At 41.2% G+C, this 142759-nt stretch overlaps 2 protein-coding genes across 4 annotated transcripts; both read left to right on the top strand.

Annotated features, from left to right (window-relative positions):
• Nucleotides 1-21073: 21073 nt before the first annotated feature.
• Nucleotides 21074-74449, top strand: col8a2 (collagen, type VIII, alpha 2). The gene is made up of 4 exons (XM_082522266.1): nt 21074-21465; nt 21667-21883; nt 63347-63538; nt 68892-74449. The coding sequence occupies exons 3-4, from the start codon at nt 63376-63378 to the stop codon at nt 70793-70795; spliced, it is 2067 nt and encodes a 688-aa protein (XP_082378392.1). The 5' UTR covers nt 21074-21465; nt 21667-21883; nt 63347-63375; the 3' UTR covers nt 70796-74449.
• A 634-nt stretch (nt 74450-75083) lies between these two features.
• Nucleotides 75084-97181, top strand: ptp4a2b (protein tyrosine phosphatase 4A2b). Of its 3 annotated transcripts, none has more exons than XM_082522285.1 (7): nt 75084-75231; nt 92132-92425; nt 92845-92953; nt 93035-93127; nt 93223-93353; nt 94819-94893; nt 95901-97181. In XM_082522285.1, exons 2-7 carry the CDS (start codon nt 92421-92423, stop codon nt 96001-96003), a joined length of 516 nt encoding a protein of 171 aa, XP_082378411.1. In that variant the 5' UTR covers nt 75084-75231; nt 92132-92420; the 3' UTR covers nt 96004-97181. The 3 variants fall into 3 exon arrangements, with proteins under 3 accessions (XP_082378411.1, XP_082378412.1, XP_082378413.1); XM_082522286.1 differs by lacking the exon at nt 75084-75231 and adding an exon at nt 75268-75509; XM_082522287.1 differs by lacking the exon at nt 75084-75231 and adding an exon at nt 76496-76594.
• Nucleotides 97182-142759: the final 45578 nt, after the last annotated feature.

The raw sequence follows: 142759 nt of genomic DNA, 5'->3' as shown, positions 1-142759 counted from the left end.
CTCCCCGAACCTGTGTGCCTTTCTGTGTTACCTCGGCCCTCTGTTAGCATTCCCAGTTTAGTTCTGTGTCTTTGTGAAGACTGCAATAAAGCAGTTTTGAGTTCAGTTCCTGTCTCCGTGAGTTTTGCGTTTGGGTCCTCATCTGCCTCCACACAGCCAGTTTATGACAAAGTGTGAGTGCATACACTCACAAAATGCTTAGTAACTTCAGATCCCTGCAGCAAGCCCAGGTCCAGTTTACTTCGGTGATTTGGACTATTCCATTTCACAGCTGTTGTTAATTTTTCCAGCATTTTGCAGGCTTGTTTTCCTACAAAACACAACAAATATTAGCCCACAAAGCCACAATAAACAAAGCAACATAGTGCAACAAATTCAATTCAAATCAATATAAGACTTATTTGTAACCTACATCAACAATTTTGTTATGATAAATTACGTAATAACTACTAGAAGATTTACCTTTGTGGAAATGCTTGGAGCACTAACATGCGAGCTGGATTGTTCTGAAACGTTATATTTGGTCTTCGAATGGCTGCAATCCAGGCCATCCGTCGGCTCTTTGTTACTTTGGAAACATGGCTTGAACAATTTCTCTTCCACGACGGAATCCGATAAAAAATAATTTCTTTACCAGTCGGCTTCCCGTGGCTGTCATGCGACCGGCTATTGCAGTTAATAATACAACAGCTTCTTGCCATTATTTGTGTTTCTTTTTATTGCTGTGTGACTGTTTTCATGTGAAAGCCTGCGTGCACTAGTACTGCTTGCCACTCGTACCTACAATCCTTTGCGGTTTTACCCCGGAAATGACGTCACATTTTCCTCCAGCATAGTGAGGATAGGCTTAAGTGCAACATACATGCTTAGGCCTACCGTTTCTTCTTTTGTCCAGTTTCCTGAATTTATTTAAGGATACATTCACACCATACCAAACTATGCCAAGTTTTACTGTAATAGCTCTTTGGGAATTACCTTGTTGGTGCAGAAACACTATTTTATGCCTGCCAAACCGTGTTATCCTTGGCATTTTTATTAGAATCAACTAAACAATGAAACTACTCATATTGCAGTGTTTTTATCTTACAAAATCAGGGAACCTTGAGGCAACTGTTGATCTGATTTAGTAGTATATAAATAAAATTTAATTGAACTGAATTGAATTAAAGAAATGGGAACAAATTGTATTTTTGTAACATGTTGCCAGTAACACAGTTTTTAAACATATAATTTAAAATAAAGGTTATTTCCTATTGTTACTGTTGTTACTGCTTTGGCAGCATCCTGAGCGTCACCAAGTTCAACTTGGTGAGATGAATTGTCCATCACAGATCTACATCAGATCATTTGGGTATTTCAGGTTTTTCGAAATGAAGAAAATGAAGAATGCATTTTTTGCAAACACTTTAGGGTGCAGTCTATCTCCATTTGAGAAACAAACATTTCCATCATTTAATATTTGCCATTCATTCAGGTTCTCTTCTTGTGCTGTTTCATACATAGTTCAGTTGTTCTCCAGCTGGGTTTTTCCAGCCCAGTTGATGTTCACTTGCTTCTCAGCACAGTGTGTTGGGGTCGCTCTCATTTTGGAAGTGCTTAGAGGTCGTATATAGCACAAAATATGCTGCCAGTCACATTTACAGATACATATGGAAAGCATGAGCCATTATTCAGCTGGATAGAATGCTGGACTGAAAACCTCAATGCACATGAATCGGATTACTGAAATGTTGGTAGGTGCATTTATAGGTGAGAGCACAGCTCTGTTGCTGTGTTTTCAGTCTTAGTCAAGATAATTATAGGGCAGACAGAGATCTCAGTCTTCATATCTCGCTCTTGGCAAGAAAGTAAATGAGTATTTTTCTTTCAACCACAAATTGTGCTACTAATAATCATGGATCATGATAAACCTTAAAAAAGTCCATTGATGTCTGAGTGAACATGCATAAATTCATTCTTTTTCCATCTTCAGTGAAACAGTTGATCTTGGAGATGCATTTTTGTTCCTTTGCTGCTTCAGTATTCTTTTCCTTTCTACACTGTAATTACCCTCTCTTTTTCCTGCCCCTCTCCCCAAAACTACCGTCAGGAAGCTGTAAGTAAAGCTGATGTTTTGAAATAAGGACTATTTCCACATTCGCCATGCACTGATACACGGGTGAGAGAAAATCGCGATTGGCTTGCATGGGCCAACAATAATATTGTGTTTAATCTAGATATCATTACATGCAAAATGAGCAGGAGAAATTCAAGGGCACCATTGTTTCCCTCGGTCAGTTTTTCAAGGGTTCAATGATGGGGTGTTTCCTTTAGAAACCCAAACCCAGAGAGAGATGTGGAGGTGCCACAGTATTTAGACAAAATGATGAGAAAGACCTAAAATCACTGAGACAGATGGTAACGGTTGAGACAGGAAAGAAATTAGGACAATCACTGGTTGCCTTCTACTTGTTTTCTTCATACATTTAGTAAATATACTATTTGTGTTCGATGACAGCATGAATTATCTGGCACCCAATCTTGTAACCTACTTGGAAATGCATCACAGTGATTTCAATCTTTGCTGTTTTTACCCCCCCCCCCTTCTCTGCAAAACAAATGTCAGAACCACTGCTGTTGAATCAACAGGTCAATTGGCTTCAGTGTCATTGGGTAATGATGATTTTTTTGCTTGCTGAAATTGTACAGAATTGTGTTTCTCAAAGAAAATGGACAGAATATTACAAACATTATGTTGAAAGTTTTTAAAAAATTTAATTTGACCTTTATTTAAACAGGTAAATCTCATTGGGACACAAAGTCTCATTTTCAAGAGGGACCTGTTTTAAATATCCATGCAAAATTACAACATGTTAAAACATACTATAGTCATTACTATAGTTTGACAAACTTGTGTAATTAATGCTAATTACCAAAAGTTAATAAAATCTGAAGATTAAATTTCAGCCAGCAAATTCTAAAGCTGTCAGCTAAAAAATTAGACTGAGCTTGATTTTTCTCTATTTTGGGATTTCAATTGCCAAAGTTCAGGAGTGGGAACATCAAGTGGAAACCCACTTCTACTTGGCGTTCGGATGAGGCACTGGGACAGAGGCAATCCTCTGCCGCCCCGTTTCTCATTGCCTCTCTCCAAGAGGAAGAACAAGGGCCAAGTGCAGCAGTGGAGAAACAGGAGGAGGAAACACAGGCAGAGACATCTGTAGGTTCCCCAAACTGAGCCAGAAAGACTGACGAAGACTTGTTGGAGCTTATTAGGGAGGGCACACAGTTCCAAGAAGACAGAGGAAGAGCGAGAAGAGCAGGGCAGAGATCAACTACTCATTTATTCTTTTTGGAAGAAATATAGATTTGTGCTTATTAGTTATACAAACTGGACTTGTGAGGAGAGAATTGATTTGTTACAATAAACAATAAAAAGCAGTATTTACAGCCACATCTTTATTTCATCATCAGTCATGCATTAGTGAATGTGGCTATTTTAAAAAGGCTTAACTGAGTTGGAACTCATCAAGAACATTTTCTTTCTAAAGTAGTTTTTTTCTTTACTGACTTTGTTTATATTTGGAAAATATCTGGCTTTGGAGACCCCCTGTGGTAATACCCAAAATGATACTGTAATGCCAATGCTAACAATACCCCATGTTAAAATGGCCTGTATTTGTATAGCACTTTACTTAGTCCCTATGGACCCCAAAGCACTTTACACTACATTCAGTCATCCACCCATTCACACACTGGTGATGGCAAGCAACATTGTAGCCACAGCTGCCCTGGGGAGCAGTGACAAAGGCGAGGCTGCCAGACACTGGCGCCACCGGGCCCTCTGACCACCAGTAGGCAACGGGTGAAGTGTCTTGCCCAAGGACACAACGACCGAGACTGTCGGAGCCTGGGCTCGAACCGGCAACCTTCCAATTACAAATCAAACTGCCAGCTCTTGAGCCACGATCGCCCCAATGCACATAGAGCACTGTGCAAAAGTCCCAAGCCATCATTTATTGTCTTATATTTTGCTAAAATGCGAAAGAGGTGCAGTAGTTTATTGAAAAAGGTGTAAACAGACACAGAATTACAGTACAGCAGGCGAAAAAAGAGTTCGTCAACATAGCCTGAAATGTTTGGTAAAATCTTCAAGTAGTCTTCGGGAATAGTTCTCCAAGCATCTTGAATGGCATTCAAAGCTTGTTTTTGGATTTTAACTGCCTTTTGTTCTTCTCTCTCCCAAGATGATCCTTCACTGCTTCAGTAATGTTTGAAGTCTGGGCAATGGGGAAGCGAATCCATGACTAATAAACTAATAATAATAATCCAGTATGTGTATTTCTATCAAGCTATGCTTTTACTCCAATGGAAGTGTGTGGAGATATTACCCATCAGTTTCTTTCTAGTTGGTATTACATGGGAGATCAACTCAAATCACTTTTATGTGTTCTTAATTCCACCAATTTTAACAAGATGCCCAGCACCACCAGCTGAAATGCAATCCTAAACTATGACAGGGGCCGCCACGGTGTTTTACAGACAGCTGTAGACGCTCTCTGTTGTATCTCTCTCCTAATCTCTTCCTCGCTAATGATTTCAAACAAAGATTTTACATTTGGATCCATCACTCTATGAGACCTTTTGGTACCAATTTTCAGTCCAGCCTTTCTCAGCCCTTTCTCCTCATATGTAAAGAATGACTTCTTAAACCATTGAGACCATTTGATGAGGCATCAGTAAATAGAGCCATGTACAGTGGGGCAAAAAAGTATTTAGTCAGCCACCGATTGTGCAAGTTCCCCCACCTAAAATGATGACAGAGGTCAGTAATTTGCACCAGAGGTACACTTCAACTGTGAGAGACAGAATGTGAAAAAAAAATTCCATGAATCCACATGGTAGGATTTGTAAAGAATTTATTCGTAAATCAGGGTGGAAAATAAGTATTTGGTCAATAACAAAAATACAACTCAATAGTTTGTAACATAACCTTTGTTGGCAATAACAGAGGTCAAACGTTTACTATAGGTCTTTACCAGGTTTGCACACACAGTAGCTGGTATTTTGGCCCATTCCTCCATGCAGATCTTCTCGAGAGCAGTGATGTTTTGGGGCTGTCGCCGAGCAACACGGACTTTCAACTCCCGCCACAGATTTTCTATGGGGTTGAGGTCTGGAGACTGGCTAGGCCACTCCAGGACTTTCAAATGCTTCTTACGGAGCCACTCCTTTGTTGCCCGGGCGGTGTGTTTTGGATCATTGTCATGTTGGAAGACCCAGCCTCGTTTCATCTTCAAAGTTCTCACTGATGGAAGGAGGTTTTGGCTCAAAATCTCACGATACATGGCCCCATTCATTCTGTCCTTAACACGGATCAGTCGTCCTGTCCCCTTGGCAGAAAAACAGCCCCATAGCATGATGTTTCCACCCCCATGCTTCACAGTAGGTATGGTGTTCTTGGGATGCAACTCAGTATTCTTCTTCCTCCAAACACGACGAGTTGAGTTTATACCAAAAAGTTCTACTTTGGTTTCATCTGACCACATGACATTCTCCCAATCCTCTGCTGTATCATCCATGTGCTCTCTGGCAAACTTCAGACGGGCCTGGACATGCACTGGCTTCAGCAGCGGACAGAGCGTTCTCACTCCCGAGGCGTAACATGTCGACGTTTTGTCACGTCCCGCGGCGTTCCTGAGGAACGCGAAAGGAGACCTTCGGCGTTCTTATGGTACGCGGCGGGTTATTGCTGGAATCCAGTGCAATGACGCTCCCGCGGTAGTAGACGTTCCAGCCCTGTATTTCAGCCCTAAACCTAACCTTATCCCTAGCCCTGACCATAACCTTATTCCTGACCTTAACCAGGACTTTAATGATGTTAAATAGCGTGTTTCTAAGCGATTTGAAGAAAAAGAGCGAACATGTGTAGGTTCAGTCCAGACGGTTCTCATATTTCCTCTTTTTCCGAGGTCGTCATTTAGGAACGTGGTGGGTAGCCGAAAACGTAATATGGTGACGATTTGTCACCTAGCGTAAAATGTTACGCTTTGGGAGTGAGAACGGGTTGCAGCGGAACACTTCTGGCACTGCGGGATTTGATTCCCTGCCGTTGTAGTGTGTTACTGATGGTGACCTTTGTTACTTTGGTCCCAGCTCTCTGCAGGTCATTCACCAGGTCCCCCCGTGTGGTTCTGGGATCTTTGCTCACCGTTCTCATGATCATTTTGACCCCACGGGATGAGATCTTGCGTGGAGCCCCAGATCGAGGGAGATTATCAGTGGTCTTGTATGTCTTCCATTTTCTGATGATTGCTCCCACAGTTGATTTTTTCACACCAAGCTGCTTGCCTATTGTAGATTCACTCTTCCCAGTCTGGTGCAGGTCTACAATACTTTTCCTGGTGTCCTTCGAAAGCTCTTTGGTCTTGGCCATGGCGGAGTTTGGAGTCTGACTGTTTGAGGCTGTGGACAGGTGTCTTTTATACAGATGATGAGTTCAAACAGGTGCCATTCATACAGGTAACGAGTGGGGGACAGAAAAGCTTCTTACAGAAGACGTTACAGGTCTGTGAGAGCCAGAGATTTTCCTTGTTTGAGGTGACCAAATACTTATTTTCCACCCTAATTTACGAATAAATTCTTTACAAATCCTACCATGTGAATTCATGGATTTTTTTTTCACATTCTGTCTCTCACAGTTGAAGTGTACCTCTGGTGCAAATTACTGACCTCTGTCATCATTTTAGGTGGGGGAACTTGCACAATCGGTGGCTGACTAAATACTTTTTTGCCCCACTGTACATCTCTCAGGTCCTGTCTTTCAGGTCTTTTAATTTTTCCCTATTTCTTTAGAACATGACTTTCAGATAATATCCATCTGCTGTATATAGTTTTTTTAGGCCATGTCTCTTTAATTTCTTCAGTTTTTGTCTAATAGCTCTTTGGGAATCACATTTTTCATGCCAAAACACTATGTTATACCTGCGAAACTGTGTTATTTTTGGTATATTTTTTAACTAATTTGAAGTAAAAAAAATGGGGAAAAATGTTTGCGTTACAGGCTACTGGTAACAAAGCTTACTCCTGGTATCTTTTTCATGATTGGACAGGACAAGAGGTGGACTTGAATTGTGTGAAAAAGCACCACATACACCACCACAAAGTAAAACATTGAAAGACCTTCAGAAAACACGGAGAACTATTTCTCAAGACCACTTTCACAATAACAGGAAAGTCTCACTCCTTGGAAGTGAAATACAAAGAAATGAGGGTTGGCTCAAGACTTCTGCACAACACTCTATTTTCACTGGGTTTGTACTTGTAAGATGCTTTATATTGAGTTTAACAATGTTTCACGAGCACTTACTTGGCGCACACCAAACCTGATCCCACTATCCACATTATCTTTATGAGCCATTTTTCTATAAATGGTGTAGATGAGACCAAAATTACAGACTCCCTATTTCATGTTCTGATACCTTTGCTCCCGGCTTGATCCTTGCATGCCACAGTGCAATTAGTCTCCAGTTTCGAATGAGGTTTCATTGCATTACACAAAAAGAAACCTCAGCAACAGGTTAAATATACCATGGAACGAAGAAACTTTAAAGGAAGAATTCATGATGATGGAGAGGATGAGTGGTACAGGTTCAGGGAATGAGCAACAAACAAAGTTGAATAATGTAGAAAATAAACAGGGAACAAGAAATTAGTAACCAGGAGATTAGTGATGGTGGTAAATTTGATCAGCTGGTGTGACACTCTGCTGTAAATGCTTGTTGTGGTGCTAGACATTGTTGGGAATGCGCCACTGCACTGGGTTATTATCCTGTCAGCTGCATCTGACAGATCAGTGCCAAAAACTAAGGCTCGTTGATCACTTGAGTCTGGCTTCCAAAGTGAGTCAGTCCCCACAGACCTTCGTGTTAAAATGCCGACTTTATAGTAGAAATAAACATGTTTACAGCCTGGTGCAAAAGCGGTTTTGGTTTGTATGGGAAATTTCTCTCTGCATGACAACTTTACCAGGTGATTTTTCTTTTTCTTTTTATGTTTTTGTAACTCATTACTCATTACGCTCTGAAGTTGGGTAAGGCCTAAAGTAAGACCTCCCAACTGTTTTGGAGCCGTTTTGACCATTTTATTCCAGATGATGAGAAACAGTAACTTGCATGACTAGCTAATTGTACCAACAGCCCATACAAGAGGTTTGTATTGTGTTTTTTTTCTTTGTCTGTGAAATTCTAGTATAGTTTTCTTTAATGTTAGCAGTAATTAGCAAATGTTTATATCTGTGCAGATCACCCACATGATCTTTGAATCCATCTTGCTAGCAAAGCTAGCTAGCATTGGACAATAACTAAACAATCCACCACAAATAGTTTTTTCCTTCTATCATGTTTTTCTTTGTATTGCTTTATTTACCCAAATACAAAATTCATCTTTCATGAATGGATACAGCACATCAGATAAGCAGGAACATTTGCCAACCACCGGATTCAGATCAGTATCCACAATTGATTTACACTCTTAGATTGCTAGGGAAAGGAAAAGATAGACTCAGCTAACGCTCCTGGTCTCCCAATCCCGTTCTTAATAACCCCTCAGAGACGACGAGAGGAAGATGAAGGAGGAAAAGGGAGCTCAGAGAGGGTGAGAGTGCCACGGGATGTGATTAGGCTGGACCTCCCGTTTATGATTTCTGTATTACAGGCGCTTGGTGCCAGACATTCTCTCCATGGAAGGAATGTCTTCTTAACCAGATCCATGTGAATGGTTTAGGAGGGAACCGCAACCCACTGGTTGGGTTGAAGGCTTTATAATACACACACACCAAAGGAAGAAATATGTAAAGGATGGAGGGCAAGAGGCTGCAGCAGAGAGAACAAAAGCATTAGAAGGAGAAAGACGATGAACAAAAGATCAGAAGTAAGCCAAAGACTTTTCAAGTACAGCTGTATGTATAGGGTTTAATCCACCTTGAACCTATCATTTGTTTTCCCTACTACAACCCATGCCAGCTCTTAGTGAAATGAATGTTGAATTGCAGAATATTATGTTGAAGTGGTTATTCAAATACAGTTAGTGGCTTTAGGTTTCATATAAAACAGAGACAAATATCTTTTCCAGGATAGCATGACTTAATCTCTATAAGGCAATAAGAGAGGAAGAAAGATCAACCTCATGCAAGAAAACAAATATTTATGTAAGACATAAGATGTAGCTTGGCTTTATGTGGATGAAATTATCTATATATATGTGTGTTAGCATAATATTGGTTGAGATGTATATAAATCAGATCCAGAGTTCATGAGGTACATGTGGAAATATCATTGCCATGTAGAGTAGATATATATATATATATATTATACAGCTTTCTATCATGCCCCCAAATCTAGTACAAACACTTAAAACATACTCAGACATTAAACAGCCTTGCATGCTGTGTTAAAATTTGAGACTTCATGAATTACACCAACTGTGTTAGCAGCAATTTCACACAATTTAACTGTAATTGCAACGCTAACAATCATTAATATGCTTTTGTTCAAAATGTTCTTATTCTATTCGGCTTCTCTTCCCACGAGAAATTGGCCGGGAGCGTGCGCAGGCTCAGCTCTGTCCTTCCGCAAGTTATTTGTATTTTACCATTCAAGAATAGCACAATATTGGATGCGGAGTGTAAACTTTTTTTTCCCCCCTGGAATTTCTTCTGGACTTGATTGTGCTGGATTTTAGCCACATTAACAACACGATAACTATGGTTTTGTTGAAAATGGCTGCAGTCTCTACTCATGCTGTGCATGAAAAGGTTGCAATTACAAGCCCATTCAAACTGTTGTCAAGATTATTGATTGAATAAAGAATTATCTACCGTTTGAATAACTCCTAATTCACAGCTTCACAGCCTCGCAGGTGCTTAAATGACTATATTTAATGCCTGCTTTTGGAATGTTTATCCCCTGTTGCTTATTTTCATTCTTCTATTTTCTGTTCTTTCCTGAGCACACACATGCACAGCTGACAAAAGTCACAACCTAGTTATTATACAAGCTGCTGGCCTTAGCTCCAACAATAATGTTTATTCATCTGTCTCAGGAAAGAAAAGACACGCCTGCCGGTAGCAGCTAGTCAAAGCAGGAAATCTATGAGAGAAAATGTAGATATCCTGCACATTTTCAAGCCAACAGCTGTCACCCATAAATACTTCTAGATGTGCAGACAGACAAGACACAAGCCTGAGGAGAGATAAGCTCTCCTCAGGCCTGAGTCTGCAATGAGCAGCGGTAACTAGAGAAGATTTTCTGTGACATTCTTGGACCTGAGAATATGAAAGCATGTTATTAGACAAACTACATTCTGCTACAATCTTAGCGTTTTGTTTTCAGCACTCGGTGCCATTGTTTTACAGATTCTTTCTTCCTCTGCAAGATCAGGATGTAGAAAACATGGAGAAATTTAGGACATGATTGTGTTCCTGGCAGGTAACCTCTGGTTCTTCTTAAGAGGTAAATAAAACTGACCTCTTTAGACTGTCATCTTTCCAGTGTGTAGACATTACAGGTGGTTGCTAGGTGGCTAGATTCAGACTGCCTTCACATGCATGAGGTATTTCTTATAAACATTATATGTATGTAATTGAGTGGTATTGTAATATTATAAGATAACCTTTATTAGTCCCACACGTGGGAAATTTGTTAAACTCTGTTATACTACCCAATGTCATCCTGTTATTGTTTAGTCCCATAACACCACATTACTGCTGAAATCCCAACATTTCCTAAGGCTACAGCATGTACCTAGTAACACATTGTCTACTTTTGTGGTAAAGCATACAAATCAAAAAGAATACACAGTACATGCAAAAGTCTTGAGCCACTCCTGATCTGCTTCAAAAGAGCCAGATTTGTATTGTATCATGTATGTTTTTTAAAGTGCTCTTGCGAAACAAACTTTCTGAAGACCTTTCAAGGTTTTCTTTGGACACTGGCTGCTTTTTCACTTAGTCCAGTCCTTGTACCGGACCGTTTTTAGAAATTTTGTTTGTCAAGCCACTTAACTGCGACGAAGCATGAAAAAGGAACCTAATTCAAGACATGGACACGACTTGAAGCTAGTGATTGAGCTCATAAACTCATGGCTCAAGAGAACCAGATGGTCCTTGCTTTGAAGCCGGAGGAGTTGTCCACTGCTGGCCGTTAGAGAAAATACAGGTATAAGCCATTTCCACATTGGCCTTACTTCAGATCTTTTATATCTAATCAATGACTTTGAACTCTTTTATCCATAATCTCCTGCTTATATTGAGATAACCAGGACATGTGGGGGTCTGTGTGGAGAAGTATCTCCTTCAATAAAGACTCTTCTCGATGAATTTTAAGAGTACACTGGACTAAACTAAACTTCTTCAGTGTCTCTGACAATATGCAGTTATACTGTTTGCAATTATACTGGATAGAGTATAATCACTGGACACCCTCACACCCTTATTTTATTCATCACTACATAGTGGCACACTACTTTCAGTAGTTGCACTGAACGTTGACTATAAATTGTGAGGTGGAGAATACCCAAGGTTAACATAATTCCTGGAGATGCTGAACTGCATTATGGCGAAGCCACATGTCCATTTACTCCCCTCTCTGTGTTCCTCTTTATTACTGCAACTGTTTTGTGGCACATCTGTGTCTGCCTCTTTACCCATCCATGCATGTCATACTCTTTATCTAGTAGCACCCACATCCAAGAAACTGATTTAGGTCTTAGTGGCTCACTTGCCACCTTCATGGGTGGTCCTTGCTGCAGTTTTTCTACTGTGGTGTTTGTGCATTTCACGGGTCTTTTGTTTTTCTGGCGTGTCTTACCATGTTAACCAAAGCCGGAGGCCCGCTGCCTGTTTTCTTTTGCGTATCTACACATCTGCAGGCTTTCAAGGAGAAAGTGGGCAAAAGAGTGGAGAACAAAAGTAGGGCGGAGGATCAGCAAGGCAGAATAACAGAAATGCTTTGCATTTAAACCTAACTTGCCACATTCTCCAGTAGGTGTGTATGTGAGAGTTAGTGTAAGCCCTGTTCTTCTGACATAAACTGTGGTTTGTAGGCAAAGGCCTGGCACTAATGTTGACAGCTTCATTATTTATCCTTCATTTTGACTGCTTGTTTTGTGTAATATACACACACATATTTCCATCCTTGCTCCGCCCTGTCTTCTCTGTTTCTCAGGAATAAGTCAACATTATGAATTTTGCGTGAAAAAAATGGTCTCCCCAAAGAGTGCATTACGCATGAAACAGTCACTCAGTCACCGGTGCTTTATAGCTAATTCACCCTGATCTGAACAAGGTCATATTGTTCGCTGTTTATTCTCCCACAATGATCAAAGTTGAAAAACAATCCCTTCCGACAGTTAATATTTCTTAATGTCCCACTGAGAACCAATTTTGTGTTATTCAAACTGCTTTCCCAGATGCATTTCTCAGGACATATCACCCACTCCGAATGCGAAATTCATGATGTGATACCCACAGACTGTGCGGGAATTGACCCGTGATCCTGTAGTGCAATTTCTCTGTTTCCTTGTGTATATACGACATTGGGTGTTGGGACAGCTGTTTAGGGAGGAGGTTCCTGTAAGCGCCAAGGTCAGGACGCACTCACAAAGCCAGACAGGACGCCAGGTGAGACGGGGCACCAGTATACAGCCCATGAGTGTGAGCAAGTGTGCATGTGCAGACAAAAGCTTATTTGGCTTCTCAGGCACTGAAACACAAAAGAAACAACACTAGAAGCTCATCCAGGGTCAGCAAGTGGTCAAGTGAATAAATTAGTTTGTTATAATAGGACTAAACTTACAACAGCTTGTTTGAGGGGGCTGAGGAGACCTAAGGCATTTGCAGCAGGAGCACAGAATCTGCTTAGTGGGAGTACAGAGGCCAAAGGTCAGGGAAAAGGATTGCTGCCACTCAAGAGGTCACAACCCAGGCTGTTGTAAGGCTTGGGAAAGCAATACTTGCAAACACAGTACTGGCTGTCAGCATTGTTGTCTTATCACTGTATAAAGTTAATGTTTCTAGGTTTCTATTAGCTTCTCTTTAAACAATTCTGCTAATCCAGTAGGGATGGGAATTGATAAGAAGCTAACAATTCTGAGTCTATTATCGACATCAATTATCGGTTTGATTCCTTATCGATTCTCTTATTGATTTTCATTGGGTTCTCACTGGCTCCACATGTTTGTGCTTGTTGGAGTCGTTACTCAAAAAAAGTAATGGGTTACACATATTACACAGAACACTTGTCCTAAAAGTAATGCAGTACATTACTTCACTACTGGGGCAATCGTGGCTCAAGAGTTGGGAGTTCGTCTTGTAATCGGAAGGTTGCCAGTTCGAGCCCCGGCTTGGACAGTCTCGGTCGTTGTGTCCTTGGGCAAGACACTTCACCCGTTGCCTACTGGTGGTGGTCAGAGGACCCGGTGGCGCCAGTGTTCGGCAGCCTCGCCTCTGTCAGTGCGCCCCAGGGTGGCTGTGGCTACAATGTAGCTTGCCATCACCAGTGTGTGAATGGGTAGATGACTGGATGTGTAAAGCCCTTTGGGGTCCTTAGGGACAAGTAAAGCGCTATACAAATACAGGCCATTTTACTCTCAGGAGAAAGTAATTCTTTATACTACTCCTTATATCGGTTTAGTGTTCTCTGTAAAATGAGCTCAAATGCATTTTCTCATAATTACCATTTAACAATATACACTGATAGTCCACAGTCACACACACCAAAACAAATCCTTATCCTAATAAGGCCACATGCATGATTTTTCTCAAAGTACTTGGGTACAAACACAAAGCCAGCAACGCAAAGCAAAGATGGAAACTAGCAAAAAGCGATCACCACAGTGATTCTACTTCAGATACATGAACGTGCACAGCATGACTGCTCCTCACTGCTTTTGTTACCTGTTAAGGTTCAGGCTGTGGGTAGATGATAAAACTCTGTTTTATCATCATTCTGGTTTCTTGGCTAGCTTAGCATTAGCATGTTGTCTATGCAGGTGCTTGTAAAGAGCTGAAGTTTAATTAGTTAGATAATGCAGATGTTTCTGTTCTGGATGAACTTTACCATTGCACTCTTGTCCCTTTGCTCAGTAAAAATAAAAGTAATGTCGATATCCACCCTGTAGGCTGCACCACCATTTTCCTCTTCCCGCACACAAACTGAAATCAGCTAATTGTTACGCAAGAGTAGGCAGAACCAATAAACACAATTGATAGGCAGGCAGATGATCAATTCAAAGGAATTGAACTACCAGGAACTGGTTCTCGATTCCCATCACTAATATCCAGTATGGCTAAGAAGGGAAAGATAAAGATTTCAGCTCAATTTTCACCCTACATGTACAGTGTACCAGTGAATCCTACTTTTTAATATACTGTTGTGTGAAAAAACAAGTACATCAAACACCTTATCAGACTTTCACATCACTGTGGATGACCTTTGACCCACGTGTCTTTACGACTTGGTCAAAAGGCTTTGCATCAGTCCCTTGAGATTTATTTTCATTCACTTATGCACAGTTCTCTTGAAGATCCACCAAAGGTTTGAGTTAGGCTGAGGTCTGAACTTTGATCAGGCCAATGCGACATTGTGATTGGTTTTTTTTTTAACGATTTTGTTGTAAATGTTCTTGCTGAACTTGCTGATCATTGTCTACTCATGTTTGACAGCAAAAATGCAAAAAAAGCAAAATCATTACCCCTCCACCACCGTGCATGACAGATGGTATCATGTGTTTGCGCTAAAATGCAATGTTTGGGTTTCACTAAACATGGTTCTGCACATTATGTTCAAACATCTTTCTTGTTCCAATCTTTGTTCAGTGGTTTGTTCAGAAGCAACTCTCTAAAGCTTCGTCGCGCTATCATGGTCATTTTATATAGAAGAGGCTTTCTACACTTTCAAACCAGCCATGCTTGTTCAGTCCTTTTCCAACTCCACTGTTATGAAGTTTAACATTTAACAAGCCAACTTAGCTACTACTTATCTTCTCAATTCCTATGGAAACGGTGAGGATAGGCTTAGTTCTTCATAGGACTGCATAGAGACATTTTCTTTTTCGCATGACTACACATTTAGGTGAGGTGAAATGAGTATCTGAATTGATGAGTAATTTTGATAACTGAATAAGTTAGTTCAATATCTTTGCATTGCTGCTCAGACAAGTAGGCTCATAGACCAAGAAGTGTTACATAGACCAGTATTACAGCAGTTTTCACTGAACTGTATATTGTGTGACAGACCAAGAACAACACTTCATCTGGGTTAAACTCTAACCCGTCTCACTAGGACAATCCTGTTTTAGTTTTCAAAGCAGGAATTCTGTAATGGTTACTTATCATATTTGTTTAGCCTGTTATCGCAAGATCACAGCTTAATTAGCTTTTTTTTCTTCCATATGAGCCTATTTTTCTGGCAAATTACTTATCTAATTATCTAGAGATAACAAATATGCATTGTGTCTTGCCAGTTATCCTGAGAAAACAGTTGAGGTTGCTATCTTGACATATCAAACACATTTTTTCTTGTAATTACAGTCTGAGTGTATCATTATGTCAAAGTAAACCGTTTATCGCACCAATAAATGTGCTCTGTGGACCTGACCCATTGGATATGGACAGTGGAAGAAGAGCAGCCGTGATTACTCAGTAACTACCAGGGCTGCCGAGCAGAAAATAACCAGATGGTACGTTCATTGTTTTGAAGTGTTTTCAATAAAGTCAAAACAAAAGCATACTCGAGTCAGATTGAATTATTTAAGTGATCACGAGAATACGTCTAGTCAGTGTGTTTGATACTGTGATTAAAATCATGTGTGCAAACGAATGCGATTAAGAGATGCAACAACTGGCGCCACACAAGTGAAATCTTATATAACTACATAATAAGATAATCAAGTCACAGCTGTGAAACAGGTTAATCAGAGACGATTCAGATAATTCTGTTATTCTAGGAGGAAGAAGGATAACACATTCAGATTCAGCTGTCGCTGTTTACACAGAAGACATTTGATGTTTTTTTCTTATACAAATCAATCATAGTTAGGATACCCTTCAGTGATGCTCATCCTTGACCCACAGCATTAGTGCCACATATCTAACTCGGGTGGAGTCTTTGGATGTTCTGCTGAAATCTCCAAACTCCGGCAGTCAAATTTATTTATTGTAACCTGATTGTTTGGGTTTCGTGATTCTGTTGCTCCCGCTGTAAAAAGGAAATAGCTGTCTTGCCCAATGGTTCGGAAACGGAACATGGGTTTAAAAAAATGTAATAAAACAAAAGCTAAACAGTTCTGTCTCTGTTTGATCTCAGTTCCCTCTGCCCTCTCAGGGCCGGCTGGCTGAGACGAGGGGCTGTCAACAAGCGGTAGAAAGAAAATGGCATTCTAACAGCCGACTAGCTGATAGAGTGATGAGCTTATCAGTCAAGCGCAGATCTCTGGGCGTCTTGTTTTTGCTGTTTGTGCGCAAGCATGTTGACAAAAAAGTTAGCGGGTAGGGAAATTGCCGTTTCAGAGTGTGTTTGTCTTTGGATGAACCTTTGAGATCAGTCAGTAAAAGACAAAGAATAATAATAAAGTTGGATTCTTGGACGTACAATAGCCCGATGATCTGGTGGGCTGGCTTTAACTCAAAGGGCTGCTCCTTTTGGGGCATGCACGTATCCCATGACCCTAATGTGTGGTGGATGGTGGATGTGTACAACAGCTCAGTGAGAGTTTTTTGAGATATAGCAGCACTGTTGCACTCTGGAAACAATTACCAGGCAATAATCTTCACATTCTTTCATCTCACCACCAGCTCAGCTGATTAGGATATCCACTGGTTTGCGAGGCAAACCTCAAACATGCACGTACACACTTGCTGTTTTTTTTTCCCTACCCTTCCTGCTCATACAGCACAATACAGTACAGTACAGTAAATGGGCTTGCTCTTCTTTGGTTACTGACCAACTCTCTTTCCTTTCTCCCGCACACACTCACACACCTGACATCTGATTCCTGACTGATGATTAATGACCCCAGAAGTCTTTCAGCGGGGACCACCCAGGGTCAAAATAACCTGCCATAAATACAGAAGCAGTAAAATACCATTCAGTCGCCACTCTCCTATTTGCACATGCTGCAGCATCGTGTGTGTGTGTTTGTGTGTGTATACGTGTGCATGTGCACATAGGTGTGCCAAAGCTAGAAATCTGGACTTGTGACTGTGGAAACACTTAAAAATGTGCGCACACCTCTCTACCTCCAAACACCCCCTGCCTCTCCTCTTTCTGTCTCCAGTCATTTTAGTGCATGTGTGGCGCGTGTGAAGAAAGGGAGGGGAATTACTCCAACAACACCTTCCAAAATGCAGAACAATTCCTGCTATTCTCTCCTGAAACTCTTCTTGAATTTTTTTGTTCACTCTCTTCTCTTCTTTTCCCCCGGTCTTCCCTTTCCCCAGTCCAACAGACGGAAGAATTACCCCAGCTGTCCTCTAATCTCCATAGAGAGCTTTTTCCCAGGGTGGAAACACTGTCATCCTTTTTCTCTCCACTCTCTCCCCTTCCCCCTTTTTATCAGTGTCAAATGATTACCCCAGGGGGAAACTGAGCTCGGCAACAATATGCGTCAGGTGAGCCAAGAGGAGTCTAGCCACAAAAAAAAAAAAAAAATTCTCCTCCTCTACCCGCTCTATCCATCCACCTATCCATTCTTCTCGCTTCTCTACTCTCTTGTGCCCTCCCATAACCCCACCCACACTCTCCACCCTCATGCCAACTAAGGGCAGAGCCCCAAGCCCTTCTCAGAGGAATTTCCTTGTTGAAATTCACATAAATTTCAGAGGCTTCAAGTTTTATCCACAGTGTGTGAAACTACTGAACCTCCAATAACTCTAGCACTCACTTTCCATTCCTCCCTTGCTTCTGTATGGCACCTTCTTTAAAAGTTTCTGTCTTTTCCTTTTTGGTTATCCTCTTCGCATTAGCTTTTTAATGTTTTTTGCATCTCTGTTGTGCTGCTTTATTATTCCCTTCTTGAAATTTCCTTTTCTTATGCCTTATCCCTTCCCTTCCTCCCTCACCAGCTTTTTTCACTCATCTTAAACTGCCTTGTGCAGGCACAGCCTGGTGAATGCCAGGCATTCCTTTGTAAGGTTAGAACAGACAAAGGTGGACCACATCACCTGAGAGAAAACAGCCCTTTTGAATTGTCGCACAAGGGAAAGAGAGGCTGATAGTGAATAAAAGAGGGACTATAGAAGCACAGGAGAAAAGAGCAGGATGGAAGAGAGGAACACCTGTCCTCTGTTGTCCTTGTGTGAACCTTCAACTCTGACCTTCGCTAATGGATATCAATGGCTTGTTTGAATAAAAGGGGCTTAGCTGAAGGAAAGTGCATTAGGTGTAGGTGCTCCTAATCCTGCTATGAAAAGTGAATGAACGCTGTGAATCAGAATAATGTCTCCAAACACTCTTAACCGTTACCCATGTTAGCTTATGCTATCAACGCAGTCACTGCCATACAATACTTCACTCAGAGAGTGACCACTGAATCGAATAAACAAGGTCATATTACAACCCCAAACTTAATTTCAATCAAGCTCAAAAGCAACTCCACCCTATAACACACTCCAGCCATTCACAGGACCCACACAAGGAACACACATGCTCAGTGCACCCCCAGACAAACTCCCTCCACCCTTAACACACCACCTTTGAGAACAGACCCCCATACGTTAGTACATAGGGAGTCTATGTTTGGGCACACTAGGCGTGGTGTAGGGTGTAGTTTATCTGTGACGCCAACCTGTCCCTGATGTCTTATTTTGGGGGTTTCTGACCAACATCAAGAGCAAAGCGGGTCCGTGTGATGCAATGCAACGATTTTCCAGCCACTGTTTGTTTTTGTTCTTACTAATGGAATGGAGCGGAGGGGAAAAAGTGGAGTGAAAAAAGGCAAACTTATGACGACCAGGTGTTTTTTCCCTCTCCTCGGGAATGTTTCACCTTGTAAAAGCAAAGCGAGTGGGAGGGGGCTTTCGTACCATGCTATAGTGGTGAGTGGTGTGGGGACTTTTCAGGGGGTGAGTGTAGGCTGACCAAATGAGTGAACATAAGCGTTTGTTTTGTGTCTGTGTGAGAGTATTAGAAGGTTAGCTGAGATTTGTTGATGAGCCCGAGGTGGAATTCTTCAGTGCAACTGTACCATAACTGGAAGAGGCGGAGGCTTTCTTGTGGTTGTATGCGAGCCTCCGCCGACTGATTTTTTTTGCCCCATTGAGGTACAAACAGCGATCACTTGTGCGGCGGGGTGTGATCAACAAGCGGCACGCATGCACGCAGAAACACATACACCTGGGGAGGGGAATGAATGACAGGCCTAACTACTACACAGGGTTCCTATTGATGACATCATTACTGGGCATATGGTTACTCCACCCTTTATATGTTCAGAGGACCATTCAACTTGCACCATGGCTCTTTCAAAGGAATGACGCCTGTTGCTTTTTTTTTTTAATTATTCAATTTGGTCGGCTCCAGTCGTGAACAGGATACTTATTTTAGCTGATCACGATGGCACTTATGGCAATTATCAGCAGTCACATTTATGACCATCCATCACTGCAGATGTCTCCTTTTTAGCCCTCTCATGCACGTCTAATCACTTTGCTATCTTGATATTTGCTCAAAAGAGTGCAAATAAAATGCTTAAAACCCCATTTGCACTATAAATTTTGCCATAATGGCACCCTTCAAAAAGCAGATCCCCATTAAATATTATAATAATGATCCAAATATGCCCTTTTGAGACGCTCTCATGCAAGGAAAAGCTGACTTCAGCCCGACTTTGCTTCTAAAAGTTGGTCGATTACACAGTCTGGGGACGTTTATTACTCCTCATGTGCAAAACATGAATGAGAGAAAGTGCCGTGGGGCTGCCAACTTTTGACAACTCTCTGTTACTTGCAGAGTGACTGAAGCAATGAATCAGTGGATGCTGCCGAAATGACAGAGCCTTAAATAAACCAATAACTGGCACAACGTCATAATGAGGGGAAGAACTCGGGCAACTCTAAAATCCTCTTTATTGTTTCTCCCTCTCTCTCTCTCTTTCCTCTTGGTGCGGATCTGTTTGGAATCCCAGTCTCTATCTGATCTTTAAATCAGCCAGTGGCTCTGTCCCAGTAGGTCTTTCAGGAAAAGGCTAGGCCAGCTTTCCTCCCAGTGTATCCAATCAGAAGCGTGGAACAGCATGCTCGTCAAGGTCCACTACCATAGCAAAGAGCCAGCTAGCACGCTGCCAGTTAAACACTGAATGCTAAGTCTGTTTTGATCCTACTAAGTTGCTGCTGTGTGGGAAGTAACCTATACTAAATGATAAGGGATGGCTGTGGCTCATCCAGGTTGTTAGCAAACATCCAAAACATTACCAGTTTTCATGAGAATTTGCTTATTTTCCCGGCAATCGCCTGGCACGCTTCAAAGATGAGGAATAGTTGATACTTGTAATACGTGCCACGAATAGATGAGGCGGACTAAAGAAATGTAAAAAGATGTGATTAACCGCACTATGGTGATCAAAATGAAGAAAGTGGCACCATGTGACAACTGCACACGACCTACAGCAGGTTTTAGGTGATGGTGCAATGCCGCTTTGAGCCTTACCGTTGTCCACTGTCATGTCATCCACAGACTTTATCAATAAAGCTGCAAAAGAAATAAAGCATAAGCTGGATCTCATTTGAAAGACTGATTTGTGATCATGTTTCAAAACAGTAAAGAGGCTAAAAAGGCAGCGTGATTTCCTGGAGGTGAGTTTGGGAAGGCGAGGAGAACAGTGAGAAACAGAACATGAGACGCCTTCGAATTCCCCTCTTCTCGTGTTTTTTTGTTCCCCTTCCCTCCTCTTCATCCTACCCCACCCCTCTCTGCGCGGCTGCTACCCCACCCCATCCTGCTCACTCCCCTCCTTCTTCACTGCAGCCAGCCACAGACACTTGCTTTTTGTATCAAGGGGGCTAACCCAATGAACAATCCTGTCCGTCTTTCCCAAAATAAGCTGGTGGGAGAGGGATCGTGTAGTAAGCCAGAGAGATTGGAGCAGCGAGGTGCACAGCCCCCCCCGCCCCACCTCGGGTTATAAGTCCTTGGAGTGGGAGCACAACCTGCTTGGACCCAGATACACTGCCTCGCTGCCTGCCTGCCTGCCTGACCTGAGTGACTAACTGACTGAGTTCCACTTCACTGCTACTCACTCTCTCTCCCTCTGTGTCCTGCTCCCTTGCTCCTTCCCTCCTACTTTCCACCCTGGAGAGCAAGAGCGCACAGATTGGGAAGGTGTTCCTCAGACCTGCGTCTGGACAGCTCGAAGACGACACAGAGAGGACGTTTCCCCATTCTCACCCTTTCATCACCTCTGTCACTTTTGCCACCTCTGCCCCCCCAAAAAGTACATGGATAGAACTTTTTTTCTTTCTCCCTTTCTCCCTTCCTTTTTGTTTGTTTTTGTTTTTGCTGGAAGCAGAAAATTAAAAGTTTTGCAGACAGTTATCTCAACCTGCAGTTGAAGATTTTCAGTTTTTAACTTTTGCATTTTTTTTTTTTCTTTTCCTTTTTATTGTTTGCTTGTTATTCTTGCACCTGCGAGCAGCGCTGGACCAATTCCGAGTGCCAGATCTTTGCCCAGGAGGACCCTACTTGTTCGCTGAAAACCTGATGCCATCACATCCCATGGGAGACACGAGTGGCTGAAGGAGGGAGGTAGAAGAGACCCTGAACCACCTGACGCAAACACCTAACGCTGCCCTTGCCCAGCGATCCTCCCCCCCACCCCTGCTCTCCTCCACCGAGTCTCTGAGGAAAGAAAGGTAAGCAGGTTTCCTCTGAATCCATTAGCATCCTCGTGGCCTGTCATCTCTTTTCTTTTTTGTGCCTGAGGTGGCTAAAAGCAATTAAGAGAGAGAGCGGGAAAGGAGGAAAAACAGATTCCATTTGTTAGTCATGGGACTTGCATAATTCTCCTCAGTCCTAAGCCAGCGCACAGCGTAACAACTTGCAGACTAAAAAGAACTGAGCACACCAAAAGCACACTCAAGTGTTCCACTCACACTGTGTGGACGCTGATTTTTATATAAAATTTGTAGCTGCGCACCGTCTGTTGATCTTTGAGTGTCCCGTGAGATCGATGATCTGGACTGTTGCTTTGTGTATGCGAGTTTGAGATCTGGGCTAAGACACTGTTGATGCATCCATGCCCATACATCTGGGACTTTAGTTGATGATGTTGAAGGGGGCGTGGTGTGCATTGCAAGTGTGTATCGGGGGCTCGGCTGTGCAGCAGGATATGTTCAAGGTTACAGATGTAACAAGGGTGTCCTCCATCTGGATGGATCTGTGTTTTCTGTGTAATGCAATAGCTGCTCTTAATCATATAATGATTGGTATGTGCAAGTGCAAAGGAAGATTGCAAACGCACACAAAACGCACACATGCTCTTCTCTTCTCTGCTCTGTCCATCCACTGTGATACCTCTGGCAGGCGACACTGCATTCCTTTGTAACGGCATCCTTCCATCGCAAACAGAGAGAGGACAGACAGTTGTGACTCCGAGCCCTTGGGTGTACTGCACGACAAACTAGCAGGGATAGATAGAGAAAAAATGCAAGCTCTGTTGAGGAGATACATTTTTGATCACATGTGTTTTAGTGCACCAGCAGCAGCAGCGGCGGCGGCAGTGGCTTGTGGTGGCAGCAGTAGAGTTTCTTTGCAAAGGAAGGAGGGGAGGTAGAAAAATATACAGAGTAAGAGAGGTGTAGAGAGAGAGTAAGAGACAAAAAAGTGGAGGGGGGGAGTCTGGAAAAGACAGCGGTCAGGAAATCTGAAATCCAAAAACATTTGGCAGCATCCCTCTACTTTGCTGGCCTACGGCAAGAAAAGTCTACTAAACGTGTACCTGTGTGTATGTGTGAGTGTGTGTGCTGGTATGTGTGCACACATGCTTGCCCTAATGTGACTGGATCTCCACTAGAGTGTGTAAACAGTCGTATGGGACACACACTGGAGTGTGAGCGCTCTTCTTTGTTGGTGAGCAACAACAGGAGTGTGCAGAGCTGCTGGTGTGCAGCAGTGAGCCAGCTTCCAGTCAGCTTTCCACACGTGCATGGCTTGGTTTCGATTAAAGAATTGATAGATTAAAAGATTTACATTCCTCTCAACTTCTTCAAGAATTAACGGTCTGTTTTGTGTTCAGCGCTTGACAAAACCTGGGCTAAATGGCTTTCACCGATTTGCACCCTCCAGTGGGCGGCGACTGGTCAGTTAGTGGCTGACTTGTGGTTACAAGCAGCTCAAGTGTGTGTTTTGTGTGTAGTGCATTATATAACCACAGTTACCAGACTCCAACCAGCTGCCCATGCAGGCCTTTGATACAGAGTGCCAAAAGTGTGACCAAGCATACACAAGCAACAGTCACGCTGGATACACAGCGGCACACTTTATGCCCCGTGTAAAGCAAACACCTCCATGTGGATTTACACCTCACACACACACACACACACGTTTCCAACAGATGAACATACTCGACTGTCAGCGCTGCTGCCAGACTGCCTGCTCATATACTGCTGAGCTTCTCATCCCCCACTGCATTCAGTTTATAGAGTGTGACGTTTTTACACTCCAAACTCAACACCAGCTCTTGAATTTTTTCCCCCTCAGTAGTTTAAAGGGAATTTATTTATTTTCTTCCTTAAATGTTGCAGTAAAAGGATAAAGGACATCTTTGTGGATCTGTAAACTCTTGGGCGAGCTTTCATAGCCATTACAGCGGCACAGACCAGAGACAGCCAGCAGAAAACCTGTACTCGGATGTCTCCCTCGTTACAAATACCCATCTGTTTTGCTAATGTCCTGTATTTGTGTGATCGAAGAGCAAAACAGAAGGATAATAAAAATAGAAATGTTGCTGTGCTGATGAACTGTGTCACCCTCTTGTAAAACAGTCCAAAGAGTGTGACCTCAAGGGGGCAGAATAGCAGGCAGTTTCAAAGACACCTGGCACTGTGTAGTTAAAAGCATACCTATTGTTCTCTCTGCTAATTTTCAAATGAATCTTTATTGAAACATGTTTAAGTAATCTTAAAAATATTATTCTTTTTATAAATTGCCTCACAACTCTGATAACATTCAAAGAGGTGTCCTAATTCACTGTTACAGTACAGCTGATCATGATTCATTTTCATTTTCGCTGACTTAGAGGAGGGGATATCCGCAGTCCATCACATCACTTACCAACTGTACTCAGTTTTCAGCCTCCCCTCTTGTGCTGTTAAATGATGCCAAACCACTTTTAGCAGACTGTATCAGTTTCATGTGCTAGATTGTGCTTCCTCGCAGTCCCTTTGTAGCCGTGGCTGTGTAAGCTTTTGCATGTGTGTTTGTGTTTGAGAGCGGGCAAGCACTTGTGGCTCTATTACTTTCAGTGCTAGCAGGAAATGAAGGAGAATGCCACTCATTTTCCAGCAAACGTAAACGCCCACCTTATTCCTACACACACACACATACACAAAATCACATGAATGGACACACATACAAGTTCTCCCTGAGCCTTTTGAGTCGTGGTCTTTTTGTTTGTCTGTGGTTTTATTATATAATCCTTATTTTTACTTTGTTCTTATGTTACTGGGGATTTTTCTTCTTTCATATCTGTTCCTTCTGTGTTCCTAGCTTTTTTGTTTGTTTGTTTGTTTTTTACAAGTACTTCCTATTTTATTTTGAAACTTCTTCTACGATTTTAGTTTGCTCTAGTGGTGTGGAATACTGCAAATTCTGGTACTGCAGATACCAATACCGATGCCGATACTTTTATCTTATATAGGCAGCTGATGCAGGGTAGAGCAATGTGTAATAACTTAAGAGATAATCATCAAGAGACCTGGAATGTAAGGTCTCTAAAGCACTTCGCGTCAGCTTCTGTTGTTTAAACGTGCTATAGGCTATAAATAAAACAGACGTGACAGTCAACACAAAAAGGTTCAGACATTTTTCATAGTTTGAGATATATTTTTTTCATTTCCAAAAGAAAAATAAATTATTTAACACAAATCAGCAGGCGGCATACTGATCTCAGAGGATATTAGGCTACTATCGACTCTGATATCAATACTTAGATATTTGGATCCATCTGCCCACCTCTACTCTCCTCCTATCTTCCTGTTTCTGCCCTTGTTACTGTGTTGTTTGGGTTCACCTACGCCATATTATGCTTTTCTACCAGATGTGTGTATTTGTTAGGTTTTCTGCTTCCTTGCTCCCCTTCTGTTATTTTGTCGTCTCGTAAAGGTTAAAGATTTCCCTGCCCCCTTGTGAGCCTGGTTTAAAGTTCTTTTGTTCAGTATGCCAGCTGTTAGGTCAGCCTTAAGAACTTTCCTCCATGATTTTCCTAACATGACTCTGTGGTACACAAACAGACACAAATACTGTGCAGCACCCATTATGTGGAATGCTAACTGGTGCTGCTGATATACTGAATGAAGAATTCCAGTGAAGGATGGGGGAAACACTATACAGGTCCTGTTCTTGATCAGAGCCTGGCCCATAACATTAAAGATTAATTGGCTGGATTTGTTTTTCAGCTAATAGGGGAATTAGAAAAAGACACAGTGAAAGGCATGAACTTGTTTCCCCGTGCCGACGCATGGAGATTTGCATCCTGCCTCCTTTTGCTTCCTTTGACCTCGTGTGTTTATACTGTCTAAGCTTATTTGAACATCAACAGTAGCCATCTTGGCCCGCACATGCGAGCTGATATATGTGGAAGTCAGTTAGCTGAATGGCAGATAGTGAATCTGCGCAAACATACGGCCCTCCAGAGTGGATGGAACAGCATGTTATTAATCAGGCCCTTGTTTTGAAGGACATTGTTTTGGCTCTCACCTCAGAGCTAGAGGACAGAAAGACGAGGAGAGGGGGAAAAAATGCCGTTTTCTCTCATTTGAGCTCTGTTTCATGTGGATTAGAATTTTGACAGCTTTGCTTATTTAGTTTTCTATTTGAATTATTCTCTGATTCATTTACCTGTTTCCCTTTATCTGTGTTTACCGATCTCCCACTCCTATTCCCTCATAACTGTGTCTGGACCAGAGGAAGTTTTTCCACTGTGCTGGCAGCAACAAGGGGATGGAGAAAGAGAGACGGGGGGAGAGCAAGCAGTGGGGAGGCTTGGCAAATGTGTTATTTTCCCTCCGCCTCCCATTGACTCTGTCAGCAGTGGTTCAATCTTTTAAAAAAAGAAAGCGTGCAAGCTCAAAGTAGCTTGACAACATACCCTTTTCGGCTATCAGAAGAAACTTATCAGTCATACAGCAGCAGGAGGAAACTGGCGGTGGCATTACTACCCCACCCCCCAACAGCCCCCTTTCTCCTTGACTTTTATCCAGTTGTTTTAGCATCTCTCCATTTTCCCCATTTCTTTCCATCTTATTTTACTGGTTTAGTCTACAAATCCTTTTGGACTGAACCCCAACTCTTTACTGGGCTCAAACTAAAACCCCTGTGGTAAAGCAGTGCTCTTCCCCAATGCCAAACATTGCTTTTAGTCAGTGAGGCCTGAACAAAGCGCAGTGAGGAAACAAGCCGCGGACGGAATACGTATTGAGCAACAGCTTCCCGGAGTCACATCTATGTTTTTCCCGCCTGCCTCTGAGTGTTGTGGGATGACAGCTTGTGTTTCCAAAGGGAACCCAACAGGAACAAACAGGAATGAGAGCGTTGGTGCTCATCCAGCAACAGAGATGTTTCTAGTTAATGAGATGTGACATCTGCTGTTCTGCTGATGAGGCTGAGTTTTCCTTGGTTTTAACTCTGGATGCAAGGATGTAAAAGATTCCCAGCATCTCCAGGGGAGGTGTGGAGCGATGTCACTGCTCAAAAGTCTCATAACACCGAGAGAAGCCAAAAGAAGACTGTTTGATGTGTGGGCGGCCGCGTAGCCCACGTGTTTGTACGTTCAGATAGTTAGTGCAAATGAACATGTGCGCGGAGTGCATGTGGGCAAGTCTATTTGTCTTACCTCTCATTCATTGCCCCCCTCTTGCCCCCACTTAACGTCTGGCGAGGGTTTTGTTTGGGGCTTCCAAAAGCAGGACTTTTGGCCAACTCTTAACAGGGGTCAGCTCCTCAGTATAAAACTTACATTATCCCTCTTTTCATCTTGTTGCAGACGTACTTCCCAGGCCAGCAGTTTATTTTTTATTATTTCACTTCAGATGCGGGATGGATATATCTCCATCCCGTTTGGAAACAGCTCTTCTGAGACTATTTGAAAAGCTCCAGACTTTGTTTTTGTTCAGTCTGTGCTTGATTTAGATTTGTGCGTAGGTGTTTGTAAAAAAAAAAAAGGAGAAAAGAGACTAGGGTTATTGTGGTGTTATGATCCCCTTGGAGCCGGATAATAAAAAGTATTTCAGAAAGCCAGATTCTCTGGTGTAGAAAGGGGGATGCTTACTAAGTGACACATGTATCACATGCTAACACAGAGTAGAGTTTTCCCAGTGACCACTTGTAGACAACAACAACGTCTGCTATCAACAAACAACCACACTGCTAAATTTGGAGCTTCTAATTTCTTTATACCACAGAAATGTGTATTAACCACACCCCTGGAGCAACAAAAGTGTCATCTATTTGACCTACGCCATCTAGTGGTCACAGGTATAGTGGCCTCAAACACACCGCAACTTAAGAAAAATGGTGCAACAACAGGAAAAAAAGCTCACCAAAACCCCTCACAAAACACAACAGAAGTATTTTTGGGAAGGCAATAACGTGACGGAACAGCAGCGGAAGTGACAAGCTAACAGTAAATGGCTAGCAGCAAACATGTATGTGCAGTATTATACGAGTCATGTGATTAAAACACACATTACCTGCATCTTTTCCTCCCTCACAACACGAAGAATCCTCCATGTCTTTTGTCTCAGAGCGACCCTTCACGTTTTGGTTTCTGTCACTTCCAGAACTGGTCGGTCACAGTAATGTCTCCGCATAAACACGTCCATTATGTTTTCTGAGATTTTGCTTTTCTGTACTTTCATTGTGTTCCATTCAAGTTCCAATATATTTCCATACTTGCACTTGCTAGTGTTTTCTTAAGTTGCAGTGCATTTAAACTATCAGGACCAACATACATAGAACTTACAGGTAATAAGGAAGAAAAGGAAGAACTCAAAATTATATGTTTGTCACTCTTCGTGTAGGTTTTTGTATATAAAGAGCCTACCTGTGCATGAACATGGAGTTCACTGGGAGAAGTGTGAAAAAATGTTTAAAAGAATAAAAAAAAAAAAATACACAAAAGCACAAGCTGTGGCTGCAAGAAACATGTTTCATTGTTCTTAACTCTCAGTTTATTTTAGCTCTTTGTATTGCTACATTAGCTTTGCTTACTTTTCTGCAGCACGCTAAGGACCAACAACAGCACAAGAAAGAGTACTTCACAGACTGGTTGTTTGTGACACTGCCCCCTGGTGCCATTAAACAGCTACAATATGTAGATGACAGTCTGCAAAGCTGTATGTGAGCAAATGCAGACAAGAATGCAATATCAAAAAAGTCACCTTTGTGCTACTGAGAGTCACTGCTGGCATGATTAAGCTGCAGTTGTCCACTATGAGGGAAGGGTTGCCGCAAGCCGGTATAAAGTTGTTATCAGATTTTTATCCTCATGTGAACGGGATCCTCCAGGATGACAATGCCCCAGTCCATATGGTTTGAGATGTCACTGAGTGGTGTGATGAGTATAAAAACCATGGACTTTCACATGGACCAGTTTTAAACTCAATTGAACTCGTGTTTGAAAGTGTTCTCAGTCTTCACAAAAACGTCAATACTTCTTAGAGGAATGGTGCTTTGTCTCTCCAGAAGATCTCAACAACCTTGGAAAATTAAAATCAGGGCATATTGGAAACATATTGGAGTCTCTGGTGACAAAACACCTCACTAAGACATTTATGTTGGTTTTTCATTTCATTTCTCACCTGTCTGTTAGGACTCAAGAGCTAAAGCTGAAATATTGCTGCTTTATTACTCTGTTCATACAAAGAAAGAAATCTGAAGAACTTTAAGTCAGTGTCTAGATGGCAGTGGTTGTGATACCTATATCACATGGGCCAATCGTACATTGGGTTCACAAGGGAAAACTTCTTTCCCTATTTCTAAATAACAATGGCTCCTTCTTGTATCCATACCAGATTTCTAATCTATATTATTACTACACTTTATAGTAATTTTATTCCAAACCACAATGTTTACCTAACCATAATGAGGTACTTGTTTTAAAATAAACCAAGATTTCTCTGGAACTTTTGTGTATCCAGATTTTAGCATTAAGTTCGTCAGTACCTCTAAAGCCAATCATTTCATCTGCAGCACTTGTTGGTCTTAAACGCTTTCAAAATATTATATGTTTTATGCTCATAAGATGGGGGAGATTTATTAACTTAAGTAACTATATTGCAATGATGATCTGCTGCTCAGCATGATATAAAATGAAAACACATTAGACTGTCAGTGTTCCTTATGTCCTTTCACTTGCAGGTGACCGCAGGTACTCACCACATGGCCACAAACATATGTAACCCATCTTTTATCCAACCTTAAAAAAACTAGCAGGGTTTGCCAGTTTCTGCCCAGATAAACACCTGAAATTTAACTTGGCTTGCAGTGTTTCTCGAGGAAGTGGGTTTAAAACAACTTATCCCTGCAGCGGACCACCCCCTCGCTTTTGAGCTGTGTCTTTTGAAAATGCTCTTATACCATACTATATTGGCATCTCAGTAGCACAAATTACACCTCTGATGGTTCATACTGTCTTTGTGTACACTTATTTATATTTACCATGGCTCCATTCCCATATGAAGCGAAAAAAATAGAAGAAAAGGAAGAAAAACTAAGCTCTTACATTATTCCCTGATTGTTCAGTGCAGGGTGCTTTTTCTCTCAGACTTTATGTTTAAATGGCTTTGGCTTAGAGACCTAATCCTTTCTGTAAAGACTTTGAGGCCATTGAGCAACATGTGTTTCATAATGCAAATGCTCAAAGGCTTTAGGCAGCATACAACACAACCAGTCCTTCAAGGCTTTTGTCTTGATCATTTCCTGTAATCAGCAGCAAAGTAGTGAAACGACAAAATGGAAAAAAAAAAGCTTTGTGCTCATTCCAGCTTGTCTGAGGTGCATGCAGTGCAAGCTTTGCTCTACTGTTCTTGTGTGTGTGTGTGTGTGTGTGTGTGTGTGTGTGTGTGTGTGTGCATGGTCCTAACTGCAGTTCTTTTGTGTTTATCCCAAAAATATATGTAATGCTTTCTGGAGTCAGACAGCAAAGGCGATGCTGTTTGGCAGTGCTTCTAAGTCCCTAAAGAAGCTGTTGTGGGAGAATTATTGTGTTTCATGCTCACAGGAAAGGTTCTGCCTATAGAAAACAATTTAGGACGGATACATGTGGAGTTGCATTTCATGGAAAACATTTGCGATGCTCCGCAGTGAAAACCAAGATAAACACCAGACTGACTGCACGACAGCCTTATCGCCTGCCTTTCCACTTTGCATACATTTACAATATGGAACTGCTGTTGGCTGTAAAGCAACGCAGACATGAAGTATTTTATTAAAAACTGAGGAAGGTCAAAGATTTACATGATCTGATTAAAATCTGGATATTTTGCATGTGATATATTACAGAATAAGCGAACGGAAATAAAACATGCCTAACCAGACATTAACCATGCAAGTCTGTGACTGTTTGGACAGTGAACGCTACAGAAGTACAACCACTTCTGGGAAGATGTTCTTTGGCCAACCAACATAATACTTAATTAGGGAGGGCATTGAATCAATTACCACTCACCTTCATGTGGTTTACAGATGGCTGTGCACTCTCTCTCTACACTTTTCCATCTATTTCATCTGCAGGCCCTTAGTTAAAAAAAAAAGCACCCAAAAAAAAGAAAGAAAAAGAAAAAAAAAGACGTTGCCTCATTGCTAATTTGAACCAGAGGAGTGGTCATTTCCTAACAGTGGGCCCCGGCCGAACCGACAACCAGCCCAATGAGCCTCAGCTGGATTGCTCCCAAAACTGGGCAGAAACCACACAAACCCTAGTCTTCCTGACATGTGGTGAAAGTGTGATAGGGATATGGGAAACATCAGCACGAGTTAGGAAAGAGAGATGGAAACACATCTATTTGGAAGACTGAAGTTGGACAGAGTAAAACTGGGGAAGGAGAAAAGTTGAAGGGCCTGCTTTTGGAAGGAGGAGGTAGGAAGAGATGAAAGCACATGGACAGATGAAGGTAAAGAACATAATACTGAGAAAATAAGCTCAGTACGAGGGCACGTCACTTTGTAGCAACCGTGTGCCGTCTTTGATCTGGTTGAGGTTTTGAATGAGGGTCAGCAGAAACATGCAGGGTCTCCTGTTTACTCCCAGATGTACATTATTTGCTTTGAATTACTAAATATGAAGTTACCTTTTTTCTATTCCAATATGTGTTCACCCACTATGCCCATTCTTCAAATTTACAATCAACATGTCATCAGTCTGAGTATTTCTTTTAAGATTTAAAAGCCACAATTGATGAATCACAGTGCTGCCTTTATATTGTATTAGTATTTAATTTAGCAACATGGTCTCATTGTGTCCTGTCATACAGGATTAATTTGTTCTACTCCAATCACTGTAACTGGATATTCTGTATCTGTCATTGTCTGGAAGGAAGAGGCAGGGATAACAAGGAGGCGGAGGAGGAAGACGAGAGGATGCAGACATGTCTGCCAGATCAATATAGTGAGACAACGTGTCCTGAATGCTGCGTCCCTGCCATATGACAGCCCGCTGATTCAAACCTTATGCTGGAAGAAGAGAGACAATGAGCAGACTCCAGTGTTAGGGGCTTGTTCACGGTTAAATTGCAAAGAAAAATTTGAGGAGGGCTTTCGCTTGTACTGAAGCCTTGTTTTTCTGAACTTTTCGATGTTACAGTCTGGAATTTGCAAAGGGCCACTTACATATAGGGACGGTGTTACAGTGAATTATTGCAGATACCCCTAGCATTGTGGACTTTTCTTTTAAGCATTGTTGGTTTTAATAATAATAGATTGGATTTATATAGCGCTTTTCAAGGCACCCAAAGCGCTTTACAATGCCACTATTCATTCACTCTCACATTCACACACTGGTGGAGGCAAGCTACGGTTGTAGCCACAGCGGCCCTGGGGCAGACTGACAGAAGCGAGGCTGCCATTTCGCGCCATCGGCCCCTCTGGCCAACACCAGTAGGCGGTAGGGTAAAGTGTCTTGCCCAAGGACACAACGACCAGGACAGAGAGCCCAGGGATCGAACCGGCGACCTTCCAGTTACAGATACGCTTCCCAACTCCCCGAGCCACGGTCGCCAACAATGCTAACACTCATCAGTGGTGTTATTAGGTGCTGCAGAAGATTCAAGCAAAAAATCAGCTAAACTAATCACGCATATTTAGTCCAGCACCTTACAGTTGGCTCATAGAGTCAGGAGAAGACAACTGGTTTGAAAGAGAAGTGAACGAGTGAAAGAGCCAGCTCTTATTCCTAATGCCATAACCCAGTGCGTCACGCAGTACTGCTAAAGAACACTTTGTGGGTAACTGACACACATTAGCAGTTTTGACAAGAACTGCATTATCTGACACACCAGAAATAGAAGTATAAAGTAGCATAGAAACCACACAAATCTAGAAGTGCATGGTTAATTTAACCTGGCAGAAAGCACCTTCCCCCCATTTCCTTTTATTAAAACCAGTTTCTAATTGGCGTTGCCTCTTGCTGGGGTTACCGAGCTGCCACAATGATGTAGGTTTGACGCAATATTTTTTGGTTTCTTTTGGTCTAGAGACTGAACAGCAATACCACCTGGCAACCTCTGGTTGTGAGGGAGAAATCTTTATTCCCAGACTGGTTGCAGACGGGTGAAACTGGTCACAAGGAGAAAGCAGATGCTGCACAAAAATTCTTCTTGTGATTGCTTTGTTCACTAGTTCACTAGCAGATTGCTGCAGTTGCTCATAGTTTGCATGGTGGACACAAACTACAGAAGACTTGTCTGTAGCCACTCATTATTTACTCTTTGAGATGTTGTGACACTTGAAAAATGTGACTCAAACAGGAAACAGAGGATGTTTGCTTTCAAAGTAAAAGTTTGACTTTTCATAAACCACAGCTTTTAATTTAAAATGAATTCAAATGAATGTTTCGTGTTTCCAGTTTGTGTTGCATTTTTCACAGTTTCACTACAGCTTGGTGAGTATTGTTCATGGATAAGTCGGTGCAAACCACTGGTGACTACATCAACAGGTGACCAAAGGTATCGCAAGGAGGTTCTTGGGGCAGCATCGTATACTTTTCTGCGACCAGTTACACGTAGCGACAACAGACGACTCGCAAACCAGTTAGGGAATGCACATTTTCCTTAGCAGTGACTGCTGACAACATCGAGCAACCACTTGCCAACCAATCCCTGAATACACAGTTTTCACTACTCACTGCTAGTGACCACTGACTGGTCTCTATTCCTGCATGAATGGATTTTTAGCAATGGAGTTCACACCAACTGCCAGCAATCTTCAGCAGCCACACGCAGCCTGCGTATTCTTTGCGTGGTAGGCAAGTAGTCACAGACAAGTCTCTAGGCTAGTGTGACCGAGGCCTTAATGGTATGTTACACATTTCCTTGCTCTGATTGCTAATTCATTCTTGATTTTCATACCTCTGCAGGTGCGTCTGAGACATTCTAGACTAATAGATTTGCTCTTACTCGTTTATCTTTCAATTCCAGGCTTCTACATGAGTGACAAAACTCAAGACCTTTTAAAAAAGTCTTTTAGACATTGCCACAGGATAACAATTTCGTTAATTTTGAATATAATATAAGAATATGAAATAATAGGGGAATGTACAGTCCACTATATTGGTTGGTTCCTTTATCATTAGTTCTTCATGCTGAAACCATACCCAGGCTGCAAACATTTTCACTAAATATACATATTTCTGCCAGAATCTGTGTTTTAGCTTTGTCTTTTTTGTTTGCAGTCTGATGTCTTGTCTTGAGGTATGCTTAGGAAGCTTAGCTATGCCAGACCAGGCCATTACCTCTCACGTGGAGACAATGATAAATCCAGACCATGTCAACACTTGTTGGAAATATGCAGATGCCCGGACAGTACACTCTTATAGTGCCCTAATGAATTGTAGGGGTTTCCTTGGGGGGTCTTTATATGGGTGCATGTGATCCAAAAAACAGCTTCTCTGACATTTCTCTCTGTCTTGTGTCTCGTTTCGTTTCTGTGTATAATTCTGTTGATTGCAAATGTCTTGCTGTTTTCCCCAGAGTTTTGGTTGTTGAAAGGCGATCTCCCAGTGTGCACAAAGTGATGATGAGATTCAAATTATTCCAGACTTCTTTCCTAAGGCAAATAATGCTTCTGTTGCAGAACACATTCTTGCTGCTATCCTCTTGCTGCTGTTAGTCACACTAATTTCACAGGTTTTTTCCACGATTCAGATGGGTTTTTTTGCTGGCATTTAAAGCTTTTGACTTGTGAAATTCAAAATGTATGAGTACATTGTGATAAGAACATGTAAAAAATGCATAAGCTATGATTTGCGCCAATACTAGGGTGTTACATCATGTTTTGTTATTGAGTCTATCACCTTGGAGCAGCACTCAAACCAAATACAAAGCAAAATTTCATCTCACATTACTTGTGTGAATGCAGTGGCATGAGTAAGGATGTTATCAGTGTCTTATCATCAGGAGCATCAGGTGAGAAGAGCTGATGTGTCTTTGCAATCCAGTGTAAAGCAACTTTCTGCATAAGTTTAAACATTTTTAGTTGTGCAAATGCAGATTCCCCTGTCTTCCCATCACTTGATGCATTGCATAGACTTTGTATGTAACTCCTAAGGAAGAGGTGTAGGTTCGATGTACTGAGGTGGAGGGTAACATCATGGAGGCTGAGGTGGAAGATGGGTGTGTAGCATTTAAATTTGAATTCAATTAAACTTATACTAATGAGTGCATTTGCAGGTTTCTATCTAACAATAACATTGTTACTGTACAGAATCTGACCTCTGTTAATATTCTTCTATTGTCAAAAAAATTCATTGGCTGTCGTCTGCCTGAAGGCCATCGCCAGATCCTCCTGTCTCAGGAAAACCCGTGCCATCACAGGTGTGCACCCCACCCACCACCAGTTTGAGCAGCTGCCCGACACCCCACCCCTGTCCACTCACCTCACCAATCTGAGCCATGGTCTGAGTAACCCTCATCACTCAGGCCACTCAAATACAGACTCTGTACTCATACTACATCTGTACTGTACTCAAACTCCTACACATACCACTACAGGCTAATTTTGCTTGTTTATTCACAAACTGGTGTGAAAGCTAAGGTAGTTAGAGCTCCACCAAGCAGAGGTTGGCATCAGTGGTTTTCTTACTGCTGCTTTACTTCTTGACCAGTGACAAATATCAAACAAATGGTAGAAGACTCCACTGAGTCTGCGTCTGTTAATCTGCTAATCTACTCCATGTGACAAAATTCTCCTGTCTTTATCCCTACACATTACACAGCTCGCAATACAGTTATTCAGAAGGGGGGGGCCCTGTAATGCTGCCAGTGTTCAAAATTGTCCAAATAGTTCTTAGGCCTGCCAGACACAACAGCATATTCACAGTGCTTGCCTGTATATTTTATTCAGTCTTGCACATTTTGATCCTGTATTTGTTGAGTCTTTTAGCAAAATTGGCATTTTGCTTTGCTTTGCATTTTTTGACACTTCCTACATATCTCGCTTGTCTATTGTCAAGAGACACCACGGTGGCACCGTTGTCCTTGTCCATTTTCTGCAAAGTGCATGTGAGCAAGTTTCGGGTGCTCCTCAACACGTTCAGGTAAAAGTCAGAGACGATATATGGCTGATCTGTAACCTCTGCTGCATCCTATGTACTCCCTGCAGCTTCTCTGTGTTTTCCCACTGGTGCATCACTCACTCCATAGAGGGCGTCTGGAATGCGTCTGCAACCACTTTCGTTGCATTTTTCAGATTCAAGACGAGAATTCAGACAGTAATACAAAGCATCTCTGGTGGGTGGGAGCATAGATACAGAGGATACAAAGTAATGGATCGTGTTGTTTGTTAGCTGAGAAAATGGTCTGATCCCCAGATATTGAAATTGAGACTGTCTAGAGCTTAACTGTTTGAAAAGTGTGTTAGAACAAAGAAACATCTTTGCTTTGCTTTCTTATTATTCTTTGGGAAACTCAGTTTTAAATGCACATGTTAAGGTTTTGTCTCCACTATCAGTCTAGACTCCATTTATTTACACATCTGTGCTTGTACGATAAGCAAATTGTAGCCATTACCGTATGAGTGTGAGAAGGCAATTGCGTTTCTTTTTTTTCGCCTCACAGTGGGGATAAATAAGCAGAGGCAGACAGGGTGTGGGGTGGGGGATGTGGGTCAGAAAAAAGTAAAAGTAAAAAACGTGCACAAACAAAAATGAGTGTGACCACTGTGGGAGATGTGGTGAACATCAAGATGGGGGGAGTGGGGTTGAGATGGGAGGGTGGGTGGTTGGGTGAAAGAAATTTGGCATCTTGGATGGAAACGAAGGCCTGGAGCCGGCACGTACTCGCACATAAACACGTGCGCATATACGCACACCAAGACTGTCCAGACACCGGCACTCATCATTCAAACGGCTTTTTAAGAGCCATTTAAGTAATTCCAATAAAAACCGCAGCCGTTATAATACCTTGTCCATGGGAGACAGAAAGAGACTAAGTTATGGCATGGGCAGGGGTAGGGGGTGAGAGGTGGTAGAAAGAAAATGCAGGAAAAGTAAGTCAGACAATGTTTGTTTTCAAGTCTGCACTTTGAATCCTTTTTTTTCACGACATTCTTACTCTCTGCTTTTCTCTGCAAGCACGAGGAAAGTTTGGCAGTCTGGAAAATAATTTGGAGATAGCAATAAGGTGCAAAGTTTTGATATAACTGCCACGCGTATCAGCAATCATTTTAATACCTCCCTTAGACAACAGTGTGATTTTTCCCACCTGGTTTTCTTTGTGTTCTTGTAGGCAATTTCAAGTACTGATCCCGTGTTGGCAACTTGGTTGCTGGGAAACATTTGACCCTGTTGCGTTTTGCTTCCGTTTGCTACCTTTCTTATATCCCCTAATGTGTGACCCATGTGTCACCCGTGTGCTACTGTTTTTTTTCATGACTGAGTCATCCCCATCTCTCTCACTGAGACCCAAGAGGACTCTCTGACAACAACCGCCTCAAATGTGAGACCAGATCAGCATGTAACAGGAAAGTAGGGGGAGTTTATCTGTCTGCTTCATGACCTTAAATCTCCATCCAAGGCCAACAACCACATATGCATCATTGCATTCCGACGACTGTTATTTTGGCACTACGTCTATTTGCACTGTTCTCAACTGAGGAGCTGTGAAAAGCCGTCTAAACACAGCTCCCTCATACCATACAAGTCTGGCCAGCGTTAGGAAAGCCGCGTGAGTGCAAATATGGTCCAGGGAAATGGAGATGTTGGATAAGCAATGCTCTGCAACTTCATGCCCTTAGCTCTTGGGTGTCTTGAGCTTTTCTTTTTTTTTGCTCTACTTTTTCACTCTACTCCAGTCACATTCTGAGGCATGTATATCTCTGTGAAATCTGTAAAAGCTCGTTTAACCCAAATTACGAAACATATTTTCTCAGTTACCCTTTGCGTTGGATAACTAGGCAGATTTTTTTTTACTTGTCCATAATGCTTGTCTGGGTTTTCTGAATCAAAGTAAATGAAATTTCATAAATAGTGTTTAAAAAAGCAGATAAACAACTTCATTACAAAGGATGTGCAATTTGGACTCTAACCCTACTAAACTACAGACAGTTTTTAGTGCTTTGAAGTAATCATTTTAACTTACACAGTTAATTATGTTACTTTTTATAATACCCCAATACTTAAGAAGATTACCGCCACACCTGGAAAGCATCCTTCATTTTCTTATGATTATCCAATTCAGGGCTTTTGGCAGGTGCTGGAGCCTATCCTAGCTGTAATGGGGCAAGAGGTACACTTTGTACAATCAATTGCATGGCTAACATAGAAGGACAGACAACTATTCATGCTCATATTCCACCAATCACTACTGAACCCAACAACATGTCTTTGGACTGGAAGAGGCCAGGGTACATAGGGAATGCCATGTATCCTGGCATTCCCCAGGGTACATAGCTTTCATTGCATGTATTCATTGGTTGAAGTTATTTCAACCAATGAATGCTCATTGTTTTAAGTAACTTTGAGTTACCATTGATACGTTGATTATATTGTACAGAATGTATGTTTCCTGTTGTGTAGTTACCTCTAAACATACTGACTCAGGCTCATTTTAATGGCAATATTGCTAGCATGTCCTCCAACAAACAACAAGGTCATTAATTTCCTTCAGAGTAACCGTTTTGTCAAAATTAATAGCTAGCTGATATTCTTATTGCACCTGTAGCTCCATTGTCACGCTCCTCTGTGGGCCACCAGGTGTTACGGTGCATGTTTAGTTAGCACGTGCTTCTTAAAATTAGCATTAGCATGTCACTTTGACTATGTTTTTGTACCTTTCTACCACAAATTAAAAATAACATAAAGGCTTTCCCTGCTGCCATTTTGGTAGCTGAGCAAGACATGTGCACAGACACTCCTCAACCTTCGACAGCGCCTTAGCTTCTTGACAGCAGAAGATAAAAATCAGAAACAAATCCACCTCAAATTTACAGGACATTACAAAAAGTACTGAGTATTCTGATGAGTGACTTTGTAATTGTAATGCAATCACTTCAACACTGTATAGTATACTATATAAAAAACCAATTATCAATGCAGGAAAACTCCTAGCATGCCTAGCCTTATGCTAACATGGTTGTGCTTTGCCTGCCCACTGCTACCAATTTGCTTAATTAATAACAGACACTTAAGCCACCTAATCAAACAGCTTTTCTGGATTGTCTGGATTATGACAACCACCTGACCCACAGTTGGTTGTCATGTTCAGAGTGCCCTCTGGTGGACAAACTATGCATTATCATGGTCATAACAAGGTTGAAGGGTACTTCTATCTCTCCTTTACACTCTTTACATTTTAATTTATCAACCATTATACCAATATATTGACAAATAGCTATAAATCTGCCCCTCGGATAGACTGATACATCATTCAGACTATCTGTATACTAAGTAAACACTGATTTTCAGCCAAGACTAGCCAACCAATATTAGGTAACACCTGTGATTGGCAGTTGGTTTGCACTAATAGAATCTGAGTGACACTGCTATCATAGAGTACAGGCATACATCATAGGAATCATCATGGTCCACTGTTTACCAAATTCTGGTTTCTATTGCTGAAAAATTCCAAGACAAAATAATTAAAATCTAATACACATAAAACCAAAGCCATCTAGCTATGTACAAACTAGTGATGGGTCGGTCGCGAACGAAATGGCTCTTAGAGCCGGTTCTTTGATGTGAACGACGCTAGCCGGCTCCTTATCGCGAGCCGTGGGTTGTTGTTTTTTTTCTTTCTCTCACCCTCTCTCTCGCACTTTTTTTCCGCGTCACACTGCACACGAGCCTTGTGCTTTACGCTGGGAAGAGGGGGGAGGGGCGGTAGTTACACTCAGTAGCACAGGAACAGAGCCAGAGGGAGAGAGAGAAAGAGAGCCAGGGACAACAACGTCATATTAGAAAGTTATAGTAATCTTCCACAACTATTTTCAGTAGTGGATGATAAAGGATTCAGAGAGTTTAATTAACCTAATTAACCTGCAGGTCCATATGACAGAGAATATGCATCTTCTTTTTGTTTTCATCAGTGTTGGGAAGGTTACTTTTAAAATGTATTCCATTACAGAATACAGAATACATGCCCCAAAATGTATTCTGTAACGTATTCCGTTACGTTACTCAATGACAGTAACGTATTCTGAATACTTTGGATTACTTAATATATTATCATGCTTTTTACAACAACATGAATGTACTATTGCTGTGTGATTTATTACTATTAATGAAAGGTCCGCGACTCTGAACTGTAGTAAAGGGACCTCTGACTAATACGGCGGGGTCCCTGTCGGCTCGTAGCCGAAAAATAGCTTTACTTTGTTGTGTGGGTCAACTTTTCTTGCGAGAGACAGAGAGAGGCGTTGAAAGACTGCTCCTTATTAAACTTATTGTTTTCGGAGGAAAACACGAACACGGTGTACAGTCAAGTCTTAATAGCTTACTTACAACTGGGCTCGTCAGGCTCTCTTCTTGGCTGCAGTGGTTATTATTATATTTACATGCTTCCAGCTCCCGTTTTTGCTCGATGACAACTCGTACCTTTCCACTCCCCTTTTTCTCCCTCCTCGCGCTCACAGACCCATAACGTGTATGGCAGTCCATTCTCCCTGCAGCACGGACTACACTGCCCATGATGCTACATTCTTTAGAGCTACGCTTGTAGCATTCTGCCTGTTAGCTTAGCACAACAACAACAACAACGAAAAGGTGCTCTCTCACCCAGGAAACACGCAGTCACAGAGAGAGCGTCGTCCTGTAACCATGGCAACCGTAACGCTGCCGCCTGGAACAACAGAACGTAGCTGTCAAACAAAACCCAAACAGTCCTGACCCGCGACAAAATGAAACAGTAAAGTACCGCAGTGTAATCCATTTATTTCAACAAAGTAACTGTATTCTGAATACCACCTTTTTAAACGGTAACTGTAACGGAATACAGTTACTCATATTTTGTATTTTAAATACGTAACGGCGGTACATGTATTCCGTTACTCCCCAACACTGGTTTTCATATTATAATTTATATCTAATTGTGTTGTGGTTTGCAGTGTTTTGTGTTGTTTCACTTTCAATTTGTAAAAGGAAAAAGCTGAAAATTTAAATAGTTAAAAGTTGAAATGTGAATAGTTGATTTTTGTATTATATAATTTATTTATTACATTTTATGTGGAGTGAATAAATAAAAGTATATTTACGGTGGCCCCTACAGACAAAGCACGTACAAACTTCAAATCACGTACGAACTCTGAAGCACGTACAAACTCGAAAACACGTAAAAACACGTACAAACTCAAAAACACGTAAAAACTCCAAAACACGTAAAAACTCAGAAGCACATAAAAACTTTTGTTACCTAGTGGCTACACAAGCCAGCAAGTACCAACAACCGGATTTGGTGTGTGGTAATAACAGGTAAATGAACTTTTTAAAAAATTTTTATTTGACTATATATGAATACGGTGGCATGGTGGTTAGCACTGTTGCCGCACAGCAAGAAGGTCCTGAGTTCAATTCCAACACCAGGTCGGGGTCTTTCTGTGTGGAGCTTGCATGTTCTCCCCGTGTTTGTGTGGGTTCCCTCCGGGTACTCCGGCTTCCTCCCACCGTCCAAAGACATGCAGCTTGTGGGGATAGGTTAATTGGATAATCCAAATTGCCACTAGGTGTGAATGTTCGAATGAATGTGAGCACGAATGGTTGTCTGTCCCTGTGTGTTGGCCCTGCCACAGACTGGCGACCTGTCCAGGGTGTACCCTGCCTCTCGCCCTATGACAGCTGGGATAGGCTCCAGCGCCCCCCGCGACCCTGAAAAGGATAAGCGGAAGCGAATGGATGGATGGATATATGAATGCTTGTGTATAAATACACAAACAATACACATATGCTTTCATGGTTTCAATTGTGTAATTTAAGTGATCTAGGTAGCTCTGTTTTGGAAGTTCAGAGCTACCTAGATCACTTATGCTAGAAATGTGTTTTGGAGTTTGTATGTGCTTTTTGGAGTTTGTACGTGTTTTGTCTCTAGGGTCCATCGCATATATTTATATATAAACATATATAAATAAAACCACTTTATTATTGTTAATAATAAATTAATTAAAGCAACAAAACAACCATGAAGAGCCGGTTCGTAGCCGAGAGAGCCGGCTCTTTTTAGTGAGCCGAACCGAAAGAGCTGGTTCTCTAAAAAGAGCCGGAAAACCCATCAGTAGTACAAACCACTATATGTAATTGAGGAAATATGTTTGTGTGTAATTTTGCTAAACTGACACATTCCAGCCTTGCCCACTTCCTAATTCTGGTCTTCTCTCCCATTACTTCCATTACAACGTCACATCGACGTTATAATGGAAATAATGGCGTGTGGCATGTGTATCGCTATACATATACACATACACATAAAACTGCATCCATGCACACCAACATAAAACATTTTCTAAAGCTCATTCCTCATAAGATTTTTACAGACTGTTCAAAAACAATTACCAAGATCTACTGTACAGAGCTTGTTCTATCGACCAGGACAAACCGCACCCTGGAGATACATCACCTGTCACCTTCAGCCCACCTGATGTTTTCATAAACTTGAACATAGTCAGTGTCTCTTGTCCCTATCTCATGTTGTTATTGATAGAAATAAAAACACACACATGCACACACACAAAGTGTTGGGGTTTTCACTCCTAACACTCCAAACCTAAGTAAACATGCTGTTTTCCAAACCACACACAGTTGCGCTAAAGAGACGCGTCAGATGGGGTCTGGGGTTATGCTTTCTCAGCAACAGATGAGTGATTGAAAGGAAGAAAGGGGATTTGTGGGCAATTTACATATACGAGACTTTGAGTCACTTTGGGGTCGATTGCGAGGCGCAAGCAGCCATTTCTCTACCTCTGGATCGGCTATCATATCTCTGTTTGATCTCTTTTTTTTTCACTACTTTGCTCCCAAAAAGCTCTCGTCATGATGGAGAGTGAGATGTGGGATGAAAGGGGGGTTACAGTAAATGGGCAGACAGGGGGAAGATTTTCAGATTTGGTTGATGATGCGCATATCCGCCTCCTTTTCCTCTTTGTTGCCTACTAGTACAATATTGCTTAACCGAAAAACAATAGCAGACGTTCTCCATCTGGTTGCAGTTTGGATCCTGTGCCAGTTTGAGTAGGAGTGATACAGAGACCTCCAAGAGGCTTAAAACAACAACAGCTCACAGTCAAGGGGACTGGTTGCATATTTCTAGCTACTGGAGTAATAAACATACTCTCTCTCAGATGCGCACAGACACATGTTCAAGCACAGAAATCCATGGATTCAACTCTTAAAATGATATTATGATAATTCGGAAGTCTGCTTAATTATCACATTCTGGAGAATCTCAAAATAAACAGCTATTCCGATGGCAATACAATTAAGAATTGTGTGATGTGACAGGATGAGTATGATTGATAGAAAGTATAATATGTACCAAGCCCATGGCAAGCTCAGTGGTAGAATGTCCCGAAGTGTTTAACGGAGTTTGCATCTCCACACCTGTGGAACCAATAGTGAGCTACTGAAGTCAGATGTCCTGTGAAAATATTTGGTGGAATAAGTGAGGGATGGGGGGTGGGGGATCTGTTTGGAGGTTCATACCTAAAGACAGGCGTGTACTTTGGCTAAGGCGTAGGATTTCCATTAAACGTCAGGTTTGAGGAACAAGATAATATCTTCTCCAGAGTCTCTAGAAGCCCATCTTCACTTCTGTCCCTGTTACTCATAGACACACTCTGAACCGTGTGCTGGCAAATCTATCAGAAGGAAAAAGAAAAAGCACACGGTCATTCTCACAGGATGTATATTTGTGGAAACTGCGTCACTTGCTATTGAGAGCCGTGGCCATCTGCATATTTTAAACTAAATGAAAAGTATAAATCTCTTTGTGGATTGAGAAACACATGTCTTCATTGCTTATGAAACCTGTTTTTTGTGGCAAATTGAATTGCTTAAAAAATGCTTGGCTTTCTCGCTAAAAGCAACTTTTTCTACTTTTTGCTTTTACCCAACAACTTGTGATATGCTTAAAGGTTTTATAAGGTCAGAGAGGATAAGCAGCCAGAATGTGGTATGGAAATGGGCCTGGTAGCATTAGGGGATTGGTTGAGGCTTTCCACTGATGAAAACACTCTCTCAGTTGCTCCCCACTTCTTTCTTTGAAGTCAGTGATGGTAACAGTTAACACAAATGATGATGTCCCCTTTGCCTTTGCAAGTATGGAGTGAATTGTAATGTTAAGGCTGTGAAGGTCTTTTGCAGTGCTAAGTTTGCACGTAAGCCATTAAAGTCAAATATTTCAGCAACAGTTGGATGGGTTGCACTGACATTTGGTCGAAGTTTTCATTTATGCTTGAAAGATGCCCTCATCTACAGTTGCACAATAAAAGAAATGGAGCCGTTGAGATTTTCCTGTATATTTTTGCATACATATAAACATCATCAGATTTTTACACTAGTCCTGAAACTAGATAAAGATAACCAAAACAAACAACCAAAACAAAGGTACTTTGTCATCTATTTAAAGTCAAATTTGAAGTCATTTTACTATGAGAAAGATGATTCACAAGTGGAAAACACTGAAAGACTGAAAAAGTGTGGTTTGTTTGGAAAGATTGCCAAGAGAAAATGCTTCTCTCTAAAAGAACATGGCAGCACAGCTTAGGTTTCCAAAGCTACTTCTGAACAAAAAACAAGAACAATGTTCTTTGTGGACATGTTTGGCCATAATGCATAATGCATGACTCACAGCACCACAAGACAGAATATCAGCACAAACACCTTATGCCAACTGTGAAGCACGGTGGTGGAGGTGTGATGATTTTGGCTTGTTTTGAAGCCAATGAGTCCATCATAACATCCTCTGTATACCAAAGTATTCTAGTCAAATGTGAGGGCGTTTGTCTGACAGCTAAAGCTTGGCTGAAAGTGGCTTGTGAAACAGGACAAAAATCCCAAGCACAGTAGGGTGGCAGAAAAATAAAAGAATCAAGGTGTTGCGATGGCCCAGTCAAAGTTCAGACTAGGGATGGGTATCGTTTAGGTTTTATCCGATACCGGTGCTAAACCGGTACTTTTGAAACGGTGCCGGTGCTTAAATGGTGCTCAAACCAGTGCTTAAAGAATGGAGAACAATAAATTGGTCCAAAAACCTCTCATGTTCAGCTGTTTTTTTTGTAAAAAAAAGATAGCAATGTTAGCCTTTTCTGTAGCTATAGGGGATTTATGGCATCACTCTTGGCTGGAAGCAGTGCTTAATCAATGGAAAAAAACACAAACTTTGTCCAAAAACCTCTCATGTTTAACTGTTTTCCACTTTTTCTTTGGTCATTTTACCCTTTTTGGCCAGGGTGAAGGGAGTATCTGCCATCAAACAAGAAGACAGCTGCATGTAACTACGATGGTGTTTGCTAGTTCACCTTACATGCATTAATGTAATAACGTGGTTAGCCTACTCAGCGTAAATTATACACGAACAACATTAGGCTACTCACGCAGAGAAGAACGGCTGCTGCTGCCATCATCATCCGTCATCATTTCTGCTACACTGGCAGGGCTAGGGGCCAGGACTCTCCTCTTCGGGTTTTTGGGGGATGTTGCTAACTCCGGGTCGATAACAGGCACCATACCCGCAGTAGATGTGCTCGGTGTGAGGTCTCGCAGCAAGCTATCAAAAACGGCTCATTTCTCGGCTTTTTAAAAAAAAGCTATGGCATGTTTTCTTGTTGTTCATCAAAGTTGCATTTACCTTAGTTTAAGACCTGTCAAGGAACAGATCATTTCTTGTTATACCTTGAAAGCCTCAGAGCCCAGTAGGGGTGAACTTTCTTTTTGCCAAGACTTTATTTCTGTCAGAGATAAAAGTATTTGAACCTTAAGTATTAACATGTAATTTAAAGGTAAAATTAGAATCCAGTGCTTTTCATCAATGAGATGACAGATGTGAGTGTGCAGCCTTTGTTATTTAAAGCACTTGCAGTTTATCAGTGTTTTGTTTGCAACACACTAAGGAATTTCATCATGCCATAAGAAAAATTCTGACTGACTTCAGGAAAAGGGTTGTTGACGCTCATCAGACTGGAAAAGGTTACAAAACAATCTCTAAAGTGTTTGTTCTGCACTAATCCACTGTGAGACTGTACTGTACATATAAAGAAGAAAATCCAAGACCAGTGTTACCCTCCCCAGGAGTGGTCAACCAACAAAGAGGCTAGCCTGGATTCCTGGTCACAAAGGAATCCAGGGTAACTTCTAAGCAGTGAAATTCCTCTCTCAAGTTGGCTAATTTTAAGGGTCATGAATCCGTCATCAGCAGTAAAACAAAAATGGGTGTGCATGGCAGGACAACAGCTACTGCTCTCCAGAATCAACACTGTTGACGGGCGTTTACAGTTTGCTCAAGGTCCTGTAAAGAAGCCTTTTTCTTGCAACTGTATGCAGACACTCATGTTTCCCAGACAGCGTGTCCTGAAATGTTTGATCCTCACACTTTCTGTTGATCATCCACCTGAGGTTGATGTTTTTGTTCGTGACAAATGGCTCACCTTTGGTGATATCATTTGTTTACTGTGCTTTTTTTTGTGATCAACATTTTATTGATTTAAAACAGGGTTGTGGGAAGGGGGTTGGTTCTGTGCTTTATGGCTAAATGCTACTAATAGATAATATTATTCACACAAAGCTAATTAGAGTAACACTGTGCCTAAGAAAGTGTAAAATGCCAGCCAGAGGTGTGAGGCATATCTATTTGTCTTGTGGCTTGCAACTCGTCATTTCACACTGCATTCATTCAGCCTACCTGGGGCTTTTATTTCTTCTGAAAACTTGTATGTGGATCCACAAAGACTGATTATTTTTTCTGTCTTAGCTGGAATGAGTCATACTTTTTGGACTGCTATAAAAACTGAAGATGTATTCAGTGTATCAGTAAATAAGACAGAAATATAACAGTCAAACACTAATGTTTAAGGCGATTTTAAGGAGTGATGTTATGCCTTCAAAAATACATTGAAAGCACAACATACATGAACATGGGAATTTTATCCACATTTACATTACATCAGTCACTTACATGTGTGTGCAAAGAGAAGTACCATTCTGCCTAAAGGGGGGTGTCTACAAAGTTTAGCTAAGTGACAAGGGTAACAAATGTGATCTGTAAAAGTTGCTGGCAGTGGGATGAGATTTGACCTTCTGAAGTGCTTCATAATTTCCCAGGTCATGGTGGGTCACAGGGTATGCACAGTTGGAAGTGAGGAGGCAGTGATGGTCTGGTGGCTTTTGACTGACAGGTGCTGGGCAGATGGCGGCTGATAAATGTCAAGATGGAGAATGGTCTGAAGGTTCAAAGAGAAGCTTCAACTTTGCCTCCTTTTAGAATGGTAAAGCATGACATACTCCTCCCTGACGTAGACTTTTAAAGTCTTCCAGAGAAGTTAGAGCAGAAGGTATGAACAGAAAACGGCTACATCTCGACTACAACGCTAATGCTGAGCTGTCAATTCATGTTTAACGTGTCAGGCTCGGATTAGAGGTAACAAAAGCCCCTCTTTATTTTCCTCCCGTCTTCAGTCACTAGCACGGAGCCACCAGTGGGCAGAAAGAGGGCGAATAACTCAGTGGATCAAACCCCCGTCTAAAATTGTGGCAAAGTGCCGGGCTGCCCCATACCACATAACTCTTCCCCTCACCCAGACTTTAATCTTTATTTCACTTTGATACCAAAGACAGAATCGCTAATGTGGGAGGAATGGAAGAGGAAAGGGAAGGAGGTGGAAAGAGAGGGGGAAGGGGCAGTAATGGGGGAATAATTGAGTAATATGGTTTCCAAAGCTGTATTATTTTTTCATGAAGCAGAGAAACGTATTCAAGTCTGCAGATCAAAGGAAGTGAAGCTTTTTATGTTCTCAGACCACAGTGAACGAAGGAGCTGAGGTTTCCCGCAGCGGCCTGCTCTCTGTCATCCAAAGAACTAGAGCAGCTTTCCCCCGTCTGCCTCTCTTCTTTCTCCACTGTCTGTTCAGTCCTCGCGTTTAAGCTGCTGTGTCAGTTGCTGGAAGTGGTTTCTTGGCGTGGCAGAAAGCAGTTAAAGTCCTCTAATCAGCATGTAGATGATATCTTGTGTTCTGACAGTTAAAAAGGCACACTGTTAAACCTGTCAGCCCTGCAGACCTGCACTACTATCTTTTATTTCCACATGAGAAAGAATAACAAGACCGTCTTGAGAAAAGCTCCAAATAAATCACGGAAGAACTGACTCGCTCTCTTTCTGTGGCTGTTTAAGTGTCAGGTGTTTAACAGAACATAACTTCTGCTGTGTGTAAAATTTGACAGATCATTAACACGGGTGTATCCCAGAGGAAATGACACATTTTCTCATCTATGATCTCACTCACACACTTGCGCACATGAGATTGGAGGCATCTGCCCAGGCAGGGCAGGTTCACCCTAATCTGACTCACAGGACAACGCTTGGCCACTTGGACCCTACTTCACTTTGAGTGTGTTTGCAAACCGACAACTTGTAAACAAACAGGGTTTAAGAGGGTTTTCAACATCCACTTCTTCCCTCAAATCCTCTTCTTGTCCTGCCGGTTCCTTATTTTGGCAGGTCGGTCATTTAGGTTTGTTTGGAGTAAAAACATTGCATCGAGAGGTTTGGTCCACTGGAAGCACTGAACATGACTTCATGAAGGTATACCTTTCACTCTCCTTGCTTTATTAATGTTCCACATTGCGTAGAATGTGTCATACTGAACAGAAGACTCTTTGTGTTGGAATGAATGTGTGGTAATGAACCTTTCTGGAACTTCTTTAACTATTTTCATCCACTTGAGGTCAGCAATCAAAGTTGTAAACACAATGCTGTCACACCATTGCCTCTTTTGTATGTCTTATAGTTTAGAAAATTCCTTTTTTTTTAGCCTTTATAGTAGCAAAATGATGAAGTCTGAACAGGAAGTCTAGGAAAAATTGTAGCGGAAGACATGCAGTACCAGAGTCAGATTTGAACATCAGCATCTGCTTAGCAAAATTCCTGCCTATTCATGCATTATTTGAACCTTTCTTCCCCAAAGGAAGTCTCTGATTTTTCAGTTTAGTCGATAACTTTATGTGACTGCTGTTCGGCGCTGGCATGACATTATGCAGGTAGCATTTTTAGAGCTATTTTCTGCAATGATCTGCTGACAGAACAACATGTTCATCATCCAAATACTTCAAAGGTATTTTCTCAAGACGTGCACCTTGCGCTGCCTGTAAAGCCCACAGCCCCAATCTCTGTCTGTTTTGATTTATTCGGTCTGGACAGGGTCTGTTTTAGGAGCCTGGCCTCCGCCGCCTCGCTGCATCGGGCTGTCCTCCCCCGCTGCTACTCTAGTATCCAAGGATGTGTCTCATTCTCATGTCTGTGGTGTAAGTTTTATTCCTCTCTAATTCTCATATTCCTCCCACCAATCCTCCCGTCCCCTCCAGCTGCCAAGTGCAGACAAAGAAGCTGCTTCAGCCCTCTTTTGGTCTGGTGATTATCTAACTGAGGGCCCATCAATCTAAACTAACTCCAGACTCGAAAGAATGTCCCCTTCTTCTTGCTGCCAGGTCTGAGATAAACACATATCTGATCTTTAGAATCAGCCCTTAATGAACCATTAATGCATGCGGACTGATGTAGCCTTCGCCTGCCTTATCATAACCTTCCAAAACGGAGCTCCATTATTGCTCGATGCACTGATACAATCTGATTAAAAGCAGCAAGCACAGATCCTACTATTCAAAACCAGAGAAAATGTGCCGAGTGTTGCTTTATTTCCTCCTAATTTCCAACCATTTGCTACACAATGCAAAACGAGACGGTTATTATTGCGTCTAGCCTCACGGTGGTTGAATGTGCTGTTTTATTGAGTCTTGGCAGCGCTGCAGGAATTCTATGAGGCAGGTGAACAAGGAAATGGAGCTCATTCAACACCACGCAATTATCTGAATGTTTGTTGTCAAATGCTTCCCCCCCTTTCTTCCTGATGGGCAGTGCTCGAGCTTGATTCTTGGGCTCAGACCAGGCACTTTATAGTCCATGTAACCATACATTTTTTGTGCTTGCAGCAGTAACAGATTCCTAAATTAAATCAAAGTTTGCACATACAGGCCTCACATAGCATGCAAACATGATAAAAATGCTTTAACAGAGATATATAAAAGTTTGCAGATTTTTTTATCCATTCCCCTGAACTGGCCCTGACTGACAACGCCGTCTTTGATCTGCTCATTATATCTTGTCTCATCTGGAACATTCCTCTCTCCATGTGTCTGATCACCTCCTGATGATTAAGACTATGAGATAAGAGAGAAAGAATGAGGAAGGCTTGGTTTTAATATAAAAAGAAGCCCCGATGTAATCAATTGCAGGAAAGAGAACTAAACAGGGAGTCACCCTCATTGAGTTATTTGCCAAGAGAGTGGAGGGTTGTTGACAGAGCAAGGAGAAGCAGAGTACCAGAGTGAGGCTGAGTGATAAAGAGAGAGCCCACCATCTTTTTCTCTTTTTAGGTAGGAAATATTGAGTTAACCCCTGTATACTTGAGACATGTTTTCCCCTGTCCTCCTTCAAGCTTGAGTTGATTTATTTCACCTCATCCCCTCGGTCTCACACTCCATCGTCCAGCATCTCCACGTTTTATTCTGTCCCTTGTTCACCTCAGTTCAGCTCAACAGACAGGAAAATGCACAAGACATGACAGATGTTAGAGAGCACGCCAGGAGAGTTTAACTGCAACTTTTGTTGAATGCAATCGGAGTAATCTGGTGCAGTAAAGGCAAGCGAGCAAGCTGCCATTTTCAGAGGAAGTTCATTTTCCCCCAAATGTTTGCCAGGGTGAGCTGAAATGCTGCCTTGTATCTTTTTTGTTTTTTGTCTTGGCCTTATTGAAGCAAGATGCGGTTCCGCTGCCAAACTGGCGTATCTCCGTCTGTTCTCAGGTCCTTGATATTTAACAAACGCATCTGCAGAGCTGCACTTGATCACGAGGAAATTAGCAAGCTGCTCGTCTGAGCTATCTTCAGTGTGAAATCTACTATATGTCAGCTATATATAATCCAAAATGATTTGAGGTAAATAAAGGCGTTGGCTTTTTCTTTTCTTTTGGAAGTTTGTTGCCACAACATTGCCAGGTTTACATGTCGGGATATTTTGGATTGACTGAACTGGAGAGCAGTGCACATGTTCTCAGGGAAACGTCTTTAGTGTTCAAGTATGATTGAATCCGAGCCACACATCTCAAAATGCTGTATTATTTCTCTATTTAAATAAATGTATTACTGACTTTTAAAAGGTGGCACACAGATATTAAAGGCTATTTTCCCAAATAAATTACATAAAACAGGAGAGAAAAGATCAAGGATGTAACATTTACTTTACATTGTGGGATACATATAGCCCACTTTGGTCTTAGGTGGGCTGGATCAGTGGAACTCCCCTTTCTTTTCCCATTCTCCTTCTTATTTCTTTTATACATGATAAAGAAATGCCAGTATGGTAAATGAAAAAAAAAAAGTGTTAGTATGACTTAAAGTCTAAGAAATAAATGTGTAAAAGTATAGAAAAAGAAAAAGAGAAAGTTTCAGTTAACTGACAGAAATTATTATTATTTTTTTTACTTTATACCCATCATAAAAAATCTAAATAAAACAGAAATTTCTGTAGGAGATTGTAAAAAACCAGGATTTTTTCTGTCCTTTAATTGTTTATATATTACTTGATTACTTTGGTGTCACATGAACGGCCATGGGGGAAAAGTTGCAAAACATATTAAAACACAATTTAAAGTCCAAAATGTATTGCCTTCCTTTTTTTCCCCCAAAGGCATCCAGTGGGACTGATCGGACTCTTTGCTGGGCCAATTCTGACCCCCAGGCCTTATGTTTGAAACCCCTGGAATAGATGATAATAAAAGCTGATCTATAGTAAAGTATGTATTGCATAGTATGTGTTTTCCCGTGCGTTAAACGTGGCTTTCACTGTAAATTCACCAGAATGCCAGAACGTATTTGACGCTTTTTGTGGGACGACCAACACAGACTCGGTTTAATGTGGACCCCCATTGTTCAAGCTAAACACAGCTTTATGTATGTGTCGAGTACACAATGTACAGTTTGTAGGCACCTTGAGGCTTTATCTCAGTGTGAAATCACAAACTAAATCAGACATCTAGTAACACGCAGTGGTGTGAAATAGGACTGGGCACAAACCCAGCTCTGCACTCTACTTGTCATCGTCTGACACTTCCCAGAGCTCCTAAAGCCGTCTAGTCTGACCCGGGCTTCTCCTGTGGCTCTTATAGCCTTCATAGGAGCTGGTGTGGGCCCACTGTACAATTACTCAAACGGGACATATCACTTGGTTTTCTTACAACTTTTACACGGCCCAGTGTGTGAGTTTCAGCCGCCAAATAACTCATTTTATGTCTTTCATACTCAAGAAGCAGACTGATTATGACTGCACAGATGTAGCCACACTAAAAATCCCACTTATCACATGCTTGCTCCGCTGACACTGATCACTCGAGTTAGACACTGGCTGGAAAGTCTAAATTCTAGAGTGAAATGGGAATTATGGCAGGATTCTAAAGTCCTTCTTGCATCCCACCCTTTTAAATTTCTTTCAATTGAACTTTAATGTCATCTTTACAACGACATACATACTCCACCCACACAAACACAGATGCTTGCGCACACAAAGCTTTGTTTATACAATCCACCAGTAGATTCGGGGAGGTGTGAGGCCAGAACTGGCAGGATCTTCTTACATAGCCAACAGTTATAGCCAGCAGCTAATAAAGACTTGCATTGATCCTGATGGGTGGGGTGGGCTTCAGCAAGGACCACAGTCAGAGGGGGCTGTATGCTGGTGGTCTGGTTCATATGCATGTGTGTGTCTGGTGTGCTTTGTGGGCTCTTTTTAGCTGGTTATGTCTGAAGCCTGAAAGAACCAGCTGGAGTCAGCGGTGTTTAAAGTGAGTGATCAATCAAACGAGGGCCAGTGAATTGTTAATGGTCCTCAACTGGGATTCAAACCGTCTAATGAATATCGATTTAAAACATGTGGGTGGCTGAACGAACAAGTGATCCTGCACAGAGGGGGATTTAACAGATTCCTCTCTGCCCTTAAATGTTTAGAGAAAAAAAATGGAGGAAAAAAAGAACCAATTTGGTTCCAGGCAGCAAAACTTTCATCTTTCGCATCTATCCATCCATTTCTACTTATCTATTTAGTGCCGTAGTTGAGCTGGAGCCTATTCCAGCTGGCAAAGTACATGCTGGACAAGTCTCTAACACAGACAGCCAGAGAGCCATTCATACTCACATTCACACCTACAGCCAATTTACCAGTTAACCTAATGTGTTTAGATGTGTTTAGATCTCTGGACTGTGGGAGGAAACTGGAGTACCAAGAGAAAACTCACTCAGGGGTGGGGAGAACATCCAAATTCATCCATCGATCCATTTTCTTCTGCTTATCTGCCGCTTGTTCGTGGGGGCAGCAGTCTAGGCAAGGATCTCCAGACCTCCCTCTCCCTAGCTACCTCCTCCAACTTAGGGGAAGGATGAGGGGAAAACCAAGGTGTTTCAGATGAGATGCAATCTCTCCAGCGTGTCCACACCCACTGGGAATGAGTCCGACTTATTGCTGGCTATGCTTACCAGGCTCCTGCAATGGTTATACAGGGATTAAATGACTTGTAGCAACAGGTCAGATTGTTGTCACATGTAGATTTGTTGGGCAAACTTCCAGACACCCTCAAAATTCAATTCAATTCAATTCATTTAAATTGATATCGCCAAATCACGAAACCTTTGCGACACCAGGAAGCAAAAACTCCCTTTTAGCAGGAAGAAACTTCCGGCAGAACTAAGTTCACAGGAGAGACAGGAGGAAGAGTTTAATAATGCAAAGTGGTGTATAAACAGCCTGAGTGTGAAAACAGGTAAAGAAAGATAAAAAGTCACAAGAGAAACTGTCAGTCAGGGATCTAAACCCAGTTTGGGTTACACGTATATTCTGTCATATTATAGACAAGAATTTACAATGTACTTTGTGTTGTATCGTGATAGTTTCACTTATAATAAGTTACTTCAAGATTCTCACCTCTAAATAAAAGTGTTAACACCACTATCATGCTAACAGCAGCAATGCTACAGTGAACAAGAATTACTTTTAGAGTTTACCGAGATATCACATATTCCCATCACCTAACACCTCCACACAGTGTGTTAGACCTTTAGGAAAATGCAACAGTTTACTTTAAAGGTTATTTCCTGTTTTTCTGTTGACTATCAAGAGGAGTTTATGTCATTGTAATCTAGGCTTCAGTCTTCAGTTTAGTCCAGGAACGTCCAGGGAGCCTGCAGTTACTCAAATGCATGTAGTCGTTTTCTTGTTTCATTTAATTTAGGGTCCCGGGCTGCATTTATTTATTTATTTAGTTTATGGCGCTATGTAGTATCGGCTTAGATTAGCAGAAAGGAAAAAGTTAAACTTGAGTACCAACCAACACTGAAAAATTCCAGTAGTTACAATCAACTACTTTAGTCTTGTTTACATGCATTTACATATACTTTACATATATTCAGGCCCTAAATAAATAAGAAATGATGAAGCTCATGCGGGCATGTGTATTTACAAACTGCAGATTCATTCTTCTATTTCTGTGTGACGCCAAACAGCAGAATTTATTTCTCCCTGTCTATTGTCTGCTTTTCGGCTGTCTGTCCGCCTGCCTGCAGAGAAGCCCATTCAGATGGAGCTCAGTCAGTCTGTAGAGCAGTAGCCTCCAGCTTAGAGGCATTTCAACTCCTTCAGGGGGATTTGACCAAGATTTCCTGCCCCTTATTAAATTATAATCTCCCTTCTGCCTCCGCTTCTCTCTCGCCCTTGCTCCATTTTCCTCCATTTTGGACAGAAAAATAGGTCTCCCTCTTTGTTTCGCTGCCAACTGATTTGTGTATTTGTGTGCGCTTGACACATGCGCGTACGTGTGAATCTGTTTCAGATGCAAGAAGAAGCAGTGTGCATCTGAAGTCGCTCAACAGGGAGCTCAAGAGCCAAACCTCTTCTTTTTTATTTCTCTTCTGCAGCTCCCTGTTTTTCAATCCGCCCCTCGTTTCTTAATGACTTCACAGCTTCTTGTTTTCTTCTCCCCGTCTGTTGCTTCTATCTTGTTTACAGTCGAAAGACATATTATTCTTTTTCCTCGTCCCTCGATACAACCACAAGTGTAATCTTTGACAGTGTGATCTGTTGTTGCTCTCCGTTTTCGTGGAGTGTCAAACTGTGGAATCCTTTGATAGAGACAGACTACCAGAGGATTTTTCTGGGCTTTTCCTTCCTGGAAATTAGCCCCAGCTACGTGCAGCTTGGGACTTTTTCCAGTCTTGGCAAAAAAGAATGGAACAATTGATGGTTTGTGATTGTTACGGGTTTAGGCCCCTTATTTCAGGGCCCCAGAACATTTCTCACCTTCAGAGCCCCGAGTCTTAAATAGACCCATGTGCTTCTTCTCCACATGGGCTTTGAGCCCTTGCCACAGCCAGCTTTGACTCTGGATGAACTGCCACCGTGAATATTTTCTCACATAGCAATAACAAAGCTGTATAGCAAAAACCTCACTGAGAAACTCATTAAAGGGAAATTATGAATCATCTGCAATTATAAATCATTTGAAAGGTGGCTTATTTTGAGTTCTTTTATTGGTCCCGGCTTTGTCAGTTTTCTGTGCCTTCCCTGACCTCTGTCTGCTGAACATTTCAAAGGCGCCATTATGGCAGAAGCAAAGCCACCCACCCAGTGAAGGGAACAAGGTAACAGCTACTTGGAGACACTGGCACAGAAGCAGGAGACATAACACAGACCAAACCCAGCCCATTACATTAAAGACATACAGATTACTGTGTCCAATCCTTGATCCTGAACTACACCATCCTGTCTGAACAAATACGTGTTCACTAAGCCCTTCCCCATCAGAGTGATTATACTATCCGAGTTATTCACCTTTTAAAATGTACTGTATGGGCCTATAATGAGACTAAGAATAAACCATTTTGCAGGATGCTTTTTACAGCATTTTTACAGCTTCTAGAAAACCAAAACCACACATGTACATGTACACATGTACATTTCAATTCCTTTAATTTTAAATATGTTTATATTGTCTATCCTGTAAAATAGTCAGATGTCTATTCATATTAATGTACAGAATTCACCTGCTTCCTGCTACTACTGCACATTCACCCAATGTATATTCTACATATATACATATATATATATATATATATATATATACACATATATATATATACACACATATATATATATATATATACACACACATATATATATATATATATATATATATATATATATATATATATATATATATAATGTTTTTCCTCTACACCCCCCCCCCAATTTTTTTTGCACATGTCGAGGAGCATGTCAGGCTACATTTCACTGTGTGTTATACTTGTATAACTATGCATGTGACAAATAAAGAACCTTGACCTTGACATCGTGTAAGAGATCCTAAAACATGGATTAAACATATCTTTATCTGCTGTACTGTAAGAAATTGCCTTGTTTTGATTATTTATTTATTATTTTGTCAAGTTAGGTCATGTTAGGTTGGAGGGGAAAAAAATCAACCTAGGACTAGATAATCCACTTCACTAAAGCCAGTACATGCAAAAGTATATCAGTCATTTTACTTTATACAACCCTGTGACAGAACTCTCACTTTCAACAGGTCAGATGGAATATGAGTTTTCCTCCTGCAGGAGAAAAAAAATAGTTTGTTTGTAAATGCTGTCATTAAAGCCTCAGTGACACAGTCCTAGAGGTCTGTTGGTGACTATATGGAAACCACCGGTTGCTAGGGAAGAATGAGTATTCCCTAACCAGCTGTAAATGATTATTCACAACTCTTGACTCTTGGTAAACTCTGCATTGGTGGACTTCCCTTTCTTTGCATAGAACGAGCAATGCAAGTGGGCGCTGATGCAAAACCACAAACCTGCCTTAGATGGGGTGGAAAATTGAGCCTTGTAGCACAACTCTTACCCCCTTAGATGGCTACTTGGGGTAACCCTTGTTTTTCTTTTCTGAACTGAGTTTTTGTCATATTTCAGGCCCGTTTCCAGAACAAAATGACTGGCTGTGCATCAGAAGTTGGTGAATACGATCTCTCCTTATACACTTTGCCAGGGCTACCCTTGGAAAAACCCAGAACCTATTGAAATGGTCCGGAAACCACCCCTTTACTGCTATATACTGGGCTGACAGAATTCATTGAAGGTATGGGGGAGGCCATTTAAATGTTTTTTACCTTGTAAAAAAGTTTTTTGTTACCTAAGTTGTGTAAAAATAAAAATAAAATCATCTCTTAAAACCATAATTACTACTAACCAAAGTACTTCCTGTGATAAACAGGAAGTGAAAATTTAAATAAAGACAAATAAAAGTAAACTGCAGTCTCAGATGAGACTCAAACATCAACCTTTTAGTTGAATGTTATACATGAAAATAACACATGATCAGTCTCCAGCCTTCTCATATTGCCTTCTTTCAGCCTTTAAAGTGGAATCACTTTTATAGCAACAATTAGTTTGGGTGTTTGTGGTAAGACCGTTCAACCGATCCAATTGTTTTGTTGGAGAAGTTCTTGCACTAACTTTGAAATTACTCATTTCTCCAAAGCCACAGCTAGTCTGTGTGTTCAGCCAACACACACCATGGTCCTCGACTAAAAAGGGAGAAACTGCTGTTTAAGTTTGGTTTATATTTAAAAGACATTGTAAAAAAAAAAAAATCACAATAACACTTAATTGATAAAATTGCTGCTCTTTCATTGTGGACTCCCTCTGCTTTTTACTTTTACGTTCAAATAAACAGCAGGAAAAGTTCCGCCGTGCTTGCTTCTGGCAGCAAACAATATTCACACTAGCAATGAGCAGCACAGACGAGCGGCCGGAGGAAGCCGAGTTTATTCAATTCAGAGCTGCATGGCAGGGAGAGCCAGAATCATCATTTTAGTTTAAAGATTAGCTACATTACTGAGCATCCTCAATGTTTTACTTTTGAGATGAGGTCACCTGCACAGTGCTCTTATAACACCAAACCCATTACAGTTGTTGCATTCCAAATGTGCAAATCTCTAACTTTATATCAACGTCAAATTTTTTTTCACATGATGAGAGGATTATAATGTAATGTCAGTTTTGGAGAGTTTTGAGGTGCAATTTCATTGAGCATTTACTGGTCTGGAGAGAGGGAAGCAGATTGCTTTTTATAAGATTATTATTTTTACTATTTCCTTTTGATAACCTAATCAGGTACTCATATTGAGTTGAGGTGCATTGGGCAGATGGAAAGGTGTAGCTGTCGGTGTCTGCCCCCACCAATTCCTCCGCATACTGTAATCCGCTTCTTGGCAGGTCTGGGGTAACTCTGGGTGTTTTGCAGACTTTCAAAATCCCTCTCTCTCTCTGCTTCATCCTGATTCCAAATACTACATATAAGATGAGGTGATAGAGCATGAATTGCTAAAGCAGCATGGGGGTTAGTCTGGCTAATATGCTGGAATGGATTACTTTTCATGGGCCTGAAGCTGTTCCTGCTAGGAACTGAAGAGCATATAATGGTCCCTTGTAAAACTCCCATGCAATTGGACATGTGTGAGGTCCTGGAGCTTTATAATTCTGAAACTAATTAGCCTCACTTTCACTGCTTTAACCCTTTGTCCCTCACACAGAGACCTGTTCATGAGTACAATACATCGACTTGCAGTTTTATGATTAGCGTGTCTGCTTCTGCACTCAGATTAAGTGCCCTAGGATATTAGACGTGTTCCTCTGAGTGAAGTCATCAAGAAAAGAAAACCCTCTTTGTGACCTCTTCACTCTCCCCACAGCTCCCCACAATTTACTCGGCCTTCATTTCCTTTTATTCTCACATGTTCTCCCTCTTTAACAGTGGCGTCAACATAAACTCGTTCCCCTTTGGACATCTCACGGCTCTTGTAAATGTAAAGGGATATAAAGAGTATTTCATCCTGTAAGGTGTATATCATTGGATGATGTCTGTGAGTGAGCGCCTTTCTGAGAGCTGTTTGATTTGGTGTGCCTGGGTATTTGTAAATGTGTGGTCATGTACATATCATGTGGATCAGTATAAATAGTCTACCTCATGTCTCGACATTAGAAAGAATTATTTACTGTGTTTCCTATGGCTGCTTTATACTTAACTTATGATTCAGTGGAAACACAAATAAGAGGACATTGGGGCTTTTATTGTGGCGGGTCAAAGGGGACTTTTTTTTCCTTTTCTTTTTTCTCCTGAGAAACAACCAAACAAAACTTTTCATACATTTTTCCAGCTGCTGGTAACTAAAATAACAGATGTTAATGTCTCATTATATATGCATTAGCTTAGTGGCCACCTTTATGCACACGCAGCCATGTTATGTGAACAGCCGTGCTGTTTCCCTGCTGCTTATTTGCACAATATTGAGTTATTCAAAGCCAGCAAAAATTGTGACCGCAGCTCAAATATTACGCTCGGAGCTGACACCTTAACGTGCCACCGAGGCTGTTGGAGGGATTACCTCATACTAAAGAAGGTGATTCTCGAAGAAAAACATGCTCACTTTTCTCGCCCCTTCATACACAAGCCCTTAGACTCACTACAAACTGTGTTTCGTAACTGCTGTGCAGACCTTCTCTTCTGTCTTTCAATAGACTTTGTGCATTTGTTTTTCTTGACATCTCCAGGTGCATGTATTTCAACTACAAATCCGCTAAAGGCATTAACACTCACTTGTCTAGACTGCAGATTGATTAATAAACCACAAATGTATAAACTGAATTTGAAAAATCTTCTCCCTTTTCTCTCTATTCCAGGGTTGCAATGGCTGTTGTGCCCATTTTCAGCTCCTTTCTCACTCTAAGGGAGCCAATCTTTCATCTCATTGACTTCCCCTCACAAGCAGAGGACTTGAACATGATTTGGGCTCTAGCTGTGTGCCTGAGATGACTATTTTAAGGATATCCACTCTTAACTGACATCACACAGAGCCAAAAGTGTAAAGAAGCGCCCTTGATAGTATCAGAATGTCTCCTCTTTCCAACCTTTGCTTGTTAAATTCACAAAAAAACTGGGCTGATAATGGAAGAGATCCTGGGAATAGGACCTGGGTAAGACTTGTGGGTTCATGGTTGGAGTTAGGAACGGTTATGGTAATGGCTGTGGCTACGGTTTTTCAGAATGGGATGAATCAGCTAAAATATTTGGTCAGGTTTTAAGTGCCGTTCTCCCTGCGAGGCTTGTGGTTTTAACCAAACTATTTAACCGCTATAGGCCTTGGTTGTTCTTGAACCATTTGGTGTTTTTTCTTTCTTTCTTTCTCTCTTTTTTATGAAAGCCGGCATAATGCCCTACATGATGTTAAGGTGATGAGTTCTCCACTCAGGGAGCGGCTCAAATGTTCACCACAAAAACAATCACCTCCTCTTCCCCCCATGACACAGAACCCTCACACTCAGTGTACCTACTGTAATCTGTCTGTGCCGCATGGTTTAGGAAATGTCTGGCGGTCTGGTCCTGCATATGCACAGCTTAGGGGAAATGGAAGCAGAGTACCTTGGAGCTCACCTCCTCAGCGCTGATTATATTAGAAGGCAGATGCAGCAGTAAGGGAATTGTGTCTCCTCGTCTGTCTGAGCAAGCCACTTGAGATGCTTCTGAATTTGGGTTTGGAAGATGCCGAGTCTGCTTTGGCGGCTCAGAGCCTGCGTGGATTAAGGTTTTTGGCTCGTTTTAAGTGATGTCCAATGCATGTTCAAGAAAGGTGATTACCTAAGGGAAATCTATGCTCCATTTGCAAAGCTGCGGTGAAAGAGATGCAAACAAAATGATCTTGTAATTATGACTCCATATGCTATCATCATAATCATCTGATAATATTAACACAGCTAATAATCCTCTCGTTCATACAGTTATGTGGAGAATGCGAGTACGCCCCACAGGTACTCTTGGCTTTTCTCAGAAATGATATGATGATGAGAGATGAAGTGCCCTTCCATAGAAAACCATCAGAGCATGGCTTAAAACGGCCACAGGGAGGTGCAAAGCTGCAAAAGATAGATATAAAGCAGAAGTGATGATCACTTCTGTAACAAAATGAATGAGTGGTGCCCTTTCACCGTTCATTGCGACACTCTCTTTTATTTCTTCGTTAATGTTCCTTTTGTGCTCTGTCCTTGTGTGTTTTTGGCTCTGTTGCTGTATTCTGTCTTTTTTCGGTCAGATCTGTTTTGTATAATGCGTCACCCGTCCTGCCAGACGAACTTTCGCGCTGTAACTTTGGATCCTGCTCGTTGTTTAATGGTTGAAAGAGGCTTTCATTCATCATGAGCCCCCTCCACTCCACGTTCAGACTTGGGGTTTGTTATGATGTGTTTTGAATGGAATGATTTCATGTGAAAGTGGGTGAAACTTAACAGGTTTTCAAGTATTTTTAAGCCACCCTGTATAACTGCTTTCTAGAAGTCTTCTGCTTTCTCATGCGTACCAAGAGTGTGTGTTCTGTTATGTGGGTGTTCTTGTGTGAGAGAGAGCTCGTATGAGTCCAGCGGTGGCCAGACAGACGGGATTGCATTTTTAACATCCACTGCAGACCTTTTCTACAAATTAAATACTTGATAAACAGATTGCAAAGGTCTCCCAAGTGCCTGTCTGTGACTTGTCCCTGTTCGTGCACAGTTTCTGTGATGCCTTGCAGAATGGTGGGCATCCAGAGCTGCCTGTTAAATTGCATCTGCACCAAAAACCGCAGACCCCCATACCAGACGAGCTCCCCTGCCAGCCAGCCAGAAAGTCGGCCAGCGAGCAAACGGCGTCTTACCAACGCGGCTCTCTTTTTCTCCTGTTTATTTCTCTTAACATCTTTTTCTGCGCTTTCGTGATTTCCCATAGATTACATTTTGATTTGAACACTTATCGAGAGGTCGTTGATTCTTCCTTACAGCATAAGCAAGCATAAACCACAGACTAATCATAATTTGTAAAAGGAACCCCAAAAATTCCCAAACACTTTGATAAATTGCTCTAAAACAGGAATTGAACAATCTAGCTATGCAATTATTAAACAGTCACAAAAAAAAAAAAAAACCACACACAGCAGGAGAAAAGCTGTAAAGGAGACCTGGAGTCAGCACATATGGTGGCAATAAACACACCTTTTTTTTCTGAGCATCTGTGATTTAAAAACCACTGTGAATACCCCCAATTACTCCTAATGATGCTGCCAATTAACAGCAATGTGCAATTTTCAGATTAGCAAATGTCAGTTAGTGTTGGCGTGTGCTTTCAGAGTGATCGCTCTTCTTGCTGTTGAATGCAGAGACTAACAAGCTTCAAACTCACAAAATGAACACGACAAGACAGGCATTCATAATAAAAGAAGAGATTTGTGGATGCCATTATTTATTTTTTCATGTAACTACACAGGATGCTGCTATAACACACTGACCGGGAGCCTTATATGATTCATAGTGACTGAGACCTGCTATAGCATGGCTACAGTGGTTCTGAATTCTACTTGTGCTTAAAATAATGACCCAAAGTTATCAAAGTAACTGTCAGAAATCAAACCAGCCTCCAGTGCTGCCACTAAGCCCTATTATTATTCTGTTCCCTAAATGGATGATGAGCCAGTTTAAAGAAAGCAATTCAAGGCACATAGTTTTTCATGGCTGTGCGGTGCATTGTCTTGTTCTTTCTGAGTTTTTAAGCGCGACATGGTTGGCATTTAAAAACAAGCAGCGTGAGCCTGAAATGACATTTTGCATGTCACACCATCACAAAATAACTCCTGACAGTCATCTGTTCAAAGACAGCTGATTAAAAGAGTTCACGGGAGAGTTGCAGTGGAAACAGGAGTCTTTAACACGCTGCTTGAAGCCAGCACACCTACAGTCGCTGCTGGTCAGCAGTCTGATTGTGGTTGTGAAAATGAAGAAATGAAAGTTACGCAGTTGCCAAGTGCCATCTAAACCAAACACAGCCTTAGACTATGCTGAACAAATACTATACTGTAATAACTGTATGTTATTTTTGTGCCTAAATAATGTGTTTGCTCATGCTTCAGAAACCTGAAGTAAATTCATTTAACAGCCATTACCAATAAATGTACACTCACGGAGCTAAATTCTCGCATCACTTAAGTGATTTTCTGAATGTCTGGCATTGTAAAATGTTCAGTAAGATGGACCAAAGAGTGAAAGTGGGTTTTATTTTTCTGTGTCCTCTCTCTGTTCCCTTCAGTTCTTTGCGTGTGACACCTAAAGCCTGGAATGCTGTTGACCATGCTGCTGGCTCCTGTCTCTGTGCTACTGATGCTTGTGGTGCCTGCTTTTGCCGGAGGGTACGCCCCCATACCCCACATGAAGTACATTCAGCCCATGATGAAGGGGCCTATTGGACCTCCGTTTCGCGAGGGCAAAGGACATTATGTTGGTGAGTAGTTCCTGTGAGTATGTCATATGTAGCCCTTTTATGTCTCATTTGGTCCTCTAAAAGCAGTCTAATAGGTCCCCTCACACTTTACTGATTGGTCATTTAGGTCATTGGAAAACGCTGATAACTGCCATTTTACAACCTCCGTTCCAAAAAAGTTGCAACACTGTATAAAATGTAAATCAAAAAAACAGATTGTACAGATTTGTAAAACTCATAAAGTTGTAAAGAAAAGCATCTGGACTTCTTTAAGTTGCTTGAAGACGTTTCACCTCTCATCCGAGAAGCTTCTTCAGTTCTAAGGTCAAATGGTGGAGAGTCCCAGATATAAACCTAGTGGGAGTAACCCCCCACAGAGGGACAAAAGGACCCCCTGATGATCCTCTAATCGCCTGAGACAAGGTGTGAAACTGGGTGTGGGTTCCAATCAGCCAGGGTTTCGGGTGAGTTCATTGTGAAACCTGGCCCCACCTTATCATGCGAATTCCTGAGGTCAGATGGCCCAGGATGTGAGTGGGCGTTAAGGCGTCTGGGAAGGGAACTCAAAACTGGATTATAGATGGCAGACAGTTGGTGTCGTAAACCCCCGCCTCTGTTCAAAGATGGTCGCTCACAGTGGACATAAATGGCTTCTTTCACTCCTCTTTCAAACCATCTGTCCTCTCTGTCCAAAATGTGAACATTGGCATCCTCGAAAGAGTGTCCTTTATCCTTAAGATGCAGATGGACAGCTGAGCCTTGTCCTGTGGAGGTGGCTCTTCTGTGTTGTGCCATGCGCTTGTGAAGTGGCTGTTTGGTCTCTCCAATGTAGAGGTCTGGACATTCCTCGCTGCACTGCACAGCATACACCACATTGTTAAGTCTGTGTTTTGGAGTTTTGTCTTTTGGGTGAACCAGTTTTTGACACAACAACATTGTCATCCCCTATGTAGCCGGTGTATCAGAAAAACTCAGATTAATGCTCATCGTGCAAAGAACTCAACATGGTCCAGAAATGCTGCCGACTTCTCTGGACCAAAGCTCATTTAAAAGGGACTGAGGCAAAGTGGGAAACTGTTTTTTGTTAAAACAAATCAGAAAAATTTATGTGTTTTTAGAAAACATGCATCCTCTGCACTAAAGAGGAGAGGAACTATCCTGCTTGTTATCAGTGATCAGTTTAATGGCCTGCATCTCTGTTGGTATGGGGGTGCATTAACACCTATGGAACTAGCAGCTTGCACGATGCTCGATGCTGAAAGTAAAATACAGGTTTTAGAGAAACACACAGTATGCGCCCGTCTTGATGACGTCTTTTTCAGGGAAGGCCTTGAATATTTGAGAAAGACAATGTTGAACTGCATACTGCATCTGTTACAACAGCGCAGCTTTGTAGTAGAAGAGTGCGGATTCTAAACTGGCCTGCCTTCTGTCCAGACCACCTTAACAAAAAACACAACAAAAACCCAGGACTGTTAAACAGCTAGAATCCTCTATCAGGCAAGAATGGGACAACATTCCTTTCCCAAAAGTCCAGCGGTTGGTCTCCTCAGTTCTAACTCATTTATAGATGGTTGTTTAAAGAAGAGAGGATGCTATACAATGAGAAACACTGCGCTGTCCCAACATTTATGAAACGTTTACCTGACATCAAATTCAAAATATGACCTTAGTATTTTCTTAAGATGGTACATTTTCTCGGTTTATACATTTGATGTTTTCTAAAAGTTTTTTTTTAAATTTAAATAAAATATGGGGTTTTGAGATTTGCATATGATTGCATTCAGTGTTTTATAAAACACACATTTTACATTTTACACAGCATCCCACCCGTTTTTGAAACTGGGGTTATGAACTACCTCCATAAAATGTAGCCTTATGTCTAAAGCACCAAATCACATGAAGCTCTGACTGCACATTGTGTGCTAAAATCGCTCGTCTTACCAACTGGATATCACCATTTATTACATATCCCCCAGGAGAGAATGTAAAAAAAAAAAAATCTAGAAAAGATTAAATCAGTTCTAATCTAACTCGAACTACACCATTCGCAAGGCCAGTGGCACCATAATTAAAAGATATAGGGCATAATAGAGCATCAAATTGGAATATGTCATTGGTCTTTGCTGGAATTCACCTTTCAGTAGGTGTCACCAGAACCACGTTTTTGCACTTGGTCTGACAGACAGGCTAATAAGATGACAACTGTCCCAGTCATGGCAGACAAAAAAAATCAAAGACCTATACAAGGAGTGTATCTCAGCTAAAGGCATGCTTTGTATAAATAGAATTGAAAAGAATGTGGCAGAAGTTGGATTTCTGATATATGTGGTACATTGAATATGAGTTTGCTGCCACTGTGTGGTAATGTGTCCACACTGCATTACTAATGAAATTATTCAGTCCTCTAATGGAGCAGCTGACTGCCTCTTTTCCACAGTCGGCTAAGACAGCCTGACTTTTTGGGTTGGCTTAATATCTCAAAAAATAATGCCATATCATTATCTCTGGTTTGAGGCACCTAATTTTTCTTCTGTGTGTGCTATATTAACGGTGCTGTAAAATGTTATATGTTCAAGTTTTTCCTAACAACCTAATCTTCTGACTGCTTGTGCTCCCCATCCTATCAGAGGGACTGCATTTATTTAAATGTAAACATTCATAAATGTACAATACTACAGTGTGCACAGTGCATAGCATGGTTTTACTACTTTGTTTTAGATTTTATAGCTTTTCTCAGTTTTGTTGGCTCACTTCTCAAACAAACAACAGTTGAAGTTAGCAAAAAATAATTAGAGAAAGTCTTGAATGAATGAAATGAAATAGAAACAGTGAGAGCATTTAGCATTCTCAGCACAGCTCCCTACAGTGTGAACAGGTTTTGGCTGTTTAACACTTTTTGAAGTAGGTTGTGTCTCAGTTGAACAGCTTTATTCTCCAGAATTATTTCTGTGAGTCATCTGATGCTGTGTAATAAATTTAGTTGTTTTTTTTTAACTCTGCGATCCCACAGTTGATTAGTGAGAAGTGACTTGAGCACATCAGAGTTATGAAAATGTGTCAACATGAAGGACCAGGTACTCAGGTAAACATTTTACAGAGGAAAGAGGATGCCCATAGATAAGACATATGGAGGGATAAGCCCCTGTGTGAGGTTACTGAGAAGCTGTGGCACTGTGGACTAGTTCTGTTCTGTGCACTGCTCTATAAATTGTCTGTGTTTTTTTTCTCTTTACTTTGTTGTGTGACCACTGCAGGAAAAATAAAATCGCTCTCTAAAAGTACATGCAAATGTAAGTGCTCTTTTGCATTACAAAGCAGCATGTAAAGCCTCTTGTGCTGTTTATATCAGCGTAGTATAGCATTCACTTTGATACACAACAGAAGTCAGTTACCCCAGAAAATAATAGTCTGGTACGGTGCAGTTCTTCTGAATTATTTTGGCATATTTGTCTTAACATTTTTGAAATTTCTTTTTTTTTTTTTCATTTCACATAACAGCTCATACATGTAGCAAAACAACCCACAAACAGCTGCATCTCATCCCAAACATTAAATTATGTGTCAAAATTAGGGAGCTGTCAGTAAGTAAGTTTTAGCCACTATGTAAATTATAGTGGTCAAAATGTTTACACACTTTGTCAGATTCTGAAATGCTGAAATCCTCATCTTCTAATTTCCTAAAAGTCTTTTCATGCAAGCTGTCACAGCAAATTCTTACTGTACCAAACCATTTCCTCCTATGGTCACACAATACACTAAACTACAGTAAAAAAAAAACAAACAAACAAAAAAACCTTAATATACACAACACTATACAGAACAAAATATGTAGCATAACAATAGCAAAAAAGAAAATATTATCCTGCTATGTGCAGGAAGAAAACAGCTCTGTGGATCACTATGCAGCCTGTCAGTCCTTTTTCTTTGGCCTCATATTTTCACAGACCTCACACATTATGCTATCCCTTGCAGTAAAACAGCAATTGTGCTAAGTCATTTGCAAACACTAGCAATGATCTTTCTGGTGTGCTCAATAGCAAACTGCTTGAAAATTTCAGCTGTCTGTAGGGGGCAATATTGGTCCATGGTTCCATTAGGAATGCCATGAACTATTTCTGGAAAGTGTTCAAAGGCCTGGTAAGGGTGACATTCTAGGGATGAACAGGATGCAGCAAACAGGAAACCACATCAACCTTAAACCAAGGTTTAAGAATAACAATTCATATGACTAAAGGACTAAATGGATCAGATAGGGCAAGCTCATCAAGTAATAGACATTTTGCAATCAACCTCAGTTCTATTTGACAAAGATCTCCTTGTTATTAGCTAACATTCACCATTTAATCAGACTTGGAGTGCAATAGACAGGAACTGTGTTGCTAAGTAACTGTGTTATTTGTTTTTTTTTTCCTGTTTAAGCCTGGCTGTGTTGCACTCCACTGTTATAGGAAAGATTAATGACAGAGTTTACAACCTGTGGCACACTTTTAATGCTGTTTTCCTCTATGGTTCAAAATCAAAAGTAAACTCCAATAACCTTAACAGGAACTCCAACTGAGTCAGTTAGGACAACATCAAAGGTAACTCAGTGACAAGTGTTTGTCACTTGTGATTACATAACAAGTGATGGACTGGTGACCTTTCCAGAATTTAGTCTAATAGAGTACCTTCAGACTGGGTAATATTCAGCCACTCACAGCACTGATAAAGTAAAAGAAAATGAAATGGAAATGAATTATGCCACTGATTAAGATATGACTTTTCAGTCTCTAAACTCATACTGAAGTATGCAAAGTATTAATTTCTTAGATAATAATCATGTAATATATTTTGTGTATTTCTCGAATTTTCAGTGTTTCTTGTATGTAGATAATTAATTCTTTGATTTCACAACAGAAGAACACAACCAGCCTGGTTTTATGCCTTCTCTTTGTAGTACTAGTTAAACTCTTATTTAAAAAATTACCCAGTATTTTTACAAATGAAAAATTTCTTCAATAAAAAATATCTTTTGATTCAAACAGTTCTTTAATGATAAACTCACAGACACTTGTTGATTGAAAAGATGGATAGTCTGTCAGTTTCCATAACAGCTAAGTACAAAGTAGTATAAAGTAGTCTAGAGAATCTTATCTATTCTTCTCAAAGAATTCAACTAATTGTATTACAGATAGTTATTAAAATCCAGTCACCATAGTAGTGTGGATTGAGATGACATCTTTTCTCTCGGACATCAGCAATTTAAAAAAATACTTACTTAAAGTACTTAATAATAATGATGATGATGATGATGATGATGATGATGATGATGATGATGATAATAATAATACCTGTAACAGTAGTCCTAACAACCTGTACATATTTTTTCTAGATATGCCACCCATGATGGAAGTGAAGGGGGAACCCGGCCCCCAAGGGAAACCAGGACCAAGAGGTCCCCCTGGACCACCAGGCGTTCCAGGGAAACCTGGACTGGGAAAGCCTGGTTCCCAAGGCCCACCAGGTCCTCAGGGACCTTCAGGCTTTACGGGAATTGGTAAGCCTGGACTTCCGGGACTCCCAGGAAAGATTGGGCCAAAGGGGATGCCTGGGGTTAATGGTGAGGTAGGCCCTCGTGGTGAACCAGGTCTCCGTGGTCCTCCCGGGCATCCTGGGCTTCCTGGCCCAGCTGGACTGTCCTTGAATGGGAAACCTGGGCTTCCAGGTATGAGAGGCCCCCCTGGGGTCCATGGCGAGCCAGGAATAAAGGGTATAGCTGGCCCACCAGGTGATCGTGGGCCTAAGGGCGAGAATGGAAATGGGAATCCAGGGCTTCCAGGTCTAAGGGGTTCTCCTGGCCCAAAAGGGAGTATTGGACCACCTGGTCTTTCAGGTATTGGCACACCAGGACTAAAAGGTTTGCCTGGAGTACCTGGTCCTAAAGGTGATAATGGACTCCCAGGTGATCAAGGACTCCCAGGAGAGGCAGGGCCCCCGGGACTACAAGGTTTGCCAGGGCCAGTTGGGTTGGGGAAGCCTGGGCTAGATGGACTTCCTGGAGCACCAGGTCCACAAGGTCCAAAAGGTGAATCTGGGGCCAGGGGTACTCCTGGAATGCCTGGAACTAATGGCTATGGAAAACCTGGTCCAAATGGACTAAAAGGAGAAAAGGGACATGGTGGATTTCCAGGTCTCCCGGGGGATAAAGGAGAACAAGGACCAACTGGACCAGTTGGGAAGCCAGGACTTGATGGACAACCAGGACCATCAGGACTTCAAGGTCCAATGGGATTGCCAGGAAAACATGGAATACCAGGACAGAAGGGAGAGCTCGGGCCCCGGGGTCCTCCTGGACTGCCTGGCCTTCGAGGTGACCAAGGCCCCAATGGACACTCTGGAAAACCTGGTATGCCTGGGGAAAAGGGCATCCCTGGGCCCAATGGTCCTATCGGAAAACCTGGACCTAAAGGTGAGGCTGGGCATATTGGCCCCCCTGGGAATCCTGGTATAACAGGTGCCCCGGGGCCTAAAGGGGAGTCAGGGTTTATGGGAATTCCAGGCCCCAGGGGCCAGTCGGGCATTCCTGGTCTTCAGGGGCCCATGGGTCCCATGGGTCCACAGGGTCCCCCTGGCCTAAAGGGTGAACAAGGACTTCCAGGGCCTCCAGGGCTGGGCAAGTTGGGTGAGAAAGGTCCTATAGGTCCCCAGGGTCCTCCAGGGAAACAAGGCTCCCCTGGACTTAATGGCATACCTGGGCCTCCTGGCCCTCCAGGACCCCCTGGGCCTCCAGGAAATGGCCATACAGTTGTTGCAGGGCCAGAGAGTTCAAAGTTAGATGGGGGAGAAATTCCAGATGACAGAAAAGGCCCTGCATATAGTCAAGTTCCATTGTCCGCCTCTGTGGCACCAGCCTTCACAGCTGTCCTTACCACACCATTCCCTCCTTCAGGCATGCCAATCAAATTTGACAGGACCCTCTACAATGGGCAAAATGCCTACAGCTCTTCTACTGGCATATTCACTGCTCCTTTATCTGGTATATACTACTTTGCATACCACATGCATGTAAAGGGAACTAGCCTGTGGGTAGCATTGTATAAGAACAATGTACCAGCCACTTACACATATGATGAATACAAGAAAGGCTACATGGACCAGGCATCTGGTAGTGCAGTCTTAGAGCTGAAGGAGGGTGACCAGGTATGGGTCCAGATGCCTTCAGATCAGGCAAATGGCCTATATTCTACAGAGTACATCCATTCTTCCTTCTCAGGATTCTTGCTCTGTCCCACATAACCCTATCTTTTCCTTAAAAGATGTTGCTAGATTGGCACCTCAGTGCAGCCCTTAACCTAAAATACCTGCAGCCATTATAGAAACACAAAACCCATAAAATACTCAATATTATTGCCATAGTCTTTATCTGTCTCGCCCTCAACAGCACAAGCGAAACAAAAACTTTGTGAATGAAGTGAGTTTTTAAAGGCAGGGGAAGGAATTTCATACTGTGTTCTTTATTTCAGTGTCCTTCAAATGTGTGTTTTAATTGTGTTTTATGTTTGTGTTTTTTTAAGCTTTTAGCTTATTTTAATTATTATATTGTCATAATTTTATTGTTATTATTTGGTCCATGTCATCATTGTTGTTGTTGTTGTTTATTGGATTCAGACTATTTAGTGCCTTACTTTTTAATGTGCTAGAAACCTTCCCGTGTGACTGCACAACCTGCCCACATGCTCTGACACAAGGACGACATCACCAAACTCTGATGGGGGGAGGGGGAGGTCATCGCTGCAGTCATGTTGCCCTGGTGTGTTATTTAAATCATGAATTGCTAGAATTATATTGAAAAGCCAAAATACAACACAATAAATATAGGCATACATTACAATACCAAAACGAAGTATTTGGTGTGGTGTGTTACTATTAAGTTTTACTGAAATTTTTAGGATTTTAAATTGTTGCTACATAAAAAAAAGTTGTGATTGAACTCAGCAACAGTTGGTTTTAGGGTGAGATATATTTAATGATAGTGAACATATGCACCTGTTCAGGGAGTTTCTCTGCTTCACTATGCATTTAGTAACCTACAAATTTCAAATAATAGGTCTTCCTCTTTCTTGTAATTTAGTTTACATGCAGTTCAGAACAATTAATTCTACAAATAAACATGACCTCACATTTAACGAGGTAGACACCATTAAATTGCCCTTTAAATAGATCAGCACCACCAAGCAAGACCCCTGCATCACCCCCCACCATCATTCTTTAGGACATTGTTAAAAATGTACACAGTCAGTGTTCACAGGCCAGAAAATAGATAGTGTCTATGGACAAATGGACAGTAAGGACACACATACTGCTGATTCAATGGCCTGTTTCCTTCTGTTTTCCTTCTGTTGATCTGGTTTCATCACTATCCCAGGCATCCTGTTCACACATTCTAACCATCACATCACTGATTTCTAATGTCATTAAAAACCCTTTCCCTGATTCCAAGGGAACCGTCTGCACTGCCACATTAGAAAAAAAATATAATCCTTTAACAACATGATGCAAAATCCACAAAGATTTTGAAAACCTGAGTCTGCTGAGAAAACAAGGAGGCAAAAGGATAAGTAAACAACAACAACAATTCAATTACGTCCTTCACTGCCAGTTTCTGTGTTGTTTGTGATAGATGTCAGGCAAATAAGAGCAATTTTTAATCATTTGTAGCTCTGAATGACAGGATTTTCTAGTTATTTCTAAATCAAATGTGTCAAAAATTGCTTAACTGCTGAGCTTAGTGTAACATCTGTGGCCAGGATGTTTCAGAACCGGATAATGTCAAAGTGCACGGCTGGAAATGAGAATCAATTTGCCTTTAGTCCATAAATAAGTGAAAGGGTCTGACTGGGGCCTGAAGATTGTGAAATGCAGGTTGTGTAACATTTTAACAAAACCACGCCAGATTTCTGGGAGAGGTGGTAGGTCAGAGGTGTGTTTATTCATTTCTGTTGGATGAAGTATTAAAGATCCACTCTGTGCATGCGTGCACTTGTATGCTTAGTAGGTATACCCTTCAGCCCGTCACTGTGTCACTGCGTGCGTTTGTGTGTGCGGATTTGTCACAATGTTCCCTTGGCGTTCAGGTCCCGAAAACGTTAGCGAGGATAATAATAAACTAAAATTAAGTTACAAAACTGTAGGAACGGCTTACAGTCCCATCAATGTTCCACCAGAAGATTTTGAGTTGTGTTTTTTGTTTTAAAGAGAATCTTGTAGAAGATTTACTTTACAACACTCTAAAGATGAAAGGTGTAAAGGCGTGCAATAACTACTTTGTGCCAAGTCACGAACCAGCAATTTTTTTTTAAAAAGACATAAAAAAAGACATACTATGAAATGTACAAAATGTTTATTCACCAGTTGTAGTTACGAATCACAAAAGATAATAAAATCTAGGCAAAACAAAACAAAGGTTGGTGCTTCTATCTAACTTGTGCTGCCCTGACGCTCGTAAACACTGAATTATGACTACCTTACATCATGATGGAAGAATGTCAATGTACACGAGCATGGTGCCAAACATTTAGCCTTCCCATTAGAATGAATGTATAATGTTTGACTGTTTTATGGTGGGTCACAGTGCATAAACAGTAACTCTTCACGTCGCTTTGGAAAATTAGTGTGAGGATAAGGCTTAATCAGTATTTCTATTTCTATGTAATGCACTTACTCTTAGCCCTTTCTGTCTCATAACATGAACACATCGACAACTGCTATGTATCATTGTTGCTATGTGAGTCTACAAAGCAGTCTCGTTATGTACTGTATGTTGCCTTTTATTTTTTTTGAATCACCTCCTCTTTTTCGACACACGGTGAAACGGTGATGAGAGTTACATGCGGCTGTTACGCTCTGTCCTCATATTTTCTTAGACAATGTCACTTGCTTGCTGAGTTTGCTCTGTGTGCAAATCATTTAACAAGTGTCACTGAGATCCATGTACCGCAAATGTTTTGTTTTTCTTTATTAGGAAAAAAAAGAAAAAAAAATCACAAAAGCCTTGCTTCGGTTCTTAAGGGATATATGTTTGTTTTAGTTTCAGTATACAAACGGCCATTCCCATTTGCACATGAAATTAATGAAGATGTATTTATACATTTATGATAATTTAATAGGGATGCCAAAACTGACCACCGAAGCCTGGGACATATAAATGGTATTTAACAGCATCGATGAGTTAAGAGCATTTACAACTTGTAGTTAGCATTCTAGAGTTGTTTGTGAAGGATTATTTGTATTATTTTCTATTTGTGTAATGTACAATGTATCAACGTATAGTTTTTTTTTTGTCTTACAAGGCTATTGTGTGCACTATGCAATAGAATTTGGGTATAAAATGCACTCCTTTTTGATTGAAAATGTTTGTCTGCTTATACAAAATCTACAGTACTTGATTGTATTGATACCACGTCAATAAAAACAAAGAAAAAAATGCCTTGGATGCTGGCGTGAAACTTCATTGACTTTCTGTTGTATGGTTATGTAACAAAGAAAATATATATTAACTGGAATACAGAGGCTACTACTACATCTTAAAAAAAATCAGTAGCACTTAGTAAAAATTCAGTAGCTCGTGTGCGGAGCAATCTGTTGCACGTAAAAGAACTGACACTAGAGGGAGATATACAATTATAAACAGCGTTTCAGGCCTCAGAGAGATGGGTGATTGCATAGTAAGTTTAGGACTGAAAAGAGGAACAGGTAGACTTTTCCTTTTCAGGTCAGCTCGCTGGATGTAGATGGAAGCAACACATATCTTTGCATAAATATTTTGCATGTTGAATATATGGGTTATCACGTAAGCAGAAGAGTATAAATGGATGGATAGATAACTACATTAAATGTGGATAAACAAACATATGAATGAGCTGGCTTTTAATTAAAACAACTAAACTAACTCTGATGCGTGACTGGAGGCGATTCAACAGTCTGTACTTTTCGAAACAAAACGGTTCTTGTAGCCAATCCAAAATGTGCTTAGATAAGAATAAAATCTATTTTTAAAAAACAGCCCATGAGTTCAGGGATAATATGGTGCTATTACTTGCTGGAACTGTCGTCACCATGGTGAGCTGTCATCAGTCAACCGGATTCTTCTTACGTCGTGCTGACGTCAGACCATCCATGCTGCATTCGAGAGATCCCGGTAATTCTGGCGCAGTGACCGCAGATACAACCTGATGCACATACATGTGCTGTTATAGAGAGAAGTAATAGAAGATATGAAAAGTTACCTACACTAAAGCAAAGTGAGGAACGACCTTGAAGCTAATCCCTTCAGACGTTGCCATGCATGTCACTTAAACTTTATTCCAGTTTCCGCTTCCTGATAGTTAAATTGGTGACGAGGAAACACTCAAACAAACAAGAAAAAAAATGCTAGGATGATCTGGGATACACGCGTCTGTCGTTTAAAGTTTTCCGAGGTTTGCAGATTTCTCAGGTGGCCCTCATTTTGTTGACTATTAATTCGCACTGCCTGGTCGACATTTTTCCGACGGTCCCTGAAGGTCTTGTACAAACTGAGGAGGAGGCTCCTCCCCGACAACAGTTCCCGACCTCCGACGAGATCTCAGGCTGCCACACTAAAGAGGAACAAAAAGGCGATCTGACAGCGCTTTCTGCACTCCCTCCACTTTCTCCGGGGTAGTCACGGGATTTCAATGTTCAGCTTGCTCTTTGTAAGTACTCAATGACTAAAAGATCTCAGCAAACCTCTGGGAACTTCTTTCTGCGTTGATTGAATGTAATTCTAGTGCTATAGATCCGCTAGAGCCCACTGAAAAGTTGAGTTCCATATGTTAGGTGATCGCCACACTGCCGGGCAGCCAAAGTAAGTTGCATGAGGAGTCGTCCGAGAATAGTGTCCAGTATGTAGCCACGTTAATGGTAGCTCGCAGAGCAAAGCTTAAGACGGTTTAATCGTGTGCTACAATCGGTGTTGAAAATCCCGTTAAAGGTATGAATGTTCATTCTCACTGCCTCAGACATCCGTGATATCCACACTTGAGTCAATTACCTTTGTCTTGATTGTTGCAGTGCTGCTGGTCTAAAAGATTGCTGCTAAAAGCAAAGTGCGTTAGCTAGCCCGCTAGCTAACATAGCTGCGCTAGCTTGCTATCGCGGCTATGGCTTTTTCCCTAAAGAAGAAAATCGCTGACTAGCATTAGGACTACTAACACGACTATGTCATAGCTTGTGTTTTTCTTTTAGAACAGGATACGTTTAGTTGTATTCATAACGTGGTGTTTTCTAAACTGACCGTCGTTCGGAATACCACAAGTGCTAGCGCTACCTTAGCGCTACACGGTGCAAGGGTGTACAGGTTACCGTAGAATTTCTTCTGAACAACGTGTATCATATTGGCAATGAATACTTGTGTTAACGTTAACAATTGTGCTGGCTAGTAGTGCTACTGTTATGTGTATAAGATGCTTGAGTTATTTGTAGTTGTGGAAAGCTGCGTGGTAACTATATGGCGACTAAGCTAGCCAGCTGCCTTCCGCCCTTTGTGACAAAATCTTGACCTGCAGTATAGTTCACCCATATGCTAAAGGCCAATTGCCAGGCTGACGGGTTGATTTATTTTTTTTCTTAAACCGACAAACGATTTGTCATGTCTGTTTGTTTGTCGTCGCGGCTACTGGACTGGACTGTCGTGCTCCTTGTCTTTATTGCTTGCTGTCTGGTTGGAGTCGGAAAATTTGCTCGGTTTCGACGAAAAAAGGAGAGAAAAAAATGGCCAACACTGGAGTTAGGTGGGTCTATAATTTAGCCTCGTCTGGTTTCCTAAAACAGCAAGCGCCCAACCATTTAGCCATGTGGGTTGAAGTGAAATGAGGAAATGCATTTCGGGAGGAAGTTGACTAGAGCAGCTGTGACACTAAAGGCCGCGGCACATTCCCATGCCTCTCAGTTTTCAATTTATGACCTTCCACTGATTTGAGGCTCCCCTCTGGTAGTAAATTCTAGTGGGCGGCTAATACAAGTGAATAGCCATCCTACCAACAGGGCGGATGAGTCAATCAGTAACTGGTGTAACAGGTAAGCTAATTATATACTCCCGATTATGAGTCACTGCAAGGTGACCTGGTTTGCCTGTTGATAGGATGAGATGAGTGATTGCATTCAGGAAAAAAAGCTAAGGGAATGTTGGGACACTACAACAGAAATAATAGAAAGTTGCAGTGAGTAATGTAATCAATAAGGTCTATACTCTTGCTTCATAAAAGGTTAGACTTTCACAACTTCAGTATTGTAATGCTTTGCAGTCTTCAGACTCCACTGGCATTTTATTCTTTGTGGAAGTAGGTCGTTTGAACAGATGACCCGCTTTATTTTGTAGCTAATTGACACATGATGCTCTGGCCAATCTAGAAATAGCAACTCTCACTCAATCTGCTTATATAGCACATCCCTCAGCTAAAGTCAGCCCTATACTGCTTGGGTGGGCACTCATTTTTGTGATCCGACTCTGCAAGGCAAACTTCTATTACCTGTAACTTTTGTAAGCCAAACTTGAATTATCCTTATTTGAGTTTTGCTATTTTCTCAGCTAAATCAAACTTGTTGTTTAAAGACTTAATATGCTGGTTGGTTGCTAATTTATGCCTACTAGGAGCAAAGAAAATGCCCTGTGACAAGATGGGAAGTTCTCAGCCTTGGTTACTGTAACTGTGAAAGGTGAACCCAGTGTGCAGTAACTTGATATCAGCCTACAAAGGAGTGTTACTGGGGGAGAAGAACACCTATGTTGTAGCCTGCTGGCTTTCAGCCCATCAAGCCACAGGGGGGTGACTGAGTGTTGAAAGGTAGAGCAGAGGAGGCCATTCCATACTGACTGCTTAAACACATTTTAAAATTTAGCTACTCTCCCTATCTGTGGTGGGAATGGAACACGACGTTTTTGGTTTTACAATGGGCTCACTCCTATCTTTGGCTGCAGTAGAAGTTGTTTTGAAATTGGTATAAAGTGGCAAGCTAAGATTAGTTGGCCACTGTTTGTGCTACCTCTTTTCAAAGCGATTAAGTGAAGCCCATATGTAGTTACGCATTAGTGGGCACCTATTTGTGAGTAGCTCGTTTATTGCAAAGTGTGTGGATTAATGAATCATGCAGTGATCGGCACAGTGTTTACTGTTGTTGCCACAGTGTTGGGGTAAAGCAAAGGCGCAGGCTCAGTGGCACTGGCAGTGTTTCACAGATTGACACCTCTCCTAGATTGCTGTTGCAGGGGTTCCCGCTGAAACTATAGCAACAGGTAGGAATAGGATCCTCCTTTGTTTTTTGTGTTTACACCTGCCTTGTTTAGCTACAGCTGTCAGAGCTGCAGTTAACAGGGGAACACGGAGTTCTGTGCCAGAACATGCAATAGTAATATGTGTTATTGTTGTTTGAGCAGCTGTGTGTAGGTGCTTGCTTTCTCAGATTTTAAAAACGGTGCTATTTTTGAAGCAGACAACAAACCCTCTGTTTGCCCATTGCCTAGGTGTTTTTTTTTTTTTTTTTTTTTTTTTTGGTGTGTGTGTTACTGGCACCCCCACCCCGTGAGTGCCTCTCGCAAACTAGTGTGTTCATTGTGGCTATAATCTCAAAAAAGATGGATTTGCTACCATGAGCTAAATTGAGATCATAAGGTGATTTATGGTTCTGTTAGGGGCTGTTGGTTTTTAGTTGAGAAAAAAAGTTCCTTGATGACAGCATATAAACAAGCGTTAATTCTCATTATTGCTGCACTCTTAGGTCTTCTTTAGCTTTACTTTGTGAGCATTTACTAAGCACCATTGCTCCTTTTTGATTTCTTATCAAGAGACACCATATTCCCCGCAGGAGCACTTGTTGCTACCACAGGGATAATTGTTGATATGGCAACAGGCATCCCCCGATGCTGCTGTCAGAAGGCAGTTGGTTTCCAAATGTCAGAAGAATTGATGTTGTGGTGGGATCAGCACCTCCCGGCAAAAATGCGAGCAGACATTCTCTTTACTGGCTCGGTCTGTTGCTGAGCGTTGGTCTCGGCACAGAAATGGACTTCTAGACAGTCCTGGAAGTTTACTTTTCTTAATGTTGGGTTATTTTCTATTTTTATTTTTTTAAATTGTAAATCTGTCATGAATTGACTCTTGCACATATCAATTATAGCTAAATGAACCCATAAGCCTGGCACACTTGTAAACAAGAACCATTGTGCCTTTAAACAACAAGGCAGTTAACTTCTACAGGAGCAGCTGTCAGTTATTTGCTAGAGTGGAAGTAATTGTTAGCTGGAATGTTGAAGGAACACCTTGTATTTTAACTTGCCTGTTCTTAAGGATGCACCAATTGTGAAAGTCTGTTATTTGTTTACCCATATATGCTAGAGGGGGAAAAAAATCATCACAATCAAAATGAAATGAGATTTTTTTTATCTGTATTTTTCCAAGTCTGTATTAGCTCTTATTTTGGAACTCTGTATAATGAATTGACTGGAACTAGAAGCTTTCACTGTTCTTGGCAGTCTTAGAGTTCTACTTACTGTTGGTTATTCTAGCAAATGTTTTTAATCGGTCTTTGGTTACTGTCACATTAAGCAATAAAATTAATAAGAAATGCATTATTGTGAATATTTATGGCCTTCCAAATTTCCAGAAAAGGAAGTAAAAAGTGTGTGTATATATATATATATATATATATATATATATATATATATATATATATATATATATATATATATATATATATATATATATATATATAAAAATAAATAAAAAAAAAATAATTTTTTTTTTTTTTTTTTTTTTTTTGGTAGATTTAGAAATGGTCAGCACAAAACAGCCTCACTATTTGTGGACCAACAATTAGGGAGGCCAGTGGCAGCTTATACTTATTAATAGCTACATGTTCTGCATACTAGCTGTGTGGCCAGTATGCAGAAGATGTGACCACAGCAAATGTTCAGAACTTTGTCCAGCAAGAAGGGGTAGATGTTTTTAATCATTAAAAAAGTCACTATAGAAATAATTTGGTATTGATTGTTGTAATTGCTGTGCTGTGATTTTTTTTTTTTTTTTTTAATTTTATTTATTTAATTTTTTGGCACCCTCCGGTGATCCCTCAGAGAAAATGAGTCAACATTTTGCTTCTGATACACGGCAAAAATTTGCCAAATTGAGTGACAGTGTTGCTCAATTAGGAACAGTGAGGTAAATGAGACTGTTTACTGCATCACGATTCTAAATTAAAGGAAGTAGTGATGAGATTAGGTTTCTGTGTGTTTAAAAGAGAGAGGAAAAAAAAAGGTGAACAATTGAATTCCAGAATTGAAAACCGAACAAATACTTAAAAAATAATTCCATGAATAGTTGACTCTTTGGCTACAGCACTTTAGATTTCTTGTTAAAATGCGTCTTTATGCTGACTTTCAGTGCGTAATTCACATGTTAGCATGCAGGTCAAGGTGTGTCTCGTTGCTGCTTTGTGTTCTGTCTGTGTTGAGAAATGTCATCCTGGAGCAGATTTAGGATTGTGAGATGAGATTATAACTTATCAAAGGCGCTCAGATGGCTCAATATAGTCCAGCGACCCATATTCCAGATCAAGCCAGAAAACTACTGCCTTGTCTTTGGAGTCATATTTGGTAATGGCAACTATTACACACATTATTATTATTATATACTATGTAAATAGAACCGTAAAGGTACTGAAGGTTTAGAGTTTTCTTGTAAACAAATGTGATTTTTGTATTTGGAATTGGTTATTGCTCCTCAAGTTTTCTGCAACCAAGACTCCACAATTTAACTTTAAAATGCAGGAGTCAAAGTGCAGATGGTGACGTCAGCCTGATGAATGCTGAACTTTGTAATCAGCATCTGAGTTGTTATGAATGGATGAGTTTTAAAAGTCTTCCAGTGGTCATTTAAAACTTCGGGAAAATGTGTAACGAATTTGGGTACAAACGGTTTAAAGTTTTCTGATCTGTAACTGGAACTCCCCACTAACGTTTTTTGCTAGTTCATCTCTGTATGCACACCATAAAAATTTGCTGTATTTTTTTAGATCCGCAGCATCCAAGCATTGGAGATTTTGTAAGTAGAAATCTCTGCGGTACCTCATTGTTGTTATTTACTATTTTTCAAACCATGGATTTTTCAGTTGGTGAGCTGGTCCACAATCTCAGAAGTAGATTTGGTGCTCCTGCCATTTGTATCTCAATCTTGTATCATTTGGTAACTTGCCCAGCCTTTGTTGACGCACGCAATTGGCACAAACACTTTATATTACCACCTTTTGTCTCTTTTATTAGTTTCCTTTGTGTATTTGCACTTTTGATTCTCACTGAAATCGCAGGGAAAAAGTGTTTTTTGTTTAACATATAATTGGGCAGTCTTTTTTTTTTTTTTTTTTTTCTTTTCCCATTTTGTGAAAACTGATTAAAAGTGGACGTAGGCCAATTATGTGAGGGTAGAACAGACCTTTGTTTAAATGTTTTCAACCTTTTCATTCCCATTTCTAAGGTGCTGAGCCCTGGTCTCTTTCAGTGTATTCCAGAGATGGATCAGTCTTTGCCCTCCCCCTCTAAGCTCTATCAGAAGCCTTTGATCGTTACACTGTTTATCTGTGCTCACTCAGAGGCAGCAAAGCAGTGTGATAAGTGGGCTTTGCCATGTGCAAGTGCATGTGTTGTGGGTGTTCGTCTGTTCATGGACATAGAGGGTGGGGGTTACATGTTCCCATACCTCCCTCTCTCAAACCCAGTTTACACAGACAAAAAAAAGGCAGTACAGCAAGTTCCCTGCAGGAAGATTACCTCTTGTGCTTTAGGGCTACAGAGAGCTAACCTGCTGTTCTGAATAGGGATTGGAAAGAGACTGCCCATTTATGACAATGTCAGCAAAATAAGCTTGGCATTTAAAAGCAACACTGACAATTACACTTATATTTTTATTCAAATATCTTAAAACTCTTATACTTTCAGAAATATAAATGAGGAAATGTTCTTGTAAAAATAATTCATATAGACTTGTACACCACAAGCTCTAAGGGCTATTGCACAGCAGTTATAATAAGCTCTGTCAAAAGTTACACCCGCTCACAACATAACATACTTGGCTGCCAGTAAGTAGATCTAATCAAGATGCAAAATAAGTAGACATGGCAGCTGCATTTGACATCCTCTTTTTTTCTTCTTCTAACTTTTGCTGTCACTGTTCTGAAAAATCACGAGTGTATTCTTTGTGTGATTTGCAAGTTTTAAGAAGTAAAAATGCTTCCCCTTTTTATAAAGGTCAGCAGTATTAGCGCTATTCTATACTAGAGTACCAAGGTTTACCAAGGTCCATGGTTTGTCAAGAGACACTTAATAAATGTGCCTAAGTTACTCCCAGCCATTAAAAATGTTTTAGTCAGTATTTATGAGGATTAGATCAGAGTTGCTTTGGAAACCAGTCCATTTGACCAGTTAAGCAAATTTGTCGCTTGCCAGTTTAATCTGTTATAGCTTATCAGTAGTGATTTTTGTGATGTAATTACAAAGAGGAATTAGCTGTCTTGGTACCGTGAGTAAACAATGCAGCTTCTGTTCTACAGTATGTACGTCTAACCAGGTGTTTCTGAAGAAGACTGCTCTACGATTGGAAAATATTCCAGGATCACGGATTGTTTATGGTTCAGACAGACCAGCAGAATCGTGAGTTGTGCTTATGGAAATGATCTAGCTGTTAACCTGCAACCAGTCATCTTTCAGTTAACCAGTTCAGGGTTGCAGGGGGTGGGGGCATGGATTAAAGCCTGAAAATGGTTGGACAGCATCAGTGTCTGACTGGTCTACTTTCAGTGGTTATTGTTGGGATAAATAGAAAAGTGCTGCCACAGTTTGAATGAGGTTAGATGGGCAGTTCTTGGAAAATGTGTAGTGACAGGTGATTATGATGTGAAGTCCCATGACTTACCTACATCAGTGTTGTTGTTCTTGTTGTTTTCTATAATTATTAAGTCCTAACAATGCATTTGTCTTTAAACATTACTTACTGGAAAATGCCTTGCCTAACCAGTATATCACCTTTCCCTAAAGGCTTAAATAAGAGACATACCAAAGCGCTTTTAACCACTCCAACTGTAACAGGAAAACACCATCCTGTTTACCACCTTAGCATGATAATTATTTACAAACAAAGCAAATGCACTCTTTTAAAATGTATTTTCTAGATGTTTGTCACAATCATTTAAAAACGTACTGCTGCACTACTGCTATTATGCTAATGTTGCATCATGTCACCCAATTATGGTGTATGATTTTTTTTTTCTGTTTTTATTTTACTGTAAGGACTGTGTGTGAATGAGGAAACTATCCCAATCCTGAGTCATTTTCATCTCCCCAGAGTATTTGTCAGCGTTTATATTAACTACGCATTAGTCCAGTGATGAAATGAATCCATGCCATAACCATTTTATATGGATGCTTGAATAAAACTACTGATTCTACAGTTAAGAAGCATTGCTATAGAGTGATTAAATGAATGCATGTCACAGTCATCTTTTTTTAATTTGAGGTCCAGTATGAGCAGCTTTTGATGAATAGAATCTATTAATATTATAACAGTGCCTTAGCAATTGCATGATGATTAGCTACAGTACTAAAATATTAAGACAGATCTCTGATATTTATTTTTTGTCTAAATGGGTTTTATTGAGTAATTTAAAAATATAATTAAGCAATCGATCCTAGACTTGAGTTATACAAGATATACGTGGAGCCATATCAACCGCTATACAATTTAAAGGCCTAGTTAGCACGCGCTAATGGGGCGAAAGCTGTAATATTTGAAGCATGCTCAGATAAGGAAATGCAAATGTATCAGAGTAACTGAGCTTCAAATATTTATGGCGATCAAGTGGCCTCTGATTTTAAAAAAGAGGGGTTGGGGGGAGAAACTCAAGTATGAACCTAACCATGGTTTTGGAGTCTTGTTACACCCCTTATGATGATTGATGAAAGCAGCCATATCAAAGGCGAACCAGTTAGAATGGGTGCATCCTGAATGGGCACAGAACTAGTTTTTATATAATGATCATCTATACCGGAGAGGTGCATTTTATTTTTTTAATTTATTTATTTATTTATTTTTTCTGGGACAGTTGCTACACAGGTGCTAGACCTTTTGGCAGTTCATGTATTTTCAATACTGTTTGAAAATTAAAAGCATGTAAGCAAGTTTAGTGAGTTTCAGTGAGTCTATAAACCCTTTAAAGAGGGTCTGCTGTGGATTGAGGAGTCCAGCTGCTGGGCAGTCCTGAGGATATATGCGTATCGGCTGGCTGACAGATTCATAGAGGGCCATTCTTTAACCCAACCTATTTGTAGCCTGATGAAACCGTGGCAATCCACACACAGGTTTTAACAACAGGAATGTTTTCCTTTCCACTTGCTGTTAGCACTTTTACTTTTTGATGGAGAGAGGGAGAGCAGGTGCCTTTCCCTGAGGTTTAGTCTGGTTTTTAAAATACCCATCTTTGCTTTTTTTATTTTATTTTTTTTTCAAACTAAACACACCACGGGTCTTTGTCACAATGTCTGTGCAGTGCCACCTTGACACAGGTAAACACAGACATGACCGGCTGTGATTCACATCCTGATTATAAGGATTCAAGGGCCGGCGATGTCTCAATCAGCCTGAAAACAACAAATGTTTTGTCCTGTTATTCTATCAATTCTCATGACGTATAATACCTCAGTGTTTTATTTACATCATTGTATTGTTTGTGTTATTACTTCTCAGTTGGTCAATTCAATTGATTAGATTTCTAATTCACTTTCCCATTGATTTCACCAAGTTGGTTAACTTTAACACCAGAATATCCTTAAGTGTTTTTCAACTAATGACACGTATTGTCCTATCAATATTTTGCTCTGCACTTGTGCTGGTAGTACTAGGAAAAATGGCTTACGCATTGCTGTATAATCCAGCTTTGATACTCCAACCTCAACCCGCATGGCAGGTGAAGAAATGTTTTTCCTGTTCTCAGAAACGTTTTGAATGGGCGCACACCAGTTCTTCCCACCTCCAGCCTGAGCCTCTTCTTTCTAAAATCCCCAGGAGTGTGCAGCTCATGGGAGGCACAACAACAGTTTGGAATCACTATTGGAGTTCCCAGTGGAGTTTTTGCATACGGGCCACCCTCCCTTAATACAGTCTTGTTCAAGCATGTCTGGGGATTTTGGTTTGTTTGTTACACTATGAAGGGGGGGGAAGGGACTGGTGAGGCAAAAAGGGGGGTAGAAGCTGAACTAGAGTAGGGTTTTGTGGGGGGGGGGTTGTTTTTTGTTTTTTTTGTAGTTTTGTGCACATGTTTACTTGCATGCTTGCTTGCCTGTATGTCTTTGCTTTTTCAAGCGTGACTGATGACAAGGGCGTGTTGTGCTGCCCATTTCTTTTTAATGTTTGTACTGTTTGTTGAATACTTTGGTGACCTGTCACCATAACCTGTACTGACATGGGTATTGCGTTGTCCTTGGAATTATTAGAAAATGTTTGTTTTTTTTTTTTGTTTGTTCCTCCTCCCCCATTGTAGCACAAATTCTCAATCCACTGAATTAGTTTGATAGACACCATCATAAAATGCCAATGAAGCGTTTTTTTTTGTTTTTGTTTTTGTTTTTTTTGAAACACGTACATACATATGGAACAATTTCGGCATATCATTTGGGTCCTGCATGCTGGGGCTTCTTGTGTAATGGGCTTTATCTGGCACCTGCTGTGGTCCTTCAATTGAATTGGGATTTGAGGAGTTGGGGGAACCTGAGAAATTTTTGCAGCGTGGTGGAGGACATTGTTCTGCTAGAGGAAAAGGACCTGAGGTTTTCTGGTAGAATGTTTCATTGTAACAAGATGAACAAGCTTTAGTCTCGTGTAAATGGGGGGGGGGGAACCCTTTAACTACTACTTCTTCTTTTTTTTTTTCTTTTTTTTTTTTTTCTCCTCTCCCGGTCCAGCTGGCAGGGTTATTTAAAAAAACAACAACAAAATAACAGGAAAAAACAGTCGTCATGCAGCTGCACCTGAAGGCTAGACCCTTGTTTTTCATGATTGGTTTTTACCCAGCATGTGACATGTAAAATAAATGGAAGGGTGATTGTGATATAATATAATATTGGGGGAGCATATTTTGTTACAGTGTTAAATAAGTGGTCCATACAGTAAACATTTTCATCTTGGAAAACGGACAATCATCAAAGCTCGCTATGAATAACCATAACCTACTCTTGCTCCACATATGAGTTTGACACCCACCCACAAGTAAACCAAAGGTCTGCAGGTAATTTGTAATTGGCTTAAGTGTATTTTTTTTTTTTTATTATTATTATTATTATTATTATTATTATTTTTAAGTTCTAAAGGTTGGGGTGTGTGTGCTAGTACGGCTGTTTGTATCAACTCTTTTCTCTCCCACTAAAGCATTAAGTTCTTGCTTTTTCATTCTTTATCTCTTTTTTTTTTTTTTTTTTTTTTTTTTTTTTTTTCCCCCCCCTTCTTAGCACTGTCTTACAGTAACAGTAGTGCTGTAGTGAGTGTAGTGCTTTCTTCTTCATCTTGGGTTTTTGGTATGAACACTGTTAGGGCTGCTCCAGTTTGAGGTGACATACACCCACCCAGCCTATCGGTTGTATTGATGTCACTACTAGGAACCAGCTGGACCATTGGGTGATCCTCTGATTTATCTCAGCTAGTTTTTACCCATTGCCTTTTTGTTTCTCTTCTGTACTCTTTTTGCTCTTTTCCCCTCTTGTTCTAATCTTGCTAATCTCTTGTTATGTCCTTACAGGATGTCTCTTCAAATGACATCTTGCTGGCTTTCTTCGTGGTACTATTTCTTTGTCTCTGTCCTCTTTGACATTTCCAAGTATATTAGTTATCTTTTATTTGGCTCTCATGAAGGCCACAGGAATGAAGGCAGGTCTCTATGATACTTGGCTCCGGTTGTGCTCCTCCTGGTTCGTGGTTTCTCTACGTTTGTTTGCAGCTGTCAGCGCTTCTCAATCTTCTCGAGTTTCACATCAGTGCCCGTCATATCAGAGAGGTAAAGGGAGAATTTAGTACTTTGCTGTCAATACAAAGTGTCGTATTATTTGTGAAGGCATTCTAAGAATGAGGTGGGTGCAGCAAGCATGTAGGTGAGTGTATCAGAGCTTTTTTTTCATTATCATTGCATGTTGCTGTCATGTCAGTGAACATGGTTTCCTCCAGCTTGCCCTCTCACCCTTTCCTCCTCACATGACAGGTGCGCTCCTGTACTTTTCGACTTGGCTCTCATGGCAAAAATTAGGCCTCAAGCTGCTTCAAGGCAGTACAGTCTGGTCATGCCCAGTCTGGCTCCAGACAAAGCGTCAGTAAAAGACGGAGAGCCTAAGCTAACCTCAAACCACCAGACTGGGATGCATGTAAAACTAATATTTTTCACCATGGGGGGAGGATGTACTCAGACATTTTGTATAAAAAGTCTGTTTCGTCATTTGGTATTCCATGTCTCACTTCTGTGTGTTGATGTATTTGTCTTTCTAATTTTAGAGCAGCCTGCCTCACCCACTCCTAAGCTTGTGGCTAGCTACACTATGTGAACAGCGTGCGTGTGCGTGCGTGCGTGTGTGTATAGTAGTCCTGGTGGGAGAGTCATGGAGACGGCCCACCTGATAGCTATCAAGTGCCAACAAGAGCTTCTCACAGCTTTAGCTTTGCAGTTATGGAGTCTTGTTGCAGTAAAATCCTTAACATGGCGAAAGCCTTTTAATTAGCACTCCCACTGTAGCACTTTACTCTTCATGCACTTAAGCTGTGATAACTTCACAGCTGCCACCTGCAGCGTTTTATTGTTGATATTCTGAGCTTAGTTACCACTTATCTTGCACTACAGGATAATGCCATATTCATTTAGTTTGTTTTATGTCTGACTTGACTTCGTATTTCACCAGACAGTTTGATGAATCAAGCAGAAAAAAAGAAAATGAGTTAGCAGCTGCAGGATACCCACACCCTGGTTCCCATTCTTTTGCCATTTTATCACCTGTTTAGGTTTGCGTGTCCTTTTCTGTTCTGAGATACTGCAGTCCTTATCAGCTAATACTTGAACTCCTCGCTCTCTCGTCCTCACAGTCTTACTCGCTGTCTACCGTTGCTTTGCCTTAGTTACTCTTAAGAGGGTTCTGGTGAGGACCAATCAATTTGGGAAGTTCTTCCCATCCAGCCTCAGTCCTTTTCCCCTGTTTCTTGCTCCAACAGCCCTGTTCCAACAGTGAACACGTGATGTTGAACAGGGCACCAAGGGAGCTTTCTCTGAGCCATTGTGTGGGCCTCTGCCTTTACTCAGTGACCTTTCTCCCAATTTAGAATATATGTTTATACATGGACACGCATGTGCAAAATGCCAGCTGTAAGCCCAAGTTCTTTATAATACTGTTTCTAGTATTCATAAAATAATCTCACATTTAGATAATTTAGTAATTTTTGCAATCTTAGTTAAATACAATTTTTAAAAAGTAATGTTCGTTGATGATTTTGAATGTGGTTCTCACATGTAGTAGGTGTTTTGGTCTGGTTTAAAAATGGCAATGAAATTTTATTTGCTTCATTTGCTGCCAATTTATACAAACAAAATGGTATTGGTTAAGTTTGTATTTGTAAATAAAATTGGGGTTAACCAGACAGGAAAAGCTTAGCATCATGAGCTCTGATGATTTCAGGCTGTCTTCACCTTCTAGAACTTTCTTTTTCTATTTGTATTACATATATCTATTTTGTGAAATTGTGTATGCTGCACTGTTTTGTGGCAGAGCAGCTGCAGAAAATGTTTAGCCTGTATTTAGCAAAATACAGGCTAAACATTTTTAGCCTGTTTTTTTTAATTAGTAGTTTGTCCTAGCATTCTTACAACATTTCCACTAAGTTATACCAGCCATTCATGTCGAAGTGACTAGAGAGATCGTTAACACGCTTTCGGTCTACAGTTTGAAGGTTTTTCTGTCGACGGCTGCTCGTTTCCTGTGTGGTTAAACATACTTGGCTTGTACAAACACATTTGGTGTGTATCTCTGTGCATTTTTTTTCTTCCGTCTTCCCTGATCTAAGCAGTGCATAGCTGCAGAACCAGTTTGCAAATTTCAACAGTAATTTGCATGCATTCCCGACAATGTTGTGATGGCAGACTGGGCAGCAGCTGGGCAGGCCCAGTGTTACCACAGTTTGCTTACTTCCTCTGAAAGGCTTAGTCAGAACTGGTGGCCAAAACTTTTCTTCATCTTTCCGACTTTCTTGTTTATCTTCTGTTATGTAAGGCAATTTATGAATAGGTGACAAATAGCCAGGTATGGCTATTGGGTTTGAGTTGAAAGTTTGCACATTTGCTGTCATTTGTTTTCACCTCAAAGCTTAGAAGATTCAATACGGGACCCTTGCCTTTTTCACTTTTTTTATTTTATTTTTTTCTTTTTCTTTCTTTTTTCATTTATTTATTTATTTTTTTGCTTTATGTACCTTATGTCAGAGACTTTCTGTGGTCTCGGGCCTGGAATTGCTTCCTGTGCCGACATCGCCTATAACGATGACGTTGGAATTCACCTTACGCTGCTCATTGTATTGTTGTTGTTGTTGTTGTTTATTGATCACAAAGTGCTTTGTTAATAAAATATTCACAGAGGAAGAACTTATGAATGATCACTTAATAATTCATTTAAAAAGCACATGCACTGGTCTTATCTGCACAAACAAAGCTGCCTGTGTGTACTATTGACCGTACGGCACAAATAGAATCTAAATCAAATAGAAACGTACAAACAAAATAGCAGAAACGTAATAGATTTCTGTCAATCAACAAGTGAATTATGTAATCATTACAGCTCTAGGTAGTGAGTACGGTGAGAAGGGATTGCAACAAAAACATGAAGCGCCTGAATTTAGCTCGACTGAGACTGCATTTAGCGTAATACTTGCTGCTTAGCCACACCTCATGTTCTGCACCTGGCCCTGAGGTGCTTTAGTTCGCATACACTTGTGTTAATTCTAAAATGGGGTTTCCCATCTGCCCCCCCCACCCACACACACTCACACTCACACACGCACACCTGTAACCCTTCTTGTGGCAGCATTTGGAACACAGACTGTATGAAGTCACTTGGTCCATCTGAGCAGCTATCCACAATCCAGTTGCTTTTCATCCTTTTAGCATAAGCTGTCATTGTGGTGTCCTTGGTGTGTATTTGTGTGCGTGTCTGGTTCTTTTGTTCTTTGATGGAGTTTTTTTTTTTAATTTCTTTTTTTTTTTTTTTTTTTTTTTTCCCAGTCTCTTAGTCTGCTCTCCTCCTTTTCAGTCAGGTTTCACAGGTGAAAAGCACATGCTAGCTGCCCCGTCTCTCCACTTATCTGTCCTTTTCATTTCTGGAGGATTAGGAGCTGATGGGGGGGGGGAAAAACAAAACAAAAAAAACCCTTAGAAGCCTGCCCGACTTTTGTCCAGGCTTCAGTTGTCAGATTGTAGCCATGCCACACTCTTTTCTGTCGGGCTCAGTGGTGGTAATTAAAGGCATCACAGATGATCTTGGCCATCACACACCAACACACAGGCGCAAACAAAGTCAAGGCTGCTTTGAGTGCCATTGCAGCTGTTCCATGGGTTGACACACTTCTTGTGTAGTGGCGGTGTGGTTGATAGTACATATCAGGCTGGTTGACTTGAGACAGGCTAAAGATGGAAAAAGCTGTCACTCAATTTATTTAATATTTGAATGTATTATATAAAGCAGCTGAGAGTACAGAGTCTTGTTTCATTCAAAATAAGTTTTTATAAAAGGGGAGCATGGGATTGAAATGCTGGGGCTGTTTGAAGCTTTGCCCACCCGTTAATCCGCACCTTGTGACTGCTGCCTGTGACATGGTGCTAAAGTCCGAGCCTTTTTTTTTCTTTTTTTTCTTTAGCGCACGTACGCACGCGCAGACACACACACTCTGGTGTGTGGTAGGTGTAGAGATAGTCAGCTCTTGCCGTTTTTGTTTTGTTTTTAAATGCTACCTCCCCACCTCTCTCCCATATTGCTCTGAGAAGGTTCCAGCCAGTTTGTGGCGGCTGGATTTAGACTGTCAAGGACTTGGCACAGTTCAGCTGCTCCGTGGCCAGTTACAGGCCAGACATTACCTGTTCTGAAAGACACTGTTATGAAGTGTCTGCACTCCATGCTGTGAATATTATTAGTTTTCCATTTTGGTGACGGGTGGTGAATTGACAGTGATGTAATCCAAAGGTGCGTTCATTTCACTGCAGGATTAACTGGCTGGAAGGTAGAAACAGTCATGATGGGGATTTTTGAGTGTCTATACACTGTCGTTGTGCTTTAGTTCTTTTAAAGCTACCTTTAGCTGCTTTGTTATTCACAGGGGGTCGTCCCAGCAAGTAGCTCCACATGTTTGAGTTTTTAGCACCAGGTGACCTTCCTGATGCAGCCCCAGGGGATTTGTCCACCCCTGGAATCAAAAATAGGATCTTTTGCTTCTGTGAATGTGTAAACCTCTACAGCATGGAACAACCTTTATGTTGCAAATTCCAGAAGCTGATATTTGAGAAGTGAAAACACTGACAACAACTACAAGCAGACCGCAGATCATGTTTCAGTTAATCAAGACTGAAATGTATGCCTTTAATTACTAGGGAAGTGAGCTTGTTGGCTAGACACTTCAGTAATGGTGGTGGTGTTGTTGGTTAGATTCAGAAATACTAGTTGGATTAACTAATGGTTTGTATGTATGAGTCTGGGCTGCTGGGTAGTCACCTGCCACCTGTGACTCTGCTATTGGGATTTGTAAATGAGTAATGTGGAAGAACAGACTCAAACTAGTACACTGGCGTGTTATTTTGATCTAAATTGTTGTATGTAGTTTAATCTGGCATAGCCTAACTTCAGCAGAAGTGTGTGGCAGCTAACCTGCAAGGAAAGAGGCATGCTGATGCTAGCACAGTTCACTTAACCACACTTGGTGAACTAATCTGACATTGTGCGTGTGAACAGTGTTGTGCAAGGCTGCAAAGTGCCACACATTTCAGCAGCTTTTAAAATGCTGTTGGAGGCACTGAAGAATGTGATCAGCAGTTTTGGTGGTTTCCGTAAAACATTCAACAATGTTTGAAGATGTTTAACTTTGACCTTTTTAGTTTGTTGTTAATTAAAATCACTTGTTTAATGTAGTCATATATCCCTAGTTATTATAGAAAGCCTTTTTGATGGGGAGGAAAAATAATCTTGTATAAACTGAAATTCCAGATTTATATCTGCTTTATTAAAGGCTCCTTTAATCTGTACTGTTGTCCACCCAGTGCTCAAAAGTCAACATGTGGTATATTTAATCTCCAGACTAATAGTCAAATATAATCATGATATGCAAAATGTATTGTGGTTATTACCATTAATCAGCTGCAGATGTGCAAATTTAACAAGTATCATATTCTGTAACGACCTGAATCGGTGGCCTCCTGCTTGTGCAGACACTGGTTATCTGTTTGAAATAAATGGGTGCTGTTTGTGTGCGATCTCGTTACATTTAAGTCTCCCTTTCTGTGTTCTCTTCACAGGGTTTCTGTGTTGACTTGAGCCGTACCTATATGGCGTGTGTGAGCGGAGAGTTCTGCCAGGCACAGCACCTCACCTCTGTGGAGAAGTGAATCGGCCGCCCCCCGAGGGACTACGCTACCCAGAAACCCCCCTGACTGCCAGCGCACTAGGAACTGCTGACTTTTCCCAAAGGCCCTCTGGGATATTGCGTAGCCCTTGGCCTGATTGCTCTGCCCTGTCCCAACCGATACGAAAAACCTTTGCTTTCTACTTTCTTCTTGAACAGCCAATCACAAACAGCTCTCCTGAATGGGGTAAACTGATTGGATGACTCCTGGATAGTCTCCTCATCTTCTTCTGTGTTATTATTTTTTGTTATTAACTTTTTTTGGTTTTGTATTTTTTGTATTTTTATTTTATTTTTTTAAATCCCAAAGTACTGTGGACTAGTTTGTTTGTTTGTTTTTTCCTTTTCTTTTGTGTTATCATTCTGTGTACATCATCCCATAGTGAATACCTGTTGTCCTCCTGAGCGACCCCCCCCTCCACGTGTTGTCATTTTTATTTATTCTACCCTACATGAAAACATACGTTTCCTAGCAAATTTTTTTTTGAGGGTTTTCTTTTCTTTCTTTCTTTTTTTTTTTTTTTTTTTTTTTTTTTTGCTGACTTCTGAGCCAAAAGTCGCTTTTGTTTTGTAAGAGTTTTGTATTGTAATTGTTTTTTTTTAAAGCCGTCTCGCCAACATGAACCGCCCCGCTGCAGTTGAGATTGTCTACGAGCGCATGAGGTTCCTCATCACCCACAACCCCACCAACGCCACACTTAACAAGTTCACCGAGGTATGCTTACGTTTGTGTTATTGCTGATTATCAGATTCCCAGGGCTCTGTCTCAAATGCACCCTTTCACGTTTTCTGCCAGGAACTGAAAAAATTTGAGGTGAACACTCTGGTTAGAGTTTGTGATGCCACCTATGATAAGGCTCCAGTAGAGAAAGAGGGGATACAGGTCTTGGTAAGTGTTGACATACATTTTCGTGGCAGTCTCTTACTGGATGTTTGTGCTGTTCAACTAAGTTATTTGATGACGATTGATGTTTTCTGCTTTAGGACTGGCCTTTTGATGATGGTGCCCCTCCTCCCACCCAGATCGTGGATAACTGGCTCAAGTTGCTCAACACCAAATTTCGAGAGCAACCCGGCTGCTGCATTGCCGTACACTGTGTGGCAGGCCTCGGACGGTATGTATGGTGTACAGTTGGCCTCCTTTTCACCAAAACTCTTTTTTCTTACGTGCCCAAATAACAGTCCTGCGTGCAATAAATGAGAAATGTAGTGGTATGTTTTAAGTTAGAGGGTTAGAAGGTGGTTATTTGGGTCCATATCAAAGTGGCTGCAGAGATAACTGAGACATCTGTTCTCAAAGTTAGACGTGCCATTTCCAAGGCAGCAACACAGCCTGTCCCTTGTGTAACGCAGCCCATTTGACCCAGTATCTCATCCTTTTGTTTTTTCCCGCCCTGTTAGTAATCTGGTTAGTGTGACCAGGGACCATTTTATTGCTGCGGTATTAACAGTAGCTCCAGAGAGATGTGGTCAGAGAAAGCATTCACTTGTTGTTTCTTCACTATTGATCACACAGCATTGGCTGGTCTTGCCTTTCACCCCCACCTCCAGAATTGAATCCTCAATACTCATTAGTGATTCATTTAGTAACTCAAATGATTGTCTCCTTTTTCTCCTCCTGTTAGAGATCATTTAAGCAGCTGATTGTCTTTTTACTGAGCACTATCATTAGCTACAACAGCCGGACATTGGTTCTGGGGGGGGGGGAAGCGCTAGCTTTCGAATACATTCTATCTAGTTATGATCTTCTGGAGATGAAAATATGCACACTTCTTAGTCAGAAACCAGTGTGACAGTGAATTACAAACAAGTTATGCTGAATAACAACACAAAGTGTGAAAACAAATAAGGCATAAGCACATGACATGGGGGGTGTTTGTGTGAAAATGTCTTTCCTGACCACAAGTGCAGAGTTAGCCAATCTGCTCTCAATGGCTTCTAGCGTTTTGCATTGCTGTGGCATTCCAGAGACTTTCTAATTCCCAATATTGGTTAGACTGGCATTTTCTGACTGCGTCTCCTCTCCTTCTTTCCTGTACTTTGTTTACTGCAGTCATATGAGATTTCTGCCTTGCAGTGTGATCTGCTTTAAACAGGCTAACACTTAAGCCTTCAGTGTAGGAGGCAGCAGTTATGTGCCGCCTTTTAACAGAGTCCACACAACATTCTCACATTCTGTCTGTCTTGAATTGTATGTGAGAAAAAAGCCACTAAAACAACTGCTGTCAGCACTGAGCTCTAACCTGCCGAGTGGTCTGGAAAGTGTTTATGTTTGTCTTTTCTCACCCCATCTCCTGTTGTGAGAAAGGAGAAGCCTTTTACTGTAACTCATCAGTTAGTTTTGTGTTTGAGGCTCAGGGTGTGAGCACAGTGCCCCAGCAGGGCAACAGTGTACTTGTGCACCCCTGTTGAGTTCCCAGGCCTCTTTTTCAGGTTTAAACGCCCCTTTCTCATTCCTTCACCGCCGTATTACTGTGGAACCATGTGACTCTTGGCATTTAATCTTCTCTTCTCCTTCTTTCTTCCTTGGATGCTCTGTCTGCTTGAACTGGTGGTCCACTGGATTTCTTCACCTCACAGAGCTCCAGTCTTGGTGGCCTTAGCCCTCATTGAGTGTGGGATGAAGTATGAGGATGCTGTGCAGTTCATAAGACAGTAAGTATACTCTTTGCTTTTGTACTAGAACCATAAAAGGAGGCCAAGTCTTATCAAAGATTATTGCCTTTTTAAGAGACTTGCAGTGTAAATCAGACACAAGGTGTGCTGATACTGAAAACTCAGACCTCCATAAAACAAAAGAAATGATTAAATGCATTTAAGTTGGAGGGATTTAGAGTCATGGAACTTTTTTTTTTCTGCTAGGTGATATCAAAGGTCCTTTTGGGAGGAAGGTGCTTTCAGAACTTTTTTGTTTTTCCTTCCCTGGTTGGAAAGCTAATGCACTGTATTAGTGAGTTGGTTGACAGCATAGCAACATTTGGGCTATCAACAAAAAGTTGAAGGATGCTGTGAACAGAGCTATGGACTCATGATAATCAGAGTTAAAAGGGACCTATTTTTATGCTTTTTTAATTTAGATAACCTGGCAAGTGAGGTGGACTGAAATGCCTGATTAATATGTGCCTTTCACCCACATTACCAGCATGTGCTGCTCTGTGCCCAAAGATGGCATCCAGTAACTATAACAATTCACTTGGTGGTTTTTCCTGTAATCCTGCTTAATCTTAATTACTTTTTTGTGTTTGGATGGCCCAAGCAGTTGAAAGGAAATGCTAGCATGTTTTGTTTTATCTTTTTTTTTTTTTTTTGGAAGAGCTATTTGACATTAGCTGTGTAAATGACAGTCCTTCTTTAATGTATGCTGTTTACATAGGTGTGTTGTTTGCTTTAAATATGCCAGTTGCAGTGTGCTGCACCAAAACATCATGTGATCCCATCTAGACCAATGACAGTACACTTGAGTCACTGAGAAATTCCCATTTTAAGCCCTTACGCCAAAGTAGAAGATGGAGTTCTAGGAATTCAGAAGTACTAGTTCTGACTCGCTTGAAAATGCTTGTCAATCTTTTATAACTCCTGTAATCACCGTCATGTTTTAATGTGCTGCATTCTTTGTAGTCACGTTATTTAAAGAGCCTCTCCTTCTTTTCTTGTTTTCACAGGAAGAGACGTGGAGCCTTCAACTCCAAACAGCTTCTTTACCTCGAGAAATACAGACCCAAAATGCGTCTGCGGTGCAAGGATAGCATCTGCTGCGTTCAGTAGGCTGCCTGTCAGTGCGTCTTTCTTGTGCACATCTAGTGGGGAATCTTCCGATAACGGGAGAGATTTAAAAAGAAAAAACAAAACAAAACACGGAGAGTGCTATCAGTAATTATTGTGATGATTTGTTAACACTGAGTCATGGTTAATTGAGAAGGAAGCGAGTGATCAAATGAATGAGTCCAGATCTGGGGATCCACCAGCCGAACCAATGAATGGAAGGTTAAAGCACACAGATAGGCCCGCCACCCGGTTTATACTGTTCAACCACGGGCCAGAATTTTTCAACTTGAGTCCATCCTGTCTCTTATGGGGTTTTTATTTGACTTTTTTTTTTTTTTTGTTCCAGTTTTAATCATGGGATAACAGTTTCCATTTTTTGTGAATGTTTATTTTTACACAAATGTGGTGATGAAATTATATATTCTCATTTTGATTTCCACTATTGATATTTTATAATTGGGCCAGAACGACATACTTTTTTTTCTTTTTTTTTTCTTTTTTAAAACACACATTGTGACTGTGTCTTTTTTGCACAAAACTCAAAGGTTCACCTGAAAAATGCAGTAATGTTTTTTTTCTTCTTACCCTTCACTTGCTTTAATGTCACTTTCAGTTTAAGGGGTCACTGAGTTTGAATATGTCTGTAATATTTATTCACAAGATATGTGTGGCAGTTAAGAGTTTGGCAGGGGCAAGGACACTTTGTCATCCAATAGTTTTAGTTTTATCTGTTTGAGAGCCATGTCTTTTTTCTTCTTCTCTCTCTCTTTTTTTTTCTTCTTTTTCTTTAAATCTTGTTGGAGTGCAATAATCAGTCCACCTCAGATATGTCCGCCAAACCCTGCTGAGTGTCCTACGCACACATACACACGAACTGCAGATTATCATCCAGGCCGTTTTAAAAAAATAAAAAACAAAACAAAAAAAAAATACAACAAAAAACAAATGTAACTACAACAGGTACTTGTAATTTCATTCTCTCTCCCTTCTGGGGCTACAATAGGACTTTTTACAGGTATGCGTATTTAAACTCTTACACAGAGCCTAAGATTCAATCTGAAAGTCAAGCTGGAGAAGAATGAAAGTGGTCAGTTTTTTTTAATCATTGTACCCATTTTGAAAACATCCCCAATTCATATTGGTTCTTTAAAGATAAATAAATTCAAATAAAAAGCAAACTTGTCTCCTTCCCACCCCCCCAAGGTTGTCACAGTCTGAGTGGGCACGGGCGTGATGTGTAGTGAAATGGGTGTTTCGTATGGTGCTTGTGGCAGATAAGAAGTCCCTGCCTAAATGCCGCTGTCCTAAAAGTTCACTTCAACCAGAGGAGCTTGTAAGAGATCCATCTAAAAGGAAACCATGGGAATGCATGGTTTCCTTTGTTTGGAGCAGTGAAGCCTAATTTCATTTCCTGGGCCACATGCAATGTACTTTGAGCTTAAATGGGAAGTCAGTGTAAAGACGTTTCACCTACACAATCCCTGAGATATCTTTATATAATATGCATTTAAAAAGAAATCTTAATTTCTTTATTAGTAAATTACTTTGTTCTTTAGAAGTAGGAAAAGCTGGAAAATGTATGAGGGGAAAAGGTTTTTCAAAACAATTCAGTGGCTGAATTAGAGACTTAGCAGGACCAGTTCTGGCCCCCAGGCCTTGTGTTTGACGGCTTAGAATAAAGTTCGGGGGGGGGGGGGGTTGTACATCCTGTTGGATTGTGCGGTTGTCTTGTTGGGTTTGCAAGGCTGCAGTGTTTCTGGTCTTCCTGTGTATCTGGCTGATATCAGGGGAAGGGTCCAGCTGCAGTCCCGACAAACCCCCGATCCCTCTTTACCCATACTTGATTCCTTACCCATGCTTTTTGAAATACCTGCTTCATTATGCTAAAGTATGACACACTTGGATATCACAGGATATCTAAACCAAAACTTCCTACTTCCTGTGCCAGTCATTGTTAAAAGTTCTGGTATGAAGATGGTGTGCATTTAAAATCAACACATAACAGTCAGTGGGTTTGAAATGTAATGTCAGACAGTGCCATCCAGGATGAGTCAGTACTTCCAGAAGCATATATGAGACACATCACATTCCAAGGATCCTGAATTGAAATCCATGGAACAATTCTGTAACAGTAGAGGTGGTGGAAGTTCTCCCAGGGCTGCGGAAAGCTTTTTAAAAGCTTTTTTTCTTTGTCTTTTCTCTGATTGGTGATTCACACTTTGCCTACCCACACATTCTCCATATTTTTTCACATGTGGGTATTGGTTTAGTCATGTGGTAAAAAATTACATTTTATTTGGAAAATTCAGATGTTTAAAGCAAAATGTCATCTTTGTCCCCCCCCCTTTGTTTTTGTGTTTTGTTTTTTAAACTGAACAACAACGCCGGCTCTCACCTTGCACTTAGTGATCAACGCAATCAGTGCTTCCGAGACAGTATGTTCTCATTAGACATGTCTGTCAAAGGAACTCCCCCATGTCCTTTCCTCATCTGAGAGTGAGTCAGCACCACGTGGAAAGCACAGGACACCGAGGTACCGAGCGATGACTCACAATCTCAAGTGGTAATCACGACTCCTGCCAATACCTCAAACAATTGAAAGTGCCCCCTCTGCTGCTGAAACGGTGTCATGGCGTGAGCAGTGAAGTTGTTCCACTCACGCTGAGAGCGATGACAGTTCATTGGTAGTTGCAATGCGTCTCTTCCTCCTTTTTACTTTTGCAACAACACAAATTGGAGATTAAAACACGACTTAAAACAGACTTGTGCCTGTCTGCACTCTACATGGGCATGTTGCCAAAAATCCTTTACTATTACCTAAAAACGGCGAGTGCTGGAAGTTTCCATTCCTTAGAAGAAAGAGCACTAAACACAATGAAAACACCTCAGTACACATAAAACTGTATTACTGGAAAACTAAGCAAAAGACAAAAGTAAAAACGATTATTCTGGAGAAAAATGTTCCCCATCAGTGTTAAATGGATTCATAGAACTATTACACGCTGAAGCTTGAGCTCATTTTGAATCCTTAATATCATACTTACTGTCCATCATCATATTCGCTAAGTCACATGTTTGTAGTGGTTATCCATAAGCTCAAAAACACACACCTACATCTTGATTAAAAATAATAATAATAAAAATATATAATAATAAGCACACATCTCTCTCTATAGAGGAGATGGCGTGTGGAAAAAAAAATATATAAAACAAAAATCAGCTGAATTTAAAAGGCTTGAGCAATGTGTGACATGGTTAACTGTCAACAGCTATCTTCAGGGAGGTTTAAAAATATGAATGAAAAATGAATATCTAGTGTTGGCAAAGCAGCTGAATTCAGACATTCTAATCTGTGCTAATACGAAAAAGTTGCTGAGCCTGCACCTGCTCAACTTGCCTGTTTTATTAGACCAGACATGGTCAGAGCTGCTTCCCCCTCTCCATCATCCTGAAAGCGTTCCTTGTTACTGTATTAAAGAAGTTATTAACAACTTTTTCACACGCCATCTCCTCTACATCGCACGTTACCCAAGATAGTTACCAAGAGGAAACTCATCTGTCACCATGATAAGTCACTGAAGCTGGTTTACTTGCTAATGTTATATAATCATTTCCTGTATAATGTGTTTTTCCTCACCACATACATAATAGTTCTCTCTGCAAACATGATTCTGTTTATATTTAAACACTTATTAAGAGTACTCTGTGAGGAAATTGGAATAATGAAGTGATCTGACATTGATGTTCTGCTGACACTGACATCAATGGAGTATGTCAGTTATTGCGACTGCCTACAGCAAGATAATTAGACTGTATTGCCAGTTCCTTGTTCCGTGCATAGCTTGCTTTGAATAATATGGACATCATTTACTTCCAAATCTATGATAAGAGCACAGGAAAATGTCGTGCAAGAGGCTGATTGTTACAAGGAAAAAGGTTGCAACCACTTGATAAATGACTCAGAATGTCGTCATTGCTGGGTACAAAGGCACAATCCTGTTGCCCTGTGCTTCTTCCTCAACACCAGAAACACTCATGTAGTTTTGTCTGAGTCTGACATCATCACACCATCATCACAATTTGGGGCCACTTGTCTTAAAATACCCTAAAGGTTAGTTTCACAGGCTGATCAGAAACTGGAGCGGACCAGTGAGAATGTGCAATAAAGCTCCAAATGCTTTGTGCTCAAACAGCCGCAAAGACAATCTGAGGACAGTTGGCATGGGCCACCCAGAGGCCTGATATCAACATTCTGATTATCAGAAAGCCAAAGATCCACCAATGAAGAAGATGATGATACTTCGAGCGACACCCACTTGCCTTGTTCTTTGAAATCTGGGTAAGTTTAGATCAGATGTTATTTTCTCAAAGTGCACTCTGTATGAGGGTAATTGATACAAAACGCCAGCCTCACTTCACTGCTCAAAAACACCTCACCCTTTCACACTCTTTTGACACGAAGTACCGAATGACGTCGCAGTGTTTGTTGCTATGGATAACACGGAGTGCTGAAAGCTTTAAAAAGCATCAAGCTGACAGGTGGCCACGTAGAGATACCAAACCCCACAGTGCCTCTGGATCTGAGGCAAAGATCGAGCTGCTGTGAGGCAAACAAATGAGTTAAGTTTTTATGTAAATCTGATTACGATTGATTGATTAAACTATTTAGTTTGGGTAAATGTGAGACTTAAAATTAAAATCACTCTTGATTTTTACACGCATTTGAAAATGGCTCAGGAGCAAAAAGAAAGGCTAAAACAAAACGGGTGTTATAGTAATTAATCAGCAGCGATTGCATTTCATTTAGCTGCTTGGTTTTATGTAATTTGTTGATTGTTACCTTCAACTACTTTGTAACAGCATGACTTTGATGAACCCTGCAGGATGTTGGAAAACACCTATGCCAACCCCTCATTTTATTATTTCTCCAACTTGGAGTATTTTTTCCCTTTTAAAAAAAAAAAAAAAAACGCCAGCAGGTATGTACGTTTCTCTGCTTGTTGTATGATTCAGGGGAAATGTGAACTGGTTACGCTAAAGCAGTAGACCAGAATTTGAAAATAGAAAGCCCCTGCCCCCCTCTTTGTTCTACTGCGTCCCTTTTCCACCAAAGGAGATCGGGCATGTTACATGTGCCTATGAGATCCTTGAAACACTGAGGGGAGGGATTAAAACCCCAGTCTCACAGCCTAACCCATTCCATCACCCTGTTTTAGTCCGTGTATGGATTATTTTTCTTCTTGTGCTTTTTATACTACCTCATACCTGATCGGGTTAAAAACAAAAAAACTGCTATTGACCAAAGTCCTCCATGACAGCCTGGCCTGTCCAAAGCCTGAAAATAGAACCAGAAGAGGTGAATTCTCTCTTTGAACTACAATACTGTACTACTACTTCCTGCTATAGCTTTTGCAGGGCTGTCATAGATCGCCAATCTATTGTAGGACTAACACAGAAAGACAATCATTCGCACTCACATTAGAATTGGCAGTTGACCCCAACAAAGTAGGGCACCCTACTTCTTTCGGGGTTTAACCTCCAACCGACGTAGGGTTGGAGGTTCAATTCCTGGCTGCTCTAATGTGTATGCCAAAGTGCCCTTGGGCATTGCTCTTAAAGCACTGTTTAAAGGGCTTTTAAAGCAGAGTAAGGAGTCCATTTGGTGTTTTATGTCTTGCAGCATGAATGACGTGTCTTTCGGGAAAATTTAAATAAACAAAACTTTGCAGCTTTCTGTTGTCTGGTCTTGGTTTATTTAAAAAAAAATCTGTATTTCTGCTTGTGTTTGCTTCTGTTTATCATGTGCTGGCCAAATGGGCTTGTGTGAGCGCCAACATCTGGACTGAGGGTTGTTACGGCCCTCACTTTAAGGTCTATGTTAAGCATAAAGCACATTCATCTGTTTTTTCTACATCATCTGCCATTGCCTCCATATTTTCTTTTTTGTTATTGTTGTTGTTGTTGTTGTTATCTGTTTCTTGTTGTATGAAACAGCAATGGGAAAGAGTTGGAACTCTAACAGCCTTGTCTGTATGAGTTTACTTTATTCACTCATTTCATACTTGGCTGCCATATTTCAAACATTTCTGTTCCTTCGTGAAGTTTGTAAGTGGACTGTAAGGAGAATATTCTAACCTCGGCGAAAGGCAGGGCTGTTGCAATTAATTTGACCAAAGTGAATCTAATAAAGAAGCAACTGTTGCTTCACGGTCCACATTATGCTCGCGTGTAGAAGAAAGTAGCCTATAGCGAACTCATTGATGGAAGCTGAATTGAATTGCTTTAAACTGGACATCAAAAGCCCAGTCACTACTTTTATGATAGCTTCAAAAAGTGCAAGAGAAAAAATGCCAAAAGGCTTAGGTCCTTCCGTGAGAAGACCTTGATGTCTCGGAGCACTCTGCCCAATCTAGGCCACACTACTGAGCAGGCAGCTCTGGAGAGTACGCCATTGTGAATCGCGGCCCTTTAAAAATGCATGTTCGCTCTCGGCTCTGTATCTTTAATGAAGTGTGTCTGAAATATTTGATAGCCTTGTGCTCATTTGTAAAACAAATACGTTTATTTTCATTAATATTTGATACGGAAATGAATATATGTAAAACACATACATTAATTAGTCTGTTTTGATCAATTGTCTCTGTCGAATGCAGAACGTGTGTTTCCGCGCAGTAACTCCCCACAGGCTACTCGGCTGCATATCATTCTCTGGTGCTTCAGAGCGAAACCATTTAATTTTCAAAGTGGGATTTAGCATCTTTTAAGACTGCACACTCAAAAAAAAAAAAAAAGTCATGCATTTTCACTCGGCAGTTTGCAAAATGGATGTTTGTCACTTTGAAATGTGTTTTTTGAAGGATGAAAGAACAGGAATACAAAGATGACTAATGTGCCATCGCAGATAATGACTATGATAATGGAGTACTGATTTTGCCTTCAAGGCTTACAATCAGGTTTGAACCTGTATTTGAGGTTTTGGCAGCCAAAGGGAAGTTCATATGTTACATTTTTTTTTAAATTATCGGAAACTCTATATTTACATATTTGAGGACTTTAGGCCAAGCCGACAATTACAAATAACAAATAACAATATAAACGTCTGGTGGATCAAAATATGAAACAATAGCATTCAAAACAAACAGGGACTGTGTTTATGGGACTCATGATGTCACCATATTATAATACACTGCTTGTGGCTGTGACCACACACACTCACCCATCACTTTGTTAGGTAGTGCTGCTTGCTCAAATATCTAATTAGCCAATCGCACGGCAGCAGCTCAGTGCACTTGAGCACGTAGACATAGACAATACGACCTGCTGAAATTCAAAGTGAGAATCAGAGTGGAGAAGAAAGGTGATTTAAGTGACTTTTAAATGCGACGTAGTTGTTGGTGCCAGATGTGCTGGTCTGAATATTTCAGAAACTGCTGATCTTCTGGGATTTTCCCACAGAGCTGTCTCTTGGGTTTACAGAGAAAGAGCTGAAAAAGAGAAAATATCCAGTGAGCAGCAGTTTTCTGGGATAAATCATCTTGTTGATGACAGAAGTCAGAGGAGAATGGCTAGATGGCTTCCAGCTGATTGTAAGGCAACAGTAAAATAAATAAACCATCATAATTTGAGTTACAAAGATGACAATGTGCTTTCAAATTCAAGTCGTATGCAGAAGAGCACCTCTATGGCAGAAGACCACACCAAGTGCCACACCTGGCAGCTAAGATCTGAAGCTACAGATGGTAGGGTCTGAATCTGGTGTAAAAAAACAAGAAAGCATAGATCCACCCCACCTTGTTTCTATGGTTCAGGCTGCTGCTGAGTAGTGGTGTGTGGGATATTTTCTTCATACACGTGGAGGTCCATGCTGACTTTGTGCATTTATACACCACAGCCTGCCTGAGTATTGCGGCTAACCATGTGCATCCCCTTTGTGATCAAAGTGCAACCATCTCAAACTGGTTTCCTGAGCATAAAATGGATTTAGTGTATTCAAATCTCCTCCTCCACAGTCTCCACAGTCACCAGATCTCAATCTATTAGAGCACCTCTGTAATGTGCAGTGACTGTGTGATGCTATCCTCACAAAATGGACCAATCTCTGAGGATTATTTCCATCTCCTTGCTGAATCCACGCCAAAATAGAATTAAGGCACTTCTGAAAGCAAAAGGGGGTCTCACCCAGTACTACCCAGTATACAATACAAGCAGACATGCTCCCTCTCGCAGCCTGAGATCATCTAATCGAAGGCTGTTGGTAGTCCCTCGAACACATTTTAAGACCAGAGCAGATAGATCTTGTAGAGCGGTGGGATGCCTTGCCGCCATCATTACGTTATCTTGATTGCATTTATTCTTTTAAACAGCAGCTTAAGACTCATTTGTGCTGTGTGTTCGATTGTGCTGTTTTATATTATTGTGAAGCACTTTGTGGTTCTTACTGTGTGAAGAGTCCTATATAAACAAATAAAGTAAGGTACAATTTTGGGCCTCAGCAGATTTGACTTTGCCTAAAACTGCATATGCATAAATCTACCTCTCTGATATCCATTCCTTCAGGTGTTTATCAACAAAGTCTTCTTAAACGCATTATCACAAGGCACACATACACACACCACCTCTTCTTTTGTTTATCTGTAATGTACAGAACGGCTAAAAGTTAAAGAATGTAAATGCATTCTGTCCTTTTGCCACCAGATGGTGATGTAGACCTATATGATTGACACAGTAATATGTGAAACGACCACGAGAGTGCAATGCCATCACACCAACCTCTCATCTGCCAGTTTTGGGCTGCAGTGTTGAGAAGCGTGATGTATTCTCTCTGGCAGCACCTTGGACAGCGGCAATCTGGTGAGTCATTCTGCCACTGTATCCAGGATGTTTGAATCCAGCAGCAGAGGCCATGCAGTAATTAATAACCACATATTTACATTTGGGACACAGCAAGATGTGGGGTGGGTGGGGGGCAGCATGTTTATCTCCTCTGTGACTCAGCTACCTCAGTGAGCAGCAACTGAAACAAGGAAAACCTTCTTTTTTTCCCCCTGACTGCACCAGCAACATTTTTTCTACTTCTTTTCCCCATGACATAAAAAATGTACTATGTTGCTTTTTAACCCCTTCACTGAGGGGACGGTGACTTTAATGCTGTTTGTTTTATATCAGAAGTGCTTAATGCAGCGCTCAGATGTCTTGCCAAGAAGAACGCAGATGCCTATTGAAGCAGAACTGTGAGCCAGGTATGTTGTGTTTTAAAAGGCTTCTTTTTCAAGTGGTGCAGTGGTTTGGCATACAAAAGCTTCGTGTGGGTGAATCTCATTGTGCATTGCTAGCTTTCTGCCCTTGGCTCCATTGCAGGGAGCCAAGCCAGTGTTGATGAATATGAGAAGATGGTGAAAGACAGGCGGAGACGCTGCCAGTCAATCAGCAGGGTTGTCTGGCCCCTCTCCTTCACTCTCTGGGGGATAAGATATGTGTCATTCTCCCATGAGGCATCTCACCACGGCGCTGCCTCCATCTGCCCTTTACTGTGCCAAGTCCTCTCCACCTTACTCTGTTTCTGCATGTTAGTCTGCATAATTCTACCTCTCTTCTCTTCTCTTCCTGTTTCCTTATCAGCCTATCCTTCATCAGCTCAACCTGCTGCTTCCCATCTTCCCATCGATTCCTGTGGATTTGCAGCTCTGCAGTGCCTCACAGCGACACCCTGTAATCCTGCTGATCTCTCATTCGCTGGTTTATTTCTCTTTCTCAAGCATGATCGCCACTCCCTCCTTCACCTCTTTGTTCTCACCCTCTCTCAAAAAAGCTGGTCAAAGACAACAAGCAAAACAAAACAGGACAACAGCAAAAAAAAAAAAAACTAAAAAAGAAGCACCGAAGCATTAGATTACTTACGGTTTAACCAGCGGAGCCTAGTTCGTTTGTCGCATGAAACAAAAGTACCACAGAAAAGACGTGGGACTGGTTAGCCCCAAAGCATTTTCCCTTTTTATTGCACTTGTCAGCAGCCATATCAATATCCCCAAAGCAGCCATGAAAGGCCAATCTATCCTGACACAGCAAGTGTAAAAGTGGCTGTTTTAACAAGCTCCACAACTAATTGGCTGTGTTTGAGCTCTCTATTCATTAGTAGCTGAGGTCACGCTATTCCAGCAGACAGGTGTGTCCACCTCCTTGTATCGTTCTCTCTCTCTCTCTACCTATCTAACTTTATTTCTGCCGTGCTCTGCGATTCGCAGGAGGCGTCCTGCGTCTTGTAAGCGTGCCCTCCACTTCAGCACGGATCTGATTATCTTTGAAAAAACCAGTGTGCAAAAAGTGTCATGCATCACACGCACGCTGCACATTACACGTTCTAATTAGCAGCCATCCTTCATTCCTTCACAGCTCATGAAGACATGAAGACATGGAGAAATTACACCTGAACTTTTTAAATGAAATAAATAAATCAATACATGGTCGCATTCACACATGTAGTATACAGACTAAATATCTGTGTCTTTTTAATGTAAATCACCTGTCTCAAATAACCTCTTTATTGGTAAAAAAAAAAAAGAAAAAAGAAGATAAAGAATATCAGTGACTCTGTCATAGAGTGCATGGAGACCTTTTCTAAATCTCTTGTTTTCCCGACAATTTAATTATATTATATTATATTTGTACAGCCCAGTATCATATACGGCGGTTCAAATGGCCTCACAGGCATAAAAGCACATACATCCACACAGACATATACAAAAATTGTCTGTAACTAAAGTATAAGGCCAATATGACAATGATGCATATGGTCTGTATCTTCCAGATTAGCAAATGTGGCTGAACTCAGCAGGCATGACTGTGCAGTTAAATTAGTATTATTAAAAAGTGGCAGCAAAAGCTAAATGGGTCATTTTCTTGAAATTGTCTGTAAAGTTTGTTTCCTTAATATTTTGAGTAGGCTGTTTCAGAGTTTGGGGTCATGAACTGGGAAAGCTGCTGTCCCTAAGGCAATTTAGGATTTCATACACTGTACAAGTAATACATTGAAATGCATTGTGTACAAGCAGTAGAAAATACAAAATTTACTCAAATACCATCAAATCTTTGGCATCTGTATTTAAGTTGACTTAAATAACTCGGTGATTATGAGAATCACTGCTGCTCAATTGGCTTTCAAGCAAATGCTTGATTACTTGAGCAATCAGAACTTTCATATGTATAGCGGATTGAGTTCTTGTGTGAACACAACCCATCCATCCTTATTTGTAGAGCTTGCAACTCATATTCTAAAACTAAAGAAATTTAGATCATACTGAGGTAAAACGATATGATTAGTTAATGTAAAATACACAACGGTTGTGTAGGTCAGTCCATTGGCAAAAAGTCTTTAAAGCAGTATACACTTGGTGTTATATGGCCATAAATTGCTTTTTGATATAGTCATGTTTTATGAGGCGATACAATAGGCTATATCTCCTTAAAGGTTGGTGGTCCAGTCTGCATGTCAAAGTATCTTTTGGCAAGATTTTTCCTTACATGCAAGAAGCTTGAATCCTTTCTCTCTGAAGTGACCTGTCCAGGGTGTAGCCTATCTTTTACCCTAGTAGTAGTAGGCACCAAAAGAACTGCCCGAGCCTTTGAGTGAACAGATACCTGCCTCTTCTCCATGACACTGGTCCTGATCTATCCCCCATCTGTCAAGATACAGCTGCACATATGGTTGGAGGTCATGGTTCTTGTTTGCGAATGCTCTTTAGAGCCATGTGCAGTCCTCATACCTCAGCCAGTGTTAAAACTTATATGAACTAACTCTTCTTCCCTGTGATACACTGGTGTTTCCATGAGACATCACCCTTTCGGAGTCAGCTGTCAAAACACTCTCTGGAGACGGCGTCAGTATCCCCGGTGTAATCTGTTTTGGCAGACAGCTGATCCTTGCTGAGTGAAGCGGCTGCCAAGGAATCTGGTCTGAATGCCAACGCTCCCCTCTAGTCTCTCACTTACAACAAGTGAGCCGAGTCATTCTCAGGGGTCAAACTGCTAATCAAAACAAAGGCATTAGCTATTCTTTAGGAGCGTACAGAAAATGCTTTTCCTGCTGTCTTACACCCTTGCTTAGAGTCAGCATTGAAGCGCACAATCCAAGCAATGCTAATCTCACAGTAATGGTCAAACCATTGACTCAATAATGCTTTCTTTTCAGCGCTGCCCTTTTCCACTATTGACTCTGGGTACAACGCTTTGCTCATTGACGCTTGCTAGTGATATTCCAGAAAGTAGATGAGAGGGGGTTGGAGAGGTGATCTCACTATTATCCCCTAGACGCTCCTCTATTGTGGGCAGATCAAAGTGGTATTTATGCTAGGCCTCTGGATATGTGCATGCCACACTGCTGTACAGAAGGATACTCAAATGCAATATGAAAGCCTCCCCATTAATGGATGAAAGGTTGTTGGCCTAAATCATCAGATGGAAGCCTGATTGCTTGGGGCTAATCAGGCCCCGAGCAATCCAGTGTTATTATTCCAAAGCATCAGCAACATGCAAAAGGCTGCCTCCTTTCTTAATAGTCAAAAAATAAAACTACTCATTTTTTTTTCTGCTGAGGATTAGATGGTCCTGATAGCATCTATCAGCTATCTGGGCACAAAGGATTGGAAACTTAGAAAAACACCTAGCTTGGGGCTTTCCAAAGTTAAGAAAATCAGGTCTCTTAAGCTCACAGTCTGTTACTATTTCTATTACTATATTCTATTTTCTACTACTATTTATGGGCGCAGAGTCTCCACGTTAGACTGCACATAAAAGACAAAGGGTTCTAAGCTGATGGTAGCGAGTGCCATCCATAAACTATCCAGATTCAATTCACAGATGGATGAATATTATTAGTCATAACTAATAGACTAATACATTTCACTCAGCAAAACTGAATGGGCTGTACCACACAGCAATGTCCGTTATTTGTCAGACATCTGGATTAAAAATGCGTAGAAAAGGGCACCGACACCACAAACGCAGCCATGAGCTCCACTTCGGTGACTTAAATGAACTAAGGCGAAGCCTACTAGACCACTATGGGCTACAGCTCCTTCTGATGGCATATTGATCAAAGCCTTGCAGATATCCTAATGGATGACAACATATAGGTTTTATAGGTTTTATGAAACTATCTACAGAGGACGAAAACATTTTGTACCAGATTTAACCATGAACAATTTAACATGAAGGTCAGTTGGAACCAGTTTCAAGAGGCCACTAGAGGAACTGCTACATTTGACACTTTAAAAATGTTACTTTTTGAAAGCATTTTTACATTTGCTTTGTTTTGTCCAGTCGTTGGAGATGCTGCTCGGTCTGCACATCCCATCACCGCCCAGCAGTAATCTTGGCTATGCCCTTATGGCAGTTATTTCAGGCAGTTATTTATTCCACTATACATGGACTTACTCCAGTGTAACAACATGATTTGCAGGGTAGGTTTCCCAGTTTGGCTGCTATAAACATGACACCTGGCTTTTGGGGTGTTAGGAGTGGGCTTATTTTAGCCAGTGGATGAAATCGGGGGCTGCACCAAAGCCCAGCATATGAAAAATGTGGGCTTTTTTTAGGAGTGACTCACCCAAAGCAACTCTAGTGCAGCCAGTTAAAAAAAAAAAAGAAATTGGAAATAAACACAAAAGCTTCATTTTTTTTTGTTTTACATCACAAACAAAGAGAACAAGACAACAACAAGATACTTTTATTCTTAAAGTACTTTAAAAATCTACAATGTTCACTTGTAATCTGTCATGAAGTTAACGGCACTCCTTTGCTTGGAGACCTTTCATACTGTGTGTTCTGCTTTAGAGAAACACTGAATGATTGACTGAACGATTCATGTTAGAACAAACTGCTCTCATCTGCTCAACTGTGAAACTTTGAAACAAAGTTTTTTTTTTTGTTTTTTTTTTAAAAAAAAGGCTCACCTGTAGCTACCACAGTTGGAGGTGCACATTGAGTTTATCACTTTGCATGTAGGAGCTCATGGCCTCTTTCAGCCTGTAGTTATGATCATAAGTGATGTCTGCCTGTGTTCCAGATGAAAGTACAGGCGTTGATGTTTTCATTAGGTCACAGACGCTGTGCATCAGTCTGGAAAAAAAAGCCTTTAATCTTTGCAAACTGCCAAAGTCTCTCAGGCTGCTTTCCTTCTCCTTAAGGGATTTAGACATCAACCTTCTGAACCTATCAAGTACCACACGTGCATCTTTTGTAGTCAAGCGATGCATGTTGAGGAAATGTCAAAAAAGCCTCTGAAATGTTAAATTATTAATCACTGTTGCAAAAATGTGCAAGCCACCTTTGGCAATATCAAACTCAGACAACCTGTAGCTTCAGAGGTGACAGTTTAAGGTTTAGGAAGCTGCTGCTGATGGCTTAAATGTTCCTAACGTATTTATTCCTTCATCACCCCCCCTCATCAGTGTGAACTTTTTCCTCTGTTTGCGCATGTTCATTTTACTTTTACTTTTTTTTCTTACTCTGTCTATAGGAAAAAAATTGTAAGAGACGGTGGCATTTGCTGATTGCTGATAGTGAACGCACTGCATGAGGCAAGGCTTGCATACTTAATGCCGGAAGGCTGCAACTCCGATTGCAATCAGAGGGTCTGAGTGAGGGAGAGGGTGGGAGGGAACAAACAATAATACTTCCAAATTCAACAAGTGCTGTTGCCAGAGGGCACCAGAGACAGGGAGAAGAGTGGCTGAATAGGAGGCCAGCACAATTTACAGCTGATTCTACATAGACCTTTGCCGCTTTGTTTTTCTCTCCCCCTATTTTCCCACTCCACACACACACACACACATCTCTAAATCTATGTATTATAATTCAGTCCTATTTCTGCAGCGGCGCCTGTATAGAAGCATCCCATAAACTCATTTAATATTCAAGCCATTTACTGCATGGCAAACACCCACCACTGTAGATGTATGGAGGATGTATAACCATTTTCCTGTTTCTTCAGGTAATAGGAGTAGCTGGGCAGGAAATCAGAGGGGGTCGGGAGAGGTTGAGGAACTGATTAACTTGTCTTCATGCAAATGCAACAGTGCGCCATTCTGTATGTGCTTCTGTGAAAGTGTTTGTGGAGCACGAACTTGATGGTAATATGAACTGGCCATGCTGGGACTTGGAGGCAATTTTCCTAGCTCATAAACAGCAGGATGTTGAAATAAAGTCAAGAGGGAGGGCAAATCAGGAATTGCAGGAAGGGCTGTGTGTTTGCATAATATATATGTATGGAAAAATATCATGCAAAGTCTTTGCTAAATAAATTCTCGCTGTTGTGCAGCGTTTACTCGTAGGTTACAATTCTACCTTTTGAGGCACGCACGTAAGGCTCTCTCCTTCAGTGACACTTGGAGGAAGATTCTCGGGAAAGGTTTGCCAAGGTTTTGGCCTCTTGTATCTAATCAAGTCTCTCTCCAGGCTGCTTGCCCATTCAAGGCCTTTGCCTCTGTCAGACTACAGACAAAGACTTGTTAAGGATGTAAACTCCTGGTGACAAACTGTGCTGTTACTCTAGGGGGGCTTGCGCATATCTTGCATGCAGTACACTCAGTCACAGAGAAAGGCGACAGCATAATCATGCAAATTTTTCTTCTTACCTATCCTCATAGCATGCTGAATTCTCACTGCAAAAGACTCGATTCTCCATTCTCCTTAGCTGTTGTTCTCCCCACGGCACACAGTTTATTCATTACTCCATCACCAGAGTGGCATGGGTTAATCTCAAGTGACAGGATTCAGAGGCCTTACATCCTTTGGCGAACGCTCACAAACGGGTGGCGCATGGATGTTGACTTGATCGAGTGCGGCTCTGACAACTGTAATTATCCGCTGACAAGTTGCAAATCAGTGGCTTTAAGGAACAGACTTCTGAGCAGGAATGTTCAATCCAAGCTTCAAATGGGCTCAACATGTTCTGCGAGGAAATTCGATACGGGCACCCATTGTGTTGCGGGGCATCTCATGCATGTTATCGTTGTTCCATCAGATTGTGTGCAAGAAGTCCAATCCAATCCAAGTTTGGAACCGTGGAAACACAAAGCACAGAAGTTTCCTTTTCAGCTTGCAGCACCAAACACTACTTGCACAAGCAGTCAATAAATATCTGAGACAATCTCCCCTTTTTCACCCTTATATCAGTCAGACTCTAAATCCAGTCTGGGATGCATTCACTGCTATCTGATCCATGTTGTCACATTCCCTACACACACTCACACATACATACACACACACACACACATATATATATATATACACACACATCTAGGTGCCAACAAAACTACGCCAGTTTGCATGGTTGCCTCTATATTTCATAATGTGTCATGTAGCAGTGTGAGATATGGTCCCTGATTTCATTTATGTGGAGCAATGGTGGCTCTCTTATCAGTGCCGCAGTGAAATAGCTGTGGATCAGTACCATTAATATGTCAGTCTCGAACTGATGGAGTGTTTACACGCTGTAGGGAGTTACAGAGGAGCATTTGGTAACTGTAGCAATTTAGGAAAGTTCACATAAATGTAGGCATTCCTTCATTTTACACTGACGTGAATCTGATTTTCACTCCAGTAAGCTGCCACTATTGGGCGTGACTTTCTTGTGTTTAAGCCAAGATTTGTGGAAGGGCTTTGTGAGTGATTATTTTCACATATGTGAAGATGAATTGTGGATAATTACTTGTGGAGTTCCATTTACTTCTATCACTATCTACTACTTGACCTTTTTACAGTGTTGACTGATGAGTTTGTCAAGCACGTTACTGGAAGTGGGATAAAAGGAACGCTCTGAATCACACCGAATGCATTTAATGTTTTCACAGATATGGGTGCTCTAATACTTATTCCAGTAAACTGAAAACAAGGATGGTGACTTAAATCAGGAAAACAAACTGATATGTGTCTATTAAATATTCTATGCTAGTTTTATCTTTTCACCCCAAATCACCTCAAAAACCTGATATTCAGCTGTACTCACCAAGTTTACCCAGAGTCTTTCGATTCCTGGGTAGGCTCTCACTCCACTGTTTAACTCAGCTGTCAATATGCCAGATGAGGATCATCCACATCTATTTACTTTGGAGGAGTTTGTTTAAGCTTTGTGAAAGGAGTCTGAAATGAGCCAATGTGTCAGTGAAGCTCTGTCTGATGACAATGATACTGAAGATACTGAATGATACTTTTCCGTTGGTAAGCACGGCTGTTTTTGCCGCTGTTAGCTTCTGGTTAGCCGCTGTTCACTGGCGTTAGTGAAATTTTCTTTGAAGTGAGCCTAACACAGTTGGACTGAACTCTTGTTTAATGCGAGAATGTTATCAATCTGTTTATCAGAGGGAAAGTGCATTTTTATGATACTGAGGCTAACGTTAGCTGATACGATGTTAGCTTAAACCTAGCTGTTGTCGAATAGCTGGCTTGCTGTTAGTTCCAACTGCACCAATATCATGAGTAAATAAGTATTTATGCACATGTTTGTGTGTTAGACTCCTGACTTCACTTTAGGAGGTTTGAGGTGAGCGGAAAGAGCACAACGTTTTATTAACATGCTGGTGGTGTTGTCTCTTTCCTTCGGGTTTTCGCTTCTTTGGTGAAGGTGACCCCTTCTCAGATGATGAAACATGGGTATGATCTTTCATATCTTCAGTCTGAAGGTGCAGAGAGGAATTTAAATGTCCCTTCATGGCAAGCGGACAACTGCGAGTTCTTTACTCCTTCACTTTGGCGCACTATGTATGTGGCCAGTCTCTAGCCATATACATAAAACCCGATTAGTCAGAAGGGAGATGTTTTTCGAGGCCTTTCAAACTGCTGCAAATGATGTGAAAAAATGAAATGGGATGGAAAAAATAGACAGGAAACAATCAGTGGGTATTTTTAATCAAAAATACCTCATGAACCAATTCCACTATCTTTGAATTCTCTATTCTTTTTTTTTTTAAAAGATATTGAATCATATTGTTAATTTCCATCAGTCAATGAAAGCTGTGGGTTTTGTGTGGTTGTGTGCTTTGTGCTCAGTAATTGAATCTGATGCTCAGGTCCAGATGGAAACTTTGTGTTCTGAGGAACAGCAAGCTGAGCTGTTGGCTTACTAAAAAAAACAAAACAAAAACAAAAAAAACCATCTAGCCATCCGGACCCCACGAGCATGACTAATCATTGCAAAGCTTACTGCGTTTTATCAAAGCAACAGAAACACGGAGGGACTTTTTTTAAATTTAAGATTTCACTGTATTTGAAGTTTAATTGTGTGAGACGTACAGGCATCGGTATGCGTGCCCAAATATAGACCATCGCTGCGTTTACCGGCACAGAATCAATCAGCTAAAATTTTCTGCCTGAGCTGGATCATCTCGCTATGAATACGAACATCTGGGCATGTGCTATCTGTCAGGAACAGCTCACAGCAACTGGATCCAAATCCTTCACGGCATTTGAAATATGACAAACTGTCAATGTGCAAACTTCCTTTTGCTTCACACAGCCTCTGGAACACATAATTGTATTGTAGTTTGACTTGAAAAACCCTTCTTGGCATTATAAACTGCACTCCAGTCACTAGTTGCCATTCTTGTTCTACATAAGCAGTCCACTCATTCCCTAAGGTTCAAGCAAACTGTATAATAATGCCTCTGAATACCAGATATGGAGTTTTAACATTTGAAATTATTCAATAATTTCTGACTAATGCGTGTCTAATAGCTTTCTTGCTCTTTCCGTCTTATAGCCTATCTCCCCTCTCACTTTGGCTCTCAGTTTCTAAAAGCCTGATTTTACAGCTTCTTTCCCGCAGTTTGTTCGGAAATGCGACAAAAAAAGAAAGAAAGAAAAAAAAAACATTGGGAAAGCGAGGGATAAAAAGCTGCCACTTTGCCAAAGGAAGTTTTAATTGGGGCCCATGGGAAAAGAGCTCCTCCCGTTTTTGCAAATTCTCTCTGCTCTTTATGGAAGCAATGAGCAGCAATCTGATGCCCAATAGGGAAATGGGATGCAGTTACGCTGACTTAAAAAAAAAAAGGACAGTACGTGATTTCATAATACGCCTGCTTGTGTTTATATTTTTAAACTGCAGGGTCTTCTGTTTCTCCCAAAATGACACAGCGCTTTTGTAATCAGCCGTTGGTGTTTCGCTGTCACTCAAGATTTCATCACGCAGTCCGAGATGTCTCCGAGGACTTAGATGTGGCTAACTGTGAATAATATGTTATGCATGTAAATAGAAATTAAAAGACTCTGGCATGCATAAATTACAGCTTTATTTCACTAAAACCCCACAACAAAGGCTATTCAAGTCTTTGGGGGTCATGTTTTTTTAGGTCTATCTCTCCCTCTTTGCCACTTCTAAAGCTGTTGTCTCACTCCCTCGACCTCCCTCACGTTCTCTCCTCCCTCCATCTTTATCTCCAAGTTCATTCATACTTGGACTGGCCACATATCGAGTTTCTGTCCAGACACACCCACAAACTGCCAGCAACGCTCGGCCTGAACTCTAAAGAAATGTCTATCAAAAGTCAAGCAAACGGGTGGAGCCGCGCGCAACAACAATGGCGGCAGGAGTGACCTCTTGACAGACTTACATCGCCAAGAGTAATTGCCTGTCATGTGCCGTACTGTTTCACATTTCACATAAAAGTCGTCTCTGTTATTCATTTAAAGTTAAGCCGGGGTGGCCAAGGTCGCCACACTTGTCCTGTAAAGAGAGGGATAATTGAACACCACACCTTCTCTCCGGACTGCCACGGGATGGAGTGACAGCAGAGTCAAGAATGAGTGGAGGTTAAGAAGATAGGCATTTGAATTTGAATGCGTCTTGTAAGATGTGTTGGTGGTGTTTGAGTGTTTACATAGTTGTGCGTGGGCTCAGGGTGACTCTTTATCCTGCTTGTCATTTTCCCTAGTGTTAGTTCTCAGTCCCTCCTCTTCCTCCTCCTACCATCTAACACTGGAGGAAAACAGAGGAGAAATGCCATCCTTTTCGTCTTTAAAGCAGTGCCTATTTTTTTCTTTTTTTGATAAACCTTGGCCCAAGCAGCATAAAATGCTCATAACAGGCAGCTATTGTTGGGGTTTGATGTTTTGCCCAACAGTTATTGCATGCAGTGCACAGTATGTGAATTCACAGCTGCAATTTTTTACTCTGTAATTCAAAATGTGATCGACATGCCTATTTCAGCTACAAGACTAAGTGAATAAAAATGAAATCATTAAGGGATGTGTGTATTTTATATTCTGCATTGATATATGATACCTTCAAGCCATTCATTAATAGATGTTTCAAGCAGATGTGTTTTATTAAAGTCTGTGCTCATGAAAAATGTCATCATTAAGTCCCCCCCCCCCCCATAACAGAACTTGTTCAATGCTCATAACAGCTCCAACTTTGCAGAGATACTGCTGTTAGGGAAAGAAGTTGTATTAAAAAGATTTACACTGTGACGCCACCTGTTGGTTTGAGGCCTGTGGCTGTCTACATTTTGAGTTTTTTGGAACCAGAAGTGACCAGAGTGCTACAGTAACTTATTGGCCAGTATTAAAGTATTACAGTTCTGTGCAAAGGTCCAGAACCACACGCATTTCTTTATATTTTTGCTTCCAATAGCCAGACTTTCTTGATATTTTTTAAAAGTGGTTTTAAGCAATAGTATATCTTGGTTTCTGAGATGTTGTACTTCATTTTTCAGCAATGACAGTGACTCTGAAAGAACTGGAATACACACTACGTTGATGGGCATTTAAAGTTAAACACACAGCTAGCATTTGCATGACAGATAATTGCATTAAAAATGCCCGAAAATCCACAAACACCATGAATGTGGTCGAGAGGTCCAATTTAATGACGTGAGTTAGTTGAGGTGACACTAAGCAAACTGCAAGGTGCTAAGCCTGCCTTTGCTGGCAGCCATTCAAAGTACCACACCCCTATTAATGCATAACTTAGAGCCTTAATACAGTCTAAAAGGGTGAGACAAAAATATTTACCCCTTGTACATTTTTTAAGGGATAAATTGGCAATAAAAGACCAGAAATTTTTTTTTTTTTTTTACGAGGCTGTTGTTTTGCTCTAAAGTTGGGTATTCTGGAGTTTTAACCCTAACCCTAACACCGATATTTTGAAGAAAGGCAAAATGGGAACAGTTTTTTTAAGTGTATCACTTACAGTGATTATTGTCTTTGTTCCCTGACAACCAGGACTCGGGAGAACAAGTGTAAAACACACAAAATTACATATTCGGATCACCTGGAGTTAGAATCAGGTTTAGGGTTGGGACTGTCACCGATGACTTAAACCTCTGAGTGGGAACAGTGGAGTTTATAGGGTTTGACTTTCTCTTGGAACAAGCCTCAAGTGGCTTGTAGGAGAACTTGTTTTTGGCTTTTCTATTCCTGTTTCATTTTTCAGCTCTCGAGGTTGTCACTTGCTGTTAAATCAAAGTTTGAATTAAAGGCATTAATACAGGAACTGAAAAAGCTGCAGCTCAAAAATATCCCTGGGTCTTTACTCCTGTGAATTTAAGGTTCTGTAACAAATACAAACTAAATACTAGTGCTGTGTAATACTGCAAACTTTGGCATCAGCTAATACTAAGTAAATAAAGGGCCCGTATTTGTTGATACCAATACAGATAGCAATATTTTAAACGTATAAAGGCAGCTTATGTAGGGCAGAGCACCATGTCATGACTTCTGAAATGAATCACCATCAATTTGCAGATTCTGAACACATTTTAATGAACACTAAATTACTGTGATTTTTTTCTTTCCACAGTAATTAGTTAACACAACAAAATACACCTTTGAGCTTTTCATGTATTTTGAAACTGGGCTATTTTGTAAACCTGGAATATAAATGTGCCTGTCTCTAAAGAACTTTGGCTTAACTTGTGTTGTTATAATGTGCTATAGGCTATAAATAAAATAGACATGCCAGTCAATACCACAAAGCTTCAGACATTTTTTTAGTGTATATTTGTGATGTGTTTTCATTTTCCCAAAAATTAACTCAATTAAATGGGCTACATGTTGAACTTAGAAAAAAGGATCAATCCTATCACACTAGAATCGATCCAGTACCAATACTGGCATTGATTCATTGATTGATTGGTATTGATAGACCGATACCAACGATAGATACGATCAGTGTTTGGATTTATCTGCCTATATCTACTTAATATTGTAAAATTAGACTTAAGAACAAAAGAAACCAAAGCTAGATTCAATGCTTGCAAAATAGGGGGCTACATGTTTAGCACAACTGAAGTACTGAATTGTAGTATCTGTAGTCATTTTAGTGTATACAGTAAGGAATCTATGTGCTGATGCTAATAAAAGTTGATCAAATAAAAAAACCCAAGACTGACAAACAAAATTAAAGCCGAATGATACGGAAAAAAACCTAAAGAAAGGTATGAATTGTGCGATGACTCATTAGAAAAAAAGAATGGGGGGGAGGCAAACTGGTCAGATTAGCAGTTGGTAAACCACTAGACTGACATCTAACAAGGAGAGCACAGGTTTATATATCAACAAGAAGCAAACAGTAGGTGTAACTAGTGAGGCCAAGGCAGGCAGTCTTATTGGAGGGAAATAGACAAAGACAGGAAGTAAAACCAGCAGAACCTCACAAAGAAAGCGACTGACAAAATAAAACAGGAAATGACTGAACAGACGCAGACACTGGGTACACACTAAGAACAGATTTTACACATTTTAAAGACCAAAACAGTAAACCAAATGATTTCTATCATTTCTATACTTTTAATTTGTGCTTACATTTTGTGCACCTTTTCCACACACTTTGCACCACCAGCATTGACACTTTCACAAGCTAATTACATTCACAATATGAAAGGAAGTCCTGCGTCTGCAGCTTGCTAGCTACCGTCTGTAGCGGTTTTAGATACGGGCGACACGGGCGGTTGCCCGGGGCGGCATTGTGGTGGGGGGCGGCATCACGGGCATCGGCAAAAAGAAAAAAATGCTCGTACTCATGCTGCATGTCAGCCAGCGCATGGCATATGGCAATGGCATACGCACCGATCGGTTTTCTATCGCCCATTTGCTGGGAGTAAGGGCCTCTCCCTTAGAGATAGGGTGAGAAGTTCAGCCATCCGGGAGGGGCTCAGAGTAGAGCAGCTGCTGCTCCACATCGAAAGGAGCCAGCTGAGGTGGTTCGGGCATCTGACAAGGATGCCCACTGGGCGCCTCCTGGGTGAGGTGTTCCAGGCATGTCCCACCGGGAGGAGGCCCCGGGGCAGACCCAGGAGACGCTGGAGAGATTATATCTCTCGGCTGGCCTGGGAACGCCTTGGTATTCCCCCGGATAAGCTGGAGGAGGTGGCTGGGGAGAGGGAGGTCTGGGCCTCTTTGCTTAGGCTGCTGCCCCCGCGACCCGGCCTCGGATAAAGCGGATGAAGATGGATGGATGGATGGATGGATGGATGGAAGATGGACAAGAAAAGTTCAAAGCCATCAGGTGCTCAGTTTATAAAAATGAGAAAAGAAGAGGAGGAGAAACGAGCAAAAGATACAGGTAAGCAAATGTGTCATTGGATAATGGCAGGTCAAACAGGCTAGGACCGCCACTGGCTACCGTCTTCTGGGGGGAAAAAAAGAAGCCTTTTACAAAAATGAATTTTCATATTAAGATTCTATCATAAATCGGGCAAAAACAAGGTAACACGAAGGTGCTCGCGAGGCTGATGGAGGGCGGCGATCTACTGGAAATGACACAAACGGCCGATGATTACTATGGTAATGATTTATTTAAAATGCTCTCTAAAAAGTGTGCAACCTGTTTGTATGGGTGTTTCTGCGGTTTGATGATGAAGAGGAAGCAGAGAGGCAGAGAAGGCAGGGAGGGCCGAGTGAAGAGAACAACTGTTGCAGAGGTGATGTGATAAAAGATTCATAGTGCAGCGGAGCCCGGGTCAGCTGGGGCCTCTGCAGCCTCTCTATATCACTGGCAGCAGCTTACTCGATGCAGAGGCAGGGAATTTGAGCACGCATGTGTGTGTCTCAGAGAAACATAGACACAGGGAGCGATACAGACACAAGTATAAAAATACAGATTCTCTGACGAGAACAGCTATCTTTATAGATAGCTGAGCGGCTCAGCTTTAATACTCTTTAATGTCTACTTAAATAAAAAAACATAAAAAAAAACTTTTTAGTTAAAAAAATACTTACATATCAGGTTATACACAAGGTAAATTCACCTGCACTAAGATCTATATTGCAGTTTGCATTTGCTGTATTGAGATGCCAAAAGTTGCATGTGGGTTTATACAGATAAGAGCAGGTGGCAACACGCCCCACCTTTAGCCTATAACGCAGTGTGTCTGACAGTACCAATGAATATGTTACCGGCTCTGTGAGATTAAGAGGGACAGGCAGAGTGTTCCATATCAAATCAGGTGGAAGTCATTTCCACCTCTGCCATGCATTTATCATTCCACGTCACTCAGCATCCACCGTACCCCCACTCACCGCCCCGTTCGCTCTTGTTCCCCCTCGCACTGTCAAAACAACACCTTTGACATCTACAGGATTCCATATATATTACTCTTCCCCTCACTCTCACGGGGAGGAGCTGAGAATTAGAGTGTGGAGAGAAATGAACGATCCGATGATGAGTTAGGTGTGATTTATAATAAGGTTCCTGTGCAAAGTGCAAAAAAGAAGTTTCATTATTTGAACTATTTTTTTTCCCTAGAGATTCTGTAATGATGATGTATCACCAGCATTACCTCCTGCTCTGATTTGACGCCAGCACCAGCAACTATATTGAATTTTGTTTCCAGGTTCTTTTCCTGGTGCTCGAGACGGAGGGCGAAGTGTGGGGTGGGAATGTGCATTACCGACGGTGAATTCTCCGCAGCCAGGCGTTATTTTTAGGGCGACAAAGGCTTGATGGCTTGCAGGCGAAGATGTCATAAGATTTTTTTTTGTTGCTATTTTCCAGCAGGAAGAATACAAACACAGGCTCTCCGCACCTCAGCGGAGCATTAAGACGAGTTAAGTTTGACATATTTTGATTAGAGGGAGATGGAATACTGCTGACACTGTGTAAAAATGCAAATCAAAATGTTTCAAAATGTGCCTGGAGTTTTCCTTCCAACCCTGACTTCCCCCCCTCTCTCTCTGTATGTCATATTTTTGAGGTTGCTGGTGAATACACAGAAATATAATTTATGGTAAATCAACACTTTTTGAAGTGCGCAGAAGAAAAGTTAACAGTGGAAATGTGGACGTGCATGAACGCCTGCGTGGATTTGAATACTTGCATATTGCATCTCCGGCCATGATTAAATATCCACAATGTCGCTGTTGTTCCGTCACTTTTGATGACACTGAGCGCCCCTAACGTTGCCCAAAGCCTGGTTTATTTTCACCATCGCTCCCGTTATTCTGCTCCCACTCATTGTCTTTCTCTTCATCACTTTGCAAATGGTAAGCATTTCTCGGTGGATCTGACATTGCTCATATTATTACACGCAGTGGAGAAAATGAAGGGACAAAGAATGGGTAAGAAGCAGGAGTGAGGAGGAAGGGTTTAATGTTCAGGATGAGGGATACAAGGGGAACATGGACACACACATTAACACACAAACCCAGGCAGGCAGACAGCGTTTAATCATCTCTGCTACATTGGCTGTGTGTACTGTAGTTCTTATAGAGGCTTTTAAAAGGATTGCTTCTGTAGACACCAGACGGCTAGACGGCCAGATGAAAGACGGACTCTCAGAGATTCTCAAAAACAATGTTATTGCGATGAAGCTCTGGGCATAGCACTGACAGAAATGCACTGACTGAGAGTGAGACTGAAGCACTGCTGAAGATATTTGAACTTGGCATTTCAAGTAAAAAAAAAAACCCCAAAAAAACCCCTAGATTTTATTTTTATTTTGTTTTTATTATTTGATTTTTGAATTGTATTATTGCATAGAAAGAAGAGAAATCCAAGAAAGAAATTGGTTTATATCCTCAAAGATAGCTACTTCTTATTCAGTTAAACTGAAGTCGATACTTATTATCATATTTCTTTTTTATCTTTTTTTTTTACCCATTTGCTTTTTACCCCTTTGTTTTTGGAAGAGAGAGTGTGTGTGTGTGTGTGTGTGTGTAGGGGGGGGGGGGGGGGGGGGGGGTGCATCATCTAAAATAAGATGGCATTTATCTTTTAACTTACATGTTGGAAAACAATAAAAAAAAAAAATTAGTTTCCTACTATAAAAAGGGTAATACTGTTCTGTCTTAAATTACTCTTTATAGTTTTCTTCCGAGGAGTTGGACTTTCTTATCATTTTTAAAAGGGTCTCGAGGAATAGTTCCCCAGGCTTTCTGAATGCCTTTCAAAGCTGTTCTGTGGACATTGGCTGCTTTTCTCTTCATTTTCATTCTAGTAGTACTTCAAGGGAAACAAGGAGAAAAGGCTGAGGTCTGGAAATTACAGAAAAAAAACTGTGTGTGATGGACTGATGAACCCAAATTTCAGCATTTTTGGTTCAAATCATCATCAGTCTGTACAGAGGAGGTCAGGAGAGAGGTGTCCGGTCTTCAAGTCAGCCATTTCCAGGTCCAAATGCTGCTTCAGGTCCCAAAGTCAAACGCACACTGTGGCATCACTGAGAGTTAAAAAATGTCTAAATTTAATAAAACGATCAGTGTGGCTGCTCTACCAGGTGTAACAATTAAGTTTAACATCCAGGCATCTATGAAAAAAGGATTTATGAAATTTAACGGAGTTAGAAGTTAGCAGAAAGTTAGCTAGCTGGTTTCCACCCACACATAATATACCATATTGTGACTGAGGGTTTTTACGTCTGACATAAGTGAAGACAGGAAACAAAACAGCAGTGTAGGGTTAGTGAAGCTTGGCTAGCTGGTACATTATGATGTGCTACATGGTGGCCAGCTACACAGGTATAAACACATAATATAAACACATTAGCACGGTGAAGCTGGAGGATGAACGCTAACTGCTTTCCACTCGATAAAACGTGAGGGTTGCTGATGGTTAGGGACAAATGCAATCGCATGGCAGGATGCTGTAAACGGACCACACTTCAGTCAGGAGAACTACTGAGATAATCTATACACAATGCGAGGTTAGTCATTAATATACTGCTGCATGGGCTGGGCTGTAGTTACATTGTAAGGCTTTAAAAACTGAGCTTTAAAATGAATAGCAGCAATAAAAACCGAGGGAGGCTGGCATTGATCACTGCCTTTTTTAGGGGCTTGTACAGGTTAAATAGAGCATTAAAATATGTTAAAACCACAACAGCCTTGATAAACGCATAGTAGTTTGTACCCAGTGTGAAGTAGTCAGACTCGAACGTCAAGGAAGGTGGTAGGGAAGCAGACTATGCTTCCCTACCACCAACTAAATGGCAGACATTTCAGGTTTCCAAGGTGAGCAATTTATTTACAGTGAACTTAATTTAATGTAACTTAACAAAACTTCCCCCCAAATAAACTCTATTAACATAGCATGGATCTGGTGACACAGCTCACCTCTCCTCTCTCCTGCATCTGGTAGAGACTGGCTTTAAATAGGGCCATCAATTTCCCTCCAATTGCCCAGCCAGTACCACTCACTCAACTGAGGGATCTAAAACTCTACACAGATTATCTAAAAACACAAAACCTCTACACACTTCTAGCACGCACATTTACACAACTAAATGGCAGTATTAACGAAAGGGAAAACATTCAACAAATCCCTTTAAACCTTAACACAAACAAAAGGAAGCATCTCTCTGGAAAAAGAAACCCCTCCACTTGGTTTGACCTGCTGATGTCATATGTGACATCATCAGGACTTTAAAATGAGGAAATGCCAGGCGGGCGTTTCCCCACACCTGACCCTTATGACGACTGAAAAGACAAACAAAGTAAGTATGAACAAATGACTTAATCTGTAACATAATAAAATATAAAGAAGCATAACTTAGTATTTGTCTTAATTTGCAGAATGTTTGATTTGCCGGCACCAGAACGCTTACACAAACAAACCCGAGATAGTGAGTGAAGCAATGTTACTGTCACGATCTGAGGAGGCAGACCGTGCGGTGGCGTGTGTGGTGGACCCAGGTGCGAACACACGAGAGTAGGCTGGAGCAAACTTATCTGAAAGCAAGCTTTTACTGTGGCTGGTGACAAGGAGTGCAGACAAGGCAGAACGCAGTGACAAACTAAACTATGACTAAACTGGGAAAGTAAAACTAGGAAAAACTATGAAGACACAGGAAACCATAACTATGAATACTAAGACTGGCGGTGGGAACACAGACGACGCGACACAGACTGTATGAAACACGGAGAGTAAATACACATGAGGGATGATCAGGGGAAGTGGCCACACATGGGAACACAGCTGACACACATGAACCTAACGACAGGACAGGAGAAGTGAAACTGAATACACTGACAATGAATACAGACTTTCAAAGTAAAACAGGAAACATGGAGATTAGACATGACAAGAACTAAACATAACCACGCAGATATGACTCATGAACCAGGGAGACTTAGTACAGGGGGAGATGACATAAACAACTAAGGAACAAAACTAAACTGCAATCTAGAAATTAACTACGTGAACTAAGCTAGGTGCAAATGAATACAAAAGATACATGAAACTCAAATACTGGGTCGCTCGACCCAGGACCATGACAGTTACTTGACAAATAGCAAATCATAGCAAATACATAGAAACAGAATAATGTGTACAATGTGCAAAAAAAAAGGTAAACACATATGGGACAAATGGAGAGCATTGCAATTGCTCCTCCTCTTTGTCACACCCAGAAGCAGGATTCATCACATCATCACTTAAAGACCGGATAACAGTGAGTGTCTACAGTCATCTGTAAAACACAATGGAGGCTCTGTCATGGTGTGGGCTTGCATTTCAACCAGTGGTGTTAAAGATCTTGTCAGTGAAAGCATACTGGCATATAAAAACAGAAAGTGGAACACTATGAGTTATAGACTGACCTCCCAAGAGCCTGGATCTCAACATTACAGAAGCATCATCTTCACAGCCGACGTCCAACCGAGTTTTCAACCTGATATCACAGCAAAACGTCTAATAGACATGCTGGTCCACCATGTCCATTTCTTTGGAGTAGCAGACACATAAGCAGCATGTAATGGCCTCCGCTGCACTCACACGGACGAGGAGTCTCCTCAACTACTACAATAGTAGGACAACACCCCCTGGCGGTGCTATATCCCAATAAGGGTTGTTACAAAAGGGTTAACTGTCCAGTCCCTGATCAACTTGAAAAAATCAGGTTCAGTCACGGTAAACAAAATTGCTCCAAGCATGAAACTTAAGTAATTCATAAACTTATTGGGCATATTAGAGGACAGTGTGTCACTGCTTCCAGAAACAAACCCAATTAAACTACAAAATGCACAAACCCAAGATTCTCATTGTGCTCTGCATGACTGCTTTGCAAAACTTGGGGCTGTGCAACGGTGAGTGAGAGACAGAGGGAGAGAGAAAAGTTGAGTTGCTGAGATAAAATGAAGCTCACAGATCGTTAAGCACAGTGTTCAGTGTAGCCCAGTGGCGGAGTGGGGAGGAAGGCCAATGATGCCAGAGCGCAGTGCAAGGAACTGTGCATGGTGTGACCCTAAATTGCTTGTTTTATATGAGCAACAGTCCAAAACTCAATTGAAACCAGATAATTTCCCAAGACGTAAAACTATTCCTTGATGATTTAGAGCTTCAGCTCACAGCCTTTCAATATGCATAAATTGGCCACAATTTCTCTTGATTAATCTATTAATCATTTAGTCAATACATAAAGAGCTAGCCAAAAACCCTAAACAAATTCAGTTTATGATCACGTAAAATGCTGGGTCTAAGAAAAATTACAGATATAAAATAATTATATTAAAAAAACAAACTTGTATGATTAATTTTAAATCAGCTTTTCAATAACTATCCAGTTTTAAGTATAAGTTCTAAAAGGATCATTTAATAATTAAAATTGTTAAATGGCTGTCAGCTGGCTAATAAGCATTTAAGTGTTTATATTTACACATCTGAGGAAACCTTGATGTTCTGCAGAATGCAATTTAAATGGTTTCTGCTTCACTTGATGAAGAAATAAGCACCAACTAAAGTTCAAGTTCTGTTGTGTTCAAAGAAAATTCAATATTTTAAGTAAAATTGCATATAATGCAACAAATCCAGGTAGCATGTGCATTTTTGTACATTCTCCTGAGTTAAGATCAAATATTCATATGAGTACTGATTCATTAGCCTCACTGCTGAGGTATAAAAAGCATTTTTATAGGTAAGTGTAACAGTGAATAGAGCCATTAACAACTACAGCATGCTTCCCCAGTAATAAAAATCACACTCTTATCTAGATGTGGCTATGGTAATTACTCTTCACGAGACAGAAAAAAACACTTTGATATTGATTACTCTCATATTTCATTTTTACCTTATGAGACATCTCTAGAGGGGGAGAGTAAAATATGCTGGCAGATGAGCAGTGCGTCTTCAGCAGAATGTTTTCCCCAGCAGGCTTTGAGGTAATAGATCTGCGCTGCAATGATTAGTGGGAAGGAATGATGAGTCTTCACAGTAATCTAACACAAATTTGGACGTCACCTTTGAAAAAAAAAAGAAGGGGGATTTCAGTAGTGCTACAAGCAAAAATTAAAACATTTTCAGTCTCAGCATGTCCTGATATGTTAGTGTGGGCTGTCAAGGAACCATTTTTAAGGAAGGTAAACATGGAGAAAAGGCTGGGGTATTCTAAATTACACTAGAAGCAGACTCATAATGGAGAGATGAATCCAAAATGTGTCAGTATGATAGGAGAGAGATTCAACAAAGAGTGTTTACAGCAGCCTGTAAAGCACGGTAAGGGCTGTGTCATGGTTGGAGACTGTTTTTAAATCACTGGTGCCAGATTGCCAACATTAGCCAGTGGTGTTAGCAATGCTGTCAAAATTGATGGAATTATGAATACAGGAAAGTACCAACAGATTTTGATTCACCATAACCATCTCATGGGCAAAGGCTTCATTCTTCAGCATGACAATAACCCCGAACACATATACAATACAATAAGGCCATATCTGCATATTTCTCCGTCTGACTTTATCAGCCATACAAAGAAATTCTTTTGATTGACATAAATTTAAAACAAGCTTGCTTATTTACCTTAAAGTACATTAAAAGTAAATTTATGACCAAAATGTTAACTTTAAGTAATCGAATTAAATGTGAAATATTCATGTCAATTTGTTACCTAAGTCTAATGCAACACTTTATTTTTAATGGAATTTAAAATTTAAAAGATCTCAAAATGTAACCGCACGCCACAATAAAAAAACAGCCAAGAAAGTCATTGACATGTGGAAAGAGTTACAAGGCCATTTCTAAAGCTTTGGGACTATAATAAATCACGGTGACAGTCATTATCCACAAATAAAGAAAACTTGGAAAAGTGGTGACCCTTCCCAGGAGTGGCCATCCAACCAAAATTACTCCACATCCATTAGGTCACGAAAGAACCCAGAGTGTCATCTCACATTTTCCAAAAAACAAATATGCTAAGTAAATATCTTTGTTGACTTTAAGGTTTAATTATGAAGGAGGTATACAAAGTGTAACTTTGGTAAGTAGGATGAATCTCTAAAATCTTTTGTTTTACTTTTATTGAGGAAATTTTGTTGCTAACATTACTGAAAAAGTGGATATGTATGAATAAGTTAAAAAAAATAACTCTCTCCTTTTTTTTTATTTCTTACTGGTATCTTTTATCAGCAACAGTATAAAAGAAAAAGAAAAATCGAAACCCTAGGGTGTGAATTCCTTTCACTTGAATTAGTAGCATGTGTGATCCTCAAACTCAAATCTCTGCTGTATTACCAACACAAGTGACCTTTACCACATGTGCTTTCTTATTAGTTGTGTTATAACTGGAGTTTAAACCATGTACACCAAATGACATTCTTTAAATGTCACCTCACTTGAGATTTTTGAGACTTTACAAAGATATTTTATTAGGGGTGTATAGCATGCATGTTCTGAAGCCAGCTGCAAACCCCAGAATCTAACACATGGATTTAACTACAAATCACATCTCATTTCTTCTTCTGAATGTTTTTCTTTCTTTTTTTTTCTTTCCCCAGCGTTGTCTTTCTCAGTAACAGCACTTGGCATGTCGACATCACACGACGGTGACAACAACGTCTTATATTCCCAGCGAACGCATAAAGTCAAAGAGCTGAGTAATATGCGAGGAACCTGAGGATGTTTTAATGTAAGAAATGAATTGTACTTGTATCAAAAGAGGAAATTGCTTAAAATTGCTGAGAGATAGTCGTACTTCAAAAGTAAAACAAAGATCAGGCACTCTCTGGAGGCCGATGATTTAGCCTTCATTTTTTTCTCATTTTCCCAGAGTAGCCGGAGGAACAATAAAGAGGACAATACAGAGAAGTTGTGAGTTTTTATGGAAATGAGTTTAGTCGGGTATTAAGAGTGTCTTTCAATTGCTGCATATTTTATTGAACAGTTTTTTCTAGTATAGTGACCATCTCAGAGACAATGTAGTACAGTGTTTCCCACCTTTTGGATCCACTGCACATATTTCACATTAGAAAAATCACTAAAAGCATATTGATAATTTTTTCCTCCCCATCACGTATAGCGGAATTGGTTCAGTTTGTCCCCAGTATACCTTTTTTGCTTTCTTCTGACCACTACTCATCCCAGGGCCTTCCTCTGGGTCGGAATTTTCTCCAGGACTCAGGTCAGATTGAGTATTTATTCTTTTCAAATATTTATCGATTGCAATTACACACTGCGTCCTCTCAGGTTATGACTATGTAATTTCTTCTTTGTCTTCTTCTGTTTTACTGGCAATTGGCAACCCATTTCATTAGAGCAGGTAGTTGTACTGCCCTCTAGTGAAAGAGAATGTAATTTTTCTGCCCGTTACTCACGCTGATCTCTTCGAGTACTAATCAGGTAGAACCAGATAAACTTCCACGGCACACCTATGTGCCGCAGCACAGTGATTGGGAAACACTGGTGTAGTATATGCATGAAGGATAAACCATATGGCTTTGTGACCTTTCTTTAACAAGCTACTAAAACAGTATTCTAAATTTTCAAGTACTGTTTTGAACTCACAATGTGAAAGCTGCTTTTCTTAAATTCCTTGAAAGTCCTTACAGAGTGTTTGGCAGTATCTAGCTGCTAGTTAATCATTTAACTTGCAAAACATACTACAAGAAATGTCCATGTGTGTCCATGGGTACATCATGGCAACATGGTTGACCTGGGCCAAGAATTCTCACATAATAATTGTTTATATCAAACGTTGAACTGTCGATCAGTTTAAAATGTAGAAATCACTTTTCTGATATTAATAAATGTGTGATTTATCCTTCACAAATATTTAAACCAGTCTGTTTTTAAAGTTTTACAACACAAATTTTCAGAGAAAGAAAAGAAATTTTCTTTCTAAAGAATATGATAAGATGACAAAACTTGAGATTATATTAGGATCACTTTCAACCTGCTAACTAACACTGCCTTATGTCTCTGAGGTCTAAACCATGAGAAACACTCGCCTGAACCCTAATCCAGATGTATCAAATTTAATAATACAAATAAAAACTCATATATAAGGTTTGATAAACACTCCACTTTCCAAAAAAAGGGGGAAAAAACACTAATACTTTCTAACCATTATTTCAAGGTGGTAAAACAATTTAATAAAAAATGTTAATTTCATATTCTAATTATCTATGGATAGAGTTAGAACTAGTAATTGGGTAAAGTAAATTTAATCTACCACCACCTCAACTGGCAAAATCCACAACATGAAAATATTATCATATATATAATTATCTAACGTTTGCTACATGGATATCCACGTGGACAGGCTGACTTTAGTGGGTATAATATTTGCTAATCAGCACTAAACACAATCGCAGAGCTCAGTGACTGATCACTGTTTGAGTACTACAAAACAAATAGACACTGTGACTTGGTGATGCCACCAGTTAAACAGCCACAAGATTGTCAGTTATTGAAATTCACAGTATGCTTTCTGTTTCAAATTTAATAGCAGTTTCCTAACACTCACTAAAACATTTCACTCCGTACCACAAATATCAGTCTTGTGCAGACTACAATATATCTGGTCCCAACGGTGGCGCCAGATGAAAAGTCAGCATTCCCAGTCATCAGTGTCCAACCTCTTGGATGTTTTACTCCAATTGAATTTTCCCTCTAGCAGCAGTTGAGCTATTTCAGACTAAACCGTAAATGGTGGCGACACACAAGAGACGCACCAACTGGCAGCCTCACACAGACGTGCCAGAGCTGGCTAAAAAAAACTCCAAAAGCTCGATCCGTTTTCTCGAACGTACTCCAAAAAGGACGAAATCGCCAGGAAGTGCGAGACTGCGGTGCTATACGTCAAGTGGGAGAGGAAGGTAATTCTCATTACAAACCTCAGTTACCAAATGCCATGCAGTTGTGATTGAAGCATTTGGCTGCACACTCATGAAAAGCCATGTTTTTCAATGAGACACTTGTAATCAAATGAGTTCCATGATTATCCTGCCACGAAACAACAAGGGAAGATAAGACCATGTGCCTAATCTACAGAGAGGCCGCTCCCTCTCTTTTCCTCGCTATCTGCCCACTCCCTCCCCCCTCCCCCCTGCACAGTCTCATTCTCTTTCCAATCCTTTTTCTCATTTTGCCTCTCAAAACGAGCCTCCTCTAATGTCTCGGACTAATCTCGGACTCCGTTTCTCTTTCCTGTCCATCTCTCTCTGCCTTTGCTCTGCAGCTCCCTGCTTTCTTTCTCTCTCCCTCCTCCTCCTCCTCCCTCCATCTCTCCCTTCTTCCATTCATCATTAATTCATGCGATGCAGCGCAGCAGAGCCTCCGTGAGTGATACACTTCAGCCATAACAAACAAGCCCAAATATCTACACTCAGCAGGAATGATCTGCATCAACAAGGGCTGGAAAAGAGGGAGATTGGGCTGGGGAAGAAATATGTTTACCAATTTATTTTATTTTTATTAAATTCTTTTATTTTTGACAGTGAAAAAGCAACTTTTTCCGGTTTTTGTCCGAACTTGTTTAGCTATTTGCATTAACCAGCAGTTTGATGAGAGGAATTTTTTATTAGATGAGATTTTTTTTCTGAGCTTAAAGAGACTACTGAAATATTTCAAAGAAGCTTTGCAGTCTTTTGAAAGCAGATCTACAAGATTGTTTTCCCTATTTGCCCCAGTAACTTCAACCATAACATAACTCATGCAAGACAAATTCTGTGCAAATAACAATATGAGCGCATTGAGCAGAAAATAAACTGGCTAAAATATTTAAATCCACTTATGTAACTAGCAAATTCATCCAGAAGCGCACTGTGTTGTAGCCCTTTTGTTGTTTCAATTAAGGGACAGTATAAAATATTTGTTACATCTGTAGCTACTGATGCTGCCGCACAGTCACGATAATGGAACGTTCACATCATAGGAGTTGGACAAGAGTCTGCAAAAAACACTGCAGTCTTCCCGCATTCGTGATTAGCCCTCCATGTAAAATCACAGTTCTGCCAAATAGCCCTAATTCGAGTCTATTTTCTGATAACTGCCTCATCAGCTTATCACGCCCTCCACCCGTCAGAAAACTCTAATTTTGGGCCACAGTCCGGCTTGACAGGAGCGGCTCAAGTGCTCATTGTGCTCATTGTGCTTGTCCTTGAAGCTGTGCAGCCTTCCAGGACATTGTGCAGATTTCATCCCCAGAGAGTGGCGCTGCCTCTGAGTACTTTTTGCTGGCTCATGTCCCTCCTCTATGGACAGAGCAGCTCTGGCAGGCTGTTTGTCAAAATGCCACAGTATTGTGTGCCTATAAGAATGTGCTCACCCAAACCGAGGGCCTTGTCACGGCCGCACTTCTCGTGGATTAGTCTGTTGGATTCGTGACTTTGTCTTGACGCTCCTGTTCTATTGAGTTCGAGTGCTGCGTGTGTCTGTGTCGCACACGCTGTAGACATCTGCATCCTGCTTTTGATATCGGCCGCTCTCATTCTCTCTCGTTCGACCGCACACTCACACAAACCAGGCGCGAGGGGCTCACAGACTTGTGCCTCTTTGACTTCTTAGCATCTACAGCCACTTTAGACATAACAAATCCCACCGCCTGCACCCATCAATATTGCATGACATTTTTATAACATTACCCCACCTTACCACAGGCTCGTGCTCTGGATAATACAGAGGCCAGCACCAGGAATAGCCCACAAGCCTTTAGAGACAGACGGGGTGAGAGCGTGATCACAAAAGAATAGCCTTTTAAAGTGGCTGCACCTTTTCTCTGTTATTGTTTTCAACATGGACTTGTATAAAATAATTGGGGGCAAGTGGGTGTTCCTCCTGTACTCCAGTACTCCACTGTGTCTTTCAGGCTGTTATTTTTACCATTTCAGACACTTTCAGTTGGGCTTTTTTTGTGGTATATCATACAGGAATAGTACGAAGCTATTTTTCTGTTACCCTGAAACCAATGAGAAGATTCATACCTTTCTTTTGCATGCAGTAAATGTAAATGTATCTTAGCTTAAAGACCGGAAGAAACAGCAGTACTTCAGGGAAGAAAAGGCTAATTCTTTGCTACTTTATTTCTTTCTCTTATCCTCTTATCTCCGCCCTTTCTTTCTCATGGTGGCCTAACATGAATACGTTCACCACAACCTCAATAAACACAACACCATGCATCCTTCGAGTCCTTTCTGTCCCTGCACAGCTGCAGCCGAAGTTTGAGCAGGAGGGAAGAATACATCTTATGATCGGGACCCAAGGTAACGCAGCGGACGTCATAATTCTTTTGAAAATGCTGAATGATTGCTTTATGTTCTTGAGCCTTGAGCATGTCCTTTGCTTGATTTCTATGATCACAGGGACTATTTCCAGGCATCGTCTCTGGGCTTGAGCTGTGTTTTATTTTCCACTGGCATTTGTTTGAAGTATCATCAAACACGACTCGCAGTCTGATGAGAGAAAACATTGAAACCTGAGCTCACCTTCTGAAAGAATACTTTTCTTATCTGCTCTAAATCCATTTCGTTTTCATAAGACAGATTTAAATATAGTCTGTGTATGCAAATGAACTGTCCTGTCAGGTGCATAATTAGGCACAATTACAAGTTCCTGTCCAGTTCCCTGGAGCGCTACCAGCACCTGACATCAGAGATTTCCCAGAGAGGAATTCAGCTATGCAAACTAAGTGACCCTACATGATTAATTTGTTCACTGCTCTTAAGGCTTGTGTTAAAACTTTGTTGGAAACTTTGTCTAGGGTTTTATTTCTTTCTGACCTTTGTTTTTTTTTTTAAACTAACACCAAACTTTTTTTTTCATTTCTATTAAATTACAGGTGTGCATGGTCACAAGGAAAGCATCTTTGCTAAGCCCAAGTTCAGGAAATTACCTCCGAAATGCGTGAAATTAATAACCAGCAACTTGAATTCTTTATTTCTTTTTGTACACATCAATCCTGAATCAGCTCACTGAATGGTCATAATCACCCTTAACTCCATCTCCTCTACCTCCTAGCAGCAGAAGCAGTAGGCCATTATCCTACAGTTTAATTAGACATAAAGAGCAAGGACTATGAAGACATCAACTACAGTTAAATGCTGTTGTAAGATAGCAAATGTACCCTGTGCTATGCATTGTAAGCAGGTACATTTTAGTCCAAACCATTTTTACTAGCCATCTAAACCTGAACAATAGCTTGAAAACAATTAAAGAAATAATCGTGATGTGATGTAATGAAAGTCTCAAAGACAGCTAGTAAACTCTGATTAGATACAGTTCTCGACCGTGTCACATTGGAGAATCGAGTGGATTTTGCTACTGCCACCCTTCTTAATCTATCAAGTAGGCAGATGTTGACTTAGATGAGGCCACCTACTGATTGCTTTCAGAACTGCCTTCATTCTTCATGGCACAGATTCAACAAGATGTTGGGAACCTTCCTCTGAGATTTCTGGGTGAAGTGAAACATGAAATTCATTCCTCTGACTGTCAAAGTCTTCATTTAAACAATATTGATCACTAAACTAATTAACATGTGCTGTTATACACGTTCGCTAACTCTACCCACAATGCCACAGGCTTACAATTGTGAATGAGATGCATTTGCCATTTAGAGGCGTTGAGTGTCTTAATTACAATAGTTGGTGTATGATTTAGGGAAATTTTTATCAGGGCGAATGTGTTGACCTTCCACATGGAGGTGAGGACCTTTTTGCAGTGATGCCCAGCCAATGGAAATGATTTCATTCCTGCCCTGTAGTCCTCTACCCATTAAGTATAAGTAGCTTCTCCCAGTGAAACAGCCTCCAGGCGAAAGAGGGAAGCTCATTTGAACTTTGCTTTAAATAATGCTCACCTCATCATTAACTAAATGCTGCAAAGAAAGATGTGGAAATCAGGGTTGTGGGATGACCCGTTATCTTTAAAACATTAGTCTTCAGGTCCATTTAATACTCTTAGGATCGTTAATGGGAACTTGCCGCTGGAAAGTGCGCCCTAACTACTTCATTAGTCTTCTTTCCTTTTTTATTTGTTCCTAAACAAACATATTTTTAGTTAGCAATTTGCCTAATTGTGCATAAACAATCATTGTCCTGTCCCTTAGGAAGGTTGGACGCTGTTCAGTGTGTTTGAACAGTTATTGTTATGGTGTACCTCCAAAAAGAAACTGCAGAATTATCCAATCAGTGCTGCACCCCCACCCACCCACCGTTCTATCCTTTTTTTAATATCCTTTTTCAAACGCCACGCACGAGACATCGCTCCCATCTCTTCCTCTTACTCCCCAGTAACCACGATGTATTCACTGCCGCATTACTTGTTGTAAATAATCAGATTATCAACCAAAGATGGCCCCTGATAAACAGAGCACGTGTGCATGTTGGTGACTTGCTGCTTACGCAGTGCGTTATCATTTTAATGAGGATCTGTCACTGTGTGTCCGTTTTTTCTTATTTGCAAACTGCCTTTAATTTGCCCCAACACTGCCACTGGGGCCAGTGAGAGAATAATTGAATGAGATACAAATAATGAATTAATATAAATGCATTAAAAAGATTCTTCTGTAGGGGGAAACACAGGCACACACACTTTAACAGCTTGATTGTCGGGACTAATTTGATTGAAGGCAACCCGTGGCTTGTTGCAATTAATATCAACAGTCAAAACAACTTTCAGAGAACTATTTATTTAAAGATTTTTGCAGCTGTGTGCAAAGCCAGCGATGCACCAGATTAATCAGCCGTCACTGGGCCGCTATGCTAATGAGCAGCAAGCTGGATGAATCAAATTTTGACTTCAGTCATGTTCAGAAGTTTGGCCAGTGACAACTGAAAAGGAAGGACATGCGATGGCTGGTGAAATGCTGGGATAGAATCGTAAACGAATTGCAACAACTAATTAGCCGGTAATTATGCTGAAATAGATGTGTTTCACATTGTGTGTGTGTGTGTGTGTCTACACGACTTTCCATAGTGCAACACAAGCCAGCAATTGACACATTTGTTCTGATTTGATTTTGGCCACAACTCCATGTCATGACTGGAAATGCAGATAAAGAACAATATAAACCCTGTCAGTATAAATACTTTCATATTACATCGAATAATGTATTTCTGCTCACTGTGGTTTCATGCATTGATTTTGAAAGATAAGTCCTCCAAACGCTCATCTGGCTGTCACACATATTTTAATGTGAGGGGTTTGTTAGAAGTTAAAATTGCCTTGTCGTGTGCACTGCAGCCAAAGCGGCAATATCTGATGAAACTTTAATATAATGTTCTTCTTAATGTTTATTTTCTTACGCTTTCATAATCCCTTACAACTCTTGTTTTCCATTCTTTTAAAAGTATAGTTCACATTTACGCATTCACGTCACCGAGTTCCCAGGTACTTTTGAAAACAATTAAATTATGCATAAAGTATTTTATTTATTATTAAGTAACCCAGACCATTAACACAAACCATAACCCGCCTTTTTATGAACTTAAGCTTTCGGCTCTTTTGTCAATGTGTTATTGGCACAGTTTCACAGTCTCATAATTTTAGATTTATATGCTACGTCAGACACGGTTAGCTGTCAGCCATTAAGGATAATCATGTAGCTGCATTCAATAAATGTCAAAATATGTCAGTATTTGACAAAAAAACCAAACCAAAACACAACAATAAAACCATCCAAAGTTGAGCTGTTTTATCTTTTGTTTAGCAGGATTAACAGAAAGATGCTTGTCGTTCACTGATCATGTCGGTCCTGTGTTTTTCCTCTTTGTTCTGTTGCTAAGAGATTCAGATCTCCACCTTTCTAAACACTACCAAATGCATGTGACTTTTACTACTAAGTGGGTACACAGCAGCAAGAAGATAATAAAAACTGCCCAGCCTGTGCCACAGTTAAAATCGTTGATGCAACAGTTGAAAAATGAGTAAGAATTTTACAATGTCGCTGTAAGTTGTGTAGGTTCACTAAAATAAGCATGCTTGTAATATGACAAAGAACTGAGGGCTGTTTCCAGTTTTATGGATAAAATAAAACAAAGGCGTTTGATTTACGGAAAAGAGAGAGAAAGAAAAGAGAGGCTCACAAATAAAACGCTATGAGATGGCGAGAGCAGGGAGAGAAATACAGTGTTTTTGCAACATAAACCAAAACATCTAAATTCCCAAATTATCATCCCAGTTTGCGCTGCTGCTTCAATCTTAGAGCGTATTTCTGCTTCGCTTCTTGTGATTTTTTTTTTTGCTGTTTTCCAATATATTCAGAGTACGGCATGACAGGGTACGATATTGAGTCTATGTCTGCATGAGCGACTGTGCATATATACTGATTGTGTGTGTGTGCGCGTAGCTGACCTGTCAATGTGGCCACTTAGATGGTTGGAAAGAGGGTTGGGAACACAGAGGGGGAGCAGTGAGTGAGTATTTGTATCTCAGGTGCACTGCAGGAAATGAAAAATGAAAATGAAAAAGAAAAAATCGAATGTGAGAAGCGCTTGTCAGAGATGGTTGCTGCCATTTCTGACAAGAAATTAATAATATATTTTTGCAAATTTGCTATGTTATTCTGGATTGGAGGCTTGGACTAGTGTCCTGTCTGGTGGACTACAAAAGGGGAAGAATGCTGATTTTGAGAGAGAAATCTATATATGTATCTATCTTGCAGAATGTCTCCAAGGGCAAAGATACATTGAACAAAAGGTGCCTATATGTGCTCTATATAAAACTGTAATCTATTGAGATGTGTAAATGTTTTCTATGCTGGCAAAGAGAGCTCAGTACAGATGTTAAAAGAGCACATTGAAAGAAACACAGAGGGGAGTAGCATCTAAAATATAGATCTTTAATCCTGGCAGGGGTCATATCTCTTTAAGTGTATGACCCCTGCCAGGATTAAAGAGCAAAAGAAAAACAAAATATTGAAACCAAGACCAAAGTTCTCAAAGTGAGCATCGGAATGATGGAGAAAGATGATTCAAAGAGATTTTGTCATGGTCCTGGGTCATTTTGGCCCAGCGTTTTGTGTTTCCTTGAAGTTCATTTTTGTGCTTTGTGTTTATTCTGATTTTGTATTGGTTTAGGGTTGAACCTGTAGTTTGGTGTGTGTATTCAGCCCTACCTGTGTCTGTCCTTGGTGCTCTGTTCATGTCCCCGTGTTGTGTTGTAAATCAGTCTGTGTGTTCCTGCTTTACTTTGAAGGCTCATGTTCTGGATTTCCTATTCTATTTTGAAGGTCTGTGTCTGTTGTCATTGTGTTCAGCTTGTGTCCTCCGGTCCTCATGTGTATTAGGTTCAGCTGTTCTTCCCTCCTGTGTGTGATTACCTGATTACCTTGTGTGTGTATATTTAGTGGGTGTCGGTCTGTGTTCATTGTCGGCTCGTCTGCGTTCTATGGTGTTCCTGTCTCTGCGTCTCTCTGCCCCGCACCCCTTTTGTATGGTCTCAGGGTTGTCATTTAGTTCTCCCAGTTTAGGTTTCTTCAGTTGTTTTGTCATGCCTCACTGCCTGTTTCTGCCATTGTCACTTTGTAAATAAACATCACTCGTATCATCAGTCACTGCTGCATTTTGGGTCCTCCCTTTCCTCCACACCACACGGCTCACTCCGCCAGCCGTGACAGTACGAGCCGACCAAACATGGACCCAGCAGCTTTGTCTGGAGAGAGCGACCTCGCACGCATCCGACGCCTGATGGACTGGGTAACCCACACCACCAACGCAAGGGCACAAGTGGTGGGGTTAAAAGCCATCGAAGCAATCCTGGAAGAAAATCCCTACCTCTGCCAGCTTAAGGGAGTTTCAGGCTTAATTTGCAACCTGCATAAAGCCCGGGGGGTGGTGCGAGCTCGGGAATCCACAGACTTTGTCCAGCAGCAGCGGATTACGGCCACCCCGGAACAGCCACGTCAGCTTCTCCCGCCGGAGGTTTTGCCCCTCCCGCCGGAGGTTTTGCCCCTCCCGCCGGAGGTTTTGCCCGGCCCGCCGGAGGTTTTGCCCGGGAGGAAGCGACGATCGCGCCGTCGGCGCGTCACCCCACAGCCGGATATTGGAACTTCAGAACTGCCGGCCGTGGTGAGTGAGAAGGACCCTTTTTCTGTCTTGGACTGTGGAACAGTTTATCCAGGGACTTTGTTTGGTGCAGCAGACGACAAGGAGAACTGTGTGTTGCTTGCTCATTCTCCTGCTGAGCTGTCTTTACCTCGTTTAGCTGCACAGCCACAAGCAACTCGGACTCCGGTATCTCCGCTAGCCCAGTCATTCATGCCGTCTCCGTCTTCACAGACTCCCTCTGTACGGGAGGCTGCGCCTGTGCCTCCCATTTTTGACTCTTTTTCTAGTACGTATTATTTGCAGAGAGACAAACACGTTAAAAATGCAATCGTTCCTCAACAGCTGGCTAGTTTAGAGACTGCTACTTGCTCCAGGGCCTCACCAGAGGTTAAGTTACAGCCCTCAGCTGACTCTGGACCCCTGGAGGCTAAGAACCCAGCTGAGAACTGCACCCGGCTGTCGCTGCCTGAGCAGGGTTGGTGCTCCGCGCAGCTGCAGTCTGTTTTGTCCCTGCCAGAGGCCCGTGCGCCTGCTGGTTCTGTTCCGTCCCTGCCAGAGGCCCGTGCGCCTGCTGGTTCCGTTCTGTCTCTGCCAGAGGTCTCCGCGCCTGCTGGTTCTGTTCTGTCCCTGCCAGAGGTCTCCGTGCCTGCTGGTTCTGTTGCGTCCCTGCCAGAGGCCCGCGTGCCTGCTGGTTCTGTTGCGTTCCTGCCAGAGGCCCGTGTGCCTGCTGGTTCTGTTCTGTGTGTGCCAGGGGCTCCAGTGCCCACTGGGTCTGAGACTGTTTTTGCTGGGGGGCCCGAGGAGCCCGTCCAGCCTTCTGCCTCGTCAGCTGGGGGGCCCGAGGAGCCCGTCCAGCCATCAGCTGCAATCTCATCACCAGCTGCAGTCTCATCACCAGCTGCAGTCTCATCACCCTCGCCTGCTGCGGCCTCAGAGTCTTCGGCCTCGCCTGGTCCGGTTTCAGCATCTGCTTTGGCTTCATCCTCGCCTGGTCCGGTTTCAGCATTTGCTTTGGCTTCATCCGGTCCAGCCTCTGCATCCTCATCATCTTCGTCTGGTCCAGCCTCTGCATCCTCGTCTGGTCCGGCCTCTGCGTCGTCATCCTCGTCTGGTCCGGCCTCTGCGTCGTCATCCTCGTCTGGTCCGGCCTCTGTGTCGTCATCCACGCCTGGTCCGGCCTCTGTGTCGTCATCCACGCCTGGTCCGGCCTCCGTGTCGTCATCCACGCCGCCGCCTGGTCCGGCCTCAGCTCCGCCTTCGTCTGGTCCCGCCTCGTCTGATCCTGCGGTTGCCACACCGCCGTCGGAGCCAGCTCGACCCGTTCTGCCTCGCCTCTGCCGGCCGTTTTCCGGGCCTCTAAGATGGCATCACGGCCTTCGGGGGCGGCCTCCGGAAAGAGTTCGTCGCCGCCGCTGGCATCGCGGCCGTCCTCCGGACCTGCTCGGTGGCCACCACTACCTTCCAAGTGGTCGGCCTCCAGAACTGTTTGCCCGTCGCCGCCGTTGCCGTGTGCACGGTCGGCCCCCAGAACTGTTTGCCCGTTGCTGTGTGCACGGTCGGCCCCCTGAACTGCCTCCACTCCGCCACCGCTGCCTTCCGCTCGGTCGGCTTTTGGATCTGTGTCAGCCTCCGGGCCGGCCTCCTGAACTGTGTTTTGTCCTTGTGCTCCGGCATGTGTGTTTGTTTTGGACAGGTCACTTGGTTCGCTGGGGCTTGTTTTTGTTCGGTGTTGGTCCCTCCGTCCTGGGCCCCCGCCGCCCGCCCTGGGTTGGTCATCTGTTTTTGTTTTGGGCTGTCTGGAGTCAGCCCTTGGAGGGGGGGTACTGTCATGGTCCTGGGTCATTTTGGCCCAGCGTTTTGTGTTTCCTTGAAGTTCATTTTTGTGCTTTGTGTTTATTCTGATTTTGTATTGGTTTAGGGTTGAACCTGTAGTTTGGTGTGTGTATTCAGCCCTACCTGTGTCTGTCCTTGGTGCTCTGTTCATGTCCCCGTGTTGTGTTGTAAATCAGTCTGTGTGTTCCTGCTTTACTTTGAAGGCTCATGTTCTGGATTTCCTATTCTATTTTGAAGGTCTGTGTCTGTTGTCATTGTGTTCAGCTTGTGTCCTCCGGTCCTCATGTGTATTAGGTTCAGCTGTTCTTCCCTCCTGTGTGTGATTACCTGATTACCTTGTGTGTGTATATTTAGTGGGTGTCGGTCTGTGTTCATTGTCGGCTCGTCTGCGTTCTATGGTGTTCCTGTCTCTGCGTCTCTCTGCCCCGCACCCCTTTTGTATGGTCTCAGGTTTGTCATTTAGTTCTCCCAGTTTAGGTTTCTTCAGTTGTTTTGTCATGCCTCACTGCCTGTTTCTGCCATTGTCACTTTGTAAATAAACATCACTCGTATCATCAGTCACTGCTGCATTTTGGGTCCTCCCTTTCCTCCACACCACACGGCTCACTCCGCCAGCCGTGACAGTTTTTGAATGCAGCGTGGTGGTTGGTGCCAGATAACGCATGTTACAAAACTAGATGACTATCAGAACTCAGAGGTTTTAGCGGAACAGGAGATTCACATCATGGATGAGTGGCTGACAAATCTGTAGCATCTGTGTAATGCTATCATGTCAATATGGACCATCTCTGAAAAATGTTCCCAGGACCTGGCTGAGAAAAATTAGGCCAGTTCTGAAGACAAAAGGGAGTCCAGCTCAGTACTAGTAAAGTGTACTTAATAAAGTGCATATACAGATGTACTAGGCCACATTCAGTGACAATGCTACAGGTGCATAAAGTCAAACACACAACCATGCAGTCTGTCTTTGCAAACGTTTGTGAAATAATGGGTTTTGACTTTATACTATCATCTTAGAAATTATGTCTTTGGAGTTCAACCATCGCTCCCATTTACACTGATGATCAGTAAAAATATACATTTAGTCTTCATTAACCCCCCCCCCCAAAAAAAAGAAATGTGTCTACATGCAGGCTGCAGTAAACGTCAGCCAAATTACTCATACAACAGATGCATGAATAAAAAGGATTCTGTATGTAAGCTAAACAGCAGTTATTACTCAGGCTGTGGATTTACATCCTGTCGGTTGGATATTGCTTTCCTGAGCGTGGAAGGTCAGCTCTCATTGCTTTACTAATATCCTCAGGTCCTCCTTTCATTTTCTAAGGCATCCTCTTGTTCCTCTGACTGCATTTGTGTGTGTGCGCAGGAGCAGCTGAGGTGTGTGTGAGGGCTCTTAAGGCCTCTGTGTTCAGATCAATTTTATGGCTGGCTTCATCGCAGCTCCCCGTCTCTTGCATACATCAGCTACGCTACTGTATGGTCATATGAACACTCAGTAGGCACTATAGACATCAGTGCACTGACATAAATTTTTGGACGCTCCAAGTGTATGATTGTACAGTTTTCCACCCTTTTTTTGCCAGCTTCTCCCGGCTTTCAATTCTTAGTTCTTTTTCTGATACCCTTCCCATTTCGGTTTGATGTGATCTGTCTTTCAGATGACTGACAGCATGTTAAATATTGAGTCTTACTGTCAGATGCTGGTTGCTTTAAGGCACAGCAAGTCACACCTCCCTCTTAGCCTCCAGCTTCTAACAAAACAGATAGCTGTGATTTAAAGAAAAGCAGCAGGAGCGAGAAAGACAGAAAGAGAAAACAGGGCAGATGAAAAGGATTACAACATCTTATCACTCTTCCAGCAAATGGACACATTCATTAATTATTGACTCCGAATCCATGTCCTGCCATTTTATAGTGGCCCACGTGCCGTAAGGGATGACTCAATCTGCTAGTCGGGAGGAGAGATCAAGGATGGGGCAAAGGATGACTCTCGCTTTGACATCTGCATCAACACAGTCACACGCAGAGCTCATCAGTTTCAGTGAGAGCTTTTCTATCTTATGGTATGTAGCCACTCTGCATGAATTAGGTTGGCTTGAAGAAAAATATTAGATTTTTTGTGTGTGCAAAATGCAGTGATAATAAAGCTTGCTTAAATCCCTTTATTTTTAAGGCCTATGGCAGAACTCACAAAGTATTCATGTTTGAATAATTGTGATTATTTCATAACTAGACACTT

The sequence above is a fragment of the Aulonocara stuartgranti genome (genome assembly GCF_965226115.1).
Source record: "Aulonocara stuartgranti genome assembly, chromosome: 22".
In the NCBI taxonomy this organism is placed as follows: domain Eukaryota; kingdom Metazoa; phylum Chordata; class Actinopteri; order Cichliformes; family Cichlidae; genus Aulonocara; species Aulonocara stuartgranti.
The sequence above is the reverse complement of the archived record's forward strand: the minus strand, read 5'-3'. Positions and strand labels throughout refer to the sequence as shown.

Bases quoted from the DNA above. Each gene is read 5' to 3' on its own strand.
- col8a2 (XM_082522266.1), top strand. From the start codon at position 63,376: ATGCTGTTGACCATGCTGCTGGCTCCTGTCTCTGTGCTACTGATGCTT. The intron at 63,539-68,891 runs GTGAGTAGTTCC...TATTTTTTCTAG, and splicing joins GGGCAAAGGACATTATGTTG to ATATGCCACCCATGATGGAA.
- ptp4a2b (XM_082522285.1), top strand. The intron at 92,954-93,034 runs GTATGCTTACGT...GTTTTCTGCCAG, and splicing joins CACTTAACAAGTTCACCGAG to GAACTGAAAAAATTTGAGGT. The intron at 94,894-95,900 runs GTAAGTATACTC...TTGTTTTCACAG, and splicing joins GCTGTGCAGTTCATAAGACA to GAAGAGACGTGGAGCCTTCA.